At 41.4% G+C, this 144,179-nt stretch overlaps 4 protein-coding genes and 1 pseudogene across 6 annotated transcripts in view; 1 reads left to right on the top strand and 4 right to left on the bottom strand.

Moving 5' to 3' along the window:
- The window catches only part of IL4 (interleukin 4), a 7,987-nt gene extending 4,501 nt beyond the window's left edge, over positions 1 to 3,486 (bottom strand). Inside the window, exons 1-2 of the mRNA XM_027606287.1 lie at positions 3,286 to 3,486; positions 2,976 to 3,023 (exon numbers count right to left, since the gene is read on the bottom strand). Of these exons, the coding sequence (XP_027462088.1) occupies positions 2,976 to 3,023; positions 3,286 to 3,420 (183 nt within the window). The 5' untranslated portion in view covers positions 3,421 to 3,486. The remainder of the gene's footprint in view (positions 1 to 2,975; positions 3,024 to 3,285) is intronic.
- A 12,519-nt stretch (positions 3,487 to 16,005) lies between these two features.
- Positions 16,006 to 18,151, bottom strand: IL13 (interleukin 13). Its single transcript, XM_027604470.2, is given in 5 exon segments — positions 16,006 to 16,113; positions 16,459 to 16,563; positions 16,821 to 16,874; positions 17,862 to 18,095; positions 18,098 to 18,151. Coding segments are annotated over 5 exon segments (555 nt in total).
- A 31,792-nt stretch (positions 18,152 to 49,943) lies between these two features.
- Positions 49,944 to 141,734, bottom strand: RAD50 (RAD50 double strand break repair protein). 3 transcript variants are annotated; one of them, XM_027607196.2, is made up of 25 exons: positions 141,223 to 141,733; positions 139,349 to 139,432; positions 123,098 to 123,249; positions 119,902 to 120,087; positions 119,343 to 119,547; positions 104,615 to 104,743; positions 104,215 to 104,380; positions 102,331 to 102,524; positions 101,235 to 101,441; positions 99,486 to 99,668; positions 98,807 to 98,964; positions 95,737 to 95,912; positions 95,002 to 95,239; positions 89,821 to 90,010; positions 89,277 to 89,403; positions 88,675 to 88,868; positions 86,818 to 86,928; positions 85,859 to 85,951; positions 85,671 to 85,784; positions 79,453 to 79,580; positions 77,340 to 77,564; positions 54,982 to 55,067; positions 54,322 to 54,464; positions 51,651 to 51,784; positions 49,944 to 50,289 (listed from the first exon to the last, which is right to left on the bottom strand). In XM_027607196.2, the coding sequence occupies exons 1-25, from the start codon at positions 141,349 to 141,351 to the stop codon at positions 50,103 to 50,105; spliced, it is 3,939 nt and encodes a 1,312-aa protein (XP_027462997.1). In that variant the 5' UTR covers positions 141,352 to 141,733; the 3' UTR covers positions 49,944 to 50,102. The 3 variants fall into 3 exon arrangements, with proteins under 3 accessions (XP_027462997.1, XP_027462998.1, XP_027462999.1); XM_027607197.1 differs by lacking the exon at positions 139,349 to 139,432 and having other exon boundaries at positions 141,223 to 141,734; XM_027607198.2 differs by lacking the exons at positions 139,349 to 139,432; positions 141,223 to 141,733 and adding an exon at positions 123,975 to 124,088.
- LOC113929947 (copine-2-like) lies at positions 115,178 to 117,402 on the top strand. The gene is given in 2 exon segments (XM_035727444.1): positions 115,178 to 116,850; positions 116,852 to 117,402. Coding segments are annotated over 2 exon segments (1,656 nt in total). The 5' UTR covers positions 115,178 to 115,371; the 3' UTR covers positions 117,029 to 117,402.
- On the bottom strand, positions 136,677 to 136,823 carry LOC113930094 (annotated as a pseudogene).
- Positions 141,735 to 144,179: the final 2,445 nt, after the last annotated feature.

Here is a 144,179-nt window from a genome sequence, read left to right as displayed (position 1 = left end):
AAGAGAAGAGGCCCTTTGCTTATTTTTTTCATCAAAATCTCATGAGACTTTTCTAAAACTTTAGCTTAGAGCCTAGAAATTAAACTGCCTTAGTTTTGAGTATATGGCCTGTAATACAGGAAAACACCCTCTAGACAGATTCTTGAAAGGGTTTTCTAAAGGCAGTTAGGATAAAATAGGAATTGAAAAGAGTTTGAATGAAATGGAAAAACTTCAAAAGAACTAATTCTCAAGGCAGTTTTCGTGAAGACCTTAAAGTTTTAGTTCCATTGGAATTGCAGCTACAGGATCCTACCCCGTACCGATGGCTGGCGGCTGCTCGTCCAGGTTTTGCCACGTGAGGGTGTCGTGCGTAGCTCAGGGGGCACACTCCGACAGCCTAGTGGACCTTGCAGTTTAGGACTGCTCAGGAAAAGAGACTGAAAAGGGGAGCTTAGGCCTATGCTAGAAAGAAGCCCAGCACTCACGGGAGCATCAGCAAAGGGTGGAACACCATCTAGGGCTGCTTCTGTGGCAGAGACGCTGTTAGATTTCTAACATGGTTCTTGACTAGCTTCATATTGGGCCATAAACGTCCAGTCCTTGTGTTGTACTCATTATCCCCAACTCGGCCCGAATTTAGTGAGCCAGTGCCATACATGAGAAAGTCTTTTACTTCTACTTAAAAAAAAAAAAAGGATTTGAGAGTTGGTGTAGAACTCTGAGGAATCATGGACTTGATCTCTCTTTGGAAAGGAGGAAATACCTCCCACTAATGGTCTACCCAAGAAATCCGTCACAGACCAGCCAGCTTGCTTGTTTTCCACTTCACTCTTTCTCAGACCACCTTAGTTTCAGAGATACTGGGCCGGCATTGCCTGTGAAGTCCAGGACTCAGGTCTGCACTGTCTTTCCAGCAACCGCCAAGAACAGGATCCCACCCGACTTGGAGATAATAGAATTCTTGATTCCCCAAAGAAAGAAAATTGATATCCAAAATCTTGGATTTTGGAAAGGTGTCCTTCTTTGGGGACACAAAGAAGTAACTTTTCCTGCCACATGCCACCTTGGTGCGTTTTTTAAAATAACAGCCTTTCCTTATTCTGTAATATCTGTAATATCTTGGAGGAAAAGAAAAAATGGAAGAAGGAGATTGGTGTAATCCAGGAGGAATAGAAGCAGTTGGAGGAAGGCCTGAGGGAAGACGGTGAGGACTCGCTTCAGCAGACGTCTACCCAGGTGAGGGGCCGTGTGATACCTGATGAAGAGAATGGCCACGAACAGCAGAAAGGTGGTGCAGCCCGGCCTGCGCCTCAGTGAGGATGAGACTGGCCTGGTCATCTAGAGCTGGCCCAGACTGGAGTCACAGAGGGTTGGATCTTTTCCAGCTACCGGCCCCTCCTTCTTAGAATTACTGCTCCTCTGTAACCAGTTTTTGCCTTTAACCAAGAGTTATATCATTTTACAGTAACACTTTCCACTAAGTCAAGAATTGGATTCCAACCAACTTTCAAAATCACTTTCATATCTTCACATGTGGAAACCGAAGCACAAGGAGATACGGACACTGGCCAAAGGGCACATAGCTAGTTAATGGCAAAACCGTGGCTAACGCCACAGGCCGTGTCACTTCGAGATGCTCGGCACTTTGGGGCCCAGCCCTTGGCTTTGATGGAACCCTCTCGGCAGCGCGATGCCATCTGGGAACCCAGGAGACAGCCCAGTGGACTCCTGGCTGTTTCTTATGTATATAAAATGTTAATAGATTATATTTATATATTATATACTTCTATGTGTATATAAAATCTCCAAGTCCTTCCAGCCTCCTGATGGACAGAGTCTGAAATAGGATGAGATTCTAAAGGACAAAATTATGTAATATATAATATTAAAGAATAAGATACATTACGCATTAATATTACATCATATATATTGATTATATCACGGTATTACATAGTATTGTCTATCAGATTCCTGGACTAACGTTTAATGAGATGAAATGGTCCAGACAAAGCCCGAGGAGCAGTTTTCCTCACAAAGCAGGACGGGGGTGTTCTGTGGCCTGGCTGTTGGGGTGTGGCTGTGCTAACCTGCGCAGCTACCCTCCCGGCCACCCCGTCCCCTCTAGGCCGCGTGGAAAGCAGGCGGTTAGGAGACCACTGGCAAATTGAAGCTTTGGGTTTTTCATTCTCAGTCTTGTGTTTCCATGAAAACAGGAACTGATGTGCACAAACCTATTGACATGGCTGTAGTCATATGTTTGTCAGAGAAAATGCACTATCAGCTGTCAAATCTGTCTCCTCCCACTAAAGATAGAGGGGCGGGGGTGAGACGGTGCCGGAGGCGGAAAGGCGAGATGCCCAAGCAGCCAGGGCCAGGGATGTGTGGGACCCCCGTGTGGCAGGGCAGTTCTGGACTGGGCTGGAAGGGGCTTGGCAGGACATTGCAGCGGAAGGTCTCCGGAGAGCCGCCCCCGGAGCCAGTGGGCTGTTAGATGACCAGGCTGCAGAAAAGGAGGGGCTCTGGCGATACCTTCTCTGTTGCCATAGGAAGTCTCTTAGACAAAATGAAAGCTCCCTCGACCTGTAATCTCCCTATCTCTTTTTGTGACACTATTTGGTTTTTCAGAAATGTGCGGGCCAGAAAAACTCTCCTTCAACAAGCATTTATTGAGCGCCTCCTGTATTCCAGGTACTAGGCTGGGATAAAGGAGGAAACGAAGGAACTGTTCCTTGACCAGGATTTGGAATTAGGGTCACAAAAATCCAAGCTTTCCATTATACATCTTCTAAATCAAGTGAAACCAGAAACACTAAAACATGCTTGAGAGTAAAGATCAGAATTTTCATTCTTAAAAACATCTAACACCTTGTAGTTAATTTGGGTCTGTTCACTTTCTGTTAAAAAAAAAGTTTCTTGTTCAAACACCTGTGGATGGCTTTCCTCTCCCAAGTCACTCATGTGCCAAACAAAGCAGACCCTGGGACAGCTCTTACCTTTGGGGCAGCGAAGATGTCAGTGACGGTCAGCTCCATGCACAAGTCCTGGCCCGGAACGAGAGGGCAAGAGACAGAGTCACTTCCAACTGTACAGGGGGACCCTTGCCAGGCAGCTGTCACTCCCTCCAACCAAGCAAACTGCCCTCAGGACAAAAAAGCTCCTGCAGAGAAATCTCTGCTCTGCTCCCTGTCTGTCACCAACCACCAACCACCAACTTCTCTGGAAGCTGTGATGTTCTTCTCATAGTCTAAGTACCCACGGCATCTCCAGAACATCTGGAGAGATGGTGCCTGATAGCGTACTCACGTTTCTCGCTGTGAGGATGTTCAACGTTCTGATGATCTCTTTAATGGCAATACTGAAGTTATGTCCATGGACAAAGGTGCTGGTGAGTGCTAGTAAGCAGACCAGAGTCGGAATCAGTTGGGAGGTGAGACCCATTAATAGATCTCTGTTTTCAGTGACAATATGAGACAAATCAGTTTACTAGGAGAGGCTCACAATGCAATTCTGACAAAGATATCTCTATATATAGATTTTAAAATTGCTGAAACTGAGGGAAAATGAGGGAAATTGGAAATTTTCGTTACACCAGGTTGTCAGTCATTTGGGGCCAATCAGCACCTCTCTTCCAGGAGAAAAAATACCTCACAGAAACAGGTAAAATGTTCCTGTGAAATCATACCAATAGGAAAATGAAACCTTTTTTTAAAATTAACTACAAAGTATCAGCATAGGAAATTACACCATAATTTGCTCTTTAGATTAATCTTATCAGCTTGGGGTTGCTGCTGGCTTTTTGTTTGCACAGAAGGAAGAGGCCACAGGTGTCCGAATTTGTTTTAGTGCAGTCCTCCTGGGGAAAGATAGAGTAATAACAAGAAAGTTTGACTTGAATAGTGTTTCAGCCTGGCGTCTTCCAAGTATGGGTGGCATCTTGGAAACTCTCCTCTTGTGGAAAAGCTGATCTGGGGCTCTTTCTCTAGGTAGAAGGAAAGTAATGGGCACAGACTCTCTCCTGTCCCAGCACTCAGGCATGCCATTCCTTCAGGTTTAGGACTTGGGCAAAAGACTGGTGCCACCAGGTGGGGCTTAGTCTGGGTCACATCAGGTCCACAGGTCCTTAGCAATGCAGGGGCCCTCGTCAAACCCTGTCTATCTCGAGGTTTCAGGAATGACCACTTTGTAAATGGAACTTAAATACATCCTCAGCTAATGAAAAAGAACCATAATCTTCCTGGTTTACAAACCAGTTGTCTTTGTCAATGCCCCACAACCTGCCCTGCTGCCTTAGTCTAATTCCTGTGGCCCCGGTGTGGTCCTCACACCCCCACTGCTCACTCAGCTGGAGCGGGATTCCTGTGCCCTAGCACCGCTCGGCTTTTTCCTCCCGAGACTTGGCTTCTCTATTCCATCCCCTCCCTTTTCCTGCTCTCTGACCTTCCTCTCCCTACTGATTTTCTCAGGTCACGTAGGAAAGAGTACTGCTAAGTTGTTTCCGTGCCTTGGATCTTTTTACAGTGCCTTGTGCTCCGTGAAGGACAGGATCCAGATAAGTGTATGAGGAAGGCCCTGCGATCATATTTTGGATCCTTCTGCTGGACCGTAGCATGAGTTTGCCAAACTCAGAGCAATGACTTCCGACGCAGACTGTGTGGAGTTAACGCTGTACTACACCTCCCAGGTTAAGGGCATGGCCTCCACAAGACTGCCCTCGCTTCGGACACCGGCTGCAAATTTCGAGGGTCCCCAGTCCGCCCTCCCTTTTGACGAATTAGCTACAAATTCTAAAGTTCACACTACCTTCTCAGGTTCTGTAATTTGCCAGAGTGACCCACAGGTTATAACTGTGTTACAGGAAAAGGATACCAGCACCACCGAGCCAACAGAACAGACAGAGGGTGAGGGCTAGCAGGGTCCCAAACACGAAGCTTCCTCTGTTTTCTCCCCATCAAGTCAGAACGTGCTGCCTCCCCAGCACCTTGGTGTGTGAAAACGCGCAGGGGACTCCCAAGCGGGGCAGCTTACCTGAGCTTCGGTGTCCAGAGTTTCACTGGTGTGTTGTTCTGCAGGTGCAATTGATGGATCATTGGCCCTGCGCTTGATACCACTATGGGCTCCTGGTGATGCTGGTCCCCACCCTGAGTTACCTAATTAGCATAAACTCTCAGGGCCTGGACACTCTTATGACTTGGGAAGTCCCAAGGATTTTGGGCTCCTTCCCAGGAACTGGCAACAAAGGCCAACCAAATTCTTTATTCTAGGGTTTTAGAAGTTACCTCCCAAGAGCTGGGACAAAGGCCAGATCTCTCTGGGTAAGTTTTTTGTTTTGTTTTGTTTTATTAGAGCACGTGGTGGAAGGAGGGATAGAGACAGGGAGAAAGAGAATCTTAAGCAGGCTCCATACCCAGTGCAGCGCCCAACGTGGGGCTCGATCTCACGACCCTGAGATCAAGAGTCGGACACTTAACCAACTGAGCCACTCAGGTGCCCCTAAGATTTTTTTTTTTAAGATTTTTTTTTATTTATTCATTTGAGGCAGGGAGAGAGGGAGAGAGGGAGAACACGAGCAGGGGAGAGATGCAGAGGGAGAGGGAGAAGCAGACTCCTTGCCAAGCCCGGAGCCCGACGCAGGGCTCAATTCCAGGACCCTGGGATTATGACCTGAGCTGAAAGCAGACATTCAACCGACTGAGCCACCCAGGCGCCCCAGTGTTGTTGTTGTTTTTTTAAAAATTTGTGAATAGGTATTTCTTTTTTTTCTCAGTTTTATTGAGATATTATTGACAATAAGCACTGTATGGGTCTAAGGTATACAGCATAACAATTTAACTTACATATATCATGAAATGATTACCATAAGGTTAGTTAACATCCATCATCTCATTTATATACAACAAAAAAAGAAAAATGCTTTTCCCTTGTGATGAGAAGTCTTAAGATTTACTCTAACAATTTTCAAATATGCCATACAGCAGTGTTAATTACAGTCATCATGTTGTACATTACATCCCCTGCACTTATTCATCTTATAACTGGAAGTTTGTACCTTTTGACCACTGTCATCCAATTCCCCCTTCCTCTGCCCCCTATGGTGACCACAAATCTCATCTCTTTTTCTATGAGTTTGGTTTTGTGTGTGTGTGTGTGTGTGTGTGTGTGTGTTTTAGATTCCACATATAAGTGAGATCATACAGTATTGTCTTTCTCTAACATTTTACTTAGCATAATGCCTTCAAGACTTATTCATGTTGTCACACATGGCAAGATTTCCTTTTTATGGCCAAATAATATTCCTGTGTGTGTGTGCATGTGTGTGTGTGTGTACAAGTTGTCTATCCATTCATCCATCAGTGGACACTTGGCATGTTTCCATGTCTTGACCTATTGTAAATAAACCTGCTATGAACATAGGAGTTCATATATATCTTCGATGGAGTGTTTTCATATCCTTTGGATGTATTTCCAGAAGTAGAATTATTGGATCATGTGGCATTTGTATTTTTAATTTTTTGAGGATTTTTCATACTGTTTTCCACAGTGGCTGCACCAGTTTGCATTCCCACCAACAGTGCACGACGGTTCCTTTTTCTCCAGGTCTTCGTCAACACTTGTTGCTTCTTGCCTTTTTGATAATAATCATTCTAACAGGGGTGAAGGGGTATCTCATTGTGGTTTTGATTTGCATTTCCCTGACGATTAATGATGATGAGCATCTTTTCATGCGTCTATTGGCCGTTCACATATCTTCTTTGGAAAAATGGCCATTTAGGTCCTTTGCTCATTTTTTAATTGGGTTATTTGTTTCTTTGCTAGGGTAAGTGAGGTCTTCACTACAGAGATGGGGAGACAGAGTTCCTTCCAGAATAGGTGCAGACTTCGAATCCAGATTAACTATTGTTTGAAGTAAATGGTCCATACTCTGTTTCTGAGGGAAGGTCCAAGTTTTTGAGGAATTTAAAACCTTGAAGTGCAGACACCCCAGAGGGAAGTCCAGGGTGCAGAGCACATGTCTCAGAGCTTTGGGGTTGAGGGAGAGCTGGACAGGAGGGGAGGTCAGCAGGATTCAAAGCTGTCCATGTACTCAGCAGTTGTTTTTGTGAGTGCATGCCTTCGCTGAGGGCTACACCCCAGGTTTAAGGCTGTGGGGGCAGAAGAGGTATGTAATACAGGAGGCAGTAGCTCAGAAACAGAATAAAGCTTCTTTGTTTTGTTTTGTTTCAGTGGTTAGATAAGGCCAGGGAAAGAAGGGTAAACTTTCCAGAACATCAAAGGGTGACCAGAAGGCCCCCTTACGGGGTAGGAGAAAAGGACCCATCGTCCCTGCAATGTGGCCCATGGCAGCTGTGCCTGTGGCTGGCTGGACAGAGTCCTGGGAGATGGGGCCTGCTCATCCAGGAGGAGAACAGCCACCACCCGCCTCTCCCAGCCTTCAGGACTTGTGCGTAGTGATTACACAAGGCAGGCGGGCAGGCACCGGAGCCCAGGGGGAAGGTGACCGCTCTGCTGGGTTCTGGCTGTGTCAGTCATAGACCCCCTTCCCTTTGGCCTGCATGAGCGCTGAGAACCAGCCCTGGCTCCTGTGTGGCCTCAGAGCTTTCCCTTCAGACCCTAGAATATAACAGTTTTGAACACTGGGTTTTGGGGTCCAGCAAACAAACCACTTGTCAACTCTATGACCATGAAGAGCTCACTAACTCTCTCTGGGTCTCAGTCTCCTCAGCTGTGCCATGGGAATAATGTGGCTGCCCCTCCTAAGATTCCTGCGAGAAGTGCGTGAGAGGTTCTGTGCAGAGTGCTCGGCACCCATCACTCCCCAAGGTGTGGCTACTGCTGGAGGCTGCCTCAGCGCACGGCAGGCCGGGCCTCCCGACAGGGCTGGCTCCTTGCCTTTCTCAGCCTCCTCCGTAAAGTGGGGGCGATAGCGGCACCTGCTTCATGTGGTTGTTGTGAGGAACAAATAAGTTGGTGTTTCTAAGTTGTCAGAATAGTGCCTGGCATGTACTGAGTGCTCTGTCAGTGACAGCATTGTTGTTATTATTACTGTCATCGTTATTAATCATAACTTTGCTTGGTCACATGACTGTGGTACTTAATCTGTTAGGCCAAGCCGAGTCTGGGCAGGGCCAGTGGAGGTTTTGCCCCTGGGACACTATCCCACACATGTCCCTCCTGGATGTGTCTCCTTAGTCATTGAGGCCTTATCCTTGTTTGGAAGAGTCACCGTTGGTTGCTGCCCGGCGGCCCTCATACTTAGATCTCTGGAGTCACCGCAGGAAATAGATAGTCCTGGGCACCTTATGCAGAGAGCACTCCATGCAGAAAAGCAGGTGTTTATGAAAATGTTGAGAGGATGGAGGAGCAGGCTGGGCCCAGGACCCTAAAGAAAGAACCCACAGGAAGGGCCGCTGACCCTGGGGCCCCCACTGCTGGTCTGGAGTTCCAGAGCACACAGCTGAGGCTGCAGCCCAAGGGGTCTCAGAGCTCCTGCTTCAGCCGTGTCAAGACACCCCCAGCAGGGCTCCAGGAGGACACCCCAGCTCCCCTCCCAGCCCAAGGGCACAGGAAGGGGGCATCTGCCTCCTCCCACTGTCCATAGCTCCCTGGAGAAGAGGGACTGGTGGGGGTTGAGCAGAGCAGCCCGGGTTCCCGGCCCTTGCCGCACCAGCCATCCCCATGGCCCTGTCCTGCCCTGAGCCCTGCACCTGTTCTGTTCCCTCCTCTTCCATCAGCTGAGTGGGACAACACGCAGCTCCTCCCAGGCTTATTCGTGACAAAGTAAGGCTCCTCCGAAGGAGGGCTATTTCGTAGAGATTGGAATAAGTAGGCCTTAGCCGGGGGGCAGGGGGACAGTTCATGGAAGGCCAGAAGGGCTTCTCTGGGTCCTGGAGACACTGAGCAAGCCCCAGGCCTGGGAGGGGAAGCTTCTGGAGCACTGCAGTCACCATCAGAACGAGCTCGAGCTCGAGCTCGGAGCTGGGAGCTGGCAGGGATGGTGGGGCATGGACCACGGATCTCGGATTGCGTGGGGCACTGGGAGCCGTGGGTCTGAGAGTGACTCCCAGCAGTGCAGTGTCCCGGAAGGCCACGTGCCCTGCGGTCAGCGCGGCCTGCTACCTGTGAGTCCCAGCTCTGCCACTCGGTCTTGGGATGACTTTGGGGAAGTTTCCCTGCCCAGGCTTCTCTGTCAAACTGGGCTAATAATAGGGGTGTGGGAAGATTATATGAGGCAATAAATATGGTGTCTGTCTGGTGTGTTGCCTGGTGAATGCCAGCTATCGCCATCACCATCACCATCATCATCTCACTTGGGATGGGCTGAATATGGGGGTGAGGAAGAGCAAGCAGACCCAGAGGGCCCAGGTTTCTGGCTTGGGAGCTGCAGTTTCCGAGGGAAGGCAGAGGGACCACGAGCTGAGGGTTGTAGACACAGGCGGTGAGGAAGCCCAGGGGAAGGACGGTACCGGCCCAGGGGCTCTGGGAGAGAGGGGACAAGAAAGGACCACGGCACTCCCACGCTGCTGGGAGCGGGGAGGGAGGGAGAGGAGGCAGGCAGCTGGGGGCGCTGGGAGGGAGCCCAGGCATGAGAGAGTCTTGGAGGAGAAGCAAGTGGTCACTGGCGTCAGATGTTCTTCAGGGGCGGCCAAGATAGGGCGGAAGCGTTTCCACTGGGTTTAGTGACAGGAGATAATCAGCGACATCACTGAGACCACTTCCGGAGCGTGGTGGGGGCGGGCGCCCAATGGGATGGCAGGCTCCGCTGGGGTTTGTGCTGTGAGGGGATGGGGGGGGCCCGTGGGATCAGTAGTTTGTCAGCGGGGACACACTTGAGCCCAGGCTTCCCGGGCTCAGTAAATGGCAGCCCCGTCCTTCAGGGTGCTCACACCATGGCAAATGCCTCCCGGGCCCACATCTAGTCCAGCACCAAAGCCTCTGCCTTGGAACTGTATCCACACTGAAGGGGACGCTGGCTCGGACGTGTGGATGGGGGCAGGGGGCGGGGGCGACAGAGACAGAACTGGATTGGCCAGGAGCCGCTAACTTAGAGTTGGGCCGTGGATACCGGGGAGTTACTTTGTATGCATTTGAAATTTCCCCTGATAAAGGCGTTTTAAGACTTATATGGGTAGAAAAGTTCTATATTTAACATTTGTATACTACATACTCTACACCTATTCATGATCTCAGATGTCCTACGTGTTTATGTAAATGATGTGTAAGTGCATGTCATGTAGATACCGCATCTCCGGAACCTCATCACATCCGCTCTCCCCCTGCCCGGTGCCACCTGGGTTTGCACCAGAGTGTCCTCCCGGTCGTCCCGCTCCCGTCCTCGTCCTCACGTGCTGCTCGCACAGCGGCCCGGGTGCTTCTGTTAGATGGAAGCCAGATTGTGTCGCCCCATCCCGCCGGAGCACAGTCTCCCTGCCCTCAGAGCCCCGACCACCTGTCACCCTTGCCCTGCCCTTGGCCTCTGCTCTCCCCGCTCTGATGCTCGCTCCAGACCTCACTGCTAGCTGTCCCCTCTCCCTGGACGTCTTCCTCAGTTAAGGGCTTTCTCCCTCCCTCGCTCCATCCATATCTCTGTTCTGCCTGACCTCATCAGGGAGGACTTCTCTGCCCTCCCCTCACAGTACCCGGCCCCCTGACGCCACTGCCTCAGTGCCCTGCAAAGCCCTCACCACTGCCAGCACTGTCTGTGTTCCCTTGTTTGCGGAGTCTGTCCCCCCACCAGAAGTAACCTCAGTTTTGTTCATCATAGATCCTCAGTGCCTAGAACACCTGGTAAAGGCCCCCGTGGATACTTATTGAACGAACGAACGAATGAGTGAAGGCATGGAGCTCCGTTCCACAGAGAGGGCAGCCGAGACTTGGCCTAGCTTCCCTTCCATGAGGGAAGTTAGGGGCACAGCTGGGACTTGTTTGGATCCCCTGGCAAGGGCAGGGAGAACGGGATCCTGAGTGCAGATGCCAAGAGGACCCCTCAGAGGGAGCGAACAAGGCAGGGAGAAGGGGGCCAAGGCAGGTACAGCTGTAGACTCTGGCTTCTCTGAGTGGAGCTGAAGTCGCTCCTTAGGCTGCTGGCTTCTCTTTTCTTTGAGAAGCAGGTGGAAGGTCCTTCTCCTGAGAGAGGGAAGCTGTCTGAGGAGTGTGTAGGACCTCTCCATCCGTCCCTGGGGCATCGCTGTCACTGCAGCCTCAGAGCTGGACTGGCGGCCCACCCTTTCCCATCTTACCCCCTTCCCTCCAGGCTGGCAGACCGGGGCTGGGTGAGGACTCCGCAAGAACGGTGTGTCTTCCTCTATCTTTGGCAACACAGGACCTGCCTGGCCCTTGGGAGGAGTGGTGCTGGACCTCCTGCGGCACGGACCCCTGCCGGTGCCCAGCTCTGCCCCTGAGACCGCCAGCAACCAGAGGGCGCTTAGAACCGAGCTTGGGCTCCCGGCTAGCCTGTCCTGCGAGTGCTGCTGGCTCCTTCCGGGCGTTCACGGACCCGTCCCCAGTCTCATGTTGTTTCGTTTCCTTTCTTTCTTTCTTTCTTTCTTTTTCTTTCTTTCTTTCTCTTTCTTTCTTTCTTTCTTTCTTTCTTTCTTTCTTTCTTTCTTTCTTTCTTTCTTTCTTTCTTTCTTTCTTTCTTTCTTTCTTTCTTTCTTTCTTTCTTCCTTTCTTCCTTTCTTCCTTTCTTCCTTTCTTCCTTTCTTTCCTTTCTTTCCTTTCTTTCCTTCTTTTCTTTCTTTTCTTTCTTTTCTTTCTTTTTCTTTTTTTTTGCTTAAATTTGTCTTTGTCCCTCAGTGGGAAATGAATATATGCTCATTACAGAACATGTGGGAAAACAGAGATGAGCAGAAAGAGGAGACACTAAATGAGAAATTGCCTTTCTAATGCGGTGTCCCTGGGACTCCTTCTGGCCCAGGGCCCTGGGCTCAGCCGGGCGCATGGACCCTCTGGCCTGCAGGGGCCTCCGTGGCAGGCTGGCTTTCAGGAATTGCCCCCGCCACGGGCTTGCTAGCTTGTCGGAGTGATGCAGCAGGCGGAACTGACATGAGTTGCTATATTTAATGCCGGCCTTGCATCACCGGTGACCGCACAGCAACGTCGGCCCAGGAGCTGCCCTGGCTGGGGGCGGTTCTGAAGGCCGCCCTGAGAGAATCACTTTCCACAAGAGAAGGCACTGTGCAGGGGCAGGGAGAGAGCGCAACAGAAAGTTAGGTCGTAGGTAGAAAATCACTTCTGGGATTTCAAATGGCTTCGTCATGGGGCCCTCCCTCGCTGCCGAGAAATCAGTTGATCTGGGAAAGTTCGTTGCAAACCCTTTACTCTGCTGCTGTTGGGTGGAGCTGAGAAACGAATGAAGATAATGAGGCTTTAATGACTTTTATTTTTCAGTGTAGGACTTGGGCAGCGTGCGTGGAAGGGGTGACCGTGGCTACAGCCATCAGCTCTGACCCCAGCTTGGGCCTCTGGGGAGGCCCAGATGACTGGCCCGTGGGTCCAAGACTGGGCAGTCAGCCTGGAACACAGTCAGCTTGGGCTCGGCAGGGCCTGCTCAGAAGGGAGTCAGCTAAAGGGAGGAACGGTTTTTGGTTTTGCTCAAACTGACCAGCTGAATTAAGATACTAAACAGAAGGCACTTTCCTGTTGATAATAATGAAAAAGCCATGAGCCGATGGATTCGATAAACCCCAGCCTTCAAGCTACTGGGTCACAAGGAAGCAAGATGCAAGCCCTTGTCCTCCTGAGTCCTGAGCACTTCAGAGGGCCAAGCCTCGGAGAAACCCCAGCAGTGACTCGCAGTGTTTTCTGACACCTCATCTGAGCAGCAAACAGAGGTGTTTGGTGCCGAGTTCACCGGAAACTCAAGTGTGTCTCACTTCTCACTTGAGCCCTGGCCCCTCTTCCAGTGAAACCTCTGGGGCCTGGAGTTCCTGGGGTGCAGAGGGGCTCCCCGCCCTGGGCCCCATGACCAGCATCTCCCTCCCACTCAGCAAGCACCCTGTCTCTTCCCAACCGCCCTTCTGTCTGGGCCCTGCCCAGGGTTTGCCTCTCCGCATGGAAGAAGTGAGACCACATGGTTAGAGAAACTCCCAGCAAATACCCGCCGGGCTTCAGTCCCCAGGTAGTGATGCTCCCAGCCACAATAGCTGACACATACCCTTTTCTCCTGTTTCATCTGCCTCTTTCTCTCTCATTCCTGGCCAGGCCCGCCTCCCTTTGGCCACCCATACTGGCTTGGTTCTGTGGCTCCGTGAGGTCCACCATTCCTGGAATGGCCCGAGGCCCCACTGGCTGACTGCACACCCTGTGAACACAGGTTCCTTGTCTCGGGGATAGTCTCAGAGCGGCAGGCAGGGAGCTGTGGGGAGCTGAGGACGTGGCGCGCTGTGGACCCCTAGTGGTGGGGCCTCTGCAGCCCTGTTAGGGCCGTACACCCTCCAGACTACCACTGGAATACATCCTTAGGAAACCCTCATCGACCCTGCCCGCACCAGCCTCAGCTCTGGTCTTTGTTCTTGAGAGATTCACATGGAATTTCACCCAAAGACTTTGCATCCTCCTTCGGACAGACAGGCCAGTACTCTGGTTGGGCAGAGGATGTGGTGAAAGGTGATGTGGCCAGAGAATGGATGGCTAAGTTTTGTGTAAAAATGAAATTAGTCTTCCCTAAATATCCTCTGGCCTTAAAACCCTTGGAACTCTGAATGGAGAGTGGCTGCAGAGGATCCTCCATTGTTCAGACTTCTTTCTGGTGCTAACCCGTGAGTGCGTGTGGTGTCTTGGTCACGGTTAGCCCCAGGGCTGGACGAGTGCAGGCCGCCACAAATGGAGTGGGACCGAACGGGTTCTGAGACCTCCCGGGACCACAGAGACGGTCCACCGCCTGCCCCCGACAGCCTGTGGGACGCTCAGCTCCCATGCCCCCTCCCTAGGTCTTCCCTCGCTTCTGCCTGGGTGCAAGGGGTCCGCTGTCTCTGAGTGGCTCCTGGAGCTGCCCGCCATGGACCTCTGCCCCCAGATAGGTCCTGCCATGGCGTCTGTTGTGTGCATCACACACAGCATCACCTCTCGTGGCTCCTGGGGTGGCTACCTCCACTGGCTTCTGAGCATCGCTGTGGATGTTCCCACAGGGCTTGCGGCTTCCCAGGCAAGGTACCTGCCTGCCACTCAGTGTTTGAGACTGGTCTCTGATGACCCACCACCCAATGCAGAGGCATCGCATCCTTCTGGGCGCCTCTTAAGAGATTCCGTGTAAACTGCTCCTGACGGGCGTGAGCATTAGCTGTGGCTTGCTGAAGCCTGCTGCTTCTGGCATTCATGGTGCTGGCCTGGGCCCGGGGAGAAGCAAAAAGACCTGGTTGGGGGGGTGGTCTGACCAGGGCCCTGTGACCTTGGGTCTCCACTTGTCACTCCGTAGTGCAGGGGCCGTAAGTCAGTTGGTGCATCTTTGTTCACAGAGGTGGTAAGTGTGCACTAATGATGAGATATGTCCAGGGACTGACTGGCTGTCCGTAGAAAGGAAGTTGTGAGCTTCCTGTCAGGGGGAGGTGCCCAAACAGGTTGGTGCCAATGTTATAAAAGTCGTGGGGTGCCTGGGTGGCTCATTCGGTTAAACGTCCAACTCTTGATCTCAGCTCAGATCTTGATCTTAGGGTCATGAGTTCAAGCCCTGCCATCTGGGCTTGAACCTGCCATGACTTTAAAAAAAGTCATGCATTTAGGCCAGATGACATTTGGACAGAGGAAGGCAGAGTGGTTAAGTGTATGGGCTTTGGAGTTGGAGTGAGTTCTGGGTTCTAATCCCGGCTTTGCTCCTTACCAGGAGTATGACCTTGGGCACGTTGCCTCCTCTCCCCCGAGCTTCAGAGAGGCCGTGAGAGAGATGCCAGAGGGTGTGTGGGTGGTATCAGACACAGGCGGGCCACTCCTCTGATCATAAGATGACTTCTGAAGTCTCTGCCTGTTCCACATGTCCTCCTTGAACCCAGACGTCCTGGCCCGAGCTGCTCCTCCCTCCCTGTGGGTGGTAGGTGGGGGCACGTCTTTCAGGCCAGCCACCCCCCTGTGGGCTTGCTTCCTTTCAGCCCAGGTCCTCTCCCTCACTCCCCCTGCATTCCTTCTCAGGCCCCCTCCTCCACCTGCCCTGCCTCCCGAAGAGCTCCTCAGAGTCTTAGGAAGCTAGACCAGGGTCCTCACAGGACAAAGTAAAACACAGACATCATCTGGTCTCTTGTCACCGCCTTTATTTCTGCCTTCCAGTCTGACAAAGTCAGTGAAAGAACATACTCAGTGACACCCCCCCCCCCCAGGCCATACACACCAAATGCAGCCTTCTAGGCTGCGCTTCTATATATTAGTAACTCTTTGATAACATATTTTATTTCTTAATTTTAAATACAAAGAAAAACAATAAATTACTCTTTGGCTGAGGACCAGCTGCTGCCCGGCAGACAAGAGCAGCTTCTCTGGCCCTCTCCCCTGTCCCGTGTCGGCCCCAGGACCCCAGTGAGGTAGCAGAATTTTACACACAGTGCTGATTCCCAGGGACTCCTAACGCCCAAGTCGTTGGGCCCCTGGTTCCAGGTTCTGGAGGCAACAGTCCCTCCCTGTCCCCAGCACAGACGAACACACTTGTTTAAATAACACACAATAATAAATAAGGCTAAGAAGAAATGTGCCCGAGCTGCTGCTGTCTGCCTTAGCAGTGCCGGTGAACAGCAAGGCCCCCTCCCCGGCATGTCTGCCACGGCGGCCCCCACTGTAATGCTGCGGTTCGCTCTCAGGGGGGCGCAGTCGTGCAGGGCAGCGTTTGCCCTTGTGTTCTCGGAGCTCAGAGCTCGGGAGAGGAGGGCAGGCTGGGTTCGGCTGGGCAGAGGCAGGCGGCACAGGCTGAGGTCCAAGCTAAGGAAATAGTGTCTCCCTCCCTCCCTGCCCCCCCCCAAGAAATTTGTGACATCTGAAAGAAAAATGAATCTGTAACTTAAATGGTCAGGTCTGCCTCTGCAAATAAGGATGCTAGGTTTTCATGCTTCATGTTAACTTCCCGTGGCGATAAACTCCCCGGACATGGGTGAGCAGGTTTTTCATCAACTGGATCACTTCGATTTTTGTGTCTTGGCTGCGCTCACTGGAGATCTGCTGCAGGACAGAGAGACCGCTGTGTTAGTGGGACGCCAGAGCAAAGGTGACCAGCATCCGCCAGGGGCTTTCCAGGAACCAACTTATTTAATCCCCACAAAGTGTGTGTGGGGGGGGTACTGTTATTACCCACATTTCACTGATGTGGAAACTGAAGCTCAGGTAGGATTCAGGAGCCCACAAGCCCAGATCCTGGAAATGCCAAAGGCCGTGTTCCTGCTGCCACAGTGGACCGACCCCCAGAGTGGACACTTGCTTTCCAGACGCTCAGCCGGGTTCCCCTGGAGCTCCCAGGGCTGGCAGGAGTGGATGCAGGGTTGGGGGGTACAGGACAGAGGGCCTTACCCCGGCCAAGATGTTGTGAAGGCACAGTGCTTTCAGCATCCTCTGTGTCCTTTGGATGGCGCTGCAGTCGGAGACATTGACCAGAGATTCTAGAGCTGCACAGTACTGCAGGGAGAAGAACACAGGCGTGTCAGGCCCAGCTGGGTACCTCCAGCCCCCCACCGGCACCTTCACTGACTCTCCAGGAAGAGGGGGCGGAGAGCCCTGAGAGAGGTGGCTTCGGGTGGTGGGAGGACTCCAAATTGTGAGTAGCTCTTGAAGCTTGCTTGGAACCCCCGAGCCGTGTGAGGGAGGCTCAGAGAAGACGAGCACAAGACCTACAGCCTCAGCGACATCCCTCCCAGCGTCCAGGGGGTCCTTACCATGCTGCCGGTCCGCTTGATGCTCCACACCATGCTGCCATTGCAGAGGGATGCCTGAGGGATCAGAAAGACAGTAAGCCCAGGCCGTGTCTCCACAGGGATCCAGCCCCACGGGCATCCCTGCTGCAGCACAGAGCTAGGCCAGGGACCCCCAGTGTTCCTGAGCTTCACTTCCTGCTGTGCATAGTGGGGGAGACCCATTGTCCAGGGTCTTGGGGCTAAGAGAGAAAAATCTGAGCGACACAACCAGTAAGGGACAAGCCTTGTGTGAAGCCTAAACTCCTGATCAGTCAGTAGGACATCTCCAGGGAGGAGTCAGGTCAGCATTGGGCGAGGGAGGAGGGGGTGGTCAGGTCAGTCAGATGGGTGGCGGTGGGGGCTAGTCTATAAAACCCTGTCTTCTGAACTAGGGGACACTGCAGTTTGGAGCATGGATGCTGGGTGTCAGCCAGGCCTGGTTTGAATCTGGCTTTTGTCAAGCTTAATGAGGCTTAGTCAGTCAAATAGGGTCATCATACCTGCCTTTCGAGGTGGCTGGCAGTGATGGAATGAGATGAAAAGCACCCAGCACTAGGCTTGGCACACCTTGCCCAGAAAGTGTGGGCCATCACCACTGGGGACAGGAGCTGACTACCAATGAATCCTTCTATAAGAATGGGCTTAACCAAAATGCTGTGAATAATGGCCCCATGATTCCACTCAAACCAGATGGCAAAAGCTAAGGAGTCCTAGGAGAGTGCTGGCCCTCTGCTTTTCTCTTCTTGAATGGCTGAGTAGGAGCTGGCCCCTCCTCTGCTTCCATGGCAGGCAGGGCCAGGCCAGGGGAACAGGTGGTCCCTGGGGGCTCCACCAAACCCCTTTATGGGTCCATCCATACTGCTGCCCCTCAACCTGGCTCTTCTCCCTCCTGGCTGGGCCCGTCCTGGCCCATGGGGCTTCCTAGGATGGGGCCCAGCCTTCATAGCCTGAGCCATGTACCCTGTGTGAGAGTCCCCCACTCCAGCACCCTCAGACCTAGAACCCCGGCCAGAGGGTACTCACCTGATTCTGGGTGATGTTGACCAGTTCCTCAATGAGCTCCTTGAGGGCTGTGGAGTTAGGCCCAGGGACCGGGGAGGCAAGGCCGCCAAGGCAGGTGAGAGCAATGACCATAGTCAACCAGAGTGCCATGGAGCCTAGAGCCAACACAGGAGGAGCGAGGAGCAGACCCGTAGGCTGGCCTAAGCTGAGTGGCTTGTGGCCTTGGCCTCTTGCAGCAGCTTTTATAGGCCAAAGTGGTGACGCCTCCGACCCAGGTCTCCGCTTTGCCGAGTACTATCTAGAAACCACATCTTCACTCATCTTGATTTTACTTTGTGGAAAATCCAGCGTCGCATAAAGGAAAGAGTTTGATTTCTTGTGGACTTACCATTGAGAGGGGTCTGGAGCCCTTCCCAAGATGTGGATGTGCTCCCTTCAGGGGTAGGTGAGAGGGCCCTGAGGGCAGCCTGGTGTCGGCCTTGCAGGCTGGAACTGCAGCAGTTTTGCCCGGTAACCACCCTGAGTGTCTGCCCAGCTCCTGTCCTCAGACCCTTGTGGGTCACCAGAAGCGCTCGGCCGACAGGGCTATGACTACAGTCCACCAGATGTGTGAGTTTGGGGGTTTTGTTTTTTCAATGAACTGGTCTCTAATGCTTGATTCGGATACAAAACTCAAACAGGATAAAAAGAAAAGAGTGAAGTTCATTCTTTTTATTCCACCCGATTCCCTGTTGGCTCCACTGTGGGAAGGATTATAAAAAGTTCAGATTCCCAGGTCTCCACCGAAAGATCCAGTCAGATTCAGGGATCCTTCTGGGACCTGTTTTTTTTTTTTTTAAGATTTTGTTTAGTTCAAAGAGAGAGAGAGAGCACATGAGCCAGGGCAGAGGGAGAAGCAGGCTTCCCGCTGAGCAGAGAGCCCGACGTGGGGATCGATCCCAGGACCCCGGGATCATGACCTGAGCCCAGGGCAGACGCTTAACAGACTGAGCCACCCAAGGTGCCCCTGGGACCTTTTCTTTTTTTAAAGTTGCTTTGATGATAATTTTGAGCATGGGCAGCCTAAACACGGAGTGCCCAACTCAGGCCTTCAGCGTGGGCCCATCCTGGTGGGAAACCCTTAGCCGCCAGGCTAGCAGGAGGCACGACCTAGCCTTAGCCCAGGTCGGAAAGTGTAACTGTTCCCGGTGCCACTGAGACGTGGGGCAACCACTCTGCTCACCAGTATCTGTGGGACAAAGCCTTTCTCCCTGGGGGACCCAGGTTTGTGCAGACTGAAGGCTGTGGAGGGGAGCCTGCCCCCACTCCAGGGTCCCCCTGAACAGCCCACCTCTGCAGGGATACTGCATATAGCCATTTTCCTGCTTCTCCCTCCTCTCTCTAGAAGTCCTCCAGAAACCCCTGCAACAGAGACTGCATCATTTGCCTGTTGAGTACTGATGTCAAGCTGTCTCCCTCATCCACTTCCTCCCCTAAACCAGGGCCTCCCCCTCAAGGCCCCTTCTCTGCCCTCTCAGGCTCGCTTTGTCCTGCGGTGAGGCTCAACCTCCTCCCAAGGCTCTCCCAAGTGCTTCTGCCGCTCCTGGCCCGAAGCTCCTCTGCCTTGCCCACTCTTCCCTCCCACCCTCTCTGTCGGCCAAATCCCAAGCTTCCCAGCCCGCTTGTAGGCCCTACACCCAGAAGCCAGCCCTTGCCCCTCGCCGGCCGCCCAGTGCCTGGAGTGCTGTCAGTTGGCTGTATGACACCGCCGTGGGCTCCAGTTTCCTCATCTGTAGAATGGGGTCTCTGTGTTGAGGGAAGGAGCGGGGAACCGCCGTGGGATGCAGAAGTCCCAAAGCTCTGCGCCAAGATGAGTCAAGGCCCCTCACCCCCCAGGACCAGCCAAACCGATGCGGGGAGCGGTGGGCAGGCGCGCCCCCGCGCGTAGGAGAAGGCACGCTGGCCGCGCGGTCTCGGCGATGCCCCGCGGAGATAGGGGCCCGGCCTTATGTAATGGGAAATGGGGCTGATAAACGCGATCTGCCCCGCTCGGCCCTCCTCCGCGGCCTTGGGCGGTGGCGTTGCCCTGGGAGGGGTGAGAGCGTAGAGCCCACTCCACGGAGCTGCGAGGCGCCCGCCCCCGCCGCTGCTGCGGTCAGGTCCCAGGCCGGGCGAGGGAGCGGCCAGGGTGGGACTGCAGCGCCCCAAGCGCCGGCGCGCTCCGGCGAGGGGGGCGCGCGGCCAGCCCCGTGCACCTGGCGGGGGATCTGCTGGCGCTGAGGATGCGGCCCACACTTTCTCCCGACCTGCCACCAAAGGTATCGGGGCCGCGCCATCCGACCGGGGTCCTGGCCTTCAGCCCCGAGACGAGCCCCCACTGGCTGCGTACTCCGTCTCTGTTGGTATATCTTTGACTTTCAAGGGGGCTCCATTCACACCCTAGATAACTTGTGAGCAACACAAACTATGAACGAGCTGCTCCACGCCCTCGACACACATGGATGGCTTGCAACTGTCCTACAGCCCGAGGCGTGGGCGCCCGATCCCGGCCTCGCAGGTGCGGGATGCACGCTCGTGGCCACGGCGGAACCTGCCGGGGAGGCGCGGCCGGGACCAGGCGCGGCGGCCTCAGGGCCTTGCTCTCCGCCCGGGTCTGATCGCGGTGGTTGAGACCGCCCTGCCTCGGGAAGAGCCCGCTCTGCGCGAAGTTCCGCAAAACATCCTTTCCCAATTTTCGCCCACGTTGTTTCTCCTTTGGAAAGAAAAGATCCTCAGTCAGTGGCGAGTTGTTTCAATAATTTAAAATATCTAACTTAGTAGGTTTTTATTTTTATGAAGGTTATATGTGTGTGCAATTAAAAAAAAAATCATTCAGGGTGGTTGATTGTAAAAAAACAGCAGTTTTGAGTATGAGTTCCCCGTGGGTCTGTTGCATTTCTGTATGACTTGTGAGCGAGGCACTAAGTGCCCCTTTTCGTTCCTCAGTATCTTTTTAAGGATGTTTGTATAACAAACAGCCTTGGACACAGCAGCAGCATCTTCACCAACAAAAGGCAGGCCGACTTACTGTCCATTGTTAAAACTTCATTTTCCCTGAGCTCAGGCTTCTTTTCCTGCAGTGCAACCCACTGGGTGCCCAGGTGCTGGCTGGCTTCCTAGGTGCTGGCTGGTTTCCTTGGTACCACGCTGTGAGAACTGGGGTTCAGAGGACAAAGTAAAACAATAATACACTGTCGTTGTACATAATAACTTCTGTCTCTGTTCTCCAGGTGTTGTGTCTTCTGCCAGCATCCCTGAACTTGTTAATTTGTTACCATGCAAGTTAGATAAAATCTCAGAGCCTTCAGTTGTTGACAAGCAGCCCACCCCCCACCCTCCACCCTCCACCCCATTAGCTTCTCCAGAGAAACCATGATTTTAACTGTTTCTTTTGGTATTTACCTCCTCCCTGTTTTCTAAATTTCTTGATTTTCAGGCGTAGGCATTTTCTGTGACTTATGATGAATATTTAATTCTCTTTCCTCCTTGCTATCCTTCTTCCATTTGCATCCTTCCCTTTTTCTCATCCTCCTAGTACAGTAGATGAGAATTTGGGTCACTCAGAAGCCCTGTTCACCATTTGCATAATAATACCAATATATTCAAAGCCGGAACATGCAGTTAACTACCATTGCTTTTATTTCCCCTCAAAGCTTTTTTCCTCTGGAGTCAGTAATAGGTTTTTCCATTTGCTTCGTTTTTTTCTGTTTTTCTGTGATTTGACCCTAAATTCCTGGCCACTTTTATAAATCTCTTCTCAGCAGATTTGGGTAAATGAGTTATTCTCAGAATCTCACCTTCCCGGGGAAGTGTGCCCTGGAGCCTGCTGCTGACCTTCTCTGGCTGCCGTGGGCAGCGCCCTCTGACAGCCTGTGAAGGCTATAGTCCTGAGGTCTCCTGTTGCCCCTGCCCTGGGACTTCCTTTCCCCTCTCCCCTGTGCGACCCTCCTGATCCCAGGTCTTCCTTTTTCTTGGGGAAACACATCCTAACAAACACAGAATTTCAGGCAGGAAATAATTTTCTTTCAGAATTTTTAATGCCTTTGCTTTTGCATCCTGTCTCCCAATATTGCCGCTCAGAAGTCCAAAAGCATTTGAATCCAGATCTTTTCTAACTGTCTCTCTGGAAATTTTCTGGGCTCCCATGCTCCAACTCTTACAGTGATGCACCTCAGGGTAGTTTTGTTTTCATCTACGATACCAGATACACACTGGGCCCTTTTAAACTGAAGACATGTCATTAAGTTTTGGGCAATTTTCTTTCTTGTGAAAAAATTAAAACTTCTGTTATTTTATTTTATTTAAAAATGTTATGTAAAGTCATTGTTTAAAAAAAATTTTTTTAGAGCAGCTTTAGATTCACAGCAAAATTGAGCAGAAAGTCCAGAGTTACCATATACCCCTGGCTGCACACACAGACGGCCTCCCCAGTTACCCACATTCCCTGCCAAAGTGGTACATAAGTCTACGGTGACACATCATTATCACCCAGAATCCATAGTTTACTTCAGGGTTCACTCTTGGTGTACATTCTGCGTTGTAACAAATGTGTAATGGCACGTATCCACTGTTAAAATATCATACGGAATAGTTTCACTGCCTGCAAAATCCTCTGTGCTCCACCTGTTCCTCCTTCCTTCCCTCCTAACCCCTGGCACCACTGATCCTTTTACTGTCCCCATAGTCTTGCGTGTTCCAGAATGTAGAATGTCATATAGTTGGAATCATACAATGTTTAGCCTTTTCAGATTGGCTTCTTACATTTAGTAATATGTATTTAAGTTCCTTCATGTCTTCATGACTCGCTTTTTTTTAGTGCTGAATAATACTCTGTTATCTGGATGTACCAAGTTCATTGACGCATTCACCTACTGAAGGATATCCTTGTTGCTTCCAAGGTTTGGCAATTATGAATAAGGCTACTGTAAACATCATGTGCAGGTTTTTGTGTGGGCATAAGGTTTCAATTCATTTGCATAAATACCAAGGAATGTGATAACTAGACCATATGGTAAGAGTGTGTTTAGTTTTGTAACTGTCAAGTGTCTTCCAAAGTGGCTGTACCATTTTGCGTTCTCAGCAGCAACAAATGAGAGTTCCTGTCACTCGACGAGGGGCTTGATCTCACGACCTTGAGATCATGACCTGAGTCAAAATCAAGAGGCTTAAACCGACTGAGCCACCCAGGTGCCCCAGCTTGTCATTTCTTTCTTTTGTGGATTGTGCCCCTGGTGTTGCACATAGAAAGTCATCACCACCAAAACCGAAGTCATGTACATTTTCTCCTATATTATCTTCTAGAAGTTTGATAGTTTGTGTTTTATATTTAGGTCTGTGATCCATTTTGAGTTAATTTTTGTGAGAATGTGTAAGTTCTGTTTCTTTTTTTTTTTTTTTTTTTTTTTTGCATGTGATTTTCGGGTTCTAGTACCATTCATTGAAGATTATCTTTGCTTCAGTGAATTACCTCTGCTCCTTTGTCAAAGATCAGGGGACTCTATTTCTGGGGGTCTGTTTCTGGGCTCTTTATGCTGTTCCTTTGACCTATTTGTCTAGTCTTTTCCCAGTGCCACACTGTCCTGATTACCATAGCTTTATAGTAAGTTTTGACATTGGGTAGTATCAGTTCTCCAGCTTTGTTCTTCTCCTTCAATATTGTGTTGTCTATTCTAGGTCTTTTGCCTCTCCATCTAAACTGCAGAATCACTTTCTTGATATCTACAAAATAACTTGTTGGGATTTTGACTGGGATTGTATTGAATCTATGAACTAAGTTGGGAAGAACTGACACCCTGACAACATTGAGTTTTTCCTGTCCATAAATTTGGACTATCTTTCCGTTTATTTAGTTCTTTGATTTCTTTCATCAGGATTTTGTAGTTTTTGGGCGCCTCGGTGGCTCAGTGGATTAAGCAACTGCCTTTGGCCCAGGTCATGATCCCAGGGTCCTGGGATCAAGCCCTACATCAGGCTCCCTGCTCAGCGGGGCGCCTGCTTCTCCTTCTCCCTCTGCCTGCCGCTCTCCCTGCGTGTGCTCTATCTGTCAAGTAAATAAATAAAGTCTTTAAAAAAAGGATTTTGTACTTTTTCTTATATAGATTTTATACATACTTGTTAGTTTACATATATAAATATTTCATTTGGGGGTTGCTAATGTAAATAGTATTGTGCTTTTAATGTCATATTCCACTTGTTTATTGCTAGTACATAGGAAAGTGATCAGCTTTTGTGTATTAACCTTGTATTCTGCAACACCACTCTAGTTGCTTTTTAGTTCTAGGTTTTTAAAAGGGACTCTTTTGGATTTTGTACTTAGATAATCATGTCGTCTTTGAACAAAGACAATTTTACTTCTTCCTTCCTAATCTGTATACCTTTTATTTATTTATTTTTTGGTCTTGTTTCATTAGCTAAGAATTCCAGTACAGTGTTGAAAGCAGTGGTAAGAGGGGATATCCTTGCCTTGTTCCTGATCTTTGTGGAAAAGCTCTGAGTTTCTCGCCATGAAATATGACGCAAGCTGCAGGGTTTTGTAGCCTTTTTTTTTTTTTTAAATCAAGTTGAGGAAGCTCTCCTCTATTCTTAGTTTATTGAGGGTTTTTTTCTTGACTTGGTGATGGATTTTGTCAAATGCTTTTTCTGTGTCTATTAATATGATCATGTGGTTTTTCTCCTTTAGCCTGTTGTTGTGATAGATTATATTAATTTATTTTTGAATATTTAACCAGCCTTGCCTATCTGGGATAAATCCCACTTGGTTGTGGTGTACAATTCTTTTTATACATTCTTGGATTTAATTTACTAATATTTTGTTGAGGATTTTTACAAAGATCTTCATAAGAGATATTGGTGTATAGTTTTCTTGTAATGTTTTTGTCCATTTTGGTATTAGGTAATACTGGCTTTATAGAGTGAATTAGGAAGTATTCACTCTACTGCCATCTTCTGAAAGAGATGGTAGAGAATTGATATAAGTTTTCCTTAAATGTTGGGAGAATTTACCAATGAACCCGTCTGGGCCTGCTGCTTTCTGTTTGGGAAGGTTGTTAATTATTATTAAATTTCTTTAATAGATATAAGCCTATTCAGATTGCCTCTTTCTTCTTGTGTGAGTTTTGGCAGATTGTATCTTTGAAGGAATTAGTCTATTTCATCTAGGTTATTGAATTTGTGGGTAGAGAATTGTTCATTGTATTGCTTTATTATCCTTTTAATGTCCATGAGGTCTGTAGTGATATCCCTCTTTCACTTATTGGTAATTAATGTTCTCTCTTTTTTCTCTTAGCCTGGCTAGACAATTATTGACTTTATTGATCTTTTCAGAAAACCAGGCTTTGGTTTTAGTGATTTTCTCTATTGATTTTCCATCTTTAATTTCATTGATTTCCACTCTAATTCTCATTATTTTGTGATGCCTGGATGGCTCAGTCGGTTAGGCATCTGCCTTCAGCTTGGGTCATGATCCTGGGGTCCTGGGATCGAGTCCTGCATTGGGCTCCTTGCTCAGCAGGGAGCCTGCTTCTTCCTCTGCCTGCCATTCCCCCTGCTTGTGCTCTCTCTCTCTGAAAAATAAAATCTTTAATTCTCATTATTTCTTTTCTTCTGCTTACTCTGGATTTAATTTGCTCTTCTTTTTTTCTAGTTTCCTAAGGTAGAAGCTTGGATGTTTGATTTTTGTTTTAAAGATTTTATTTATTTATTTGTCAGAGAGAGAGAGTGAGAGAGCACAAGCAGGGGCAGCGGCAGGCAGAGGGAGAAGCAGGCTCCTCGCTGAGCAAGGAGCCCGATGCGGGACTTGATCCCAGACGCTTAACCGACTGAGCCACCCAGGCGTCCCTTGGATGTTTGGTTTTTTATTTCTCTTCTTTTCTGATACATGCTTTTAATGCTGTAAATTTCCCTCTGTGCACTACTTTCACCACATCCTACAAATTTTGCTAAGTTGCATTTTCATTTTCCTTTAGTTCCATTTAATTTCCCTTGAGGTTACTTTTTTAACCCATGTGTCATTTAGAAATGTTTTGTTTAATCTCCACATATCTTAGGATTTTTCAACTATCTTTCTGTTACTTTCTCATTTAACCCCATTAGGTAGGCATTGTATGATTTCTACAGATGGTGTCCAACTTACAGTGGTTTGACTTAGATTTTTTGACTTTATGATGGTGTGAAAATGATATACATTCAGTAGAAACCACACGTCAAATTTTCAATTTTGACCTTTTCCCAGCCTATCAATATGTGGTGTGATGCAGTCTTGTGATGCTGAGCAGTGACAGTTGTATCTCCCAGTCAACCACACAATCACAAGGGTAATCGACAGATACACTTCAAACCATTCTGCACTCATACGCCATACTGGTTTTTATTTTCAGGATAGTATGCAATAAATTACATGATATGTTTAACAGTTTATTATAAAATAGGCTTTGTGTTAGATGATTTTGCCCAAACATAGGCTAATGTGTTTTGAGCACATTTAAGGTAGGCGAGGCTAAGCTATGATGTTCAGTAAGTTAGGTGTATCAAATGCATTTTTGACTTACGATGTTTTCAACATACAATGGGTTTATCAGGACATAACCCCATTGTAAGCTGAGGAAGATCTTTAGTCTTGTAAATTTGTTAAGGTGTGTTTCATGGCTCAAAATGGTGCTCTATCTTAGTGAACTTTTTGTGTGAGCTTGAGAAGAATGTGTATCCTGTTGCTAGATGACATAGTCTATGGGTGTCCATTAGATGCAGTTGATTGATGGTGCTCTTGAATTCACTATAACCTTACTCATCTTCTGCTTGCTAGATTTATCCATTTCTGATAGGGAGGTGTTGAAGTTTTCAGCTATAATAGTGTATTCGTCTATTACTCTGTAGTTGTATTAGTTTTTGCCTCGTGCATTTTGAAACTCTGTTGTTTAGAGGCATACATATTAAGGATTGTTATAGATTCTTGGAGAATTGACTCCTTTATCATTATGTAATGCCCTTTTTTATCCCTGATAACTCTCCTTGGTCTGGAGTCTGCTTTGTGTGAAATTATTGTATTATTAGTATTAATACAGCTACTCTTGCTTTTTAAAATTAGTGTTATCATGGTATATCTTCCTCTTTCCATTAACTTTTATTCAAGATTTGTCTTTATATTTAAAATCGATTTATAATTGGGTTTGTTTCTTGACCCACTCTGACAGTCTATAAATAATTGGTACATTTAGGCCATTGGTGTTCAAAGTGATGATTGATGTAGTTGAATTCATATCTACCATAATTGTTATTGTTTTCTATTTGTTGCCCTTGTTCTTTGGGTTTTCTTAAAGATTTATTTATTTATTTTAGAGAGAAAGAGAGAAAGAGCATGAGTGGGGGGAGGGGCAGAAGGAGAGGGAGAGAATCTCTAGCAGACTCCCCGCTGAGTGCAGAGTGTGACTCAGGGCTCAATCCCACATGACCTGAGCTGAAGGCAGACGCTTAACCAACTGAGCCACCCAGGCAGCCCCCCAACTTTTTTATTTTTGTCCAGCACTCTTTTCCTGCCTTTTGTGGTTTTACCTGAGCACTTTATATTATTCATTTTTCTCTCCTTTATTAGTATATTAGTTATACTTTTTTACTTTTTTTAGTGATTGCTCTGTAGTTGGCAATATATGTTTACAACTAATCCAAGTACATTTTTAAATAACACGTATACTGCTTAAAAGGTAGTGTGAGTACCTCATAATAACAAAATAATTCTGATTTCCCCCTTCCATCCCTTGTCTCATTGTTGGCATTCATTTAATTTGTACATAAGTATGTATGCTTATGTATGAATATGTATGTTTATATATACTTACATATAAATATAAGTAATCAAATACATTTTTGCTGTTACTTCGAACAGATTGTTATGTTAGATTAAGAATAAGAAAAATAAATGTTTTTATCTGGCCTTTACTATTCCTTCTCCAGTGTTCTTCCTTTCTTTATATTGATTTGAATTTTGTCATTTTTCTTCTCTTTAAAGAATTTTTTTTTAAATTAACATTTCTTGCATGGCAGGTCTACGGGAAACAGAATGCCTCAAATTTTATCTGTTTGAAAAAGTGTTTATTTCTCCTTCCGTTTTGGAGGATAATTTTACAGGGTATAGAATTTTAGGTTCATAGGGGTTTTTTTCCTTTCAAAATTTAAAATATTTCACTTTGCTCTCTTCTTGCTTGCCTGGTTTTTAAAGAAAAGTAGGTATAATTCTTACCTTTGCTCTTCTACAGGTGAGGTTGTTTGTTTGTTTGTTTCTGGCTTCTGTTAGGATTTTTTCTTAATTTTTTATTTTCTGTAGTTTGAAAATGGTATGTCTAGGTGTATTGGGATGGGGGCATTTTTCATGCTTGGTGGTCTCTGAGCTTCCTGGATCTGTGGTTTGGGGTCTGACATTAATGTGGGGAATTTCTCAGTCATTATTGCTTCAAACATTTCTTTTCTTCCCCTCTTTCTCCTCCGTCTGGAATTTTGATTATGCTTATGTTACACCTTTGGCAGTTGTCCCACAGTTCTTGGATATTTTCCTTTTTTTTTTTTTCCCCAGTCTTTTATTCTTGTTGCTTTTCAGTTTTGGTGGTTTCTTTTGAGACATCCTCAAGCTCAGAGGTTCTTTGCTGTATGCAGTCTATCAGTAAGCTCATCAAAGTCAAAGACATTCTTCTTTTTTGTTACAGTGTTTTTCAGCTCTAGCATTTCTTTTATTGTGTGTTCTTAGAATCTCCATCTCTCTGCTTATGTTGCCTATCAGTTACTGCATGCTGTCCACTTTGTCTGTTAGAACCTTTAGCATTTTTTTCTCCCGATTTTATCTATTTATTTGACAGAGAGAGAGAGCACACAAGCAGGGGGAGCGGCAGGCGGAGGGAGAAGCAGGCTCCCTGCTCAGCAAGGAGCCTGGTGTGGGACTCAATCCCAGGACCCTGGGATCATGACCTGAGCCAAAGGCAGATACTTAACCAAATGAGCCAGCCAGGTGCCCCTAGGACCCTTAGCATCTTAATCGTAGTGGTTTTGAACTCCTAGTCTGATAATCTCAACGTCATGGCCATATCGGAGTCTGGTTTTCATGCTTGCTCTATCTCTTCTAGCTGTGTTTTAGGCTTTTTTAGGATGTCTTGTCATGTTTTTCTTGATAGCCAGACATATGTACTGGTAAAAAGAATTGCTGTAAATAGGCCTTTAGTAACGTGGCAGGAAGGTGTGGCAGGAGGGAAGTGTTCGATAGGCCTACGAGTAGCAGGATTTACTCATAGTGAACCTGTGAACTTCACTCCTGCTTCTCAGTCCCCTTGGGCCTTGCAGGGGACAGGATGGCTAGAGTGGGCTGGAATTGGGTTTTTCCCTTCCTCCATTTGGAAGGTTAGAGCCACCTGGAGCTGGTATTTCTCTTCTCCCAGGTCAGTTAGGCTCTGATAAAACTCCAGCAGGTTAGGCTTTGATTAAATAGTTTTTCCTGAGGGCAGACCTTGTTGAGAAGAAACAGAATGCTCTGGCATATTTCAAAATGTTTCATTTCCCTTCCCCCTGCTGGAAGAACAAGGGGATTATTTTCTCATATTCACTGAGAGAAAATGGTGAGCTCCTGGAGGCAAAACTCAGAAAAGTATGGAGGCCCCCTGATAACTGGGCCTCTTGGATTTTTTTTATCTCTCAGGCTTGTCTATGATGAGCCTCCGGCAATTCCTCAGTGAGAGTTCAAGTTTCCCTACCTCAGCACTGGTTCCTGCAGAGTAATTTTATATTTATTTCTAATTTTGAAGTTCCAATCACATGGCTCAAAGATCAAAACTGTATATATGAAAAAATTCAGCCTCAATCCTCCTCACAAATAATTACTTTTATTAGTTTTCTGGTGTATCCTTTCTGAGTTTATGTAAATATCGGAAATTATGAACATACGGTTTGATTTTGCTCTCCTTCCTGCATATGACGTAGTGTCCTCTACACCTTTTGCATCTTGCTTTTTCTCACATATCTTTATAAGAAGATCTTACTATATTCACACTTACAGATCTTGGAACATTTTTTTGAATTATTTTTATGACTTTTTTGTCTACATTCCTTCTCTCTTATTGGGACTACCATTTTTTTATTATATACCTCCTGGAGTTCTCCTATTGTATTTTTCCCCCTTAATTTTCCATCTAAAAATTTTCTCCTCTTTGGGATATTTCTATAAGATTATCTCCCATCCCAAAGGTATTATACTCTTCTCTGAATATGTCTGTGTGTCTAATAGCACCATATTCTTGTTTCACTGATGGGATGTCTTAGTAATCTGAAGATTTTACGGACAGTTGTTTTTTGTTTTTTCTTTTTAAGTGTGTCTCTTGCTAGGAAGTCTTTATTTCCTTCACATTTTTTCTTTTTAATTTAATTTGATCTTTTTCTTTCGTGTTACAGGTTTTCCCTGGATCAGGTGATCTCAGTGCTCATATTTAAGAGTGGGGGATTAATAGCAGATTGGAAGCTAGAGAGAGAGAGAGAATGTGTGTGTAGGGGTGGGGGAGTTCACTGTAGGGCCACTGGCTTGGGTTTCACTGGGGGACCTCCCAGGACAGATTCTTTGGGTCATTTTTTAGCAGGCTGGACAGATTCCTAGAGAAGAATCTCCCTGTCTCCAGCCTGGCTAACAGCATTTTGGCAGCCAGGGGCAGGTAGAAGGCTGGGCATGGGGGATCTCAGCATCTGTTAATTGTTCACTTAGTGCCCTGATTTCAGCATAAGTAGGCCACCTTCGACTGTGCCTAGTACTTCTTGCTCCAGATACCCTTTTCAGAGAAAAAATACTTCTGTCTTCTGTTGGAGTGGAGGCCTTCACCTTTGAGGAATGGAAATGGGGATCAAACTGCTTTTTAAACCATGTTTCAACCTATTTTCACGACTCCTCATCCAGAGGTGCTTGGTCTTTTGCCAGCTCCTGAGCATGAGGAGCTGGCATCTGTCTCCATCAGTGTAGGCCTCAGCTCTCCGCAGCTGCTTTATGAATCCCTTTTCTTAGTCTAGCCAGGTTGTCTGCCTCTGTCAGTCTGCTTTCCACCTTTCAAAATGCTGTTGCTCTTGCCTTTTTCTCCCATTTTTGTGGAGTTAAACCTTTTAAAAATTCGGTTGCTGTCATTTTACCAGATCATCAGGTGGGAAATTACATGTCCATTCACTGACTTGACTTAGAATATATGTTTTCAACGTGGAGAATTTGTTGAAGGGACAAGCACTGAGAGGCAAACACTAATCTTTGCACCCCTGGCACTGATGACCCCTTAGGATGTAGTCACAGTCCTTTTTTAATGCACATTCACATTTTGTGACAAACATGGGATAATACATTATATAACTTTCACCGTCTTTTTTCACTTAAAATACATGAAGAGCATTTTCCCATGTCAGTATTCTGCCCTTTAAAAAATTACACAAAAATGTTTTGTGTGAAGTGCAGGTATGCAAAGAAAGAAAAATACCCCATAATGTCAGCACCCAGAAGCAATCATCACTGTAATGATAAGTACTTTCTCCCTGAGCTTAAAGTGAAATCTTGGGGCACCTGAGTGGCTCAGCCCGTTAAGCATCTGCCTTCAGCTCAGGTCATGATCCCAGGGGCCTGGGATTTAGCACTGCATTGGGCTCTCTGCTCAGTGGGGAGTCTGTTTCTCCCTCTCCCTCTGGCCCTAAACCCCCCCCCCCCCCCCCCCCCCGCTTACGCTCTCTCTCGCTCACTGTCTCCCTCTCTCAAATAAATGAATAAATAAAATCTTAAAAAAAAAGGGATTTGCAAAATAAAAAGGCATAAAATATGACAACATATACATAAAACATGAAGGGGGAGTAAAAATGAAGTTCTTTTAGAATGTATTTGAAATTAAGTGACCCTCAACTTAAAATGGATGGCTATATACTTAGGATATTATATACGAACCTCATGATAACCACAACCAAACCTATAATAAATACACAAAAGATAGAGAGAAGGAAAACTAAGCCTAACACTAAAGAAATTCATCAATCACAACAGAAGAGAGCAAGAGAAGAAGAAAGGAAAAGAGAAGAACTTCAAAAAACAACCAGAACATAATTAACAAAATGACAGTAAGTACATACCTATTAACAATTACTTTAAATGTAAATGGTCTAAATGCTCCAATCAAAAGACAAAGGATGACAGAATGGATTGAAAAAAAAAGATGCCTCTACATACTGCCTACAAGAGAGTCACTTCAGACCTAAAGACACATACAGACTGAAAGTGAAGGGATGGAAAAAAATATTCCATGCAAATGGAAGAAAGAAAAAAAAAAGCTAAGGTATCAAGACTTATATTAGACAAAATAGACTTTAAAATGAAGCCTGGGGGCACCTGGATGGTCATTGTTTAAGAAGAGTCTGCCTTTGGCTTAGGTCATGATCTCAGGGTCCCAGGATCGAGCCCCATGTCAGGCTCCCTGCTCAGCAGAGAGTCTGCTTCTCCCTCTCTCTCTGCCCCTCCCCACCCTGCTTGTGTGCTCTCTCTCTCTCTCTCTCAAACAAATGAATAAATTCCTTTAAAAATAAATAAAACAAAGACTGTAACAAGAGATAAGAAGGGATGATAAAGGGATCAATCCAACAAAAGGATATAACTAGTGTAAATATCTTTGTCTTCAACACTGAAGCACCTAATACATAAACCAAATATTAGCAGATGTAGAGAAATGAGGGCACCTGGGTGGCTCAGTCATTTAAGTGTCTGACTCTTGATTTCAGCTCAGGTCATGATCTCAGGGTTGTGAGATCGAGCCCCACCCTGGGCTCTGTGCTGGGTGCTTAAGATTCCCTCCCCTCCCTCTGCTCCTCAATAAAAGGGAGAGAGAGAGAGAGAGAGAGAGATTTCAGAAGACTGAAATCATATCATGTATCTTTTCCAACCATAACAGTATAAAACTAGAAATCAATTATAAGAAAAAAAAACTGGAAAAGACACAAACATGTGGAGGCTAAATAATATGCTACTAAACAACCAATGAGTCAGTGAAGAAATCAAAGAGGAAATAAATACCTGGAGACAAATGTGAATGAAAACACAATGGTCCAGATTTTTGGAACAAAGTAAAAGCAACTGTAAAAGGGAAATTTATAGTGACTCAGGCCTACCTCAAAAACAAGAAAAATCTCAAGTCAACGATCTAACCTTACACATCAAGGAACTAGAAAAAGAAGATCAAACAAAGCCCAAAGTTAGTAGAAGGAAGGAAATAATCTAGATCAGAGCAAAAATTAAGGACATAGAGATTATACATAAATAGCTAGATGGTAGATAGATAGATGATAGATAGATAGATAGATAGATCGATAGACAGGCAAATGTAAAAGATCAATGAAACCAAGAACTGTTTCTTTGAAAAAATAAGAAAAGTTGATAAATCTTTACCCAGACTTATCAAGAAAAAAAGGGATAGGAACCAAATAAATAAAATAAAAACCAAATTAGTCCAGGAAAGTCACTAAGCAAACAGCAGCAAAATCAAACATTAGCAATTACAAACGCTCTTATTTTCAGACTTGATAGATTATATTATTTAAAATGTCCAATTTCCAGGGCACCTGGATGCCTCAGTTGGTTCAACATCTGACTCCTGATTTTGGATGAGGTCATGATCTCAGGATCATGAGATCAAGCCCCAGGTCAGGTTCTATGCCAGGCATGGAGCCTGCTTAGGATTCTCTTTCTCCCTCTCACTCTACCCCCACTCTTTCCCTCTGAAACAAACAAACAAATAAATAAATAATCCAGTTTCCAACAAAGGATTATACAAAGAAACAGGAATATAGGGCCTGTGCATAGCAGAGGGAAGAGAAGCAATCAATAAAAACTGTTCCTGAAGAATCCCAGGTAAAGACTTCAAATCAGCTATTATAAATTATGTTCAAGAAACTAAAGGAAACCATGTCTAAAGAACTAAAGAATGAGAATGATGTCTCACCCAATAACGGATACCATTATGAAGAGAGAAATTATTTTTAAGAACTCCAAATAGAAATTATGGAGTTCAAAAAATAAATAACTGAAATAAAAATACCCTAGAAGAGCTCCACAGCAGATCTGAAATAAGAAACAATCAGTGAACTTGAAAACAGCTCAATTGAGAATACATCTCAACTGAGAAACAGAAAAAAAGAATGAAGAAAAATGAACAGAGACTCAGACCTGTGACACACTGTCAAGTATACCAACATACCCAGTTTACTGAGCATAATGGGAATCCCAGAAGGAGCAAGGAGAAAGGAACAGAAAGAACATGAAGAAGTATGGCCAAAAACCTCCCAAATTTTATTAAAAACATTAATCTTCCTATTCAGGAAACGGAACAAATTTCAAGTAGAATAAACTCAAGACCCATAACTTACATCATACTCAACAGTGAAAAGTTGAAAGTCTTTCCCCTAAAATCAGGAACAAGACAAGGATGCTCATTCTTGCCACTTCTTTCCACACAGTATTGGAAGTCCTAGCCAGAGAAATTAGACAAGAAAAAGAACTAAAGGGACCCCAAATCAGATGGTAAGAAATGAAACTGTTGCTATTTGCAGATGATGTGATATCATATATAGAACACCCTGAAGACTCCACCAATAACTACTGGAACTAATAAACAAATTCAGTAAAGTTGCAGGGTAAAAAATCAACATACACAAATCTATTGCATTTGTATGCACTAATAACAAACTCTAAGAATGTGAAATTAAGAAAACAATCCCATGTACAATTGCACCAAAAAGAAGAAAATACCTAGAAATAAATGTAGCCAAGACCGAGGTGAAAGACCTATACACTGAAAACTCTAATACACTAATGCAAGAAAATCAAAGAGGACATTAAATCGAAAGTTATTCTTTGCTCATGGACTGGAACAATTAATACTGTTAAAATGTCCCTATTATCCAAAGTAATCTACACATTCAATGCAATCTCTAACAAAATTGCAATGTCATTTTTCACAGAAATAAAACAAACAATCCTAAAATTTGTAGGGAACCACAAAAGACCCTGAATACCCAAAGTAATCTTGAGAAAGACTAAAGGTGAAGGCATCACACACCTTGATCCCAAAAGATAGTACAAATCTATAGTATTCAAAACAGTGTGGTGTTGGCATAGAAACAGACACACAGATCAAGGGAACAGAATAGAGAAGCCAGAAATAAACCCACGCATCTATGTCAATTAACATATGACAAGGGAGCCAAGAATATACAACGAGGAAAGGACAGTCTCTTAAATAAATGATACTGGGAAAACTGGACAACCACATGCAAAAGAATGAAACTGGACCACTATCTCACATCACACACAAAAATTAACTCAAAATGGATTGAAGAGTTGAATGTAACACCTGAAACCTAAAACTCCTAGAGGAAAACATAGGCAGTAAGCTCCTTCACATCAGTTGTGGCGATGATTTTTTTGGATTTGACACTAGGAGCAAAAATAAACAAGCCGGGCTGCCTCATACTAAAAAAACTTACGTATGGCAAAGGAAACCATAAACACTATGAAAAAGCAACCTACCAAATGGGAGAAAATACTTGCAAATCCGTTATCTGATAAAGGGTTATTATCCAAAATGTATAAAGAACACATACAACTCAGTAGCAAAAATACCCATTAAAAAATGGACAGTAGATCAGACTGGACAGTTTTCCAAAGACATACAGATGGCTAACAGGTACATGAAAGGGCATCAACATCGCTAATCATCAGGGAAATGGAAATCAAAGCTCCAGTGAGGTATCACCTCATACCTGTTAGAATGACTATTATCAAAAGATATGAAATAACAAGTGTTGTCAAGAATGTGGAGAAAAGGAAACCCTTGTACACTCTTGGTGGTCATGTAAATTGGTGCAGCCACTATGTAAACAGTATGGAGGTTCCTTAAAGAATTAAAAACGGAACTACCATATGATCCAACAATTCCACTTCAGGGCATTTATGTGAAGAAAATTAAAATACTAACTCAAAAAGATATATGTACCCAGTGTTCACTGCAGCATTATTAACAATAGCAAAACATGGAAGCAACCTAAACATCCATTGATAGATGAAATTTTAAAAAAGATTTTGTTTATTTATTTGTGAGAGAGACAGAGAGAGCACAAGCAGGGTGAGCGGGCGTCAGGGAGCCTGATGAGGGACCTGATCCCAGGATCCTGGGAATCATGACCGGAGCCAAAGGCAGAAGCCCAACCAACTGAGCCACCCAGGGGTCCTGATAGATGAATTTTTAAAAACATATCACACAGGCACGTGCACACCCACACACACATGATGGAATATCATAATATTATTCAGCCATAAATAAGTAGGAAATCTTGCCAATTGAGACAACATGAATAGACTAAGGCCATTAAACTAAGTGAAATAAGTCAGAGAATGACAAATATTGTATGATCTCACTTATATGTGGAATCTAAAAAATAAAAACAACCAAAACTGGGCTCAGGTTGGTGGTTTCCAGAGGTGGGGGTTGGGGGAGTGGTAAAATGGGTGAAGGTGACCAAGATCTTTAAAAGTGAAATCTTTGCTTTTAAGTATTCAGCCTCCTATGGGAGACATATTTTAAACAAATAATTACAAATACTTCACACAACAATTATAAGTTCATACATTCATTAAGTAAATGTTTATTGTATGCTTACTATATACATGCCAGGCACTAAACAAAACACAGTCCTCACCTTAGAGATACATTCTAGTAGGTGGAGACAGATACATAGATAGATACTATGTCATGCAGTGACAAGTGCAATGGAAATGAAAAAAGGCAGGGGACAGGCAGAATGGATATTTTATGCTACTCTATATGGGATGGTGAGGTAAATTCCCCCTGAGGTGTTATTGGAGCAGAGAACAAAAGGAAGTAAGGGAGTGACCATGCAGATAACTGGGGGAAGAGTTTTTCACACTAAGGAAAAGCAAGTGCAAAGTCCCTGCCACAGGAGATGCCCACTTGTTGAGGATTAGCAGGGAAGCCTGCGGAGCTGGAAGGAGTTAGGGGGAGCGTGGTAAGAGATTGTCAGAGAGGTCGGTAGGACCAGAACATATGGAGCCTCGTGAGCCATTATGAGGACAGGGGCTTTCAGTTGGGTAAACTAGAGGGCCAGTGGAGGTTTTGAGCAGAGGAGTTACATGACTTGATTTGCACTTTTTTCTTTTTCAGAAGAACTTTTTATTTTGACCTAGTTTTAGATGTATAGAAAAGTTGCAAAAATAGTACAGAGAATGTCCTTATTCCTCCATAGAAAGCCTCCTCTAATGGTAAGATCTTACCTACACATAAAGCAGTTACCAAAGACAGAAAAATTGACATTGGCTTATTATTATTTTAAAGATTTTATTTATTTATTTGAGAGAGAGAGCGTGCACACAAGCGGGGGAGGGGGCCCGAAGGAGGGGGAGAAGCAGACTCCCCGCTGAGCAGGGAGCCCGATGTGGGGCTTGATCCCAGGACCTGGAGATCATGACCTGAGCCGAAGGCAGATGCCTAACCGACTGAGCCACCCAGGCGTCCCTGGCTTATTGTTATTAAGTAAACTGCAGATCTAATTCTGATTTCCACAGTGTTTCCACTAATGTCCTTTTCCTGTTCCAGGATCTAACTGAGGACCCCTCATTGCATTTGGTCATTAGTTTGTTTTGGTCTCTAGCAGTTCCTTGGCCTTGCGTTTCATCACCTGACCCTTGTCCAGAGTAGTGACTCTAAGTCACAGTTTCCTGAGTTGTGACCTTCTTCAGTTTTCTCATAGCCGGAGTGAAGGTACACATTTTTGGCAAAAATCTCACGGGAATGACATTGCATCCTTTTCTCAGTGCATGTCATGGGGTTCATGATACTAGGGTGATGTCGACTTTGACCACTTGGTTCCATTGGTTTCTACCAGTTTTCAACCCTGTAAAGTTAGTGTCTTCCCCTTTTTATTTCATAGATATGCTGAGGAGGCAGCTTGAGAATATATAATTTCTGTCTCTCCTCAAATGTGTACCCCCTCCTATTCACACCCGTCAGTGGGTCTTGCCTGGTGTAGTTTTTACTGTGGTGTTTGCCTAATGGTATGACTTTTCGATTTCCTTCTTTTCTTTCACATCCATAATTTGTAATTCTACTATAGACAAAAGTTGCCTTTGTCCCTCTTTATCTACTTAAGTACTTGTTCATATCAGTATGACCTCGTGACCCTAGTACTTTCGGATCTAGACGTTGAAGTGGAATTGTCAGATCTTGTGGTGATTTCCCTTTTGTATTCCTTGAGGAATTGCCACAGCGGCTCAATCGTCTTATGTTCCTGCTAACAGGGCACAAGGGTTTTGGTTTCTCCACATCTTTGTCAACATATTTTCTGGGGTTTTTTTTGGCAAGCCATCGAACAGATGTGAGGTGGTATCTCATTGTGGTTTTTCTTTGTGTTTTCCTAAAGATTACTGCTGTTGAACATCTTTTCATATGCTTTTTGGCCATTAGTGTATTGTATGGGTTTTTATGGCAGCACCTTCTCTCAATACCACTTTCTGTCTTAGTTGGTTTGGACTACTGTTAAAAGAGACTGGTATTTTTAATATCAGCAAGTGGCTTAAACAACAATTTGTTTCTGGAGGGAGGGAGATCCATGATTAAGGCACTGACAGATGTGGTGTGTGGTGAGGGCTGGTTTCCTGGTTCCTAGATGACCGTCTTATTGCTGTGTCCTTACATGATGGAAGGAGAAACAGAAGCACTCTGGGATCTCATTTATAAGGGCACTAACCCCATTCAGGAGGGTTCCATCCTCATGACCTAATTACCTCCCAGAGGCCCCATGTCAAAATACCATCCAATTGATGTTTAGATTTCAACACATGAACTTTGGGGGACACATTCAGTCTGTAGTAGGAAGGTTAGGTTATTGATTTGAGATACTGTTTTCTTTTTTCTTTTTAAATGTAGGCTTTTATAGCTATGCATTTTCCTCTAAGCGTTGCTTCCACTGCATTCTGTAAGTTTTGGGTGTTGTATTTTCATTTTCATTCATCCCAAAATCTCTTATTTCCACTGTAATTTCTTTTTTGACCCACTACTTACTCAGAAGTCTGTTGTTGTTTTTTTTTAATTTCCACATATATATGACTTTCCCAAATGTCTGTCTGTTGTTGATTTCTAATATCACTCCATTGTTGGAGAACATACTTTTTATGATTTCAATTTTTTAAAAATTTATTGAGGCTTGTCTTATGGCATAACAGGTGGTCTATGTTGGGTAATGTTCCATGTCCACTTGAGAAGAATGTGGAATGTTCTAGAAGTGTCTGTTAGGCCTAGTTGGTTTACAGTGTTCAAGTCTTTTATTTCCTTGTTGGAATTCTTTTTTATCCATTATGAAAAGTGGGGTATTGAAGTCTCTATTACCGTCAAAATGGTCCATTTTTCCTTTTCATTCTGTCAGTTTTTGCTTCATATAATTTGCATTCATATATCTTGCATTCATATATCTGTTGTTAGCTGCATGCATGTTTATAATTGTTATGTCTTCCTGATGGATTGACCTTCTCATCATTATAGAATGCCATTCTCTATCTTTGATAACAATTTTTATCTTAATATCTATTTTGTCTGATATAGTACAACCATTCCAGAAATTTTGGGTACTATTTGCAAAGTATTTATTTTTCCATTATTTTATTTTCAACCTGTTTGTGTCTTTGAATCTAAAGTGTGTCTGATGACTCACTGACCTCTACCTCTGAAACCAGTAATACACTATATGTTAATTAATTGAATTTAAATTAAAAAAATAAAGTGTGTCTCTTGTAGACTATATATAGTTGGGTCATGTCTTTTTTTTTTTTTAATCCATTCTTCTAACCTGTTTTCTGTTAGTGTTTAGTCCATTTACATTTAGTGCAATTACAGATAATATAGTATATATGTCTGCCATTTTTGTATTTGTTTTCTGTCTCATGCATTTCTGTTTTCCTTAGTACTCCATTACCCCTTTCTTTCATATTAGGTATTGTGTTAGCTATTTTCTAGTACATCATTTTAATTACTTTGTTTCTTTTGCTACACATTTTTTTGGGGGGTTATTTTCATATTGGTTCCCCTGGGGATTATATATTACCATCTTAACTTAGATGAATATCAACCTGATTTGTATTTCAAAAGCTCCTATATAGCTCTGTCCTTTCCTCTTTATATTATTATTTTTTAAAGATTTTATTTACTTATTTGACAGAGAGAGACACAGCGAGAGAGGGAACACAAGCAGGGGGAGTGGGAGAGGGAGAAGCAGGCTCTCCGCTGAGCAGGGAGCCTGATGCGGGGCTCGATCCCAGGACCCTGAGATCATGACCTGAGCCGAAGGCAGACACGTAACAACTGAGCCACCCAGATGCCCCTCCTCTTTATATTATTATTATCACATAAATTACATCTTAAATTATAAGCCCATCAATACAGTGTTTAAATTATTTTGTAATGCAATTATCTTTTTTTTTTTAAAGATTTTTTTTTTATTGGATAGAGAGAGACATAGCGAGAGAGGGAACACAAGCAGGGAGAGTGGGAGAGGGAGAAGCAGCCTTCCCGCGGATCAGGGAGCCCAATGTGGGGCTCGATCCCAGGACCCTGGGATCATGACCTGAGCTGAAGGCAGACGCTTAACGACTGAGCCACCCAGGCACCCCTAATGCAATTATCTTTCAAATCAGATAGGAAAACAGACCAAAATATAGTTATACTTTTATGTTACCTATATTTACACTTACTGGAGATATTTATTTCTTCATGGGGATTTAAGTTTAAAAGGATTCTTTTAGTATTATAGGGCATGTCTACTTGATACAAATTATCCCAGTTTTGTTGATCTGGGAATGTCTTAGTTTCTCTTGTTTTTGAAGAATAGTTTTATTGGATATTGAATTCTTGATTGCAATCTTTTCAGCAGTTTTAGTTTGTTTTCCCACTGCCTTTGACCTCCACTGTTCCTAAGGAGAAATCAGCTATTAATTTTATTGAGGCTATTTTGCTGCTTTCTCTTGCCACTTCCAAGATTTTCTGTCTTTGATTTTTGACACTTTGACTGTGATGCATCTAAGTGCAAATCTCTTAGAGTCTTCTTCTTTTATTCTCTCTTTTTTTTTAGAGAGGGATGGAGGGATGGAGAAAGAGGGAGAGAGATAGTTTCAAGCAGGCTCCATGCCCAGTTTGGAGCCTGACACGGGGCTCAATCTTACAACCCCGAGATTACGACCTGACCCAAAATCAAGAGTCAGACATTTAACTGACTGAGCCACCCAGGTGCCCCCCTTTGAGTTTTTTAAAAATTGAGATATATAATTGACATATAACATGTATTTAGTTTCAGGTGTATGGCATAATCATTCACATTTGTATATATTGTGAATGATCACCACAATTAGTCTAGTTAACATCAATCACTATACATAGTTAAAATTTTTTTTCCTGTGATGAGAAATTTTAAGTTCTACTCTCTTAGCATCTTTCAAATATGTAACATAGTATTATTAACTACAGTTACCGTACTGTACCTTACATCCCCATGACTTATTTATTTTACAACTAGAGGTTTCCACCTTTTTTTAAAAAAAATTTATTGTACTTTATTATTTTTTAAATTTAATTTGTTTTTAAAGTAGACTCCATGCCCAGTGTGGAGCCCACCACAGGGCTTGAACTCACAATCCTGAGATCAGGACCTGAGCTGAGATCAAGAGTCAGACATTTGGGGTGTCTGGGTGGCTCAGTCAGACTCCTGATTTCAGTTGGCATCTTGAGTTCAAGATCCCAGGACCCCAGGATCACGACTGAGGCAGACGCTTAGCCGACTGAGCCTGCCAGGCACCCCTCTGTGAATCCCTTTAAATACTTTTTTAGATATAATTGATTTTGCTCCTTTTGCCTTTTAACCTTCATACTAGCCTTTATAAGGGATTGTTTTAAGGGGTGCCTGGCTGGTTCAGTCAGTGGAGCGTATGACTCTTGAACTCAGGGTTGTGAGTTCAGGCCCCATGTTGGGCATGGAGCCTACTTAAAGAATAAAATAAAATGCTGCTTATAAGTGATTGTTGTACTACCTTTACTGTATGTTTGTTTTTACTCATGAAATATTTCCTTTCAGAGTTTTCTTCTAATTATGGCTTTTTTCTTTTCCACTTAAGCCTCTTTAACATTTCTTGTAAGGCCACTTTAGTGGTAATAAATTCCCTTAACTTTTATTTGTCTGGGAAACTCTTTCTCTCTCCTTCAATTCCAAATGATAACATTGTAAGGTACAGTATTCTTAATTTTGGGGTTTTTTTTCCCCCCAGCACCTTGAATATATCATGCCATTCCTTCTAGCCTACAAAGTTTCTGCTGAAAAATCAGCTGATAGCCTTGTGGGGTTTTCCTTGTATATTACTAGTCTCTTCTCTCTTGCTGCTTTTAAAGTTCTCTCTTTATTACCTTTGACATTTTCATTATCATATGTCATGATGTGGACCTCTGTGGGTTCATTTTGTTTGGAAGTCTGTGTACTTCCTGAACCCAGATGTCTGTTTCCTTCCCCAGGTTAGGGAAGTTTTCAGATGTTTTTTCTTCAAATAAGATTTCTGCCCCTTCCTCTCTTCTCCTTCTGGAACCCCTCTAATGCCAATTTTTGTTCACTTGATGTTATCCAAGAGATCCTTTAACCTATCCTCATTTAAAAACTTTTTTTCTTTTTTTGGCTGTTCACCTTGACTACTTTCCATTACCCTGTCTTCCAGATTGCTGATTCATTCTTCTGCATCCTCTAATATACTGTTGATTCTCTCTAGTGTAATTTTCATTTTGGTTATTGTATTCTTCAACTCTGATTTTTTTTTTCCTATCTCTTCGTTGAAGTTCTCACTAAGTTCATTTACTCCTCACCCCAGTCTGGTGAGCATCTTTAATGACCATTACTTTGAACTCTTTATCAGGTAGATTGGTTATTTCCATTTCATTTAGTTCTTTTTCTGAGATATTGTCTTTTTCTTTCATTTGGAGCATGTTTCTCTGTCTTCTGATTTGCTTGACTTTTGTGTTTGTTTCTGTCAGTCATGTGGAACGGCTACTTCTCCTATTACTTGAAGGGATGGTCTTATGTATGGTCATCCCCTGTATAGACTGTGTAAGCCTGGTAATTTTGGCTGGCTGGCTGGAGCTGTGGCGGGCATGGGCTGGGGTTCCCAGGGCACTTCATGGTCCTGAGGATCTCCACATAGAGGGTACCCTGACAGACAGCTGAAGCTGAGGTGAGTTTAAGCTGGGGATTTCCCTGGGCTCTCCATTCAGAGGGTTTCTTGACAGCTGAAGCTGATGTGAGTGCAAGCCAGGGTGTCCTGGCTGGGTGGCTGGAGCCAAGGTGGGTGTAGGGTGGTGGTCGTCCACCCAGGGGGTGCCATAGGAAGTCATCTGTAGCAAAAGCAGTGTGGACTTGGAGTGTTCCTGGGTGCCCTGCTGCTGTGTCACCTTGGCATGATGGCTGGAACTGTAGTGAGTACTCACCAGGGGTGTCCTGGTGTGTGCCACACTGGGGTCTCCTTGATAGGATAGTTTGGGCCAGTGTGGGATAAAGGCCCAGGGCTCACTGAGGAAGTAGACTGGGAATGGTGCCCAGAACCTGCTCCCATCCACCTTATCAAGGTGGAAGGGAGACATAAACCTTGGTGCTCGCCAGGCCCTCTGAGCCAGAGAGAGTTCCAGCAGCTCCCCTACCCTTTGGCAGAGTTCTGGGGCTTGATTTTTTATATTCTAGTTGTTCATTTAAGCCAAGGTTTTTGTTTTTTGTTTTCTTGTACCCCAGGGCAGCTGAATCTACTCCTGGTCTCTCAGTGCTGTCCCTGCCCCTGCCGCTCACAGGGTCAGGGGTGAGTTTCGTTTCAGTACTGTGTATACATCTGTCTTGTCAGTGTCTACGTGGTTTCTCTTTTTTTGTGCAGAAGCTGTTCATTCAGCCCTCAGTTCTTCAGGAGGACTTGTTCTATAAGTAGGTGTGAATTTGGAGTGTCCGTGGAGGAGGTGAGTTCAGGGTCTTCCTACATCATCATCATCTTGGACCTGAAGCCTCCTTTCCTGGACTAATTTTGCAAAGCTATATTCTTTATGTGTGGTCACTGAATTATCAGCTTAGTGATGTAAATGATTGGACGGAGATTTCATTTAATGTCCTGAACTAAGTTTCCAAGCCTTTGTTGAAGGGCTGTGTCTGGGTACGTGTCTGTGTGATGGAGAGAATTTGTTCTGTCAATGTCCTCAGTGCTTCGGCAGGCAATCGACAGCCATGCCTTCACCTTTACTGATTGCATGAGGATTTTCAAGGTCAGAGCTTACGGTCTTCGCAGGGCCTTCCTGAGTATGCACAAAAATGTGACACACATATGAACTTCTAGATTCCCAGAAATATGGGGTAGCTTGTCAAAGCCACCAGACATCTCCTTCTCTAGTTTTTTCTTCCAGGTTTTTTTGGTTACCTTGTTGTTGGCTCCAATTAGTAATGCTGCCTGAGGCAGCTGCAGTTTTAGCTGAGGACCAATGATTGCCTACAGCAGTTAGGGCTGTTTGCAGAGTGAGCTTGAGTCAGGTCAAATAAAGACCAGCCCTGAGGATGGAGATTTTCAGTGCTGCTGCCAGACAGGTCAAATGGAGGTGGTTCTCTGCCGCTGAAGATCTTGGGGAGCTCCAATCCATTCTGGTCCTTCCAGTCACTGCTGTTTTTCACAGGTACTGTAGTTATGGGGCTTCTGGTTTTCAAAGCTACCACAGAGACAGGGAGTGGGGCAAAGCCACTGGCTTTTCTGAGATTGTTTTCCTGGAATAAACACTGCTTGGCTTATTGCAAGCCTTTAGTTAATTTTCAAAGATCTGAAAAAGTTTACCAGCTTTTGCCATTGTTCTCACTGCCTTTATGGAGGACCTGATTTTTGTCAGTCTTGACTATTCCCTACCTACTCCCCCACCCCTTATTCCCTTCTTTTACTTCCCTAAAGGAAATAGAAATTCTTTACATACTAAAGCTGTAAATTTACACTGGCACTTTGGATTCAACCCAATACTTCAGGGTTCTTTGTATAGCCTTTCCTCTTTCCTGATAGACAAGATTCTCTAACAATGAGAAACTTGGTCCTCCTTATTATCTACAGTATATGTGTGTGTTTGATTTTTGTGTATAAAGTGGTTTCAGAATTGCTAACCCACACCCCTGAGAGAAACACATTGAGTTGGTTTACTCTTACAAAGATGTCCGACAGCTGTGTTGAGAACAAAGGGCCAGGGGCAGGACCAGCCAGTTAGAATAGTTAGGTAGCTCCTCAGATTATTCAGGTTAGAGATGATGGTGACTTGGGCCAGAACAGTGGCTGTTTAGAAGGTAAGACATGGTCAGATTCTGGATGCATTTTGAAAGTTGAACCCATAGCATTAAACTGATGGGTTGGATGTGGGACATGAGATAAACAAAATATGAAGGATGATGGCAAGTTTTTGCCTGAGCAACTGAAAGAATGGAGTTGGCATTAACTGAAAGCCTATGGGAGGTGCAGGTTCTGGGGGAAGAGATTGATTATGGTCATTTGAAGTTTCAGATGTCTGTTAGATATTCAAGTGCAACTAGATGTCCAGTAGGCAGCTGATTCTGAGTCAGGAGTTTAGACAAGATCTGGACTGGAGACACATCTGAGTAGTCAGCATCTAGGGGATTGGGGAAAGCACTGTCAGTGCCCTGCCTCTATCACAAGAACTTCTGGTGTGCTTTTGTCTGCCGCTGTTAACTGTATCTTTGTCAAAAGGCTTTTCTTTCTTTGTGTTTTTATTTTCTAACTGGAGGGTGCACATGGCATGTCAGTAGCTGACCTGCCCTGGGATGGCCCTTAGTGACTCTAGGAGGCGGTGCGAAAATAGCACAGCCCTCTTGCCCCTCGCGTGGGATAGCTCTGAGGCAAGTGTTTTGCCACATTTCCCAGAGTGTTCCTGTGGGATTAAACTACAGTTGCCAACTGTGGTAACTGGCTTAAGAACACACTCTTCATTGGCTGATTTCTCTTAATAAAATTCCCCTAGTCTCCTGTTTCCGTTCCCTGGAATCATTTCAGGTTCTACTGTGGGGAGAACTCTAAGATAATTTCAAAGCTGTGAGAGTAGATGAAGTCTCCAAACAAGTGAGTGCCGAGAAGCCAAGAGGAGCAGACTCAGACCGAGCACCAGAGGGCTGCCCCACCAGGAGGTCAGGGAAACTACATGTGCAGGGAGAAGCGGGTGCGCTTTCAGCAGCGTGGGGGGTTGGCAGAACGTGGGCAAGGCAGTCAAGCGTCCGTGCAAGACAGTGACAGGATGGTGGGCTGTGGAATCCAAGCTGTAAAAGGAGAGAGAAAGGTGTGAGGGAAGTGAGGACCTGAAATCTTGATGGACTCAAAGAATTGCTAGGGTTGGAGTCCCCAAGAGTGAATTGTGAACATACCAGGGGGTTTTTTGGAGAGCGAGGTGCTTAAGAGTGCGGTTATGGAGAGTTGCAAGTTTTGTTACTGGAAGAACTGGACTCTGGAGTAAGACTACAGGGTGTCTTTTTCAGTGCAGGAAAGGACAGGAGCTGAGAGGCCAGGGGTTATGTTATGTCACCATTTGAATGCTGAAATCACTGTGATTATGAAATCAGTCTTGGGGAACGACCACACACTGGGAGCTAAACTTGTCAATGAATAAGGGGGAGTGAACAGGCTGGGGGCTAAAGAGAACAGAAACAGGGAAGAGTAAACTAAAGATAGGTTTTTCTTGAACCGACCTGGAAGTTACTTATGTGCCAGGCAGTTCTAAGCAGTTTACAGTCATTTAATCCTCATTAACAACCCCCCAGTATAGGAGCTGTTTTACCTATGGTAAAGATATGGAAACGGAAGTAAAAACGAATAAATGACTTGCCCAGGGTCCCAGAGCCAGTGAGTGGTGGTGCCCGGATTTAGCTTGTGACTTTGCCTCCTGTTCTTCAATTTCACACTGTGATGCCTATTTATCCCATGTGTTGAATGAAGAGTGATCGAGAAGCAGCAATGAAAAGAAGGGCACCTACCCCACTTCCATGGCACAGATACAAGGGGAATGGAAGCTGAAATGGGAAACCTGTTTTAATTGTAAATAACTGTTTCATTGCCTGTATTTATTTGGTATTTATTTGGTGCCCTTACCGTCATTCCAGGTTGTAATGACTAGAGCTTTCAGAAACATGTTGATAGAAGATACCATGTTTTTTATTTAATGGGAAATGCTTCCTCTTTTGCTATTAAGATGACTTTGATTTGATGACAAATGACGTTAAGAAAATATTTTGGGGGTGCCTGGGTGGCTCAGTCAGTTAAACCTCAGACTCTTGATTTCTGCTCAGGTTATGGTCTCAGGGTTGTGAGATTAAGCCCCACATCACTCTCTGTGCTCAGTGGGGAGTCTGCTTGAGATTCTCTCTCTCTCTCTCTCTCTCTCTCCCCCCCCTCCCCCCCTCCCTCCTTCTCCCTCTGCCCCTCCCCCCACTTGCACACTCTCTCTAAAGAAAATCTTAAAAAATTCTTCACAAAAGTTTTAGTTTTGCTAAAGCTAGGAGATACTGAATTTTATCAAAAAATGGTGTTTGTGGTGTCTATCAATCAGAACTTTTTCCTCTTTGGCTTTATTATGGTGATGACTTATGAACAGATTTATCACCTTTTGAAATATTCTTGCATTCTTGAGCTACTAGTTATTGTGTATGTTTACTGTATGGCTGGAATTGAAGGGCTTCTAGTTAATTTACAAAGTTCTGGATCTTTGCTCTGAGACTGGTGTTTTCTCTCATGGTACCTTTATGGAGATCATGCTAGTTTGGTAAATAGGGTAATTTTAGTTTTTCAAAGCAAATTAGGATGGCTGAACCTTGTCAGTCTGTGGACAGGAAGCAGATGGCTGGAGTGGTGACTATGCTGCTTGGTTCTTTGATCCAAGGATTGGGTGAGGGTCTGGACCAGGCTTTCTCAAACAAGGTTCTTCCTGTGAATAATAGAACACAGAAAATGATTCAAGTAACCTTTTTAAGTTCTCCCACAGATAGTATGTAACTACAGTTGCCCTTGAACAATGAACCCTGGGAGCTAGGGGCACCGATCCCTTCAGCGCAAAAACCCGTGTATAACTTTTGACTGCCCCAAAACTTTACTAATATCGTACTGCTAACTGGAAGCCTAACTGATGATATCAGCAGTTGATAAAACACATATTCTCTATATGTATTATATACTGTATTCTTAGCATGAAATAAGCTAGAGAAAAGAAAATACTAAGAAAATCTTAAGGAAAAGGAAATACAGGACTGTACTTCATCGGGGGAAAAAAACCCCATGTACATGTGGACCTTTGCAGTTCAAACCCACGTTGTTCAAGGATCAATGGAGAGATCACTTTAGATGCACAGAAACCGATTACAATGGGTACGGTAGGAGGTTCCTACTGCCGCTATAGTAAATTAGCCCACAAACAAAACAACACAAACGGATTCTCTTACACCATTCGGGAGGTCAGAACCCCAAAATCAGGGCTCTTAAGTCAGTGTCGGCTGGTTCCTTTTGGAGGCTCTGAGGGTAGAGCGTTCCTCTGTTTTCAGCCTCTGCTGGTTGCCTGGGGTGCGTGGCTTGCAGCCCTCCCTCCTCCTCCCAAGCATCGCACTGCAGGCTCGGCCTCAGTCACACGCTGTTTGAATTTGGCTTTCCATGATTACACTTAGGGCCCACCAGGAAGATCCCGTCTCAAGTGCCTTACCTTTAATCACCTCTGCCAAGTCCTCTTCGTCACATGAGGGAACATTCATAAGACTCCAGGGATTGGGACTTTGCAATCTTCGGAGGGCGTTCTCCAGCCTATCACAGATACCCGAGGGCCTCAGGGCTTCTTTGCACACCCCGGCTGAGGAGGACTGCCTGCACCGTAGACTCAGTAGAGTCACAGATGGTACAAAACTGCTTGTGCCACGTGACTCAGATCCAGAAAGCTAAAACTCCATGGTCCAATTCAAAAGCGTGAGACTTGGTAGCATTGTGTGTGTAGTGCTTGGGAAAAGCTTCCTGGTGTCAGCTGGCAATCCCAGGATAAAAGTGTGACTGGACTTTTGTTAGAAACGACTCTGGAATGAGAATGAGTCCTACTCTTCCAGGTCTGGTCGGACCTCACCGGGAGGAGGCCGGGGCTTGGTGAGTCTTGCTTGCCTTCCACACCGGAATGCACACCGGATGAACAATCAGGATTGAAGGTGAAGCAGAGACGGTACATAGGACAGATGTAGAGACGGACAGACTTCATGAGGGCAGATCATGCCCCCAAGCCAAGGGTGGCCTGCTCCTGATCAGAGCTGGATGTGCACAGTGGAGAACGTCTGTCTAGAGAGAGCCCCAAGTTTGGATGGCTCCCTGGCAAGGGCGTGTGGGGAGGGAAGATGGTAGGTACCGAATGACATGATTACTTAAGGTTCCTTCAAACCCTGGTGCCCCATGTGACTACTTTGAATTTTACTTGGGGAAACTGAGTCCCAGTGAGGGTGGTCACTTCCTGGATTTATAAAGTTCAGAGCAGAGTGAAATATTAAAACCTCTTCATTTCTGGTCTTTAGATACGAATGCTTGCTAATAACTCAAATTATCAAGACAGTGAGAACCTACTTCTCAAAAGTCCATTGAAAAGTGGAAGTTGAGTGAAGTAACCTCAGGTACGAGGAAGCATTCATTTATGCTGGGAAGGGAAGCAGGGGAGTGGAGTCCAACTGTGTTGCTATTGAGCCCCCCAGGCCCATCAGAGGCTGCCTGTAGGGGGTTGACGTTCAGGAAATCAGTCCAAATTTCATGTGAAACTTTTTTTTTAAGATTTATTTATTTGACAGAGACACAGCGGGAGAGGGAACACAAGCAGGGGGAGTGGGAGAGGGAGAAGCAGACTCCCCGCCGAGCAGGGAGCCCGATGCGGGGCTCCATCCTGGGACCCTGGGATCATGACCTGAGCCGAAGGCAGACGCTTAACGACTGAGCCACCCGGGTGCCCCCATGTGAAACAATTTTAATGATGGCAGAACCTCTCAGACATTCAAAATCCTAGACGCAAAGCTCCTCTGAGAGGACAGATTTTCCTACTGACTCATTTGATACCAGAAATAAGCACTTGCCTGAGGACTTGTGTTTCCAAGGCAAAATCTTGACTATTTTTAATGAACATAAGAACCCAGGGAGCTAACACTACATTTCACAATCTCTGAGCACTGATCGATGTTCTTCTTAATCCTGTAGAATTTCTCCACATATTCAGAACGGCCTAAGAGCTCCACAAAATCTTCATCATGAGTGATGACCAGAAGCTGGAAGTTACGCTGCTGTGAGCGACTCTTGATTATCCTGAAACAGTACATTTAGAATGTTTTATTACTGGAGAGCACAAATAATCCTTTCCTTTATATAGAAAGTCACTGAGAACCTTGTTGGACACCTGACACAATGTGCCAGCCCTGTAGGAAACTGGAAAGGGGTGGGGTGGACCAAGGCCTTCACACCCGCCGGCTATGAGTCCCGTCTCTCCACCCACCACCCCCCCCCCCCCCCCCGACCCCGTGACAGTGCCGGTGCCTGAAGTGAGTCTTCGCCTAGGTCTGACACAGGCACTGGGAAGAATACTCGATGTAGTTTCTTCCAGAACACAAATTTCTTCTTACTAAAGCAGGTAGAAATGTTTTACGTAATTTTCCTTAATATCTGTTCAACTTTAGGAGGAGTCTGACGTATTTGTCTGGGGTTTTTGTGACCTGTCACTAATTCTCTCTGAGAGACAAAAAAAAAAAAAAAAGACTGACTACAGGCAAGGGAAATTACATTTGCAAGCCCCTCTGCCTTCTCAGGAGCTGGGTCTACTTAGAATTCTGCCACCACCAGTCACTAGATGCATCATTAGTATGACACAAAGGAGGCCTGAGTGGGTGTACTGGGAACATTTTTGCTCATTATCTATATGCTGAGGTAACTAGGTATGAGACTGAAATCAGGCTTTTTCTTTTAACTAATTTATTTATCCCTTGCCTGCAGCTGGATGCACTTAGCTTTCAAAAGTAGTAGCCCTTACGCACTGGCCACACAAGACTACGGAGACATGGCTGAGAAAGGGGTCCCTGATATCCTCTCTGCCAGAAAGAAGGTATCTGGAGCCAGAGTACCCAAAACAGCTGCTCTAGCTTAGAAAAAGGGCCTTTCCTCTGTCAGCACAGTCTTTCAGCAATGGGTGCCTATCCCTGGCGCCTGTACCACGGGCATGTGAATGTGGCAAAGGTATGTGCAATTCTACTTTCTAGAGTCTACTTAACCACTATTACACTTTTTGAGTAAGAGCTGTCATTCCTCATAGGGCTGGGGAGATGGGCCCAAATCCCCTGTTACCACCTACAAATGTTTTAGCAGGGCATGCTAAGTCCTCTACATGACACGTGGGCTCCGCTAGCGGGGGGGTTTACAGAAAAACCAAACCAAGCCAGGAAACCCTTCAGTTTCCCTATGAACACACTCGGGGAGATGCAGGATGTGTCTGGGACTGCTGTTCACTACCTAGTTCTTTTTTAAGCATCTGAAGAATTACTATCAAAGGTAAAGCCTAAGGTCTGCCACCAACCAGCTTCTCCAAGGAAGACACATCTAGAGAGGATTTTCACCATAGCTTTTAAGGTAAGATAAAGAGTTCTATCATAACCTGCCCCCAAACTGGAGATACTTACTCAACAAGAGCAAGTGCAAGAGATTCAATGTTTTCTCGGTCAAGATTTGTTGTTGGCTCATCCAAGGCAAGGATGCCACAGTTCAAGCAGAACGTTTCAGCCAAGGCCAGGCGAATGATGAGTGAGGCTAATACCTGGAATGAAGCACCAGAGCTGAGCTGTACCGCACAGACCTTTTCCTCATTCACTTTTAGGAAAGCAGGCAGACCCGGCCTACTGTCTTTGTCAGGGAAAGGGAGCAACGTCATGGGCTCACTGACCTCAGGTAAATCACTGCTCCTTTATCTGGGACAGCCTGGCACTGTGACCAGACTCTTAAACCCTTCCAGAAGGTGAGCCATCTGTCATTGGCAGTGAAATAAAACGCTAAAAGCAATGGTGATCTCACTATCCCCAAATACACACAAATCTTGTCAGCTATAATGAAACTTGGAAGGCACAGGTTTGAATCTGAAATGCATTACTGTTTATCTGTAACTAGTAATTTGAGTAATAGTATAAGATTAACAACATTAAAAATTCAAGGCCCGGATCTTTTATTTTCCTGATAATGACATTAGTTAGAAAACGTGGACACATGACAACTTCCAGAGTCCCACACACACTTTTTCTGAGTGATCTTGCAATCTCTCTGTTCCGTGGTGCAAAAGGGACACTGTGATTTTACCTACACTTAAATGTCTACGTGTATAATTTTGAGCAAGCCGGGACAGAAAGAATATTCCTGGGTCAATGTTATCGGGAGTACATAAGTATGGTTTTATTTAAGCTTACCTATAGGAAATCCAAGGAACTGACACTTGGAGGCACTTTCTTGGTTAATAGAAACCCAACACTAATACCCTCAGATGCAGCTGAAGCCATCTGAGGGCATAAGGGACTCAGAATTAAGAGTGACAGAGTAGTCTAGGAAGTATAAACTACTTTTGTGTGAGGTGTCAATACCCTGTCCCCCGAACCTGCAAACAAAGGAGCATCCGTGAGTGACAGAGCAGTTTACAGCCTCTGACGCCCAGGGCAGGCTGGCAGACAGAAGTCAGGATCATAGCTGGGCCCTTTGGGGAAGACACTTCCTTCCCGTATTTGAACCCTGCTGTGGCTGCCACCTCTACCACCATGTACTCAGAGTAGAGTTTAAATGAAGTTCCTGGCCCACGTCTACGAAATTATTAGTCTTCTTCCTCAATTACTGCTCATTTTTATAATTTAGAGTATCTTTAGGAAATCTACTTTGTTCAGAAAATAATTTTCAAAGTATTCTTAATCCAAAGGGACAGGTTTCAAACTCTATTTTCTCATTCACAATTACCACTGAAAATCACCAAAGCCAAGTAGGAATACTGATTATAGATCACAAATTTCTCATTTTTGCAAACTATGATTAAGATAATAATCTGCATGTGCCTTAAATTGGTACCTGCCGTCTGGGCTGACAACAAAATACATACACACAGGATTGTTTTAAAGCAAAAACTGAAAACTATGACATACCTCAGATAATGTGAGCAGCCATTTCGAGAACTGTTAAGATTTTGTTTAGAAAATTGGGGGTCTAGAAGTGTTATCAGATATAATCTGCTTCTAATCTGAAAGGAGGAAGCTCAAGAATCCAGAATCCAGACCATCTTGTTACAAACCTGCACACAAAGGACCCAGCCTCGTTCTCCCAAGGATGCAGGTCCAATTTTCCTGACTCATTAGAGCTTTATTCCTCTTTCTGATTTGCTCTGTGCTCCCTATCCAACATAGCCTATTCTGCCAGAGCCTCAGGTGGAGCTAAGTGGCCTGGTCCAGGAGCTGGGGTGGTAGGGATGGGGTGGGGGTGGGGGTGGGGGTGGGGGTGGGGGTGGGGGTGGTGGTGGTGGTGTGTGTGTGTGTGTGTGTGTGTGTGTGTGTGTGTGTGTGTGTGTGTGTGTGTGTAGAGGGGAGAGGAAACTGTGGGTGTTATGGCTTCTGGTCTAGCAGACCCTTCTTTTAACATTTTTAAGCAATCTCTACAGCCAACATGGGGCTCAAACTCACAACCCCAAGATCAAAGGTGTATGGTCTACCAACTGAGCCAGCCAGATGCCCCTAGCACACCTTTCTTTTAGAGGATCTACAGGCCCAAAGGCTGGGCTGAAGGGGGAGAGGGGCAGGGACTCAGTCCTGTGATGGGGATGCTTTCTCAATGAGAGTTTTATATTTTAATGCCTCATCTGGCTCAACCTAGGATCTGGTTTGGTAATACTGCCTATCATTGTTTCTAACATCCCTCCCCCACCTTTGACTGCTCTGAAATCAGGATGCACTCTTACAATTACAGCTGCAATTTTTTTCTTTCTTGGTGGCACATAAAAGTGTCTTATAAGTGATGACACAGGAACTTTATTCCCACAAGGCATGTTATGAAACAATGGTTGTTAGCTGCTTGTTCTGCGTAAGGCCTATCATGTGAGAATGTTTCAGACCCCTTCTCCGAAAGGACCACCTAATGGTGCAGGAAATGCTGGTGAGGACTGGAAGAGTGGAACGGGATAGCGGAGTCTGATCAACTTTATGTGGCAACAAACAGTGCTCCGAGGAGCTTCTCACCATTCCCGGGCAGCCCCGGGTGCTTTCATGGCACCAAGGGTAGTTTCTCCCTGTCATTTCTCTGTGCACAGGTGGCTCCCGAGGCTGAGGTACCTGCCTTTTGTCCAGCACTGCATCGTCCTCGCATATCCAAGGCTGTGTCTCCCTTGAGCATCACCACGCGGTAGTTATAATTCCGCCTTTTATCAGAGGCTGATACATTTTCATCGGCATCGGACCGAATTTCTATGTATTCAATATCTGACACACAAAGAAGATTATTTCAGAGGAGCCTACACTCTGTAGCCTTTTGTCACTCGCAGGTATTAAGTAAGGCTTCTATGAAGCAATGTGTGAAGCTGACATTACCAAACTGGCTGAAAGGGTTCAGGAGGCAAAAGCAACCCAGATGCCCCAACCCTCAGTCTCAGCTCTGCCTTTCTTAGTTCCCCTATTAAGAGTTTCCTCCTGCTGGTTTTCTTCTTATCGCCTTTCAGCTTATCCCTATCTACACTTCAACAGAATCTATTAGGTCATCAGTTAAATATAATATGTACACAGCCAAATATGTAAGTCCTGTCAGGCTCTGGAATAAAAAACCTTGCATTTTTTTTCTCTGCTACAAGATGTTGTCAAGATAAGAATTCTTAGAAAATCTCAAAGAGATGTTCAAAAAGGGGTCCAGGCGATAATGCTGGCATGATGAGAGATCCTATGCGGCAAGAGCTAGGGATGGGGCTTTGGAAAAAAAGCATTCACGACAAACCATGTCAATTACCTTGTCCACGATAGGTACTTCGCCAAAGGTCACGAATAATTTTGTTGATTTCTTCCATTTTCATACTGTGAAATTTCATGATTGCTCTGGAAAAAGAAGACATTAGTACTTAAAAGGAAAAATAATGAGATGATAATTATATGTAATAGTGTATTTTAAAAATATGAAATATATAGTGTGTATCATAATAAAAGTAACATCTTAACAATCTCATGAAATTACGGGTATTTCCAATGATAAAAGCAGAATACAGGAAGAGCTGGAAACAATAACCGGAACATTGCTGCATGGCTACTAATGAATGCAGCCTGGCGTGCCCCCAGGGCCTGAGTCCTGACCCTGCTCCATTGTCACTCCGTGACAGGACAAATACCCCCTCAAAGAAGTATTTAAATCCTGTAAAAATCTCAGAAAATTTGGACAACTTTTCTTAGGCTTACTGGAAGGACTGTAGCCACTGAGGCCTACCAGGTACAGGAGGACCTACCTGCGGAGTAAAGGGATGGCAACGAGTTAAAGACGGGAGGGGAGGTGTACAGGGTCCCCTAGTCTATGGGGACACACGCACAACTCTGAAATGTGGCCTTTTCATTTCTGTTACTAGTATAAGGTTCACCGAAAGTCAACCTAGCCTCTTCAGGTGCTTTAATTCCTCAGATGTGTGAGCTTTTCACCAACCAGAGGGATGGTTGAGAGAGCAATTTAGAGACTTAAGCCGAGATGAAACCCAAAACTTCTATTTTTCCTTCCTAGTTGAAGACTTAAGAAATCCCAACTCCAAATATATGCATTAATTTCCATTTGTCCTGTCAGCCTCCCCACCCCGACTCCACAACATACTTAAAACACTAGTACTTTCTAAATACTAGGAAGAAGGAAAGAAACGTTTGTAAAAACAAAAGTAGCCTGTTAAAAACTAACTTCATTCTTACTATAGTTACCTTTCATCAAAAAGCCCTTAGGTTCTTTGGAAATGGGTTTATGAACTAACAAATGTTGCATCAGTGACAAAAAGGCAAGCATCACTGCCATGACCATACAGAGGATGTGAGGCGGCCCTACTTCCATTTGCAAACCTCTTATCTGATATATACAAAAAAAGAAACTGAACGTAATGCTACTGGCTCTGCAGAATCATTTCATGATCTTTTGGTTCACCAGCAAGCAAGAAAGAAATGACTCAACATAAATACACTTCAAATATCAGATGAAGGATTTTGAAGTAATAAGACTGGAAAAAACCATATTGTGCTTGCTGGTGAGAATGCTGCAAGCCTCCATTTTCTAATTCATATGTCTATCCCAGCCTGACATTTTACACTCCTGTCAAAAGGACTGAGACCAAACTCCTAAGTATTTGCCAAATAAGCAACAAAACCCCTTGAGAATGTTCTTAGGACCAATCATGTAATCCACAGCTCTTCACACATTACAATCCTGATTTTTTTTTTTAAGATTTTATTTATTTATTTGACAGAGAGAGAGACAGCGAGAGAGGGAACACAAGCAGGGGGAGTGGGAGAGGGAGAAGCAGGCTCCCTGCTGAGCAGGAAGCCCAATGTGGGGCTTAATGTGGGGCTTGATCCCAGGACCCTGGGACCATGACCCGAGCCAAAGGCAGACACTTAATGACTGAGCCACCCAGGCCCCCTACAATTCTGATTTTTCAAATAATTTTAGAAACAGGTTATCTTTGGGGCACCTGGGTGGCTCAGTCATTAAGCGTCTGCCTTCAGCTCGGGTCATGGTCCCAGGGTCCTGGGATCGAGCCCCGCATCAGGCTTCCTGCTCCGCGAGAAGCCTGCTTCTCCCTCTCCCCCTCCCCCTGCTTGTGTTCCCTCTCTCGTTGTGTCTGTCAAATAAATAAAATGTTAAAAAAAAAAAAAGTCATCTTTCCATTCAACTTAAAGATCTTTCATAACTAACCTAAGTAATCATACCCAAGGTGGAGAACAAACTCCACGTGTCCAAGATGCACACACACAGCCCCTGCCATGGGTTCCTTGTACAACAGAGGTGGTACATCCTTATCTGTGAGAGAGAGAGCACTGCAAGTAGCAGCTCTAGTCCTGAGGGAGATCTGGACTCCCAAAGGGGTGTGTCACGCTGAGCTGATGCCTAGTGCTGTTGGCCAGACCATAAACTAATCTTTGTATCCTCTCTCTTCAGTATGGAGTTTACCAGCCCACTTGCAACAGCAGGGGATGATTAAGATAACCACATTACATCCACTTGAGGGATAATAGTGACATTAGTTGTTACCACTAATGACCATTTAAATCTGTGAAGCATAATTATGGTAAGCAATTATGTCATTTAATCCTTACAACAATACTGGGAGCTGGCTTTAGTTATCCCCGTTTTACCATTAAGAAAACTGATACTTTAACAATGAATTTTCTGAAAAAGAAACTGATCCCACTTTATAATAGCATCAAAACCAATAAAATACTTAGGTACAAATCTAACCAAGGAGGTCAAAGATCTTTATTCTGAAAACTAAGACACTGATGAAAGAAACCAAAGACACATATAAATGAAAAAGTAGCCCATGTTCATCGATTGGAAGAATTAATATTGTTAAAATATCAAAAGCCATCTATAGATTCAGTGCAATCCCTGTTAAGATCCTACTGGCATTTTTTACAGAAATAGAGGAAACACTCCTAAAATTTATATGGAACCACAAAATATCCCAAATAGCCAAAGAAATCCTGAGAAAGAATAACAAAAAGCAGGAGGCATCACACTTTGATTTCAAGCTATAGTCTTGAAAACATTATAACACTGGCATAAAAATAGACAAATGGATCAGGAGAACAGAATCTAGAGCCCAGAAACAAACCCAAATATAAACAGTCCAACTAAAATGTGCCAAGGGAGCCAATACTCAATGGAGAAAAGGTCATCACTTCCAATAAATGATGCTGGGATAAATGGATATTCTCATGTAGAAGAATGAAATTGGACCCCTATGTTACAACACTCACAAAAATTAACTCGAAATGGATTAAGAGCTTAAATTTAAATCTAAGACCTAAAACCATGAAACTCCTAGAAGAAAACATGGGAAATAAGTTCTTTGACATGATTTTTTGGAAATCATACCTGAAGCAAAAGTAACAAACAAAAAATAGGGGCGCCTGGGGGGCTCAGTCAGTTGAGTGTCTGACTCTTGATTTTGGCTCAGATCATGATCTCAGGGTCATAGGATCGAGCCTCACATTGGGCACTCACCAGGGAGTCTGCTTATTATTCTCTCTCTTGCTCTCCCTCTGCCCCTCTCCCTGCTCTTTTCTTTCTCTCTCAAAAAAATAATCTTTATTAAAAAAAAAAAATTAAGTGGGACTACATCAAACTGTACCTCAAAAGAAATCATAAATAAAATGAAAAGACAAACTACAGAATGGGCAAAAATATTTGCAAACCATGTATCTGATAGAGGGGGTTAAGATCTAAAATATACAAAGAACTTAGGGGTGCCTAGGTGGCTCAGTCAGTTAAGTGTCTGCCTTCAGGTCAGATCATGATCCCAGGCTCCTGGGATGGAGCCCCAAGTCAGGCTCCCTTTTCAGGAGGTAGTCTACTTTTCCCTCTGTCCCCCTGCTCGTGTTTGCTTGCTCTCGCTCTCAAATAAATAAAATCTTATATATTTTATATATAACACACACACACACACAACTCCTATAATTCAATAGCAAAAAGAAGTTGACTCTTGAACAACACAGAAATTAGGGGTGCCAAGTCGTCACACAGTTAAAATTCATGTGTAACTTTGCCCTAAAACCTAACTAATAGCCTACTGTTGACTGGAAGAAGCCTTACCCATAACATAAACAGTCGATTAACACATATATGTTATATGTATTACATACTAGAGTCTTACAATAAAGTAAGCTAGAAGAAAGAGAATGTTAAGAAAATTACAAGAGAAAATACATTTATGGAACGGTACCTTATTTACTGAAAAAGATACACATTTAAGTGAATCCACACAGTCCAAACCCATATTATTCAAGGGTCACCTGTAACCCAATTAAAAAAAATGGGCATAGGACCTGAACTGACATTTTTCCAAAGAAGATACATAGATGGCCAATAAAGTACAAAAAAGTACTTTTTCTGATTTTACATAAAAAGATGTGTCGCTAGTCATTAGGGAAACACATATTAAAACCACAATGAGATAACACTTCATACCTGTTAGAATAGCCATCATCGAAAAGACAAGAGATAATAAAAGCTGGCAGGGATGTGGAGAAAAGGGAACCCTTGCGTACTGCTGGTGGGACTGTAAACCAGTGCAGCCATTATGGAAAGCATTATGAAGGTTCCTAAAAAAAATTAAAAATAGAACTACCATATGATCTAGCAATTTCCACTTCTAGGGATATATTCAAAGGAGATGAAAACAATATGTCAAAGGGGTATCTGCTCCCCCATGTTCACAGCAGCATTATTTACAATAGCCATGACATGGAAACAACCTAAGTGTCCATGGGTGGATAAAGATGTGTATGTATTTAATGGATTATTATTTAGCCATTAAAAAAATGAGGAAATTCTATTTGGGACAATATGGAAGGACTTGAAGGCATTATGCCAAGTGAAGTAAGTTAGAGAAAGACAACATTGTATGATCTCACTTATATGTGGAATCTAAACAAAACAAAAACACCAAACTCACAGAAAAAAGGGATCAGATTTGTGGTCACCAGAGGTGGAGGATGGGAGGAGGGAGAATTGGAGGAAGGTGGTCAAAAGGTACAAATTTCCAGTTATAAGTAAGTACTAGGGATGTAACGTACACCATGATGACTGTGGCTAACACTGCCATATGATATACAGGAAAGTTAAGGGAATACATCCTTATAGTTGTCATCACAAGGAGAAATTTTTTTTCTTTTTATTATATCTGTATGAGAAAATGGATGTTAGCTGAATCCACTGTGCTAACTAATCATTTTGCAGTACATGTAAACCAAACCATCACGTTGTACATCTTAATACAGTTATGTATGTCAATTATTTCTCAATAACAGTGAAAAAAACCTGATGTCTCATGACATTAGCAACTCGGTCACAATTAGAGAAAAGTGGTTAGGATGTTAACAATTTTTATTATGAATATCATAATTAAAATTAAAAAGGCAGCCAAAATGCCATCTTGAAAGACACCAGGCTCAGATAGTTTTATGAATAAGTGTCAGCTCAAAAGTATATAAAGTATTACACAGCAAGGAGAGATATAAGAAAAAAAGGGAAAAAAGTACAGGTCTAATTATTTTGCTTATGAATACAGATACAAATATTCTAAACAAAATCAAATTTAGTGGCAAGGCATTAAAAAGACCAAGTAATATCATGGTATCAGTGGTATCATATTCAAGTAGCATTTATCCCAAGGAAGCAAGACTAGTACAACAGGAAAAATAATTTAAGATAACTGCATTAACAGATTAAAGAAAAAAATGATCTCAGTAATTGTCAAAGTATTTGATATAAACACCGAGTTTTGATAAAATATTCAGAAAGTGAAAAACAGAAGAAATTCTTTCAACTTGACAAAATGACTATCAGATATCCACAGCAAGCATCAAATTTAATGTTAAAATAGAAAGGAGGACTTCTAAAGAACAAGAGAAAGATGCCTCTTCTTATGGCTAATGTCCTAGAAATCCCTAAAAATTCAGTAAGACAAGAAAAATGAAGAATAAATGAGAGGAAAACAACTTATTGTTTCTGCAGATGATGTAACTGTGCACTTAGAAAATCTAAGGAATCAACTGAAAAACTATTAAGACTAATAAGGTGGTCAGATATAAACATAAAAAAATATTAGTATTATATAGTAAACAAAATCCAATAGGAAACCTAATAGAAAAGAGGATCCTATTCACAGTGGTAATAAAAATTATGAAATACCTAGGAAGAAATCTAACAAAATGGTACAGGATCTAGAGGGAAAAGCTATAAAAGCTATAAAACCTTACAAAAGAACAACCCTTACCACAGAACAAAAAGAATTGATTAAGTAGGAGAAACTTACTATTGAGTGCAAAATGGGAGATTTAATATTGCAAAGAGGTCCATTCTCCTCAAGTAATCCATTAAGTTAAATGCAATCCAAACAGAACTTCCAATAAGATTAAAAATTAATGACATCCACAAGGTGACCCTAAAGTTAGTATCAGGTAAAAGAATAAATCAAAGTACTGGGACAGGAATCAAATGAAATAAACACCCCCCCCCCCAAAATAGAGAACTTTTAGTCTCCAACCGGTATTTCCCATCAGTGGGAAAAGTTTCAATAGTGTTGGAAAGAGGAAGGATTACATCTCTATCTTTATTCTTATTTCTTTTACTTTTTATTTTTTAAAGACTCAGAGAGAGCAAGCGGAAGAGTGAACACGTGTGTGTACGTATGTACACACACACACACACCCAGTAGGGGGAGGGGCAGAGGGAGAGAAACTTGAGCAGACTCCAGGCTGAGCATGGAGCCCAACATGGGGCTTGATCTCATGACCCTGACATTATGACCTGAGCTGAAATCAAGAGTCGGACACTCAACCAACTGAGCCACCCAGGTGCCCCATACATCACCATCTTTATTAAACCTCAAAATTCAAATGAATTAAAGGATTAAAAGTTAAATAAAACTATCAGAATAAATTATTAATAGTTATAAATAAATAAAACTATCAGTTTTATAATCTTAGGACTGGAAAGCCTTTCTAAGGAAGAAGCCATAAAGAAGGCGGCTTAACGATTTGCCTACCTAAAAATTAAGTCACTAAAAGTACCATAAAGTTAAAGGTCAAATGACAAACTGGGAATAACTACTTGCAATGTATGAGAAAAGGATTACCGTCGAAAATCTATTAAAAAAAAAAAGTGGTACAACTCACTAAGAAAAAGATAACCTAACAGAAAAGCTGGTAAAGAGATATGAACAACAGTTCTCAGAGAAGAAATACAAATAGCCAACATATGAAACGACATTTAACCTCACTAGTAAACAAGGAAATGTAAATTCAAGTGAGAACATTTTTTGTGCAACAGACTGGCAAAAATTAAAAAGGTTGATAATATGAAATGCAGTCATGTTGAAATGGGTACTTTCACACCCTACTGGTGGAAACACAAATTTTGTGTTTTGGGAAGGCATTTTGGCACTAACAAGTTAAAGATGTACATACCCTCTGTCCCAGTAACTGTTTCTAAGAAGCTATCTTTCTGGTCTATCTGCCCACGTGTGCAAAGACTTATGTTGTAGCATTATCTATAGTATCAAACATTTAAAAACTTCCTAAAATGTCCACTGGTGGTTAAATCAAGCAGGTAACATCCATTTTGTAGAGTATTATGTAGCCATTAAAAATAATGACATACTTACATATATATAAAAGATTTTCATCACATGTTCAGGGACAAAACAGAAAAATACCTATAGGGTGATACTATTCACATAAAACAAAGACCTATTTGTGTGTACATAACATGCAAAAAGCACTGTTAGGGAAATGACAATGTCATCACTATAATAATATTTAAGTGCTCAATAAATTCTAGTCATTGTCATGGAAATGAACTTAAGTCTAATATGAACCGTGTTGGGTAGTGTACATAGTAATGGACAACAGGGAAGCATAAATATCTGAAATACAAGGCTAAGTGGTACAAGTGGTACAAATACCATGGAGTATAAAGGAAGGAAAAATCACATCATTTGGGAAGGGCTTCAACAAGGTAACATTCCACAGAGGAGAAGGATCACAGGAAAATGTGAGGCATCTTAAGGGGACAAAATGGTTCAGTTTGGGTAGAACACACTGAATAGTGAGAGACAAAATGGGAAAGACCAGATGTGGAGAGTATTTCTTCATATTAGAAGTGAATAGGGACCACCGCCTTTAGGAAAATAAACCTGTGCAGAACGCTGTGGGAGCTGACTAACACAGGCCCAAGGATTAACTTCACAACACACCTTGTAGCCCCTGGACTTTACAGGTAATGAATATTTAAGAATGACCTTGAAAATCCTTGACCTGTAGTAAACTATCATTCCGCTCAAAGATATGTATTTCACTCACTGGAAACTGTTGCGGGTAAGTGGTCATCTGAGTAGTTGCATCAGCCCCACCATGTGCCTGGAATGTGTATGTCACTCAGTTACGTCTATCCTCACTCCTGTGAAGTAGTATGTTTTGTGAAAAGTGACTCCCAGAAGAAAGTGAAAAGGTCCAATATCGAAGACAGCAGTGGTTTATAAGTTGTTCAGTCTTATTATTTAAATACTCTTTTGAATGTGGGAAGACTAACTTAAAAATTTCAGTAATAATCAGTTGCATTTTAAGAGGATGAAGGATGGCTTTAGTGGTATTTATATTTTGATGCTCTATCAAAGTCTTAAAATGTGATCCTCACACATGACAAGGGCTTAACACATTATCCAAACCCAGAGAATGTACAACACCAAGAGTGAACCAAATGTAAACTACAGATTTGGGGTGATCTGCTGAGGGATGGTGAGTGACGGGGGGCTGGGGGGAGGCTATAGTTACGGCACAAGGGATTGGTGGGGGCGAGGGGATATGGCAAATCTCTGTACTTTCTGCTCAGTTTTGCTACAGACCTAAAACTGCTCTAAAATAGTGTATTTTAAAAAGAGAGAGAAAGAGAGAGATCTGTGCCAGCAGAGCACATGGGCTGTTTCCATCCATGTCCCTCATCCTTTACATGCCAGGCTGACTGGACTGTCCTTCAGCACCTCTTTGCACCATGGCTTCTGCCCAAGCAATGAGATAACTTTTTATTTTGTTCTAAGTTGTCCAACTGCCTCCTACACTTGCCCCCCACTCTTGCACCTGAGTTCCTGTCTTCCTAAGTATACATGGGTTCCAACCTGATGTCACAAATGTAGTTTATTAGGCCTCCCCGGGACAGTAGTTCAGGGTTTTTGCTGCTTCTCTGAGTCTATTTTTTAAATAATTTTGGGACCCAGCCATTAGCAGAGAACTGAACCCCTGAAAAGGAGTCATTCCAGAGAGCAGGTATCTTAGGGGTTGGAAAAATATCACCTGAATAGACCAAAACCTCACCAGTCAGGAAAAGACCTTTCCAGTTCTTACCTCCTTCATTATTTAAACCATAACCATGGCTCAAGATACTGAGACAGAAAACTACCATTCTGCAAAACTTGAAGTGATACTCAAAATCCGAGGAGCACATAAAATAGCAAGTGGAAGTGGATGTCCCCCCTGGTCTCAGCTAGCTCACTGAATAATAAAACACTAAGTAAAAGGGCCAAATACATGAGTCTTATTAATAAAAAAATTAGTTCAGAATTACGATAAAAACTACTAACTTAGTGAAAATTTGCCACGTTGGAAAAAAGCAGCAAGAAAGATTATACCTGCAAAAGACATTTTCCAACATTATCCTCCTCCTTGTATTTAAAACTGTACCAAATTTTGAGATATATAAATTTCTAAAAAAAACTGGCTATGACCACTGCTATCCGTGACCACACCGGATACTCTTCCCTACTGCTCTAGTACTCACCACAGTTGACCACTTCCTGTCTCCCTGTATTTAGGTCAGCGGAAGCACTCTTCTGTAAGGGAATGATGAGTGTCATGTTCTACTGAGTATCATGTCCCAAACTAACAGGGACTTTCACTACTTAGCAAAACTCAAAATCTGTTATTTGCCAAACTGAAGTTGTACATTTAAAAGAAAAAATGACCTCTTTTTCTAGATGAAACTCTTAAAGACTATTAAACTCAAAACTACTGAACTAATTCCCTTTAGCCACACTCCCAAATATCAGCTTTTTAAAATTTAGGCAGTGGTTCAACTACTGTTGAAAGATAAACATTTGGTTAAAGAAATCTGCAGTGAGTGAGAAATGAGAAACCAGCTATCTTTTGGTTTTGCTTGATGCTAGTGAGGTTGCTGGTGTGGAACTGTACTGCATTCGTGGTGAGGGCAAGAGTGGTGGCTATGAGGTGAGCCCTGCATCAAAGCCCTCATCCTTAAGCTCTCCTCCCATACAAGGAGCCAGGCTCTGAACAGACTTCACAGAGTTGGCTGCCTTGGCCGTAAAACAATGAAAGTTACGTGTTTTCACTGAGTTTCAGAAGAAGTGTGACTTAACATGCAACATTCTGTATTTGGGGGAAAATGACAGTGGAAAACTTGGGGCACAGGATAGAACACTGTACTCTGAATGATATATTCCAAAAATCATGGGGCACCTGGGTGGCTGGCTCAGTCGGTTAGTCTGCCTTCAGCTCAGGTCATCATGATCCTGGGGTTGAGCCCCACATCGGGCTCCCTGCTCAGGGGGGAGTCTGCTTCTCCCTCTACCCTTCCCCCTGCTCCTTCTCTCAAATAAATAAAATCTTAAAAAAAATCATTTAATTAATGCCTTCTTTTTAAAGGGGTAAGGGGCAATATATTCTAAAGGGTATAGTTTTCTTCCCTTCTCATCTAGTATGAGTGTCTCTGACCACTGGCAAGCTTATAATCAGTGATGTTTTTAGATGATTACTAATAACAGATGGTAATCGGCTTTTCTTGAAAATGCACTGCTAATTTCCTGTGTTACCCTAAATAGACAGCTGAATGCAACAATTACACTGATTGCATGCTTCATTCTAAGAGGTGAAACAATGAGGGAAATTTTGGACCTTTCTTCTAGGTGAGAAGGCAAATTTAAGGCTCACAGTATGAACCTTAATAAGGCCACCATTTGCTAGCACAAGCCCACAAAGACTCAATTTTGGGGAAATCTGTACCACTTCTTTTTGTCTCATTTAGAAGAATCCATCTGATTACCAGATAACAGAACTCGGTAAACAGCCTGGCTTTGTTCCTTAAGGCAAGCCTAAATTGCTGGAAAGCACCTCTGCACCTCCCCGCCCCCACAAACTCCTCCTGACTGGCCCCATCAAGCCCCCTCACACACCCTCACACTGCTCAGTGTGATGGCTCTGGCACTGAGGTACTTTTCTCTACTGAAGTGCCCTCTGTTCATTATCTAAGGCCAAGGTCAAATACATCAAACACAGACTGTGGAGTACCTACCATGGGCACCCCTATTGGACCGTTAGCAGTTTGCAGAAGACAGGTATGATATTCCTGTTTTCCCATAGCCCGACAAGAAAACACTAACAGGGATTTCTGAATGCACATGTGCCTGATAGAGGGAATCCCTTTCCTTCCTGCTGTCAAGGCGTCTTGGGGTATGCAGGGATAGCTGGCAGGCTCCTAGGTATAGTTTCCTATTCAGTTAACACATATGAAACCGCAAGTCTGCAGGCCAATGTACTCCGAGGAGAAGTTACCTTGTAGCAGGATACATACAAGTAAAATTTAGAAGAAGCATCAAGCAAAACCTACCTTGGGCCCCACAGTCCCTCTGCCTATCATCCCACTTTTCAGCTCCCCTTCATAGAACTTCTTGTTAAGAATTCTCTCTACTCACTGTCTCCACTTCTTACCCCATTCTCTCCTCATCCAACTCCAAAGCTTCAGTTCAAGCCACTGAGACTGCTCCTCAAAATCATTAACACCTCCATCTGTCAAATTCAAGGGTCACTTCTGAGTCCTCGTCTCACCTGACCTCTCAATAACATGAGATTCTTGAAATAACTTTCTTCACTCAGTTTTCAAGATACTGTACCTTTTACATGTTTCTCCTACTTCATCAGCTACTTCATTAGATTTGTAAATATCTTGAGTCTTGGGACCCTTCCCTTCTCTATCTACAGTTGTGTCATGTAATCTCACTCTGTGGCTTTAAATACTACATATATGCTGGTGATTCCCAAATTATACCTTCCTCCTTAATTCTAGATTACACATCCAACTGCTTGAAGTGCCTACAGGTACCTTACACTTAAACTGTCTAAAACAAAACTCTAGATTTTCCCCTCCCCAATCCTGCCATTTCAGGGAATGGCAATTTGCTCCCCCAACATCCTCTTGCTCAAGTCAAAATATGCAGGAGCAATCTCTGATTCTGTTCTCCCCGTTTCCTCCCCTCCACCCAACTCGGAAGCAAGGCCAGTCAACTCCATATCCAAACCGAATCTTGAGTCCATCCTCTTCTCTTCATTTCCACTGCTACCTCTCTGGTCCAGCCCACCACCACTTCTTGGATTATGACAACAGTCTCCTCACTGGTCTCCTTGTTTCTATTCTTGCCCCTCTACGATCCATTCTCCAAACAGGAACCAGTGCAGTTTCTTCAAACTATGAATCAGATTATATTACTTTCCTGCTTCAAATCCTCCAGGGACTTCCTATCATACAGAGAATAAGTATCGAACTATTTACCAAGGCTACAAGGGCACCACATACTCTGGAACCATCTATCTCTGACGTCATTGCCCTGCTTACTATATTCTAGCCATGCTTCCTTTCTTAATCCTTCAATACCTCCTGTTCGAACTGGTCTTGGGGCCTATGCATCGGCTGGTCTCTCCACCTGGAAGGCTTGCATCTCTGCTTTGTGTGTGTATGGTGCTCCCTCTCGTCAATCAGGTCCCAGCTTAAATGCCACATTCTCAGAGAAGATCCTGCCTTCGAAAAGGCTTAAAGTGGCCCCTCAATTACCCCATCACCAAAGTTAATATTCACTGGGTAATCCTGGGCAGTCTTCTTAATCTTTCTGATAAATACTTGGCCTTTACAGGGTAGATGCAACAATTCAATTAGATTATAGCTAACAAACAGTAAGTATTCAATCAGTATTAACGTCCCCTCTGTACAGCTCTCACCCTTGAAAAATTTAGTCTCAAAGAATTTTTGGATTTTTAAAAAATTGGTAAACACGAGGGTTTATCCAAATAAGCACTGAGGATGAAACCACTGTAGTAATTAATTATTACTAATTTGGGATGATAAAAAAACACTGCAAAACTAAAATACCAGACAATAGAAACACAGCAGACAAGATCAGTTGTATTCAGGAAGAAGATCAAACAATTCACAGTAGAGCCATGGTTTTAAAACTTTGATGTACACTGGAATGACCAAGAAGTTTTGTTAAAACACTGCCTGTTGGGCCTTGTCTCCCCACATTATCTGATCCAACAGTCTGGAGTGGAGGCTGAGAATTTGCATTTCTAACAAGTTACAAGGTGGTGCTGATAATGCTGCTCCAGGACCTCTTTGAGAATCCAGACATTTGATTTTAAGTCAAACAATCAAATACACATATTAAAAATTTAAAGCGGGGCGGGGGGGTGGATGGTGGTGTCGGCAGGGGGCACCTGAGTGGCTCAGCTGGTTAAGTGGCCAACTCTTGATTTCAGCTCAGGTCATGGCTCAGGGTTGTGATATTAAGCCCCATGTCTGGCTCTGTGCCTGGCATGGAGCCTGCTTGAGATTCTCTCTCTCTTCCTCTTCCCACCCCTCCCTTCCACTCTCTCTTAACAACAAAAAAGGTAAATACCCAAATAACTAAAGGAGACTGTATCATTTCTAACCCAAAGAAGGGGAAAAGGAGGAATAAACAACAATAAATCAATTCCAAAGAAGGTGTTAAGTTGAAAAAAAAGGGGACAGAACTAAATACAACTATATTAAGTCATCACTTAAAATGAATTAAAAGGAGGCGGAGCAAGATGGCAGAGTAGGAGACCTGGATTTCCTCCGGTCTCAGGAATTCAGCTGAATAGGGATCAAACCATTCTGAACACCTATGAACTCAACAGGAGATCGAAGAGAAGAATAGCAACAACTCTCTGAACAGAGAAGCGACCACTTTCTGGAAGGTAGGACATGCGGAGAAGTGAATCCGAGGCGATATTCGGGAGGATAGACGGCGGGGGAGGGGCCTCTGTCGGCCACTTCTGGCAAGTGCTAGAGCCGCGGAGCACAAAATCGGAATTTTTAGAAGTCGGCTCCACTGAGGGACATCGCTCCAGTGGCTAAGCGGGGGGTGGAACCCTCACGGGACAGTGTGGTCTCAGGACCCTCAGGGCCACAGAAAGACCGGGGGTGCCTGAGTGTGGCAGAGCTCCCAGGTATCGGAGCGGGGAAGCCGGCTGCAGATACGGAGCCGAGGCGCGGGCTCTCAGCTCGGGGTTGCCATAAACTGTGATCCGCGGCCCAGTCGGGCCACTGCTCCTCCAGCAGGGACCCAACAAGCGGCAGAGCCGGGGAGACTCCCCTTCCTCCCCCGGGGGGAGCGGCGCGGGAGTGCGCTGCAGGGATCTGCTGGGTCTGGAGACTCCACACGGGGTCGGGTGCCAGAGACAGAAACGCTCGATCACAGGCCAGGTGAGCACGGAGTGTGGCTGGAGACCCGGGAGATGGGAGTGACTGCTTTTCTCTGGGGGTGCACTGAGGAGCGGGGCCCCAAGTTCTTGGCTCCTCCGGGCGGAGACTGGGAGGCCACCATTTTCACCCTGGTCCTCCAAAGCTGTACCGAGAGCTTGCAGGGAACAAAAGCTGCCGAGAGCAAACCCGAGCAGCTTGCTTAGCCTGGATGGGCAAGGGCGGGGCAATTCCACCTCCGGCAAAGACATTTGGGAACCACGGCAACAGGCCCTTCCCCCAGAAGATCAGCACGAACAGCCAGCCAAGACCAAGTTTACCGATCAAGGAGAACGGGAGAACTCCAGCGCTAGGGGAATAGTGCACATAGAATTCATGGCTTTTTTTACCATGATTCATTAGTTTTTCAAAGTTAATTTTTTTAACTTTTTTTTTTGAATTTTTCTTTTTCCCCTTTTCAACCAACATCTTATCAATCCCTTTTTTAAAAAAAACATTTTTTATTTTTCATTTTTAGAGTCGTATTTTATCCTTTCATAGTAGTTACCCTTATTTTTGGCATATATATATATATATAAGTTGTTCTCTCTTTAAAATTTTAAGATACAGTTTCTTCTAACAGATCAAAATATACCCTAAATCACTAGTGTATGGCTTTGTTCTAGTCTCCTACCTGATCACATTCTCTCTTTTTTTTTTTAAATCTTCTTTCTTTTTTCAAACAACTTATCAATTCCTTTTATAAAATCTTTTATAATTTTCATCTTTACAGTCATCTTCCATCCCTTCATTGTATCAACCCTCATTCTGTACATATATAAGTCTTTCTTCCTTTAAAATTTTGGGAGGCACTTTCTTCTAACAGACCAAAATACGCCCAAAATCTAGTGTGTGGCACTGATCTATGCACTAGCCTGATCATATTTGATCATATTCTGTTTTTGTTTGTTTTTATCTTTTTCTTTTTTTTTCTCTCTTTCTTTCCCTTTCTTTTCCCCTGGTTTCAGGTCTTTTCTGATTTGTATAGAGTATATTTGCTGGGGACGTTGTTAACCTGTTAGCATTTTGTTCTCTCATTCATCTATTCTCCTCTGGACAAAATGACAAGACGAAAAAAATCACCTCAGCAAAAAGAACAAGAGGTAGTACCGTCTGCCAGGGACCTACTCAATACAGACATTAGTATGATGTCAAACCTAGAGTTCAGAATCATGACTTTAAAGATACTAGCTGGGCTTGAAAAAAGCGTGGAAGTTATTAGAGAAACCCTTTCTGGAGAAATAAAAGAGCTAAAATCTAACCAAGTCGAAATCAAAAAGGCTTTTAATGAGGTGCAATAAAAAATGGGGGCACTAACTGCTAGGATAAATGAGGCAGAAGAGAGAATCAGCGATATAGAAGACCAAATGATGGAAAATAAAGAGGCTGAGAAAAAGAGATAGAAACAACTACTGAATCACGAGGGCAGAATTCGAGAGATAAGCGATACGATAAGATGAAACAACATTAGAATAATTGGGATCCCAGAAGAAGAAGAAAGAGAGAGGGGGCAGAAGGTATACTGGAGCAAATTATAGCAGAGAACGTCCCTAACGTGGGGAGGGAAACATGCATCAAAATCCAGGAGGCACAGAGAACCCCTCTCAAAATCAATAAAAATAGGTCAACACCCCGACATCTAATAGTAAAACTTATGAGTCTCAGAGACAAAGAGAAAATCCTGAAAGCAGCTCAGGAGAAGAGATATGTAACCTACAATGGTAGAAACATTAGATTGGCAACAGACCTATCCACAGAGACCTGGCAGGCCAGAAAGGACTGGCATGATATCTTCAGAGCACTAAACGAGAAAAATATGCAGCCAAGAATACTATATCCAGCTAGGCTGTCATTGAAAATAGGAGAGATAAAAAGCTTCCAGGACAAACAAAAACTAAAGGAATTTGCAAACACGAAACCAGCCCTCCAAGAAATATTGAAAGGGGTCCTCTAAGCAAAGAGAGAGCCTAAAAGCAGCATAGATCAGAAAGGAACAGAGACAATATACAGTAATAGTCACCTTACAGGCAATGCAATGGCACTAAATTCATACCTTTCAATAGTTACCCTGAACGTAAATGGGCTCAATGCCCCAATCAAAAGACACAGGCTATCAGATTGGATTGAAAAACAAGACCCATCGATATACCATCTGCAAGAGACTCATTTAGACCCAAAGACACCCCCAGATTGAAAGTGAGGGGGTGGAAAACCATTTACCATGCTAATGGACACCAAAAGAAAGCTGGGGTGGCAATCCTTTTATCAAACAAATTAGATTTTAAAACAAAGACTGTAATAAGAGATGAAGAAGGACACTATATCCTACTTAAAGGGTCTATCCAACAAGAAGATCTAACAATTGTAAATATCTATGCCCCGAACATGGGAGCAGCCAATTATATAAGGCGATTAATAACAAAAGAGAAGAAACACATTGACAACAATACAATAATAGTGGGGGACTTTAACACCCCCCTGACTGAAATGGACAGATCATCTAAGCAAAAGATCAACAAGGAAATAAAGATTTTAAATGAAACACTGGACCAAATGAACTTCACAGACATATTCAGAACATTCCATCCCAAAGCAATGGAATACACATTCTTCTCTAGTGCCCATGGAACATCCTCCAGAATTGATCACATCCTAGGTCACAAATCAGGTCTCAACCGGTACCAAAAGATCGGGATTATTCCCTGCATATTTTCAGACCACAATGCTTTGAAACTAGAACTCAATCACAAGAGGAAAGTTGGAAAGAACTCAAATACATGGAGGCTGAAGAGCATCCTACTAAAGAATGAATGGGTCAACCAGGAAATTAAAGAAGAATTAAAAAAATTCATGGAAACCAATGAAAATGAAAACCCAACTGTTCAAAATCTTTGGGATGCAGCAAAGGCAGTCCTGAGAGGAAAGTATATAGCAATACAAGCCTTTCTCAAGAAACAAGAAAGGTCTCAAATATACAACCTAACCCTACACCTAAAGAAGCTAGAGAAAAAAACAGCAAATAAAGCCTAAACCCAGCAGGAGAAGAGAAAAATCATAAAGATCAGAGCAGAAATCAATGAAATAGAAACCAAAAGAACAGTAGAACAGATCAACGAAACTAGGAGCTGGTTCTTTGAAAGAATTAACAAGATTGATAAACCCCTGGCCAGACTTATCAAAAAGAAGAGAAATGACCCAAATCAACAAAATCATGAATGAAAGAGGAGAGATCACAACCAACACCAAAGAAATACAAACAATTATAAGAACATATTATGAGCAACTCTATGCCAGCAAATTAGATAACCTGGAAGAAATGGGTGCATTCCTAGAGATGTATCAACTATCAAAACTGAACCAGGAAGAAACAGAAAACCTGAACAGACCTATAACCACTAAGGAAATTGAAGCAGTCATCCAAAATCTCCCAACAAACAAAAGCCCAGGGCCAGATGGCTTCCCAGGGGAATTCTATCAGACATTTAAAGAAGAATTAATACCTATTCTCCTGAAACTGTTCCAAAAAGTAGAAATGGAAGGAAAACTTCCAAACTCATTTTATGAGGCCACCATTACCTTGATCCCAAAACCAGACAAAGACCCCATCAAAAAGGAGAATTACAGACCAATATCCGTGATGAACATGGATGCAAAAATTCTCACCAAAATACTAGCCAATAGGATCCAACAGTACATTAAAAGGAGTATTCACCACGACCAAGTGGGATTTATCCCTGGGCTGCAAGGCTGGTTCAACATCCGCAAATCAATCAACGTGATACAATACATTAACAAAAGAAAGAACAAGAATCATATGATCCTCTCAACAGATGCAGAAAAAGCATTTGACAAAGTACAGCATGCTTTCTTGATCAAAACTCTTCAGAGTATAGGGATAAGAGGGTACATACCTCAATATCATAAAAGCCATCTATGAAAAACCTACAGCGAATATCATTCTCAATGGGGAAAAGCTGAGAGCTTTTCCCCTAAGGTCAGGAACAGGGCAGGGATGTCCACTATCACCACTGCTATTCAACATAGTAGTAGAAGTCCTAGCCACAGCAATGAGACAACAAAAAGAAATCAAAGTCATCCAAATCGGCAAAGAGGAAGTCAAACTCTCACTCTTTGCAGATGATACGATACTGTATGTGGAAAACCCAAAAGACTCCACCCCAAAACTGCTAGAACTCATACAGGATATAAAATCAATGCACAGAAATCAGTGGCATTCCTATACACCAACAACAAGACTGAAGAGACAAATCAAGGAGTCGATCCCATTTACAATTGCACCCAAAACCGTAAGATACCTAGGAATAAATTTAACCAAAGAGGCAAAGGATCTGTACTCAGAAAACTATAAAATACTCATGAAAGAAATTGAGGAAGACACAAAGAAATGGAAAAATGTTCCATGCTCATGGATTGGAAGAACAAACATTGTGAGGATGTCAATGCTACCTACAGCAATCTACACATTCAATGCAATCCCCATCAAAATACCATCCACTTTTTTCAAAAAAATGGAACAAATAATCCTAAAATTTGTATGGAACCAGAAGAGACCCCGAATAGCCAGAGGAATATTGAAAAAGAAAAGCAAAGCTGGCGGCATCACAATTCCAGACTTCCAGCTCTATTACAAAGCTGTCATCATCAAGACACTATGGTAATGGCACAAAAACAGACACATAGATCAATGGAACAGAATAGAGAGCCCAGAAATGGACCCTCAACTCTATGGTCAACTAATCTTTGACAAAGCAGGAAAGAATGTCCAATGGAAAAAAGACAGTCTCTTCAACAAATGGTGTTGGGAAAATTGGACAGCCACATGCAGAAGAATGAAACTGGACCATTTCCTTACACCACACACAAAAATAGACTCCAAATGGTTGAAAGACCTAAACGTGAGACAGGAGTCCATCAAAATCCTAAAGGAGAACACAGGCAGCAACCTCTTCGACCTCAGCCCCAGCAACTTCTTCCTAGGAACATCGCCAAAGGCAAGGGAAACAAGGGCAAAAATGAACTATTGGGATTTCATCAAGATAAAAAGCTTTTGCACAGCAAAAGAAACAGTCCACAAAACCAAAAGACAACCGACAGAATGGGAGAAAATATTTGCAAATGACGTATCAGATAAAGGGCTAGTATCCAAAATCTATAAAGAACTTCTCAAACTCAACACCCAAATAACAAATAATCCAATCAAGAAATTGGCACAAGACATGAACAGACATTTTTCCAAAGAAGACATCCAAATGGCCAACAGACATATGAAAAAGTGCTCCACATCGCTCAGCATCAGGGAAATCCAAATCAAAACCTCAATGAGATACCACCTCACACCAGTCAGAATGGCTAAAATTAACAAGTCAGGAAACGACAGATGTTGGCGGGGATGTGGAGAAAGGGGAACCCTCCTACACTGTTGGTGGGAATGCAAGCTGGTGCAACCCCTCTGGAAAACAGTATGGAGGTTCCTCAAACAGTTGAAAATAGAGCTACCATACGATCCAGCAATTGCACTACTGGGTATTTAGCACAAAGATACAAATGTAGGGATCCGAAGGGGTACATGCACTTCGATGTTTATAGCAGCAATGCCCACAATAGCCAAACTGTGGAAAGAGCCAAGATGTCCATCGACAGATGAATGGATAAAGAAGATGTGGTATATATACACAATGGAATATTATGCAGCCATCAAAAGGAATGAGATCTTGCCATTTGCAACGACGTGGATGGAACTGGAGGGTGTTATGCTGAGTGAAATAAGTCAATCAGAGAAAGACATGTATCATATGACCTCACTGATGTGAGGAATTTTTTTTTTAATTTTTCTGAAGATTTTCTTTATTTGACAGAGAGAGACACAGTGAGAGAAGGAACACAAGCAGGGGGAGCGGGAAAGGGAGAAGCAGGCTTCCTGCAGAGCAGGGAACCCGATGTGGGGCTCAATCCCAGAACCCTGGGATCACGACCTGAGCCAAAGGCAGACGCTTAATGACTGAGCCACCCAGGTGCCCCTGATATGAGGAATTCTTAATCTCAGGAAACAACCTGAGGGTTGCTGGAGTGGTGGGGGGGTGGGAGGGATGGGGTGGCTGGGTGATAGACATTGGGGAGGGTATGTGCTGTGGTGAGCGCTGTGAATTGTGCAAGACTGTTGAATCACAGATCTGTACTTCTGAAACAAATAATGCAATATATGTTAAGGAAAAAAAAAGAAGAAGAAGATAGCAGGAGGGGAAAAATGAAGGGGAGTAAGTCGGAGGGGGAGATGAACCATAAGAGACGATGGACTCTGAAAAACAAACGGAGGGTTCTAGAGGGGAGGGGGGTGGAGGGATGGGTTAGCCTGGTGATGGGTATTAAAGAGGGCACATTCTGCGTGGAGCACTGGGTGTTATGCACAAACAATGAATCATGGAGCACTACATCGAAAACTAATGATGTAATGTATGGTGATTAACATAACAATAAAAAAAGAAAAAGAAAAAATGAATTAAAAGGACAATTTTAAAAAACAAAGGTGATCAGACTAAATAAAAAATATTCTGCTATTTGTTGAATATATAAGGTTGTAGTAATTAAGACAGTCTCGGTAATGGCAAAGAGTTAGACAAAGTGACTAGTGACACAGAACAGAAAACCCAGAACCAACCTGCACACATAGGGAATTCTGATATATAACAGAAATGACACTGCAGATCGTTACAATAATTAGAGCCAGGATGGCTGGTTATCAAGGGAAAAATGAAACTGGATTCCCACCTCACAATGTATAGAAAATTCAATTTAGAATTAAATACTTAAATGTACTTAAATGTAAAAAGCAAAACTAAAACTTTCAGAAGAAAAAACAGCAGTAGCACAGGACTTCTTAAGACACAAAAAGAGCTAATTAGACAAGATTTGTAAATTCAACTACCTTAAAATCAAATCTGTTCATTAAAAGACACTGTTAAGACAGTGGAAAGCTAAACATAAAATACTTAAGATATTTATAATACATGTAACTAAAAAAGAATTAAGATGCAGAAGAGATAAAGAACAGAGGCAGATCAGTACCACCACCAATAAGACATTAAAAATGGGTGAAAGACACAAATGCTTCAAAGAGGAAAAACAAAATTAAACACGAAAAGATGTTTAGCATCATTAGAAATCAGGGGATCGCCGATGAAGACCACAATGGTTTACCACTGTACACCCACCAGATTCACAAAATTAGGAAACTGACAAAATCGGTGTCAGAGGATGCATCAGAGAAAACCCTTATATTTTGCTAGCAGTGCAGATTAGTAAAACTATCTTGGAAGACAATTTGACATTATCTTGTAAAATTGAGTGCAAAAGGTTTTACGTGTACATACACCCTAGAGAATCTCTTACACACCTTTGCTCCAGAAGACCTCAGCAGAATGTTCCTAGCAGCAAACGTTGTATTAGTAGACCATATGCCGTACAGTATGGTATACTCCCACGACAGAATTCTGTACATCAGTGAAAATGAATGAACTATAGCTCTAAGCAACATGAGTATATAAAAACAAAACAAAAAAGGGAATTCCTAGAAAAGTACACAGAATACTGTTTTTAAAAGCTCAAAAAATAAAACAAAACCCTACATATTATTTTTTTTTCCCCCCAAAGCACAGAAAGCAAAAGTCTGTGTCAGTGGTTATAGGGAGGAGGGGATGGCAGAAGGCAGAAATGAGGAGCAGCAGCATCTAAGTGGATCCCCGTTAGTGACAATGGAAGAGTTCTTGGAATGGGAATGGCTCTGCAGGGTGGTATCAAGAGTACGCCTTAAGATTAACATGCTGTGAAGCTTAACTTCATAACTTAAGTAAGCACGCATGTGTGTATATACACACCACATATTTTCCCATTCTTTGATATATATTAACTATATTTAAAAAGTAAAAAAAAAAAAGAGGAAAATATGACTAAAATATGCTAGCTGATACTGACTTCAGTGGGAACCAAATCCCCGGTCCAATACTTACTGATCAAGGGTCTTATAATAAATGTCCAGATCCTTGTTCACAAGCTCTGTTGTTCTCATAACAATCATCATTTCCCTGTACTTTTCCTCCGCATCCCGAAACTGAGGTTCTCGAAGTTCTCTCTTAAAATGAATAATTTCTTCCTCATAACCTTTCTGTCGCCCTATTGCCAAACTGTGATTTCTTTTTATATTGTCTATTTTTTCTTCCAACTTCTGATGTTCACTATAAAAGGTAAACATGACAATTAAGGACCATTTTTAGCTTTTAGCAGCCTGAAGTGGAAAAGCCCAGATCTCTCTAGACATACAGTAAGTCTCTCCTTGCTTTTTATTTAAGGCTTTAGTACTAAAGAAAAATTTCTTGCTTCCCAAATCTCTGAAGCATCCAGATTTGTGAACAGCTGATTTCTGTGTGCTGAACAAGGAACTCTCATGACACATGAACACTGAGCAACGTCCTCACTTTTAGACAAACCTAAAAAAAGTACTCTTGGTGATTAAATTATAAATTCACAAATTTCTGATTGTGAACTGAGAGTGCACAATTACCAATGCTGAGAAGTTACTGAGTGATAGGTGTCATCATTCTGTTCACAATACATCAAAGACAAAATACAATTTCATCTCCAACTATTAGTTTCTGTGGTAATACTTAGTAAAGGTTTGTACTCTATGAAAACAAAATTTCACCTGCACAAGTATAAGCATAATAATGACCAAAAAAAGTAAAATACACAAACATTTCTGGTAACTAGGGAGATAATACAGATTTGTGTGCTTTAAAAATCTTATTCATTTAACAATTACTTATTAAGCACCCTCTTATTAAGCAACACTCCACAGTTTATGGACATCCATACAGAACGGGCCTTATTATCTGTTTTGTTGACATTTCTGTTGCATTCTAGTTGAGGACAGATTTGAAAAAGAGGAGTTGTACTTAGTAGTCTGAATGAATATAAAAAATCATCGCTATGTACCAAACATAGAAGAAATTTAAAAATATCTGGTTTTGGTCTTCAGTAGCAAAGAATAAGTTGTTTCAATTGTATCTTCTAAAAGCTTCACTCTTTCAAGTTCCCACTGAGAGCACTAACATTACAATGTTAAAGAGCTCAGGCTTGGGAGCGAGGATATCTAGGTCACATTCCAGGCTTTCGTCATAATTTCTTGTGGATTTTTTTCTGGATCTCAATGTCCTAATGCTTTAGAAATGAGACTGAAGATGAAGAGCTCTTTCAGTTATAAAGTCTGATTTCTTCAATATATGAAAGAGATTTTTAAACAGCTAAACCAAGAGTACTTACAATAACATAAGAGTAAACCATTTGTTAGGTCTTATAAAGTAGATTAAAATTTCATTACAACATCCTTTAAAAAAACTTAAGCATTCTTTGACTCAGGTTTAAAGTCAAGTCAAGAAAACAAATGAAAAATCTGTAAGAAGTGGCTGAACAAATGGCCTATTTTAGCTAAGGTGGTTCAAAAATCTATTTGGCTGGTACAGCCTTTTATACCAGTCTAGTGCCTTAGCATCAACCAGTTCCTTAGAGAATTCCTAAGGCAACTCTAAGGCACACAAGGCAAGAACAAAATCATTTCTGCTGTAGCAGAAAGGTGGCAACTAAAGTAAGTATCAATAAAACTAGATGGAAGAAGCAACAGACTAATACACACAAAAAAAGCGGCTCTGGTTGGCCTGCGATTACAACTGGGACCATCCACAATGGGTCCCCAGTGATAGATCACTCTGGCAGTAAGTCCACCGGCAGTATTAGAGACTGTACAAGCTGGGACCCAGGCACGGTCCACAGGCCGTATGTGCTCTTTACGCTTGATACCATTATCTTGTGAAGCAGGCTAGCAGAAATCTGGGACTTTGCGTATTTAATCCTGCCCATCAGTGCAGTAGGACTACAAATTCTATACCACTTCTTCAGTAATTCAATTCGTAAAGCATGACATATGGTTGTATAAAAACTCTGTCCACCTTCCTGTAAGTCTCAAGGGACATTTACGCTAAAATTCTTTTTTAAAAATACGTATTGAATATTCTTCACAATTCAATAAAAACACTTTATTTAAACTAAAGACTCCTTTAAAAAACATACTTCTTCATTTGTAAAACCTGCATTTGACCCATTTCCTTCAAATGCTGTTTTCTTTCTTCTTCAACTTCTTTTAGTTCCTCATTTCTTTTTCTTAAAGTAAGGTTATCCTGTAGCCATCTCTCTTGTATCTAAATAATATTAAATTGGTTAACAAAAATAATCAAGTTACCAACATGTGATTCATAATACACAATTGCTGAAAGGTAGTACTAATTCTGCCTTCACTTAGAATCAGGTTAAACTCAAAAGAGGGAGAAGCCAGGGTGAGGCTTGGAATAATCTGGACAGCCCATAAATACACAAAACAGATATTTAAATGATGAAATAAAAGAATATAACTAAAGGCTATGCCCCATTGGGATCATCTTGCATAGGAACCCCACAATAAAGCTTACTGATGTAAAAGGTCACAAGAGAGCAAGAGACTATCAGTCTCAACTCATTTTTTTCCCCCTAGTTGTATTTATCTTTTAACATGTGCCAAGGCTAAGATACTGTTAGGTATGTCAGATAAGATCTCTACCTTCAAGTTGACAGATGATAGTCACAAGGCAGAAGTTTCACAAAGATAGTACATATCTACATACCTGATGACACTTTCCCTGGGCACTGAACTGAATTGAAAATATAAGAAGTTGACTGGTTCTGAGTAGTTCTGTCCTTAAAAAGAGACCCAATCATGCAGCAGCAGCAACACCAACAGAATTATTGCAGTAACCTTCCTGGTGATTATGAACTATGTTGTCAAGAGCCAAATAGGAAACAGTTTATAAGTTGACTCTTTGGAATGTAGAAAAAAAATTGCCTGCAGAAATAGATTTGGCTCATAAAAGTCCGAATATAGAAAACTCATCCCAAGTTCAGAGTCCAGACTTCTCAAAGAGGAGGCCAGGACCCTCCTGTAATAACCCTTCCAACTGAAATAAACCCAGTGTTATGGGAAGTGGGAGGGAGGGGAAGATCTTTGGCAGAATCTTGCTGCCAACAGTAATGGAACAGGAATTACTAAGGAATAAGGATTTGGGAGGTGGGTCAGAAGAAGGGAAGCCAAGCACTTCTGTCACATGCTTAACCTTGCCCATCTATGCATCACTATTTTGAGGTTTTGTTTTGTTTTTTTTAAACTGTCATTAAGGTCACTTTCAGTTTTCCTGCAAACAGTAATACAAATACATACAACACATCTATTAAAGGGCATTATTACAAGCGGTTAAAAGTAACTGAAATGATATGGTTATAAATGTCCTTTTGTTGCCAGGCAACCTAATGTACCACTGCAGCTGCTGTCACTCTCAGAAAGTCTTCCCTAGGAGACTACACTTGGACTTCTTCCTTATTAGGAACAGAACCTACGCATTTCTTTCTTTCTTTCTTTTTTTTTGGTCAGCTTCTAGTTGCTCTTAACGATAATTTTGAAAGACAGTATACAGCACAGTAGTTAAACAGCACAGGTTTTTAAGTTAGGTACACTTAGGCTTAAATCTCAGCATTACAACTTTCGAATTTGATGACTTTGGGCAAATTAGCTTAAATTCTGAGCCTGTTTACTTGTATAAATGGTGACTATAATACCACCTGTGATATAATGCTGATGTGAAGATTAAATGAGTGAACCTGTATGTAAAGTAATCAATACAGTGCCTAGCTCAGTAATTGATAGTGAAATGCTTTTTTGGATCAAATCTGTCCTTGTACTTTAAGCAGTGAGAATTCCAATTATAGTCTACAAAATACAAAGCATCAGAGAAAGAAGAAAGCCAGAGATAGTTAAAATACAACAGAATTGTTTTTCTGTACGTAATACTAGCAATCTGGCAATGTTAGGTCTACTTCTGTTACTCACTACTTTTGTGACCTCAGGCAAGGCAGGTCACCTCCAGTTCCTTTTATCTAAAAAATGAAGGAGATTATTCAACTTCTAAATTTCTTATTCTGTGGACTAAATTTAGTAGAGTCAAGCATGTAAAGAAGGTACTGTTAGGCTCAAAATATTTAGCTCAGATGACAGCTAACGTATGCAGTGGGGTACCTAAAGCAAACCTAAAAATTAGCTGCATTCTAGGTGACTGTGATGGAGTAGCACACTGAATTGACTGCAGTTCAAGATCTACCAGGTCCAGCTGGGAAAAAAGCCCTATTAATTACAGAGGATGGCCTGAAAGTTCTGCAATGCTCTGGCTCAGTGATGTTACATCAGAACCCCTGGGGAACTTTAACAAGGCATAGTTGCTTCTGCCCTTGCCCCAGAGATTCTGACTTATTGGCCTGTAATGGAGACATAAACATGTATATTTTTAATAGCCCAGGTGATTTTTTTTAAATTGAGATATAATTCATATACCATAAAGTTCACCATTTTAAAGTGTGTAATTCAGAGGTTAGTATATTCACAGGTTGTGCAACCATCACCACTGATCCCAGAACATTTAACACCCCCAAAAGAAACCAAGTACACATTAGCAATCTATTCCCTTTCTCTCTCCTTCCCTTAACCCCTAGCAACACTAATTTGCTTTTTGTCCCTTTGGATACTCACATTTCATATAAATCGAATCATACAGTATGTGGTCATTTGTGATTAGATTCTTTCATCACGTAGCATGTTTTCAAGGTTTAGCCATGTTGTAGCATGTATCACTATTTCATTCCTTTTCATGGCTGTATAATATTCCCTTTTACGATGTGATGGTTAATGTTACACGTCAACTCGGATGGGCCACAGTGTGCCCAGACATTTGGTTGAACATTATTCTGAGTGTGTCCTGGAGGGTATTTCTGAATAAAATTAACATCTGATTTGGGAGAACGACTAAAACAGGCTGCCCTCCCTAATGTGGGTGAGCCTCATATCAACTGATAACAACATGAAGAGAACAAAAACACCGAGTAAGAGGTAACTGCTCCTGCCTGAATGTATGAGCTGGAACAGTGGTCTTTTCCTGCCTTTGGCCTTGAACCGAAACCTCGGTCTCCTAGTTCTCAGACCTTGAAACTCAGACTAGAACTATACCATCAGCTCCCCTGAGTCTCCATCTTGCCAACTACAGATCTTGGGAGTGCTTAGCCTCCATAATCATGTGAGCCAATTCCTTATAATAAACTTCTTTATATAAATTTGTGTATATGTATATATCCTGTTGGGTTCTGTTGCTCTGGAGAACCTAATACATAATGGATATACCACACTGATCCATTCATCAGTTGATAACCATATGGGCTGTTTCCATATTTTAACTAATGTGAATAATGCTGCTATGAATACTCTTGCACAAGTTTTTATGTGAACACGTTTAAAATTTTCTTGGTTGTATACCTAGGAGTGATAAACCCAGGTGATTCTGATGCGTGCCTCTAGCTAACCTCTGCTCCCTAAAACACTCCAACATTTATTTTAGGCTTCAATCACACGACCTGCTGAAGAACCTCATTAAGGGAAGATAAAAAAAAGATGCTGCAACACACTGTGGGGGGCGGGGGGAAGAAAAGAAAAGAAAAAGCCCTATGAGGTTTGTTAAAGACATAGTGTTATTAATCTACACAGTGTACTCCTTTCCATGAATGTCTACAGGAAACATTTTTCTCTGGTCTTTAATATGGGTAACTGGTTTCCTTTCAGCTCTGAACAATGTAAATCTTAACTAATTGTGACTTCCTATCTTCATGTGACTACTAGAATCTTTAGCAAGCGTATCACATTTCATGGGCTACATTTTATATACTTACTACTCTCCTGGTTTTACCTTTTTTTTTTTTTAAAGATTTTATTTATTTGACAGAGAGAAACACAGAGAGAGAGGGAACACAAGCAGGGGGAGTGGGAGAGGGAAAAGCAGGCTTCCCGTGGAGCAGGGAGCCCGATGCGGGGCTCGATCCCAGGACCCTGGGATCCTGACCTGAGCCGAAGGCAGACGCTTAACGACTGAGCCACTCAGGCACCCCCTGGTTTTACCTTCTTATCCTTATTTTCGTATTGTCTCATTTTCCCACTAAATTAAAATGTTATTTGGCATTGCTCTATGTATGTAACTTATTAAATAATTTCTAGAACAAGGCAGATTACAAAAGTGAACTAATATATTCAGATCCACGAAGTTTAGACCATCAACTTGTAAAGGGTCACAGATGGATAAATCTTAATGATCTCTGTGTATGTTTATATACATGGAGAGACATTAATGATTTACAGACTGTGATTTTAAATAGGCAACCCACATATAAGTGAGGAATAACTATCTCGTTATACATGCCATCATAAATTTACAGTCACTCAGCATTTATTAGATGGCAGAGATTTTTTTCTTTTTTTTAAGATTTTATTTTTGGGGGGCACCTGGCTGGCTAAGTCAGTGGAGCAGGTGACTCTTGATCTCGGGATTATGAATTCGAGCCCCATGCTGGGTGTAGAGATAACTTAAAAAAAAAAAAAAAGAACTTGGGGTGCCTGGGTGGCACAGTTGGTTAAATGTCTGACTCATGATTTCAGCTCAGGTCAAGCGTGACGACCTCAGGGACGTGAGATTGTGCCCTGCAGTGGGCTCCGCGCTCATTGTGGGAGTCTGCTTGAGATCTTCTCTCCCTCTGCCCCTCCCACTCATGTGCGCGCTCTCTCTCAAATAAATGCTAAAAAAAAATAAAAAATAAAAATCTTACAAAAAAAAGATTTTTTATTTGTAAGTAATCTCTACACCCATCATGGGGCTTGAACTCACAACCCCGAGCTCAAGACCCGCATGCTCCACCAACTGAGCCAGCCAGGCACCCCTGGATGGCAGAAATTTACTTCTAATATTCATATATTTGAAATACCTGGCACTATGGCCAGGGCCCTGCAGACAGCTGATATGGCTAATCTTCAAACAGATTTTAAACCAGCATTTATAACTAAATGATTAAAGTGTTCATATAGCAAATTTTGTTAATAACAGCAGGAATAGAGAAATGGTGTAAAGGAATGATGAAGATAATTTCTCAATATGATTCTAATTATACTAGTAGAAATTAATTTCCTTAATAGGGAAAATGATATAGGAATCAACTGAAAAATGACTGGAAATATACAGATATTTTACTTACAACTTTTAGGATTATTATACCTCCATCCTTGTTTTGTGTGAATTTATCTTACATTAAGAAAGAAAAGAAAGTGAGAAAAAAATAGAGATATATGTAGGATATTCATTGCCACCATCTGCAGTAAGAAAAAAGTGATCAACTTGTGGCACACCCACAAAACGGAGTATTTCATGATCATTAAAAAGAACGTGGTGGGGGCGCCTGGGTGGCTCAGTTAAGCGTCTGCCTTCAGCTCAGGTCATGATCCCAGGGTCCTGGGACTGAGCCCTGCATCGGGCTCCCTGCTCAGCGGAGAGCCTTCTTCTCCCTCTCCCACTACTACTCACCCTGCCTGTGCTCTGTCAAATAAATAAATAAAATCTTAAAAAAAAAAAGTCATGAACTCTTAATATAAGTATACAAAATTATTTAAAAAAAAAAAGAACGTGGTGGATCTGTGAGTTGACTTGATATATAAGATCAAATTGCATTAAGTGAAAAAAGCAAGGTGCAGAATATGAATGGTATATCTCATGCATAAAAGTAAATATACACATATACACAGATATATTATTGATCTATCTACCTGCTGATATGAGTAAGAAACTTCTTTAAGAACAAACAAAAAACCGTTAACAGTAATGACATCTAGGAGTGAGCTGAGAATAGGCAGAAGGGGAGGGAGAATTTTAATTTAAACTCTCTTTGTTTAAATATTTATATTTAAAATTAGCTTTGCGGTGCCTGGGTGGCTCAGTCAGTTAAGTACCTGACTCTTGGTTTTGGCTCAGGTCATGATCTCAGGCACATGAGCTCAAGCCCGGCACTGGGCTCCATGCTGGACATGGAGCCTGCTTAAGATTCTCTCTCCCCTCTCTCTCTGTTCCTCCTCTACCCTGCTCACGCTCTCTCTAAACTAAAGAAATAAAACCTTTTATGTTTACACTTTTACCAAATGGGTCTTTTATTAAAAATAAAATTGGAAAAAAGGAAGAAAAGTATAAAACATAAAAGTATAAAAACATACTGGTATTAGAATTGCTTTTCTCTACTGTGTGCATTTCTACTCAATGGATCTATTGAAAACAAAAGTAGAAATTAAAACATAAACAGAAGAATGTTACTGGTATAAGTGATATCATAAGCCACTAGCAAAAAAGACCCACCTTCTGTGTATCAATATCTTGTCTCATGATTCCCATTTCTTTATTTATATCTTCTTTGTGTCTCTCGCATTCACTTAGTTGAGCTATTACTTTATTAAGTTCGTTTTCTTTTTGCTACAAAAAAGAATATTCTTTAAGCACAAAAAAGAAAAGTATGAACAAATAAATAATTTTAAATTTTAAATTACCTTCTTATAGTCATCCTTCCCATCTTGAATATAATTCTCAATGTCTTTCATATAAGCATGAATAGTTTTAACCTTTTCTTTGGTATCATTCATCTGTGGAAAAATATTTATTTTAATATTTAATTCTAATGTTTATACACTGGTTGGGACCAGGGCATTTGAGAAGATTTATTGCCAAGGAAATACATATTAAGGTAACAAAAACTTAATAGGCAAAAAACCCACAAAAACTTAATAGGCAAGCACAGTGGAACAGTGGCTTGGAAGTTGGAGTCTTGGGTTCCACTTTCCAACATCACCAAATTTTATAATCTGAGACAATTCCCTTTATCATCTATGGGACCGGATTAAATAGTCTCTCTTCTCAACTTCTTTTTTGGATAAGAAGCAAAATAATTTTAATCTTTATTCTTTTTTTAAAAAAATAATTGTTTAACATGTAATGTATTATTTGTTTCAGGGGTACAGGTCTGTGACTCATCAGTCTTACACAGTTCACAGCGCTCACCATAGCACATACCCTCCCCAGTGTCCATCACCCAGCCACCCCACCCCATCCCTCCCACCCTCCACTCCAGCAACCCTCAGTTTGTTTCCTGAGATTAAGAGTCTCTTAATGGTTTGTCTCCCTCTCTGGTTTCATCTTGTTTCATTTTTTCCTCATTTCCCCTATGATCCTCTGCCTTGTTTCTTAAATTCCACTATCAGTGAGATCATATGATAATTCTTTCTGTGACTGACTTATTTCGCTTAGCATAATACCCTCTAGTTCCATCATGTCGTTGCAATTAATCTTTATTCTAACAAGAATTTTTAATGTCTAATATGTCACAAATCTGAAAATGCTATTTACCTTACCATGTTTTTAATTTCATATGAAATACTAGTGTCCAACATGGTTCTCTGAACATTAAGTTTAATATATGTATTTGATAATAAAAATATAAATGAAATCTTACTTTATCCTGGGCTATTTTGTTGCTTTTATTTTTTTTGTTGATTAATTCTTCTTTTTCCTGCTGCAACTTCTCCAATGTTGTTTCTAAAGGGCTTAACTGCTCTTTAGCATCCTAAAAATACAAAACGTAGCGCCTTATATTCCATTATCTTATTTCAGATGTCAGACTTTATAGTCATAATAAAAGCACTTTCTATGTGTCAGGCTTTAAAAATTAACTCATCTGCTTTTTCCAAGAACCCTATGAGGAGCCCTACCATCATTTTCATCCCTCTTTCAGATCCGTTTATTTGGGATCACGACAGCCAGTCAATGAAGGACCCGGCGCCCGAGCCCCATCCACCTCCAGACTCTTTCTCTAACCTCCATGCTGTGCTGCATCCCCACTAACTTGGTTCCTGACCCAGGCCACGTGCCCCTAATTATATGAGCATGTGGCTTCAGGTGTAAGTGTTTACGAGTTTGTAGGGGCACATGTCAGCTCTGTGTGACCGAAGAAAAGGTTCAGTTCAGGCCTCTCTTTTACAGACGGGAATATGATGATACAGGACACTTTGTCCTTCAGCTGAGTTTGCTAAGGGCTAAGTACAGATTTCATGGTATAAAAACGTACTGGTACGTTGATGTTGGTGTGCCCACACCTATTTTGGAAGGAAAGGGGCTCTGAACTGACAAACTATTTTACTAATCAGGAGTCTACACTGTTCAGGCTTATAACATCTCTAGAGCATAATTACCCGATTACCACTATAGAGAACAATGATACTCGAGCTAAGATAATGACTATTTGACGAACCCATAAAAGGAGAAACAATTCCTTAGCATTATTTCAGGGTAGGTGTATTTTTGTATTCATACTGAAGAAGAGGTATGGTGTGGTATGAAGTCAAATGTGATAGACATTTAAGAGCTACTTGCAAATAAACCCTGCTCCTACTAGCTGCATGCCCTTGGCTAAGACATGAAGCATTTGTCTCAATGTCTTTTTTATAAAAAGGGGACTAAATCACATACCTCAACAGGGTTACTGAGACACTGAACTGTTAATGTCAAAGGGCTTTATAAAGAGTAAAAAAATTATACAAGTGTAAGATATTACTATTTCATATCATACTCTAACTACTTCTGTAACATTTACAGTAATTAATGACAGATTCAGTAATATACTTAGTGCTCACTGAATGTTTATAATTATGAAAAGCTAGATAAGATTGTTATTTCTAAAACTGTTCAAAAATTTGATTTGGTCTTAGATGTGATTAATCTAGATGAGGGATGCCAAATGGTTTCCATTCCATGTAGTAACTCAAAGCCTGCTTACTACAGTGGGAAGGATTCTGAGACTACACCTGGAATCAAACAGAAAAAGTGCTAAGACTGAGAGGCAGTATCTGCCACGGATACAGTATCTGCAGGTAAGACAAATATCCCATACAAACAGGACTCCTTATAAGTAGTCAACCAGTCACCTGACCACCCCCAGTAACGGAAGTTCACTAATTAACCAGGCAGCCAATTCTTCCTTATTACAGCCAAAATCTTCTCAGACTCTTTACCTGTTAGTACGTTTTGTCAAAACGTACTAACAGGTAAAGGAACCACACACAAAAAAAATTATACTATTTTTTATTTAATCCTCACAATAACCACAGTTTTAGTCACTACACCAATAAGGAGCATTTCACATATCTGAACTAATTTAAAAAACAGGTATGTGGGGCTCCTGGCTGACACAGTCAGTAGAGCATGAGACACGTGATCTCAGGGTTGTGAGTTTAAGCCCACGTTGAGCACGGAGCCCATTTACTTAAAAAAAAAAAAAGATTAAAAAAAAACAGTTTTGTATGAATGTTCTTACCTTTATCTCTCTGAATAAGGACTGAACTTCAGTGGATAATTCCACAGTCTGCTCCTCTAGCTGCTGACGACGTTGTAAATTAGTAGATATCTGAAGTTTCTCTGATTTAAGTTCATTTGTTGTACTTTTTAGGTGTTGAATCTGTTCCTGCTGGTCCTGTATAAGCTTACGATTCAATTCCATCTTACTGGAAACTACACAAAAACATTCACAGTGACTAAAGGATACAGAAAATACTACGGACAGCTAGCTTCCATTTTTATAGCTCTATGGAATTCACAAAGGCTCAGCTTCCATGGGTCCCACCCACTGCAAGAAAAGTGCTACAGAACCCCTCCTGGCCACCCATGGGACCACAGGGTAGGTATGACTAAGAAAGAGTAGAGCTCATCAGATATCCATCATTCAAAATCTCCCATCATTCCAAATCTTTTGTGCAAAGCAAGGAAATAAATGAGGCTTTGAGAAAAGAGGGTGAATATACTATGAACTGGAAGAAAGACAGTTCCTTGTCCACATAACAGATATAAAATTTATGATTAAAAAGCATATGCTGGGATGTTGAAGTCTTTATGGTTACATGAAGAAACAGACTATATTACCTGTATCTAATTTGTGTTGCTTTTCTTGTTTTTCCTGGTTTACTTGTTGAACAGTTCTATCCAAATCTAGTCCTTGCAGCTTAGCTGCTTGTTGTGCAATTTTTCTTTCAACATCTTTAAGTTCCATCTTAAGAATAAAACAAAGTTATTTCCTTTAACAAACTTACATTATCATTATTCAGTATCTTTAAAAACTGCTATTATTTTAAAATCTGAATTTGTAGTTACAAATTTCAGATTTAATTTTAACAAAGTTTAAAAGAATAAAATGAATTTTAATAATTTAAATATATAAACAAAAGGAAACCAACTAAAAATGAAAACAAACAGGACATTTCTTAATTCTCGTATTTATGAATAAACAATCCAAACCCAGAAACATAAACTAAGCAGTACTCCCCTCAGACTATCTGCAATTCAGGACAGGGAACTCTAAACTCAACCTATACCTATATACTATCTGTTTGTTTTTACCACTCTCACATTTCACATTCAAACCACCATGAAACAAGTTTTATTTGGCCTTCAACTACAATAAACTTACCTGGAACCTCTCCATAATTGTAACATCTGTCAGGCAGACTTTAGCACTTTCTTCTTCAGGCATTATTGTGCCCAAGAGTGTTTCCTGTTCCTCTATGTCATTCTTTAAGTGCTGTATGTCTCTATTGACATTCTGCAGTTTGTTTCTTAATTCTGGTATGTCCTTCTCCTTCAAATCAATTATACTTTGCCTAAACAGAGAACACACAATTAAAAATAAGCTCTCTAATGTTTTCTTATCATGAAACGGAGGTTATACATTTTTGGCAAGAGTATCATAAGTGATTGTATCCTTCTCAGGCATCATATAAGTGGACACATGATGTCATTATATTTTAATACTGGAGATGTTAATCTTACTCACTTGGCTAACATGGTGTCAGCAGCTTTATCCACTATAAGGTTACTATTTTTGTCTTTGTAATTAATAATGATCTTAGGAGAAATATACTGGGACTATGTCAATATCTTGCTTCTCCTCAAACTTTTGCCCACTGATTTTTCAGTATCCAATGGTAGATCCTGCTTACAATAATTACAATAGTCTCCCCGCCGCCACGCCGATCCCCAGGGGATATATTCCAAGACACCCAGTGGATGCCTGAAATCATGGATAGTACCAAACCTTATATATGCCGTTTTTTCCTATAGGCATATCTGCGATAGAGTTTATAAATTAGGCACAGAGATTAACAATACTAATAATTAAACAATGACAATATACTGTAATACAAGTTACGTGATTATGGTCTCTCTCAAAACATCTTATTGTACAGGGGCACCTGAGTGGCTTAGTTGGTGCATTGTATGACTGGTGATTTCAGTTCAGGTCATGATCTCATGGGTCGTGGGATCGAACCCCGAGTCAGGGTCTGCGCCAGTGGGGAGTCTGCTTGAGATTCTCTCCCCCTGCCCCTCCCCCCACTCAAGTGTGCACGTGTGCTCTCTCTCTCTCAAATAAATAAAATTTTAAAAAATATCTCATTGTACTGTACCCTCCCTCCCTCCTAAGGTGATGTTATATTATAAAACGCCTATATGATGACAAGAAGTGAGGAGAATGATGTAGGCCTTGTGACTTCAAGTTGGGCTACTGTTAACATAATGACAGGTCAGGAGGATCATCTGCTTCTGGACCACAGTTGACCTCAGGTAACAGAAACAGTAGAGAGGGAAAGCACAGATAAGAGGGACTGCTGTATTACTGTGATGTTTGCCAAACTGAGAGATTTTCTATATATTAACTGACTATACTGACCAAAGTGTCAAGATCATGAAAGACAAAGACTCTGAAGAGCTGAAGACTGCAGGAACCTAAGGAGAAATAACTAGATGCCATGTGGGATCCTGGGTTGGGTCCTGAAACAGAAAAACATTAATGGAAAGACTGCTGAAATTCTAATATGCTTTGTGGTTAACAGTGACACACAAATGTTTATTTCTTGATTTTGATAACTTATTTATGGTTATATAAATTCTGAACATCAAGAAAAGCAGGGTGAAGGGTATAGGTGAATTCTCTGTATTATTTTTGTAATTTTTCTGTAAGCCTAAAATTATTTCAAAATAAAAAGTTAAATGATGGAAAGGAAGGAAGGAGACCACTCAGCCAAATACTACATGGGTTTATAGTAAAAAAGCTGCTAACCAGTTTATTGCTGCTACTATTACGAATGGATTACAACTCCTGTGGCAGGTACTGGCTCCCTACCTATTTTTGTTGACACCTCTGAAACAATAAAACTTGTATTTAATCTTAAAAAAAAAAAAGCTATCAACCTGATTTCTGAAAAATTCTAAATTCTTAATTATAAATTAGTACAATAAATTAATTTCTAATGGAGTCAAAGGAAAAACCAGAAACTCAAGAGTTTAGCTCTTGCATACTGCTACTACTCAGTGATTTTTAAAAAAGTCCACATGATGACCAAGAACTGCCAACCTGAACTGATCTGGGGCGACAGAAGACCTAGTTTGTTATGCCACTGAGATGAAAAAATTTCCTGAGTAAATATGAAGGTGTACAGATTGTGAATGGTTCCATACCCACATTACTTCCTGAACCTTGTGGTCATAGCCCAGTTGGTCTTAAAGTACGTTCCCAGTGCCTAAAGAGTGACATAGCTAGGACAGCCCAAAGACGGTCAAGCATGCACTTGAACGGGGACATCTTTGTGAAGAATTATAAGTATCCATTCAATTTTAACCCTATTTTTACATTTTCACATATACACTTTTAAATAACCTCGTATCATTGTGGTCCAGGGTTTTGGTGCCTTCTTTTCTGATGATTACCTAAGATGTTAAATGCTAAAATAAGTATAAGAAAGAGTAAAGATGTTTCCCAAAAGAATGGGTTATTGAGATCTATTAGGATTCTATTTTGTTTTGTAAAATTTTCACAAACTCAGTTCATCTATTTTTGTGACAGCATTCCTTTTCCAAGGGGATTTTATGTAAAAGAAACCAACAAAGATATGGTTGGTTGAAAAAATCTTTCAAAGAAATGGAGAAAAATACCGAGTTTTTATTTAATTGAAATGTTATAATAAACCTGACTCAGTACTAAGCAAAATGATAAACAGGTATATTTTAATCTGAAATTTCATTCACAATGGTGGTCTTATATTAAGTGTTGATGAACTTTAGCCTTTAAATGAAAATATTCTCAGGCCCCTGGGTGGCTCAGTCGTTAAGCATCTGCCTTTGGCTCAGGTCGTGATCCCAGGGTCCTGGGTTTGAGCCCAGCATCAGGCTCCCTGCTCCGCGGGAAGCCTGCTTCTCCCTCTCCCATTCCTCCTGCTTGTGTTCCCTCTCTCGCTGTCTCTCTGTCAAATAAATAAATAAAATCTTAAAAATAAATAAATGAAAATATTTTCCTCAGAGAGGATAAGCCAGATGTGGCTCCTCACTAGCTCTTTGAGCTCACCTTCAACCACTTTTCCCTTTGGCCTCAGGGATTTTGTACTGCCTGAAACACTCTTCTCCTGGACAAATGCATGGCTAGCTCCCTTACTTGGGGCCTATACTCAAATGCCACCTTCATAGCAATTCCCCTCTCACCAACCCTCAGTTAATTCTCTACTTCCTTATCCTGCTGTATTTTTTTCCAACGCACCGATTTACCTGTCTGACTACACACTTATTTTTCTAGCTTCAGGTTACCTTACTTTGTGTGTGGTGACCAGAATGGCATATAGGTGCCACTCCAGATCCCAGGGTACTATATGGACTAAAGTTAGCCACAATTACTTTGACACTCCTCCCAATGAGAGGTGGAGTCTGTGTCCTCTCATTGAATCTCAGCAAGCTCTATGACTCCTCTGACCAACAGACAACAGCAGAAGTAACAATGCCAGTTTCTGGGCCTATGCCTTCGGATACTAGCAGCTTCTGTTGCCTGTCTTTTGGACTTCTTGCTCTTAGGATCCTTCATTTGGAAATCCAACCACTATGCTATCAAAATTCCAAGACACACATGCAGGCCATGCTAAGTCACTGTGTTTGACAGCCCCAAGTGAGCTCCCAGCCAACAGTGTCACCGCAAATCGTGTCAGTGAGCCACCTTGAACACTGAACCTAGTAGAGACTAGAGATGACTGCAGCAAACGTCTGACTGCAACTGCATTATCAGTTTCCAAATGGTACTCACTCATGTGGTTGAATTCCTTGTCAAGTGGGGCCCTTCACAGGGTGGCTCACGTGGCAGCTGGCTTCACCCATATCCAAAAGAAAAGGAGAGCAGGCAGCCGTAGTGCCTTACATAACCTAATCTTGCTATCACTTCTGTCCTAACTTACCGGTTTCATAGACCAATCTTGGCACAAGGGAGAAGACTATACAGGAGCATGAGTACCAGGAGGCAGGGATCACTGGGGATCATCTTGGAGGCTGGCTATCACAAAGCAATCTTTGTAGACTTTTCCTGAAATTCCTCTTCAGTTTTCTGCTTTTCTGCTTCCAGAGTTGTCTCAGTCTTATCCATTCAATATATTAACATAAGATTAATTTCTTAAAACACGTTTTCCATTAAATCCCCTATCAGTGAGAGTTATAACTAGGCCTGAACATAACACAGCCCTATCTTCTCAACTTACGGGAATCAATCTCCCTAAATGGTTCCTCCGACTTTAGATCACCTTTCTATAGCAGCACAGCTCAGACTCCCCTTCCCTTACACAGAGTGCTCTCATTTCTCTCTATATTGTTAACAATGCTTCACATTTCCCTCCTATTATGTTCTCAAAATCTTACTCTCATTCCGTAGTCCACTGGCTTCTCTCCTCTTAACTAATGTATTTGTCTGAGCCAAGTAAGAACTTTATTAAGCCCAGCTTTCTAAATATTCAATTCTGAGAGCTTGTCTCCTTACTCAGACCATCAGCTCCTTGAAGATTATGTCATACTGGTCTCTGCGACCAGCTTTATGATCTATGTTGTGGAAGACCCCGAGGCATCATCCCATACTTTCTGATGATTTTATTTATAAACAGACCATCATTTGAATTTCTTGAATAAGTGAGAGAAAAATAACAGAAATCATGATGATTCATTCTTTTTGAAGCAGAAAAGACATAAAAATAGAGTTTAAAATTTTCCTGTTGGGGGAGGTTTTTAGTACTTTTAATTCTTTTGAATTTAGAAAGTGACAGAACAGCAAACAGTTCTCAATCTGTCAAAATTTCTGCCCTCAAGCCGTCTCAGGAATTATATTAACACACACGCGTGCACACACACACACACATGCACACAAAGAAAATAGTAAAGATAACTACCCTGTGACTAGTTTAAGAAGTTTGTTTATTTTTAAATAATTTTTTTTAAAGATTTTTATTTACTTGAGAGAGAGAGAGCAAACACAAGCAGGGGAAAGGGGCAGAAGGAGAGGGAGAAGCAGACTCCCCGCTGAGCAGGGAGCCCGATGTGGGGCTCAATCCCAAGACCCTGGGACCACGACCTGAGCTGAAGGCAGACACCTAACTGACTGAGCCACCCAGGGACCCCAATAATTGCTTTGTCTTATAAAGAACACGAGATGGGGCACACTGGCTCAGAATCTTGACTTGAACTTTTATTCATTCAACCCATTACTGAACATCTACTACATGCCAGGGACTGGAGGGGCACCTTTTACAGTGCCGCTGTTCATGTACAGTACCAGTAAATAAATCCCTACTCTCACCTCACGGGGACAAGTCCCAGCATTTCATCACGCCGCTTTTCTTTTTTCTTTAGTTCAGATTCTGTTGACTTCAGTTTATCTGGAGCAAGCCGCAGCTTAGACTGCAAATCACTGATGACTTCCTGTAATTCAGCTTCTGTCTGAAAAACCCTCTGACAGACAGGGCAACATGACTGGTTTTCATCTGTTAGCTGAGTAATGAATTGGGAGTAAACTGCTGTGGCTCCAGCCAGCATGGCTATTTTAAGAAAATAAATGTATTACCAGTGAGAAAAATATAAAATAGTTTTGTCATTATGGTTCTATCATTTTCCATATATATAGGATCATTCTTCATTTATAAACATATTATGAAAGAAATAAAAATCCTCTCATATTTACATATTCTTTGAAAGGGCACAATACATTCACATTTGTATAAATTACTTTCTGGTAACACACAAAAAGTGTAACAAAATTTTGGGAGCATATTGTGTACCAGAAATTGTTCTAAGAGCTTTATACCTATAATCTCATTTACTCTTAACACCCTAAGTGGTAGGTAATTATGTCCTGAGATGAATCTGAAGTAAAGGAATGATTTGATAATTTGCCCAGTCACAAAATCATTAAGCTGTAAAACCGGGATTGAAACTTAAGCCCTTTGGCTCCAGAACCAAATTTTTAAATCTCCCATCCTTAATAGCTACTGATGAGTGAAAATTCAAGTGTCAAAGCACCTAGAAGGTAACTTACCTCGCTGTTTTGAGGATTTTTCAATTTCTTCTTTAAGCCTGTCTAAATCACTTTCAAAATCCTGGCTACCACAAACATCAAACAGCTTGTCTTCATAAGTGGACAACTGCTCTTCTTTCCTTTTTAGTTCATTATTTATATGATTTTTATTTTGCTCAGCTGAAGCTAGTTCTTTGCTAAAATAAGAACAAGGATTACAATTTTACCACATGAACAGATGAGTTTGAAAAGTTTGAGTAGGTAGATACAAAACAAATTCTGCCAATAAATATTACAAAGGTTTGCTGTGACTAAGTACTTTTTTTAGAAGTCAAGGTAACAGTCCACTTCTGCTTGAACCCCATCCTGGACACTGATCACTTTCTAAACCTGGTCATGGGCCTGTGTGATTCCTGGGGGTTCATGGTCTTAGATCGTAGGTTAGGAACCTCAGCGGAAATATGCTTGTGGGACATACTGGAGAGAGAGAGAAGAGAAAAGGAGAACAGTCACCTGATTCCCTTGGGACCCTGTCACAGTATCACTTCCCTCCACTCCTGTAAGAACTTCTCCTTTATCCCTTCCTTGTTGCTGTCATCTGCTTACGTCATCATCCATTCCCTCTCATTCATCAAGGACTTTGCTCACTAATGCAATTCATCTCCACTCCAACTCTTAAATATCATCCTAGCCAACCTTCACACCAACAGAGATCAGGGTTTGCAGGTTATGATGCACTGGGCGAGTCATGTAATCAATATAATAGATCGTATTCGTAATCTTAAAAAAATTAAAAAGAATAAAATACACTGGAGCAGACTGAGCATAATCAGGACACATGCTATTTTGAGAAACCTGTTTCAGACGAATGTGTATGAGTGCATGTGTGCTGCATCTTGATACTTCCCATTTTGAGTCACAGTAAAAGTAAGGCAAAAAGAAAGAATACAGATGATGCGTTGACCATCGTCGCCACTGAGCCATGCGCATCCACATCACTGTCTTAGCACCTAACACTGCTGACCCCCTCCCTGAAGGTCTCCTTGCTCAAGGTTTCAAGAACTACTCCGGTCTGGCTCTCACCCTAGCTCCCTCAATTCTAGTTTCCCTCACTTGCTCCTCTTGCGTCGCTTACCAACAGGCGACGCTGCTGTTTCCCAAGCATCTGACTATAACCGTTCCTCTTCTCTTCACATAACCCCTTTAAGGTGATACGGCCTATACGAATGACTCTAATTATTACTTACAAAGCAACAATTTCCAATCTCTTGAACTTCAAACTCCAATAACCTATTCCCTAAGACACATTTCCCTAAGAAACAAATTAAACATGGCCAAAGCCAGATCCACTACCTTCCTCAAATATCTGTACAGAATTTTTGACTCTTATCTAACCACCACTCAAAGTGACATTAAAAAAAGTGACCACGTCTTTATTGTGGCAAAAAACAAACATTATATAAAATTTACCGTCTTAACCATTTTTTTAAGTGTATAGTGCAGTAGTGTTAACTATATACATACACATGGCTGTGCTACATATCTCTAAAGCTTTTACATCTTGTAAAACTGAAACTCTGTAACCATTGAATAATCATTCCCCTCCCCCCCCCCGCCCCCCACTTCCTGGCAACCATCTTTCTACTTTCTGTTTTCAAGAGTTTGACTACTTTGGATACCTCATATAAGTGGAATCACACAGTATTTGTCCTTTTGTAACAAGCTTATTTTACTTAGCAGTAATATCCTCAAGGTTCATCCAAGTTGTAGCAGGACAGGATTTCCTCCCCACCCCGACCCTTGGGTGAGCTTTACACTCAACATGGGGCTTGAACTCACAACCTGGAGAGCAAGTCACATGCTCGACTGAGCGAGCCAGACGCCCCGAGGATTTCCTTCTTTTTTAAAGCTGAGTAATATCATCATACACAAACACACACTGAATCTTTATCCATTCATCTGGCTACTAAGAATAATGCTATAATGAACATGGATTTGCAAAAATCTCTTAAAGATGTTTTCAATGCTTTTGAATATATACTCAGAAATGGAACTGCTGGATCATCTGGTAATTCTATTTTTAATTTTTTTGAAGATCCTCTATTTTCTCTATCAGCTGTACCATTTCATATTCCTACTAACAATGTACAAAGGTTCCAATTTCTCAACACCCTCACCAATATTTGTTATTTTTTGTTTGTTTGTTTTTGGTAGTAGCCATCCTAAACTGGTGCGAAGTGATGTATCACTGTGGTTTTCATCTGCATTTCCCTGATGAATTAGGCACTTTTTCATTTGCTCACTGGCCATTTGTATACGGTCTCTGGAGAAATGTCTATTCAAGTTCTTTGCCCATTTTTAAATCCAATTATTTTTGTGTTAATTTTAGGAGTTGTTTACGTATTCTAGATAATAATCACTTATTAGATAAGTGGTTTGAATATTTTCTCCCATTCATTCCATCAGCTGCCTTTTCCTGGTTAATTGTTTCCTTGCTTTGTAGAAGTTCTTAAGTTTGATGTAGTCCCATTTATCTATTTTTTGCTTTTTGCTTTTGCTGCCTGTGCTTTTAGTGTCAGGTCCAAGAAAATATTTATCAATTTCAATATAATGAAGCCTTCCCCCTAAATTTTCTTCTATGAGTTTTATAGTGTCAGGCCTCAATTTTTATAAAGGAAAATTTTAATCCTCTAAGTTCTGCAAACTTTCAAGGAACAAAAGGCCCAAATTAATGTCATCATTTTTTTTTAAAAGATTTTATTTATTCATGACAGACAGAGAGAGAGAGAGAGAGAGAGAGAGAAGCAGAGGGAGAAGCAGGCTCCCAAGGAGCAGGGAGCCCGATGCGGGACTCGATCTCAGGACCCTAGGATCATGACCTGAGCCGAAGGCAGACGCTTAACCATCTGAGCCACCCAAGCGCCCTTAATGTCATCATTTTACTTGACTGATAAAATACAGCAGAACCAAAGTCAATTAACATAAGACATACGACTTTATAACAAAAAATAATAAAATAATTCAAGCAATGAAAAATAAAAGCATGAAATAAGAGATCTGTATTACATCTCCGAATGTTACAACTACTTACTTCAATTTGGCAAGTCTGTCCCTGGTCTGATTAATTTCTTTTGATTTACTATGAAGCCAGTCTTCAAGCTGTTTTTTGTTGGGAAAATATCCTAACAATGAAGTTAATTCATCACTGTGTCGAGATTTTATTTTTCTGATTTGTTCATCTTTGTCAGCCTATAGAGAAAAAAAATTTTTTTAAATAAAGTCCAAGATCTCCATATTGTATCAAGAACAAAAATAAATTTGAATTCACAACTCTGAGATCAAGAATTACATGCTCTACCGACTAAGCCAGCTATTAACAAAAATAAATTCTAGACTAAAATTCTAGGCTTAAAAAAAATAAAACAATGAAAATGAATGAAGGAAATGCAAAATTTCAAAAGTCTCACAGTGGGAATTGCTTTTCTGTGCCATAAGGGAAAAAAGTAACAAGTCCGACAATAATAAAAATTAAAACTTCTGTATGATATACGATAAATATTAATAGTAATGGGCATGTGTATATATACTTCTGTATTATTTTTTGTAATTAGAAAACAGTTTTTAAGCTCCAAAGTCTATAGAGTATTAAGCTCACTTAACTCCTAAAACATAATGCCAACACCACCTAAATATTTTGTAGTGCATCTATTACAAATGTAAATTATTTTAAATACCAGAAAGTATAATTAAAACAAAAAGTAAGGTCATACTTTGTCTTTGGTCAGCATTTCCATCTGGGTGCGTGTTGTTGTATGATGGTTTAACTGCTCCATTTCCTGGTCCAACTTACGCAGGGTCCTGTCTAGGTCTGCTTTCTCATTTTGAAGACTTATTACTTCTGTTTTTAGAGCTTCTACATTGCTGTTTTTCTCAGCTTTGCTTAGCTCACGTTCCTTATTAATAATTCAAACATACAAGTTTATATATTTTGTGTTAAAATAATGACAAAACGTATTAGAAATCAACTATTTCTCAGAAGAATCAAGATATTACTGTTTGCTTTTATCCAAGAAGAGAAAAAGCATTTAAGAAATAAGATTTTTAAGGAAAATCTTATATAGTTATCTTACTAGGTTATAATGGTAGAGAATTAGTAAACAAATCTGGGAAGGTGAAACAGGAGGAAAAACTGAGAATGTAGTGTAAAACTGAGAAAAATACATCTAAGTATACAGTTTAGTAACTCTTTAGTTGGTATTTAAGTATTTATCAAGTACCCATGGAAATTCACTACATTGCCTGGCATGTAGAACCCATAAAATAGTGCGATGTGGTCTCTGACCAGTGCCTTCCCATCACAAGGCAAAATTGTGACAAACTATTAAACTAACAAAAATGTATGCTAGATGCTGAGTTACAGAGCAAAGAGAAATGTTTACTTAAATTATCAAGATGGGTTCTGAGAGGGAGATCTGCCAAACTTTAGGATGCTTACTTGGTGGCAGAGATGTGAAGGAAGGGGACAGATTAGAAACGAGGAAGAGAATTTGGAAATTCATGAAAACAGATGGTCTAAGAAAATTTCTACCAAACAAAGTGGTAACATGGCAAGAATCATATAAAATCTACAATGTGTGGAACCTAGAGTGAAAATACTTGTTTTTTTTAAGTTAGGTAAGTGGTTCTTAACCAAGCTACTCATAACAATCACCTGGTTTTGTCTGGAACACACATTTCTATTCCCCACTGAGGGCAGAGGGAGAGGCAGACTCCCCACTGAGCAGGGAGCCCGATGCAGGGCTCGATCCCAGGACTCCGGGAACATGACCTGAGCTGAAGGCAGACGCTTAACCAACTGAGCCACCCAAGTGCCCCACGTCTAAGTCTTTTTTTTTTTTTTTTAAAGATTTTATTTATTTATTCATGAGAGAAAGAGAGAGAGAGAGAGGGGCAGGGGGAGAAGCAGGCTCTCAAGGAGCAGGGAGCCCAATGCGGGTCTCGATCCCAGGCCCCCGGGATCATGACCTGAGCCAAAGCCAGATGTTTAACCATCTGAGCCACCCAGGCGTCCAAGTCTAAGTCTTTTTTAATTTTTTTTTTTAAGATTTTATTTATTTGACAGAGAGAGACACAGCGAGAGAGGGAACACAAGCAGGGAGAGTGGGAGAGGGAGAAGCAGGCTTCCCGCGCCTGATGCAGGGCTCGATCCCAGCACCCTGGGATCATGACCTGGGCCGAAGGCAGACGCTTAACCATCTGAGCCACCCAGGCACCCAAGTCTAAGTCTTTTTTAAAAGTTTCCTACATGATTCTAATTTTCAATCCACCAGTTCCAGAATCAAAGAGTTGGTATGATTATAAAATTCACGTTTTCATTTTATATGAGATTCATAGACAAGGTTGATGTTTTTATTGAAATGCCATAATCTTAAGATTAGCAACCGATAATATACTTCAGAATATAAGATTCTAAACGTCTTACACCTTAAAATTATTAGATTACTCAAATAATATCTTACAGCTTTTGAGAGCTCCTGGTCCAGTTCAAGAATCCTGTCCGAAGATCCTTCCAACTGCTGTAATTCATACTTCACATTTCTCAGCTCATTCTGCTTCTTAGTTAGGATTTCTGATTTTAGCTCAATTATTCTTCCCAGTCCAGTTTTCTTATCCCTTATCTCATCTATCTGTTTTTGTTTCAGAGTCTCTTTTTCTGTAAAGTCATTCTACATGAGAAGAATGAGCATTAACAATTTTTTTCACCAAACAATTTACTAATAGTTTCCTGAATGCAAAATTAACACACGCACACTAAGGAAAATATAGGAAAGTGCAAAAAAATGCAATGACCATCACCCAGAGATAATCGTTATTAACTATAAGCAAACTTTTTATGATTACCTTTAAAAAGAAATTTTGGAAGACAAATACTGTATGATCTCACTTATATGTGGAATCTGAAAACAAAACAAACCCAAAGAACAAACAAACTCAAAGAAAAAGAGATCAGACTTGTGGTCACCAGAGGCAGAAGGTGGGAGGAAGGAGAATTGAAGGAAGGTGGTCAAAAGGTTCAGATTTCCAGTTCTAAGTACTGCAGATATAATGTGCACTATGATGACTACCGCTAACACGGCCATATGACATAGCAAAGTTGTTAAGGAAGTACATCCTAAGAGTTCTCATCACAAGGTAAATATATTTTCTTTTAGTGTGTGTGTGTGTGTGTGTGTGTGTGTGTGTGTGTGTGTGTGTGTGTGTGTGTGTATGAGGAAATGGGTATTAGCTGAACCTATTGTGGTAATCATTTCACAATACTTGTACCATATGCCTTAAACATAGAGTGGTACCTGTTAAATTATTTCTCAGTAAAACTGGGAAAAAAGAAAAAAGAAATGTAACTTAAAATCAAATTTAAAATGTAGCCTGTATTTTCTTCGTATTTTTATCCTTAAGAACTTCAGAAAAATTGCTTCCATGAGGTTTTTTTTTTCTATCTCATAAAGATTCTATCCTAACACTAACCCAAAATTTTGACAATATGAGGTCCACCCCACAATTAAAACAATATAACCAGAGAATCTGATACAAACAAAAGAATATAGCAATACTTACCATCAGTTGGCTGGCAATTTCTGCTTCCCTGTCTTGCCTCTCTCTCACAAGTTTGTGAAAATTTTTAATATGTCTTTCATTGAATGGTCCACGCTCAAAGCCATCCAATTCTAGCTGTGTTGCCAAAGACTGAATTAATGAATCTCTAGCTCGGATATGTTCTTGATGGCGATCCGCTTGTAGCTGCAGACGACCTTTAAAAAACACACCATAATAATTCAATTTTCAAGTGATTTTTTTAAAATTAAAAAAACTGTACATTCATAAGCAGCTATTAAAAAAAACACCTATAGCAGAATCTTTTTTTTTAAAGATTTTATTTATTTATTTATTTATTTATTTGAGAGAGAGAGAGAGAGAGAGAGAGAGAGAGAGAGAGAGAAACAGCATGAGAGGGGAAAGGGTCAGAGGGAGAAGCAGGCTCCCCGCTGAGCCGGGAGCCTGATGTGGGACTTGATCCCAGGACTCCAGGATCATGACCTGAGCCGAAGGCAGTCGCTTAACCAACTGAGCCACCCAGGCGCCCTACAGCAGAATCTCTTATAACCTTTGCCAGTTTCCCCCATTGGTTAACTGTGATTTTGTGACATAATAAGAAATATGTATTTGGTCTTTGTCCTTGGTTCCTGGCACAAAGCACCCAAAACTCTCAGAATTTCTGAGTGATGTAGGTGAAAAGAGCACCTTGCTTACTCATTCTAAGTCCTTTTCAGCCATACTTGAGTTTATTCTAATGAGGTGACTCTTAAGAGGATGGGAGCTGGTAGTCAAAGGAACAAACTATGTGATTAGAGAGTAGGAACTTTCAGTACCCACCTCCTCAACTCTACAGAGCAGCTGAAGATTGGGTTCAATCACCAATGGCTAATGATTTATTCAACCATGCCTATATAATGGAACTTCCATAAGAATGAAGAACAACAGCATTCAGAGAGCTTTCAGGTTGGTGAACACATCAAGGTGCTGGTTCATGTGTGAGTGATGTAGATGGAAGGCTTGGAAGCTGAAGACCCCTTCCCCATACCTTGCACTACGCATCTCTTCCATTTGACTGTTCCTGAGTGGTATCCTTTATAACAAACTGGTAAAAAGGTTCCCTAAGTTCTATGAATCATTATAGCAAATTATTGAACCTCAGAAAGGGTTTGTGGGGACTCCTGATTTAGAGCCCATTGATCAGAGATCAGAAGTGTGACAGACAACTTAGGACTTGCAACTGGAATCCGAACTGGATAGGCAGTCTTCTGGGACTCCACAGGGAAAGCACTGACCCCAGACAATTAGTGTCAGAACTGAATTCTCTCTTCCAAGCACTGGAGAATTGCTTGGTGTGGAAAAACGCACACATCTGGTGTCAGAATTGTTGTGAGTAAAAAAACAGTGCTTCCTTTAGCAATATTTTGCAATACTACAGTATAATTTCAGTCAGGACACTGACACTGATACAATCCATCAGTTTTATTCAGAGCTCCCCAGTGTTACTTTTATCTATTTGTGCATATTGAGTTCTATATAATATAATCAACTGTGTTAGTTCATACCTCCACCATGAGAGTGAACATAATGAACAGTTCAAATACCACAATAAGCTTTTATAACCATAACCATATTTAAGTTTTTTTTTGCTCTTGTTGCTTTTACAACCATAACCATACTAACCTTCCTCCTGTTCCTCCTCCTACTCAGTAACCCTGGCAACCACTAATCTGTCCTCTGCTTCTAAAATTTTGACATTTCAGAGATATTATATAAATGGAAGCACACTGTATATTATCTTTTCAGATTGGTTTTTCACTTTGCATAATTTCCTGGAGATTCATCATTCATGCAGAAAATGCATAATATTACAATAGGAAAAAAGACCAAGTTAACATTTTGTCCTACCCTGCTCAACAAGCAATTCTGATTTTTCCTGATTGAGAAGCCTTGATTCTTTATTTGACTTTTCCAGTTCACGCTGACAGTCTACCAGTCTCCTTTCTTTCTCTCTTACTGTTCTCTGGTGATTGTGATATAAATCATTTAGTTGCTCATCAGTCCCTTGAAAAACCTGTGCAGAGAACCAAAATAAAGAGCTTTAATGAATAAATACAAGAAGTCATCACTCTGAAGTACAAAATATGAACCAAAGCTTATTCAATATCCTTCCTTTTAACATATACATGGAAATAACACAAACATCAAGATTTGTATTTTTTTCTGAAATGAGTGGCAAAATGGATTCAAATGAGGTTCATTATAATAATCTCAAAATTTTGAAGAACAAAATTCTACCACCACAGACCTTCTCCATTTTCTGTTCCAGTTCACTATTATCTTTCTCCATTTGCTTCTTCCGGCTATCCAAGGCTTTAATTTCATTGTCAAGTCTCGTTATTTTAAGGAGATTTTGTTCAATTTCTTTTAGACGATTCTGAAAATAAATGAATACTGTACATAAATTTCACTACAGTTTATACTGCAAATGAAGGAAAAGGAGTAAGATGTCCTGGGCTAGGTACTTAGTAAAAGTGATCTCTCATTTAGTGCTAACAATGCTAAAAATTATAAGAAGCACAGAGAAACCAAGGATCAGAGACATTAAATAATTTGCACAACTCCTAACAGCTACTAAGAAAAAAAAAAGCAATAATTAAAGTCCACTTTTAGTATTTTATTTATTTATTTATTTTTAAATCAGAGAGAGAGACAGTGAGCACAAGCAGGGGAAGTGGCAGGCAGAGGGAGAAGCAGGCAGCAGGCAGAAGGAGAAGCAGGCTCTCCGCTGAGCAAGGAGTCCAATGTGGGACTTGATCCCAGAACCCTAGGATCATAACCTGAGCCAAAGGCAGCCACTTAACCAGCTGAGCCACCCAGGCGTCCCTAAACTCCACTTCTAACTTCAAAGCCCACATCTTGCCCTCAGCAGCTCCCACAATTCATTCATTCACTGGGTAGAGTCACATTATGTAAAGTACCACATTATAAAAACTTAAATCTTTAATAGGCTGTTTTTAAAAAACAGATCTACTGTGTGGGCTAGAAACTCATCTTATGAGTCACAAGTGCATTCTGAGGCTGAAGGCAAAATTTACACGGAAAACTATATTTTGACTCAAAGTCTGCTCAAGCACACAGAACTCTTGAACAAGTGAAGTGTGACAAGTGATTTCACTGGCGGGCTTCTAGGGACAGCTGGTTGCCTAATCTCCAAGGAATATGTGCAACTAGACTCAGTGTTCTCTTCCTGGAGTGACGCTGAGGATACTCTTCTAATGTTTGCCTCTATAATTCCAAGGCTGACCAATTTCTCTTCTGAGATATTTTTAGAAACTAATTTATTAAACTACCACACTATTAGAGTACTTAGATATCAACTGTAAGCTTTTCACTTTCATTTCACCGAAATGCACCCTTAATGTCATTTAATGAAATTATAGTAATACCATACCTTGTGATTTGTATATTAACAAGTAGCATGTAATCACCATAAAAACAGGAACTTTGTTCACTAATGTATCCCCAAACACAAGAAACTGGTGTTCACTATGTTAGGTAAATGGAAAAATGAGTAATTTCACCAATAATAATTTGTAACTATCATTGATTGAATGCCTACTATATTGAAGACATTGTGCAAAATGCTGCTATACATTCACTCTAACCCTTATGAGACTACTTGCTAAGCAGGTGACTTGGAAGAATCAATGTGCATAAAGTCACATTCTTAATGATGAGAGAGGTTAAGATTGGAGACAGGGTGGTATAATGGTTAACACTGAAGGCTATGGGGACTGGAACAAGGTAAACCTCAACTTTACCTTGCACCATATAACCTGAAATGAAGCATAGAGTTAAATGTAAGAACGCAAATTATAAAACTTCTAGAAGAAAACACAGAAGAAAATCTGTGTGATTTTGGGTCAGGCAAAGATTTCCTAATTAGGAAACCAAACAAACTGTACAAGAAAAAAAACGATAAATTAGATTTCATCAAAATTAAAAACTGCTACTCTTCGAAGAGCAGTTAATAAAATACAGTATTTGCAAAATGGTTATATAAGGGCTTGCATCCACAATAAAAAGAAATCTCACAGCCACAAAAGACAAAAATCCCATTCAAAATAAGCAAATATCTGAATAGAAACTTAGCCAAAGAAGATACATAAAAAGACACTTAACATCCATAAGCATTAGAAAAGTGAAAATTAAAACTACAATGAAAAAAAAAAAACAACTCAGAGATACTACCATGCATCTACTACAATGGCTAAAATAAAAAAGACTGACAATACTAAGTAGTGACAGGATGTAGAGCAACTGCATTCTTTGATGTTGGCAGGACTACAAAATGGTACAGTCACTTTCAAAAGTAGTTTGGCAGCTCATAAGGTTAAATATACACTTCCATATAACCTAGCAACCCACCACTAGGAAGTTACCCAAGAGATTTGAAAAGATATCTCGAAAAGCCTGTATACCAAAGTTTATAGCAGTTTTATTCCTAATAGCTAGAAGCTGGAAAGAGCCTAATATCCATCAACTAGGGAATGGATGAACAAATTGTAATATATCCACACAATTTGCCCTGGATATTAACACCTCACAGCTGCGGTACTACACTCAGAAACTTCTCAGCTTCTATCTTCTCAGCTTCTATCACTGCCTCTTGCTGGCATTATCTGGGCTGGATCTATCGTGACACCTCTAGTGGCTTCATTCTTTAAATCCAGCCAGTCCAGTAAGTCCGGAGTATTCCTTCTTCTTCTATTTTTTTTTTAAGATTTTATTTATTTATTTGACACAGAGAGAGACAGAGAGCAAGCACAAGCAGGGGGAACAGCAGGCAGGGGAGAAGCAGGCTTCCCGCTGAGCAAGGAGCCCGATGCGGGACTCAGTCCCAGGACCCTGGGGTCATGACCTGAGCCGAAGGCAGACGCTTAACCGACTGAGCTACCCAGGGGCCCCCGGAATATTCCTTCTTTGAAATCTGCTTTCTTTAAAATTTATTTTAATTCCAGTGTAGTTCACATATAGTGTTATGACATGTTTAGTCCCTGCAGCACAAAACCCAGGTGCTATTCCCAGAGCACACCACCTAGTAAAAGAAGCCAGGACAAACAGAAAGAACAAAAAATATAGCAGAGTATTTAAAGCTGAGGTGTTAGTGTGAAATGAGACAATGAAGAAGTTGGGTTATCAGGTATACAAGAACCATGAACTTCCATATGGAAGAAATAAGTATGCCAGGTGTTTTCTGAATTCAAAAACAAGTTTCTCAAGCAATTTCCACCCGAAGGCAAAACAGGGCCAGGGTCAGGATAGAATGTGGTGGGACGAGAATGAAGTAGTTTATGACAGAATTCCTAAAGACAGAGGGAATCTATAAAAATGAGAAAGCATGAATGCAGTATTTGAAATGAAGCGGTCTTCTAGATGGCTCCTGGGAAGGTGATCTGACTCAAACCTTATGTTTAGTTCCATGAAGGGGATAAACCTAACCCTGTATGTCAGAGCTAAAACAAAACCAAACCAAACCTTTGAAATCAACCACTTAATCAATATTTACTGAACCACCTGCTATGTGCCAGGCACTGAGCTACGCTATAAGGACACAGAGAATAAAATTAAACCCATGGAGAACTAGTCAAAACTAAACACAAATAAAGAAACAATATATATATGTGTGATGAATCACTAAATTCTACTCCTGAAACCAGTATTACACTACATGTTAATTAACTAGAATCTGAATAAAAATTTGAAAAAAAAAAAACAAAAAACAAACCCAAAAAACAATACCTCACTAATTGCTACAGCCTTAGAATCCTGGCATTGCTCAATAAATACCAGTTGTTATCTCTTTGCCATACCTTCACATTCTTCCCTTTACAATAAATTTTCCATTTCAACTATATGGATTTCCTTGATACTGTTCAAGAACAGCTTGCTTTTCACTGTCCCTACATCTCTAATTACCTACCCATTTATGATCAACAAAATCGTATCCCCAATTCATTCCAGTGTAACCCCCTCTGGCCATCTCAGACAAAATTCTCTTTCTTGTTCCTCAGAGCCCTTACGCCTCTTGTCTTTTCTACCTTATGTGTTCCTGTCATCTTTCTAACCAGGCTGCTCCGAAAGAAGATAAAATGTGTTCCAGGGTCTTGGGTATTACCACACAACATCCATACACAGTAATCACAATAACTCGTCCTAACATTTATCATAATTCATCATTCTTTTGTCTATTAAACTAAATTCTAAGCCCACTGGTTCTCCATAATCTGAATGCAATTCTCTCATTTTATCCTGGTTTACTTAACCTAGGCTCTTCCTCACATGATTCTGTTTTGATAAGTTGCATGTGTGAAAATATATAAAAATGTGGATGTAAATACATTTATAATGTATTCATACAAAAAAAGAAAAACTGCTAATAGGCTATATTTGGAAGGTCAGAAATGAGTTGGAAGAGCACCTCTTACTTTCAACTCATATTTTTCTATAATTTTTTTTCACTGTGAGCACGTATTACTTTTAAAAGAAAAAGTAAAAATACAAACATATATAAAACACCTTCTACTCTGTCAGTTTGATTTTTCCCCATCCTTTAAGGTCAAATGTGGGGCTTGATCACAGGACCTGGGGATCATGACCTGAGCCGAAGGCAGACACTTAACAGACTGAGCCACCCAGGCGCCCATAATCCACCTGTTTAAAGTGTACAATTTAACACTATTTAGTATATTCATAGAGTCACGCAACCATTACCACAATCTAATCTTAGGGTAGTTCAACTTCCAAAAGGGGAACTATGCCAATTAGCAGTCACTGTTCATTCCTCTCTACCACCTACCCTACACAATCAATTTTCTGTCTCTATAGATTTGCCTATTTTGGACATTTCAAATAAATGGAATCCTACAATATGTGGTCTTTTGTAATTGGCTCCTTTCACTTAATGTGTTTTCGAGGTTCTTGCCTGTTGTAGCATGTATCAGAACTTCATTCCTTTTTATGGCTGAATCATATTCCAATGTAAGGGTATGCCACATTTTATTCAGCAGTTAATGGACAACTGAGTTGTTTCCATTTTTTGGCTATTATGAATAATGCTGCTATGAACGTCCCTATACAAGTTTTTGTGTAGATGAATTTTTTTTAATTTCTCTTGGGTATAAGATACTTTTTTTTTTTAAGATTTTATTTATTTGACAGAGACAGCAAGAGAGGGAACACAAGCAGGGGGAGTGGGAGATGGAGAAGCAGTCTTCCTGCTGAGTGGGGAAGCCTGATGTGGGGCTCAATCCCAGGACTCTGGGATCATGACCTGAGCGAAAGGCAGATGCTTAATGACTGAGCCACCCAGGCGCCCCTGGGAGTAAGATACTAAAGGAGTAAAATTGCTGGATCATATGTTAACTCTATGTTTTAACATTTCAAGGAATTGCTGAACTGTTTTCCAATGTCGGATATACCATTTTACATTGCCACCAGCATATATGAGGGTTCCAATTTCTCCCTATCCTTATTAACACTAATTATACATCTTTTTGATTTACAGCCACTCTGTGATTTTGATTTGTATGTTCCTGAAGAATAATGATGTCAAACATCTTTTCATGTGTTTTCGGACACATAGATACCTTCTTTAGAGAAATATCTAGTTAGATCCTTTGCACATTTTCAATTTGTTATTTTTTTAATTATTGAGTTATAAGAGTTCGTTATATATTCCAGAAAAAGGTCCCTTTTTAGATATATAACTGGCAATTATTTTCTCCCTTTTTGTGGGTTGTCGTTTTGCTTCTCGATGATGTAGTCTGCAAAACAAGTTTTTTATTTCGAGGAAGTCCAATTTATCTCTTTTTTCTTTCCTCACTTGTGCTACAGCCACCACCTTTTAGCTGCTAAAGAACGTATGCTTTAAACAGTATTATTTGCATAGCTCTTCAAATTACTCCTTTGTGATCCTATCTTCTTAAAAAGTTTCCTTGTTTCTCCTAATATATTTTAAGTTCTTTTAAGGGAAGGTCCAAGTTTTTGGCCTCATCATCCCCAAGAGCACCTGGTACAGTGCTACGCAAAAAACAATATTCGCTAAATAATGCAATAATGTCAATGGGTACTAGAACAGAAATAAAACCAAAGCTTTTCTAGTTTACAATTCAAAAATCTATACCAGGAGGTTGGAAAATGGCAATGGAGTAGGAGGACCCTAGGCTCACCTCACCCCACAAATACAAGTAGGTAACTATCAAATCATCCTCAATACCCCAGAAATCTATCTGAAGTCTGGCAGAACAAACTCCACAACTAAAGGTAGAGAAGAAGTCACAGTGAAGAAGACAGGAAGTGTAGAGATGTGGTTTATGGCCCCTGGGGTAGGGAAGGAGCAGCAGTCACTGAGAAGGGTGAGAAGACAGACTAACATGCAGGGAAGCACACAAGGAAAAACAAATCCCCATAGCAATTCACCTGGAAAGCGAGTGAGCCTGAATTTTTTGAGTTCTTGCAACTAGTGGAGCCTGGAGATTTAAAAGTCAACGTGTTTGGCTCTGGGAAAGCTCAAAGGGCATTGGGGCTGCTCTTGGAGAAAATGTAGGGCAAACAGCCACGGAAACAGCAATTTGAAGAGTGCCTGGGGCACACAGTGGGGAGGTTAGTTGCTCCTCTCAGAGCATGTCCTTGAGAGGTGATGTTCATTCAGAGACCGCTCCTGGAACAAAAGAACTGGCAGGCACCATTTCCCTCCCCATCCCTAAGCATAAGCAGTAGGGCCATCTGCAGGAAGCAGCCCGGCCCTGGACTTGGTATAACCTAACTTACACCAAACCATGCCCCCCACCACCCCAGTGGAACCTCTGCTCCCAGTCACCCTCACCTTAGTCCCAGTGCAGCAGGGCCCCTCCCCCTGAAGACTGGCCCAAACCCCTGCCAACATCGCATCTCCCGACCCAGGAATTTTGCGGAGCCTCGGTTCCAGTGGCAGTGGTGACAGATCTCATTTCACAAGCAGAACAGAGTACACCTAGTTAAAACGTGCCACCATCAGGCCAGGGACCCAACAACGCCCACAACAGCTAGAGACAGCCTCTGCAAATGACTGGCTGGAAGGATAAAGGAGCTAGGACACAAAAGCGGCGCGCACGGAGCACACACAGGACATGCTCCCAGAAGCACCAGGCCCCAGAGAACAGGGGACGCTACACTGCAGGGCACTGTAGGACCTCTTCTTCATAAAAGCCTTTCCCCTCAAAAATAGGAAGCATAGCTGACTTTCCTGACACACACTAACAGGCACAGAGACTTAGACAAAATGAGAAGACAGAAGTATTTGTCCCAAATCTAAGAAAAGGACAAGGCCACAGCCAGAGATCTAAGTGAAACAGAAATAAGTAACATGCCTGTTGGAGAACTTAAAGCAATGATGATAAGGATACTCACTGGACTTGGGAAAAGAGGGGAAGACATCACTGAGACCATTAACACAGAGATAATGACATAGCAGAGATAAAGGGCTCAGTAAATGAAATGAGAAACACACTTGATGGAATGAACAGCATGCTGGAAGAAGCAGAAGAAAGATACAGTGACCCACAAGAGAGACTAATGGAAAGTCATCAAACTGAATAAAAGGGACAAAAAAATTACGCAAAATGAGAACAGACAGGGACGCCTGGGTGGCTCAGTCGGTTGTGCATTTGCCTTCGGCTCAGGTCATGATTCTAGGGTCCTGGGATCAAGTACCGCATTGGGCTCCTCGCTCAGCGGGGAGCCTACTTCTCCCTCTGCTTGACGCTCCCCCTGCTTGTGCTCTCTCCCTGACAAATACATAAATAAAATCTTAAAAAAAAAAAAAAAAAAAGAGAACAGACTTTGGGAACTCAGTGACTCCACCAAACATAACATTTGTATTATAGGAGTCCCAGAAGAAGAGGAGGAAGAGAGAGAAAATGGGGCAGAGAATTTATCTGAAGAAATAATAGCTGAAAACTTCCTTAATCTGGAAGAGATTAAGGAGATACCAGATTCAGGAGGCACATCTTTTCTGACCCCAAAGCTGTGAAACTAGACATCAGTCACAAGAAAAAATGTGACACTAAATACATAGAGGTTAAATAACATGCTACTAACAATGAACGTGTCAACCAGAAAATAAAAGAAGAAACAAAAAAGTACATGGAGGGGTACATGGTAGGCTCGGTTGGAGGAGCGTGCGACTCCTGATCTCAGGGTTGTAAATTCAAGCCCCATGCTGGGTGAAGAGATTACTAAAAAAATAAATAGAACTTTAAAAAAAAGTACATGGAAACAAATGAAAATGAAACACAACAGTTCAAAATTGTTGGGACATAGCAGTTGTTGTTCTGAGAGAGAAATTTATAGCAATAGAGACCTACCTAAAGAAGAAATATCTCAAATAAACAACCTAACCTTACACCTAAAGGTGCTAGAGAAAGAGCAAACAAAACCCAAACAAACCTCTTCTCCCCTCCCCCACCGGCTCGGGATTTCTCTCTCTCTCACAAATAAATAAAACCTTAAAAAACAAAACAAAAAAAACTCCCAACAAACAAAACTTCAGGACCACATGGCTTCACAAGTAAGTTCTACCAAACATTTAAGGAAGCATTAATACCCATCCTTCTCAAACTATTCCAAAAAAATTGAAAGGAAGGAAAACTCCCAAATTCATTCTATGAGGCCAGCACTACTCTGATACAAAAACCAGATAAAGACACCATAAAAAAAAAAAGAGAACTACAGGCCAGCATCTCTGATGAACAGAGATGTAAAAATCCTCAACAAAATACTAGCAAACCAAATCCAACAATAAATAATCAGGGCACCTGCGTGGCTCAGTCAGTTAAGTATCTGCCTTTGGTCTCCCTCTGCCTCCTCCCCACTGCTCATGCTTTGTCTTTCCCTGTCTCTCAATAAATAAAATCTTAAAAAAAAATAATTCACCATGACCAAGTAGTATTTATTTCTGGGTTACAAAGTTGGTTCAATATTTGCAAATCAATCAGTATGATGCATCACATCAATAAGATAAAGGTTAAGAAACTTAGGATCATTTCAATAGACGCAGAAAAAGCATTTGACAAATACAACATCCATTCATGACAAAAACTCTCAACAAAGTAGGTTTAGAGGGGACACACCTCAACATAATAAAGCCCATCTATGAAAAACACACAGCTAAAACCACCCTCAACAGGGAAAGACTGAGAACCATTCCCCAAGGTCAGGAACAAAACTTTTATTCAATATAGTAATACAAGTCTTAGCCACAGCAATCAGACAACTAAAAAACAAAAGGCCTCCAAACTGGTAAGGAAGAAGTAAAATTTTGATTATTTGCAGATGACATGATACTATATATTGGAAATACACAGTATACCATATACATACTATCGTAAACATACTAAACAATACAGTGTACATACTATACATATATGCGTATACTACATGTATATTATACATGTTATACATACTACATATATGTATATATTACATATATATGTATATTACCAGAAAAACCACCAAAAAACTATTAGAACTGATAAACAAATTCAGTAAAATCAAAGGAGACAAAACCAATTGTATTTCTTTTTTTTATTTTTATTTTTTTAAAGATTTTATTTATTTATTTGAGAGAGAGAGAATGAGAGATAGAGAGCACAAGGGGGAAGAGGGTCAGAGGGAGAAGCAGACTCGCCGCTGAGCAGGGAGCCCGATGTGGGACTCGATCCCGGGACTCCAGGATCATGACCTGAGCCGAAGGCAGTCGCTTAACCAACTGAGCCACCCAGGCGCCCCACCAATTGTATTTCTATACACCAATAATGAAGCAGCAGAAAAAGAAATTAAGAAAACAATCCCATTTACAATTGCACCAAAAATAATAAGACACCTAGGAGTAAACCTAACCAAAGAGGCCAAAGACCTGTACTCTGAAAACTATAGAATACTGATGAAAGAAAATGAAAATGACACAAAGAAGTGGGAAGACATTCCATGCCCATAGGCTGGAAGAACAAATACTGTTGAAATGTCTATACCACCCAAAGCAATCTACAGATTTAATGCAATCCCTATCAAAATACCAACAGTATTCTTCACAGAACTAGAATAAACAATCCAAAAATCTGTACGGAACCACAAAAGACCCCAAAGAGCCACAGCAATCTTGAAAAAGAAAGGCAAAACTGGAGATGTCACAATTCCAGAATTCAAGTTATATTACAAAGCTGTAGTGATCACAATAATATAGTACTGGCACAAAAACAGACACACAGATCAATAGAACAGAAAATCCAGAAATTAACCCACAATAATATGGTCAATTAATCTTCGACAAAGCAGGAAAGAATATCCAAGAACAAATGGTATTGGGAAAACTGGTCAGCTACATGTGAAAGAATTAAACTGGATCACTTTCTTATACCATACACAAAAATAAAATGGATTAAAGACCTAAATGCGAGACTTTAAACTATAAAAGTCCTAGAAGAGAGCACAGGCAGTAATTTCTCCAACACAAGCCATAGCAACTTTTTTCTATACAGGTCCCTTCAGGGAAGGGAAATAAAAGCAAAAAAAACCTACTGGGATTACACTGAAATAAAAAGCTTTTGCACAGTGAAAGAAGCCATCAAAACTAAAAAGTAACTTACGGAATGGGAGAAGATATTTACAAATGACATATCCAATAAAGGGCTAGTATTCGGAACATATAAAGAACTGATACAACTCAACACCCGAAAAACAAATAATCCAATTAAAAAATGGGCATAAGACATGAACAGACATTTCTCTAAAGAAGACATCAAGATAGCCCGAGCGGCTGCGAGCGCACGCGAGCTGGCCAGGGCCGCGCGGACAGCGCCGTGAGTCTGTCCCGCGCCTGCGGGCCCCGCCGAGCAGGGGAGCGCCCCGGGATGCCCCGGCGGCCCGGAGTGCGGGCAGCGGCAGCGGCGGCCGCGCCGTGAGAGCGGCGGCGCCCGCGGGACCCGCGACCGCCAGGAACTGCTGCCACCACCACCAACCCCCATGGCCTACATCCCTAGTGGGGGCGCCCCGGCCACGGGGGTAGCACCCGTGGGCTCTCAGTATTGCGTGTGCAAGGTGGAGCTGTCAGTGAGTGGCCAGAACCTGCTGGACCGGGATGTGACCTCCAAGTCTGACCCCTTCTGTGTCCTCTTTACAGAGAGCGACGGCAGGTGGATTGAGTATGACAGGACGGAAACCGCGGTCAACAACCTCAACCCCGCGTTCTCCAAGAAGTTCGTCCTTGACTACCACTTCGAGGAAGTGCAGAAGCTCAAGTGCGCCCTGTTCGACCAGGACAAGTCCAGCACACAGCTGGAAGAGCATGATTTCCTGGGCCAGTTCTCCTGCAGCCTGGGCACGATCGTCTCCAGCAAGATCACTCGGCCTCTGATGCTGATGAATGACAAGCCTGCAGGGAAGGGCTTGATTACGGTCGCCGCCCAGGAGCTGTCGGACAACCAGGTCATCACACTGAGTCTGGCGGGCAGGAAGCTGGACAAGAAGGACCTCTTCGGAAAGTCAGACCCATTTCTTGAGTTTTATAAACCAGGAGATGATGGCAAGTGGATGCTGGTTCACAGGACTGAGGTGATCAAGTACACGCTGGACCCTGTGTGGAAACCATTCACTGTCCCATTGGTATCCCTGTGTGATGGGGACGTGGAGAAGCCCATCCAGGTCATGTGCTACGACTATGACAATGACGGGGGCCATGACTTCATCGGCGAGTTCCAGACGTCGGTGTCGCAGATGTGTGAGGCTCGTGATGGCGTCCCGCTGGAGTTTGAGTACATCAACCCCAAGAAGCAAAGGAAGAAGAAGAACTATAAAAACTCAGGCATCATTATCCTGCGTTCCTGCGAGATAAACCGGGACTACTCCTTCCTGGACTACATCCTGGGAGGCTGCCAGCTCATGTTCACTGTTGGGATAGACTTCACAGCCTCCAACGGGAATCCCCTTGACCCTTCCTCTTTGCACTGTATCAACCCCATGGGCACCAACGAGTATCTGTCGGCCATCTGGGCTGTTGGGCAGATCATTCAGGACTACGACAGTGATAAGATGTTTCCGGCTCTGGGCTTTGGGGCCCAGTTACCCCCAGACTGGAAGGTCTCCCATGAGTTTGCCATCAACTTCAACCCCACCAACCCCTTCTGCTCAGGTGTGGATGGCATCGCCCAGGCATACGCGGCTTGCCTGCCCCATATCCGTTTCTATGGTCCCACCAACTTCTCTCCCATCGTCAACCACGTGGCGCAGTTTGCGGCCCAGGCCACACAGCAGCAGACGGCCACGCAATACTTCATCCTCCTCATCATCACGGATGGCGTCATCAGTGACATGGAGGAGACGCGCCACACCGTGGTGCAGGCTTCCAAGCTGCCCATGTCCATCATCATCGTGGGCGTGGGCAACGCCGACTTCGCCGCCATGGAGTTCCTGGACGGGGACAGCCGCACACTGCGCTCGCACACCGCGCTCGCACACCGGGGAGGAGGCAGCCCGTGATATCGTGCAGTTCGTGACCTTCCGAGAGTTCCGCAATGCAGCGAGAGAGACCTTGGCCAAAGCTGTGCTGGCGGAACTGCCCCAACAAGTCGTGCAGTATTTCAAGCATAAAAACCTGCCCCCCACCCACTTGGAGCCCGCCTGAGCACCAGCCCAGGCCCAGCAGCAGCATGCCGGCTGGGCCTCCCGCCCTCCCAGGAACGTGCACGCTCACCCTGCTTCCTGGTGGGGGGGGCCTTGTTTTTAACCCATCCACGTTTTTATTTTTTACAACCAGACCTCCACCCTCCCAGCCCAGCTGGGCTTCCTTTGTTGGAGTCAACAGATGATGCTTCCAGGCCAAACTGGCTTCCTCCCTCCCCTTAAGTACTGAATGTACTTTGTATAATTTTAGTGAAATTATTGTTATTAAAGAGAAAATTTTTACAATCCTAACTGGCTTTTTCCAAGTAACTAGCTGCAGACCCTGAAAGGAGCGTGTCCCCAGTGCATACTTTGTGTCATTGCCTGCACCTACTTCCTGCTGTTTTTTTATACTGTGACTGTGTTCTATTTGTTATACTCAGGGTAATAAAGCAGTTTCCAATGGAAAAAAAAAAAAAAAGAAGACATCAAGATAGCAAACAGACACATGAAAAGATGCTCAACGTTACTGATCATCAGGGAAATGCAAATCAAAACTACAATGAGATACCATCTCACACCTGTGAGAATAGGTAAAATTACAAGATGCTATTGAGGATATGGAGAAAAAGGAGTGCTTGTTCCCTATTGGTGGGAATGCTCTGGAAAAGAGTGAAAAGTTAAAAATAGAACTACCTTATGATCTAGCAATTGCACTACTGGGTATTACCCAGAGTATACAAGAACACTCATTCGGAGGGATACATGCACCCCTATGTTTATAGCAGCATGATTTACAATGCTGAGATATGGAAGCAGCCCAAGTGCCATCGACTGGAGAATGGATAAAGATGTGCTTTATAGAGACAATGGACTATTACTCAGCCATAAAAAAAAGAATGAAATCTTGCCATTTGCAACAACATGGATGGAACTAGAAAATAGAATGCTAAGTGAAATGAGTCAGAGAAAGACTAATTTATTTCACTCATACGTGGAATTAAGAAACAAAACGAACAAAGGCAAAATAAAAAAGGAGACAAAATAAGACTTTTTTTTAACGATTTTATTTATTTATTTGACAGAGAAAGAGAGAGAAAGAGCAAACACAAGCAGGGGGGAGCGGCAGGGGGAGCGGCAGAGGGAGAGGGAGAAGCAGGCTCCCCACTGAGAAGGGAGCCCCACGTGGGGCTTGATCCCAGCACTCTGGGATCGTGACCTGAGCAAAAGTCAGAGGCTTAACCGACTGAGCCACCCAGGTGCTCCAAGAAACAGACTTTTAACTATGGAGAACAAACTGATGATTATCAGAGGGGAAGTGGGCAGGAGGATAGGTTAAATAAATGATGGGGATTAAGGAATACCTTTGTCATGATGACCATCAGATGATTAAAATAAAAACTTTTTAAATAAATGAATAAATAAATAAAAATTAAAAAATAATCTATACCAGTATTTAGAGATGAATTTAAGAGCCAAATCAGTTAACTTTTAAATAATTTTTAAAAAAATTCTTCTACTATTTGAAACCTAGAAAATAGCCATTTTCAAGGATGCTCTTACTTATTTAAGCTAGGAACACTTTAAGAGCAAGGACATCACTATAGTTCTCCTTGTACCTGTAACCCCAAGCATAGTATACCTTGTATACCCCTTGCACACAGGAAATACTCAATAAATGTTTAGGAAGCACACATTTTTACTTGCGGTCTTTATGGCCTTTCTTATAAATCACAAGAGTTTAGAAAACTGTCAAATATATCAACATGTTATGCATCAATTCCAAATTTTATGCAATGTCAAGAACATCCTGAAAATTATAAAAATTCCCTGGAAAGATGTGTCAATTAAAAAATAAAAATCTCGGGGCAACTGGGTGGCTCAGTCCTTAAGTGTCTGCCTTCAGCTTGAGTCATGATCCCAGGGTCCTGAGATAAAGCCCCGCATCAGGCTCCCTGCTCAGCGGGAGGCCGGCTTCTCCCTCACCCACTCCCCCTGCTTGTGTTCCCTCTCTGGCTGTCTCTCTGTCAAATAAGCAAAATCTTAAAAAAAAAAAAAAAAAAGGTCTCCTTAAGAATACAGTAATGTATAAGGTTGGGTCATTATTCAACAACTAAAGATATACCTCAGTAACTTAGTATGATGGTACGAATTTGTTTACTCTCAAATTCAAGCTCTTTGGGCAATTCTAAGACTAACCACCCAATAAAGAACTAAGATATTAACCATGACATTATAGAGTGATATTTTTTTCAAGAAATATATACAACATTCAAATTTATATAAAAATAAAGTGCTTTCAGGGATGCTACCATGATAAAATGTGACCTTCTTACCTTCAATGGATCAAGTTCGTTCTCATAGGATTTGACAATTTCCTTTGAGGATGTTAACTGGGCTTCCTTACTAGTAATCTGGTCACGTATCTCACAAGCTTTTTCCTTATTTTGCTTCAAATATTTTAGTTCCGTTTGACATTCTTTTACTTTCTGACCTTGTGTCTGTCGTACCTGCCGAAGTGTTTCCAAGGCTTTTATGTACCTTTGGAGATATTAAATAAAAATCAAACTTCTGTCCAAGGGAATTACAGTAGATTTAAACAATGGAGTATTACATAGTTGTTAAGATGACATTTACAGAGTTATTAATAACTTAGAAAATGCTTATGATATAATGGTAAATGAAAAAGTGACATATAAATTATCAACCAGGCCAATAAAGATGTACAGAATGAAAACAGAAAGGAAATATGCCCAGTGGTTGTTACTGGATGACAGGTAATAACTGATAACTTTTTTACTTTTAGAAGATTTTCTTTTAAAAAAGAAGCATCCAAATTGCAACCATGGCTCAATAACTTAATGGGTTTTTATAGTCTCGCTAAAGGTTACAAACCTTGTTGCTGAAAAAATCTCATCAAATTTTTGCTTCAGAGCCTTTCCTTCACTTAAAGGCCAATTAGAGTCTTCTTGGTGACAAAAAATGACATTATTTAGCACAGACCTGGAAACCCCAAGAGAACTTATCATCTCTCGGTCAATTTCTGCACACTTAGAGCTGAGACTGACCTTCTCACCATGCCTACAGAAAACAAAAATCAAGAATTTTGTTAAAAAAAAAACAACCAAAACCCCTCCATTTGTACCTGTTTAATCATTCCTTTACACTGTACTTGTCAAAAAAAAAAGGAAAAAAAAAAAGTCCTCTCATCCATCCCATTACAGTAGGTTCCTCATGGTAAAAAGTTTAAATGATTCAGCAGTTCAATGATGAAAAAGTATGTAAAACAGGGCAGGATAGGAAATGATGCCAGAATTAATTTTTTTTTACATGTTTGGAATTCGAAATATAGTAACTTAAAATATTTATAGACAATAAACAGAGGAAACTATCTTCCATCCCCAGAATTTAAAAATAAGAAAAGTAAGAGACTTAAAAGAATAAAACAGGATGATCCACAGCAGACAGGCAACAGTGCCTTAAACAAAGACATCTAAAGACTGTATTGTTTAGATAGGGATTGTTCAGTAACAGACACACTGTAAACAGAGAACAAAGGCAAACTTTAGTGATGCTTACCTAAGCAAATCCAAGCAAATCTTAATCAGTAGACCTCAACTTCTAAGGTCACACTGACAAAGCAATCCAAAAGACAGAAGTGCCTTAGGGTCTTTTAAAAGGTAAGTTCCCCTCAAAAAATAAAAATAAAAAATAAATAAAAGATAAGTTCCCTACATCATTATAACTAGGGCCAGGAGCATCCCTGCCCTTGGATTCCAAGAGATCTCTCAGTATCTTTCATAAGAAGGACATATTCAACATTTTCTTTTCCTATCTTCTGTGCAGTATCTGTTAATAACTAGATTAGGTGGGCAGAAGTAGTGTCTGTATTTACTATCATTTATATATTCCAATATGTGTTTTGAAAATACTACACCGAATACACTGAGAATGTTTTGTAGGGGTATAGAATGGACACAGAATAGGAGGTTATCCCATTAGACCAGGGAAAGATGATGGTAGCTTGAACTAGAATGGTCATTGCACAGATGGAAAGAAAGACTCAACAGACATCTAGGTTAAATCCATAGGACCTGGTAATGAGGTGTCAAGAGAGACAGGTTATTGGTTTGTGTCAGTGGATTGATGGGAGTGCCATTCACTGCAATGAGGAGCACTGCAAGAGTATCAGGTTGTGGGAGGTTTTTTAGGTGTCAAGGGGAAGGACTCATGAGCTTGGTTTTGAACTTTTTGAATCTGAGGTGTCTTTGAAAGAGCTGGTAGAACACGAGAAAGGCAGCTGCGTACATGGGTCTAGAAATAAAGGTCTGGAGACCTAAATCTCTGAGTCACCTATGAATATACAGTAATCTGAGCAACGGATATGAATGAGATTCACTAGGAAGAGAATATAGAGCAGAAATAGGAGAGGATCTAGGAGCCTGTCGAACTCCTACCTTTACTGGCTGGGGAGGATGTGGCCGTGAAGAAGAGAACAGTGTCGTGTCATGGAAGACTATTAAAGATTTTCAAGAAGTTATTAACAGCTGCCATTTACTGAATTACAGTGCACAGAACAATGGCGCTTCAAAGATACTTACATCCTAATCCCTGGAATTTGTGAATCTGTTGGGTTACATAGCAGAATAACGATGATAGATGGAGTTAAGGTTGCTTATCACCTGGACCCTAAATAGAGGAATTACCCTGGATTATTATGGTGGGTCGACACAATCACAAGGTCCTTAATTGGGAGAGGGAGGCCGAAGAGAAGGTCAGAGTGATGTACTGTGAGAACTCTGCCCACTATTGCTGGCTTTGAAGATGAAGGAGGGCCATGAGCCAAGGCATGTGGGTGGACTGTAAAAGGGCCCGGAAATAGATCTTCCCTGGAGCCTCCAGAAAGAAACACCCCCCTGCCACCATCTTGATTTTAAGCCAGTGAGACCCACAACTCAGACTTATAAATTACAGAACTATAAGATAATAAATGTGTATTGTTTTAAACCACTAAGTCTGTGGTTTGTTTTGCAGTCATGGAAAACTAATACATGAGCTCTTACTACCTGTTAAGTGTTTTATATGCATTAGCTCAATCCTTAAAACATCTAAGATATATGTAGTAATAATGAATCCCTATTTTACAAATAAAAAAACACAGGCTTGCTACGAGATCTATTTTGTAAAGCAGTAGCATTATCCTAATTAATGTAGTGACCTTAGTTAGAACTGTTTCAGTAGAGGAATAAAATAGGGCTGGAGGAGGAGTGAGGAGGAGGAACAGCAATGGAGATAGTGTCAACAACTCTTCTTGAGAAGACCGGCTGGAAAGGGCAAGATGGAGACAGACAGTAATTGGCATGGAATGAAATTCAAGGGGTGTGGGAGAGACCTGAGTGTGTTTAAATGCCAAGGAAACAAACCTGCTTAAGGAGCTAGTAGCCAAAATACTGCCTCTAGCAAATAATGGGTTGTAAATGTTATTAATTAAAGGAATTACTTCATTAGTTGAACAAATAAATGAACAAGTAAAAGGGAGGGGCAAGGGGACAATTAAGTAATGTGCTCAACAAGGATAAAGCTTTGAAGCCAGGGCAGCCTAATTCCAAAATCCATACCCATTACAAAATACCTCCCTCCAACAAAGGTAACAGTCGAAAGGGACGAATTATCTCTTTCCTATTGGTATGCTTCTTATCTCACCCACTCCTACACATGATACTAGCATTTTCCATTCATTCAATCTATATTTGAGTGATTGTGCACCTTCAACTGAGCAACTGTTCATAAATTACTCAAAGGAATGTAGCATTATCACTAAATCTTTAATGGGATCATTCTATTTAACTGATAAACAGATCAAACAACAAATGTTCATAGAGGATGAAGCCATACATGTGAAGGGGCAGGGAGCACACAGGAACTCTACTTTCTGCTCAGTTTTGCTGAGAACCTAAAACTGCTCTAAAAAATAAAGTCTGTTTAAAAAAATTAACATGCTCCCCTAAAATAATGGGAAAAAACCCATTAGGTTCTTATGAACCTAAAAGACTGAAAATGAACAGATATTCAAATATAAATAAACACCTACTTTGTTCTAGTAATGACTCCTTCCAGGGTTTTAAATTCTGTCTTTTTGCTTTTCTGAGTACACACCATAGACCTCTGTACAGCTATAAGTTCTCCATTGACATCACGAAACTGCAGACGAATCTGGGCTCTAACATCTGTTTCTTGAGCAACCTTTGAAGATAAACGGAGAAAAATTATGCTACCTTAGTAAGTATCAGGACATTCGTTCTAAAAGAAAAGACACAAGAAATCTTACCAAAAATTAGAAAAAAAAGAAAAACTTAAACATCCAAAATGAGGGACACTTTTACATGCTACTCAATATATAGGAGGAAAAGAATACTCTCTAATTGATCTACTAAAATTGTTTATTTTCTGTTATTCAGTAACATTAGATCAGGTATGTAGATTTTTCAAATAAATAAATTTTACCTTCTTATCAAGTGTTTTCCAACAGATTTTTAAAAACATACACAAGCTTGCAGAAAAGTAAAAATACAATATATAGAACTTTTCTCCCCTGAACCAACTGAGATTAAGTTGATTTGATGTCCTACAAAATAGGGACATTGTCAAACATAAAAATCAGGACATTTAGAGTGATGTATTACTACCATATGGTCCCCAGATTCCGTTCAAGTTTTGCCGATTGTTCCAATATGCCCTTTACAACAAAAGGATTATGTAGTGTATGACAGGTCAGAATTATATATTGTATTACACACTGTTCAGAATTACATATTGTTGTCATGCCTCTAGTTTCTTTCAGTCTGGGACAGTTCCTCAGATTTTCCCTTTCATGACTGATAACTTTGAAAACTATATTATTTCACAGACTATATCCCCAAATTTGGGTTTGTCTAATATTTCCTCATGACTAGAATCAGATTATGTACCTTTGGCAGGAATACTACAGAAGTGACGTGTGTTCCTTTCATTGCATCTTGTCGAATGGGACACAATTTCAATTTATCCCACTACTGGGATAATGGTGGTATCTGTCACACTTCTCTACCATCCAGTTATTTCTTATACTTCGCTGTTAATAAATATTTGGGAGATACATTGAGACCATGTTAATATCTCATACCTCATCAAACTTTCTTCCACTAGTTTTAGCATCTATTAATGTTTCTTACCTGAATGAACTATTTCTATGATAGCTATCAAATAGTAATTTTCTAGTTCCATTATTTCTCCTACATTTGTTTGTTAAGATTCTACTATAAGGAAGGGTTTTGTCTTTTCCTCATTATTTATTTTCATTTAAAAAATATTACTATATAGACTCCTACATTCCTCACTTGGACTCCAATTCCCAACAAGGATGCCACAGTTAGCTTCTGTGGATGGCTTCCTCCCTCAGCTTCACCAACTGGCTTATGTACTGAATTAATTAGGGATGAAGGAAGGTGCTGAGTTTTTACCATGAATACTGAATTTTTTATTTTGTTTTTAAAGACTTATTTATTTCAGAGAGAGCATGAGCTCAAGCACAAGTGGGTGGAGAAGAGGAAGAGAATCTTCAAGCAGACTCCCCACTGAGCAGGGAGCCCACCATAGGGTTAGATCTCATGACTCATGAGATCGTGACCTGAGCAGAAACCAAGAGTCAGATGCTCAGCAGACTTAGCCACCCAGACACTTCATGAATTTAAATGTCTTTGTACTTATTGATGCTCATATGATTTTTCTCCTTTATTCTGTTAATCAGTGGCAAACTACACTGATCGGTTTTCAAATGTTAAACAAACTTGCATTCCCGAGATAAACCCAACTTATTCATGGTATATTATTTCTATCTGCATATTAATGAATTTGGTTTGTTACCATTTTCCTATGGATTTTTGCATTTTTGTTCATCAGGGGTATCCGTAGTTCTCCTGTAATGTCTTTGGTTTTGGTATCAGGGTAATGTTAGCCTCATAAAATGAGTTGGGATGTATTTCCTCCGCCTCTCTTTTCAGAGTTTGTGTAGAATTCACATTATTTCTTCCTAAAATGTTTGGTAGAATTCAGGGAAATCATCAGGTCCTGAAGTTCTCATCATGAGGTTTTTAACTGTTAATTTCTTCAGTAGGGATATTTTTTTGGGGGGTGACCTTTAGTAGTTGGTGTCCTTAATAGAATTTGTCCATTTCATCTAAGTTGAATGTATTGGCATAGTTGCTAACAATATTGTCTTATTACCTATATAATGCCTGTAGGATCTGTAGTTATGTTGCCTCATTTACTCTGAATATTGATAATTTCTGTCTTCTTTTTCATGATCATGCTGCTTAGAGGTTTATTAATTTCACGGACTTTTTTTTTTAGGATTTTTGTTGTTTAATTTTGAAAAAAATCTCAAACTTACAGAAGTGTTTCACGTATAGTACAAAAACTCCCCCTTTGAACTATTTGAGGATACCTTTTAACCTTCAAATGCTTTAACATGTCATATTTCCAAGAAAAAAAAGAAAAATTTCCCCCACGATCACAGCACCGATCTTAAAATCGGGAGATTTACATCAATACAGGGTTTCTATTTCATCCTCCAGCTCCATTCAGATTTCATCAATTGTCACAATAATGTCCTTTATAGCAAAAAGATACAGTTTAGAATCACACAGGGCTTGTGTCCTTAATTATATCCATTTGGAATGCTACCATGGTCACTTTTTTTTTTAAGAAAAAAACAGAAGGTTTCACTGTTTTTCTCTGTTGTCTTTGTATTCTATTTCACTTATTTTTGCTCTTATCTTTATTTAATTTCTCCCCTTTGCCTATTTTGAGTTTAATTAGCTTGTCTTTTTCAAGCTTCTTAAGATGCAAGCTCTCAGGTCATTAATTTCAGATATTTTTTCTTCTCTAACACTTGATTCTATAAATTTTTTTTTTATGTCACCATACAGTACATCATTAGTTTTTGATGTAGTGCTCCATGATTGTTTGCATATAACATGGTACTCCATGCAATACGTGCCCGCCTTTATACCGATCACCGGGCTAACCCATCCCCCACCCTCCTCCCCTCTAGAACCCTCAGTTTGTTTCCTTCTCATGGTTCATCTCTCCCCCCTTCATTTTTCCCTTGCTTCTCCTAATGTCCTCCATGCTGTTCCTTATGTTCCACAATAAGTGAAACCATATAATTGATTTTCTCTTCTTGACTTATTTCACTTAGCATAATCCCCTCCAGTCCCATCCATGTTGATGCAAAAGTTGGGTATTCATCCTTTCTGATGGCTGAGTCATATTCCACTGTATATATGGACCACATCTTCTTTATCCATTTGTCTGTTGAAAGGCATCTCGGCTCCTGCCACAGGTGGGCTATTCTGGACATTGCTGCTGTGGACATTGGGGTGCATATGGCCCTTCTTTTCACTATACCTGTGTTTCTGGGGTAAATACCCAGTAGCGCAATTGCTAGGTCAAAGGGTAGCTCTATTTTTAATTTTTTGAGGAACCTCCACATTGTTTTCCAAAGTGGCTGTACCAACTTGCATTCCCACGAACAGTGTAAGAGGGTTCGCCTTTCTCCACAACCTCTCCGACATTTGTTCTTTCTTGCCTTGTCAACTTTTGCCATTCTAACTGGTGTAAGGTGGTATCTCAATGTGGTTTTGAAGTGAATTTCCCTGATGGCTAATGATGATGAACATTTTTTCATGCGTCTGTTAGCCATCTGTATGTCTTCTTTGGAGAAGTGTCTGTTCATGTCTTCTGCCCATTTTTTTTATTATGTTAATCACCATACATCATTAGTTTTTGATGTAGTGTTCCATGACTCATTGTTTGCGTGTAACACCCAGTGCTCCATGCAGTACGTGTCCTCTTTAACCCATCCCCCCACCCCTCTCCCCTCTAGAACCCTCAGTTTGTTTCTCAGAGTCCATAGTCTCTCATGGTTCGTCTCCCCTCCGATTCCCTCCCCTTCATTTTTCCCTTCCTGCTTTTTTTTTTTTTTAACATATAATGTATTATTTGTTTCAGAGGTACAGGTCTGTGATTCAACAGTCTTACACGATTCACAGTGCTCACCATAGCACATACCCTCCCCAATGTCTATTTTTGACTTACTTGTTTTTGGGGTGTTGAGTTTATGAGAAGTTTTTTATAGATCTTGGATATCTGCCCTTTGTCTGTAGTGTCATTTGCCATTATCTTCTCTCATTCTGTGGGTTGCCTCTTTGCTGTGCAGAAGCTTTTTATCTTGATAAAGTCCCGAAAGTTCATTTTCGCTTTTGTTTTCTTTGCCTTTGGAGCCATGTCTTGAAAGAAGTTGCTGTGGCCAATGTCGAAGAGGTTACTGCCTATGTTCTCCTCTAGGACTCTATAAATTTCTAAGCATTATTTAGCTACATCCCATAAATTCTTCTAAGTTATGCTTTTATTTGAAGTATTTTCTAATTTCCCTTGTGCTCTTTTAAATCCATGGGTTATTTAGAAGTGTGCTACTTGAGATTTTCTAGTTAGTTTTGTTACTGATTTCTAGTTTAATTCTGGTGTAGCCAGAGAACACACTCTGTATGACTTCAATCCTTATAACTTTTTTACACTTGTTTATGGTCCAGAATATTTGTGAATGTTCTATGTGTGCTTGAAAATAATGTATGTTCTGCTGTTCACTGGTGGAATGTCCTATAAATGTCAATTAGGTTAATTAATTTGGTTAATAGTGCTAAAATTTTCCATATCCTTACTGATATTTTGCCTCCTTTTCCTGTTTTTCTACTGGGAAGGGTGCTGAGATCCACAACTACAGTCGTACAGTTGTTTATTTCTCCTTTCGGTTCCATAGATTTTTGTTATCTTCTATATTGAAGCTTTACATTTAGAATTGCTCTATCTTCTTGGTGAACTGACCCCTTTATGATCATAAAATGTCTTTTTATCCCACTAATATTACTGGTTCTGAAATATACTGTCTGATATTAATAGAGCCACTTCAGTTTTCTTATTAGTTGGCATATTTTAGTATTTTTTCCCCATCTGTTTACTTTTAACCTATCTGCACTGTATTTAAAAACACTGTTACTCCTTTTGCTTTATTTGGGTCTTTTATCTTGCATTTTTCTCAGTATGCTTATGTTTTCCTTTACAACTTTATACACATTTATAAGATTTGTACTAACGTTTTAAGGCTGTCTGATAATTCTATCATCTCTTTCATTTTGGATCTGATTCTATGACTTAATTTTCTCCCGTTTATGGGTTCCCTGTTTCTTTGCATGGCTGCTAATTTTCTACCGTGCATTTTATATTGTTGAATAAAGAATTTTGTTTTACTCCTTTAATGAGTATTGAACTTTGTGCAGGCATGCAGTTGAGTTTCTTAAGGTTTGATCCTTATGAGCCTTTGTTTTTAAAGATTGTAAAGGGGATCTAGAGCAACCTTTACTCTGAGACTAATTTAGTATCATTTTCCCTTAACCTTAAGAAACTCCTTTAACATTTCTTGTGGCACAAGGGTGCTGAAGAACAAGTAACTGTCATTTCTAAAAAAAAATCTGAAAATGTACTCCATTTCATCTTTATTTTTTGAAGGATATTTCTGCTAGATATAGAATTTTAAGCTGAATTTTATACTCCAGCACTTTGAAGCTATCACCTCATTACCTCCTGGCTTGGACGGTTTTTGATGACAAGTGGAGTTGTCATTATTTTTCTCTTCTGCATAATGTTTTACTTTTCCCTCAGTCTGCTAAAATCTTCTTTTTATCTTTGGTTTTCAGTAGTTTGAATATAATACACAACATAAATGTGTTTACACTATTTGTGATGTGTTGAGATTCTTGGGTCTTTTTTCATTTTCTCTGTTGGGATTGTTCTCTACACATATGGCCACGTTTTCCTTTAAATTGTTGAACTTATGTATCCTTGTCTGCTAATTTCAAAATCTGTTACCTCTAGATCTGTTTCTACACATTTTTTTCCTCCCAGTTATGGATCACATTTGCTTCTTCACATATCCACTAATTTTTTTTTATTACATCTTAGACTCTCAGACACTGTAGATGCTACACTGAGAGTTTGGACTGTGTCAACTTCCTTTAAAAAGTGCTGAAGTTTGTTTTAGCAAGCAGTTAATTTATTGGAAACACACCTTGATTCTGTCAAAGCTTATTTTAGATTTGTTAGGATGGCCTTTCTGAGGTCTCAAAAGAACACTAGGGTTCCAGAAGGCCTCCCTACTACTCTGGCATATCAAAACTCAAATGTCACCCAGCAGTGTGTAATCTCTAGAATATCCATTCAGCTCATAGTCTCACTCCTCTACCCCAGTAGTTGTTCTCTGCTAGCCCTCACTGAATCCTGTCCTGGACACATGTAGCTTAGTATCTAGCCAAAGATTCAACAGCCCCTTACACTGATTTCTGGTGCCCATCTCTGCAAAGCAATCCCACTCCTGTATCTTTCCTATAATCTTCAGCCACCTCAGTAAACCCACACTTCTACCTTTGTTTCATCTACCTAGCAATATCACTATTCTCTGTTGGGTTCTAATTCCATGTGTAGAAAGCTAGAATGAATGCATAGTCACATCACATATTTCTCTATTCTCAAGATCACAGCCCTGCAGCATCTGTTGTCCAATACCTAAAAACAGTTGCTTCAATTATTTGTTCCAGTTTTATAGTTGTTTATCTTGGAAACAAAAGTATAATACTTATTACTCTACTGTAACCAAAACACAAGTCCTGAAGCCTGCCTTTTTTTTTTTTTTTTGAATCACAGACTATCTTTTCTTGGCCTTTTAATAACTTTTTGTCATAAACCTAACTTTGATATTAATTCATCAAATCATTCAAAAATGGTTAAGCACAAATTTATTAAGCACTTATAACTTCCATGTGTTGTTTTGGTTTGAAAACGAAGGACATTTTTTCCTGTGAAGTATGGAAGACAGGTTAAATAGAAGAGTAGAAGATGTGTTAAACATCACCTTAAGAGATGTACAGGATGCTTTGGGAACACAAAGCAGGCGCATCTAATCTACCTAGGGGCGTTCTGGGAAGGTTTCCTAAAGGAAGTGAATGTTTAAACTGAGAACTGCCAGATGGGCAGGAGTTAGGCAGATGAAAAGATCTGAGTCACTGAACAGTTAATTTCAGAAAGTATGGTGCAGAAAGTAGGGGAAAGGGGAGGAAAGACAGGAAACGGCTCCAGTAATTAAGAGCCTTCTGAAACATGTTAAGGGCTTTGGACGTAAGGCAATGGAAAGTCACTGAGGGGTTTAATCCAGGAGAAATGCATGTAGTAGATACGCATTTTAGACGAATCATTTAGCCTTCAGGATAAACAAACTGCCCCAAGGCAAGACAGGAGGTAGGGAGTAATCCAGGAGAAACGGGAAGACAGCCTCCATAAGAGCTTCAGCACTGAGGTTGGAGTTGAGGGAGAAGTCGCTGGACTGGCTGCTCAGAAGGTGCAGGACTCAAAATTAATATATAGAAATCCACTGCATTTCTATACATTAATAACAAAGTAGCAGAAAGAAAAATTAAGAAAACAATCCCATTTACAGTTGCACCAAAGAGAATAAAATGCCCAGGAATAAAGTTAACCAAGGAGGAGAAAGACCTATACTCTAAAAACTGTAACACAATGATCAAAGAAACCGAAGATGACACAAATAAATGGAAAGATATGCCATGCTCATGGATTGGAAAAATACTGTTAAAATGTCCATACTACCCAAAGCAATCTAAAGATTCAATGCAATCCCTATCAAAATACCAACAGCATTTTTCACAGAACTAGAACAAGTAGCCCTAAAATTTGTATGGAATCACACACAGAAGACCCTGAAAAGCCAAAGCAATCTTGGAAAGAACAAAGCTGAAGGTATCACAACCCCAAATTTCAAGAAATACTACAAAGCTGTAGTAATCAAACAGGATGATACTGCACAAAAACAGACACACAAATCAAGAGAACAGAATAGAAAGCCCAGAAATAAACCCATGCTTATATGGTCAATTAATCTACAACAGAGGAGACAGGAATATACAATAGGGAAAAAACAGTTTCATCCATAAATGGTGATAGGAAAACTGGACAGTTACATGTGAAGCAATGAAACTGGACCACTTACTTTAACCATACACAAAAATAAACTCAAAATGGATTAAAGACCTAAATGTGAGACGTGAAAGCATAAAACCCCTAAAAGAAAACATGGTAATCTTGAGGACATCAGCCCTAGCAACATATTTATGAATATGTCTCTCCTCAGGTAACGGAAAGAAAAGCAAAAAATAAACTAATGGGATTATATCGAAATAAAAAGCTTTTGTACAGCCAAGTAAACCATCAAAAGAACAAAAAGGCAACCTAGTGAATGGGAGACAATATTTCCAAATGGTATATCTGGTAAGAGGTTAGTATCCAAAATATATCCAAAAAACTCATACAACACCAAAACCCCCAAATAATCGGATTAAAAAGAGGCGGAGCACCCGAATAGACAGATATTTTCCCAAAGACATACAGATGGCCAAAAGACACATGAAAAAATGCTCGACATTACTCATCATCAGGGAAATGCAAATCAAAACCACAAAGGGACACCACTTCACTCCACTCCAAATGGTTAGTATCAAAAAGGCAAGAAATAATAAGTGTGGGCGAGGATGTGGAGAAAAGAGAACCCTCGTGCACTGTTTGGTAGAAATGTAAATTGGTGCAACCGTTGTGGAAAAAAGTATGGAGGTTCCTTAAATACTAAAAACAGAAATATTATATGATGTAGTAATTCCACTAGCGGGTATTTACCCCCCAAAAAATGAGAACATAATTTGAAAAGATAATAATGCACAGCTATGTTTATTGCAGCATTATTTACAAAAGCCAAGATATGAAAGCAATCAAAGCGAGCATCTATAGATGAACAGATAAAGATGGGGTATATACATATGATGGAATATTACTCTGCCATAAAAAAGTGACATCTTGCCATCTGCGGCGACATGAATAGATCTAGAGAGTATTACGTGAAAGTCAGAAAAAAAACAAATACTGTATGATTTCACTTATATGTGAAATCTAAAAAACAAGACAAATAATAAAAAAACCAGAAGCAGACTCATATATATGGAGAACTGATGGTGGCCAGAGGGTAGGGAGGTAGGGGAATGGGTGAAAAAGATGAAGAGGATTAAGAGGTACAAACTTCCAGAATAAGTAAGTCAGAGATGAAAAGCACAGCATAGAGAGTGAGGTCAATAATACTGCAATAACATTTTAGGGTGATGACAGATGTTAACGACAGTTATAGTGCTGAGCATTGCACAACTTACAGAACTACTGAATGACTACATTGTGCACCTGAAACTAATATAACACTGTAACAACTAAAACTGTAGAACTTAAAAAAAACAACATACAACTTAAACGGAAAAAAGGAGCTGCCTCTTGGGAGAGAGATGTGTCAGTGAGGAATTGACAAGACGTTGATACTCAGCTTTGAAAGCCCAGGGACTTGATGCTATCATTTCAACTCAAGGAAAGTAGTTGCTGAGGTCTTAATCCACAGCAGTTAAAGGAATTATGCATCTATGTACTAGAAAATGAGTTAAGTTTTTTAAACATGCCCTACCAGCAGGTCAAATAAACATTCATTCTTCTTGGCATCTACTTTTCTAGGACTTAGCTACCAGTCAAGTATTAAATTAGTAAGGAGAATTTAAGCAAAGGGTATCTTGTAGCGTTTCACGATATTGTTGGCGAGCATACTGAGGAAGAGTTTCTTCAAAAGGAGTAATTCAGAGGATACTGGGTGGCTCAGTCGGTTACAGCGTCTGTCTTCGGCTCAGGTCATGATCCCAGAGTCCTGGGATCCAGTCCCACATCGGGGTCCCTGCTCAGTGGGGAGCCTGCTTCTCCCTCTGCCTGCCGCTCCCCCTGCTTGTGCTTGCGCGCACTCTCTCCCCACCCCGTCTCTGACAAATAAATAAAATCTTTAAAAAAAAAAAAGGAGTAATTTAGATTTTTTAAGGCAAATAAATACTACACTTTAGAACAATTTCTATCCAAAAGAATAAAATAAAACAATTTAGCCCTTCCCTTTCCAAACAATCTAGTTGGAAAACCGTAAGATAGGGTAGAAGAAGGTATGTATTCATGCTGGCTGAAGGTTGGGGGACATGGCAACTCAGCCTAGAGCAAGATGACTGCATAGGCTGAGAAGGGTGTCCCCATGGGCAGACAGCTTGCCACAGGGTTTCAATAGTCCAAGGATGTCAGAGTTCAAACAGGACAAAAAGGGCATCCATGAGTAGGGATAAGCCAGCTCAAGGGGAAGGTGTCCACACTGGGGGAAAACAATGTGGGAATTCAGAGCCTGACAATGTTAAGGAGGGAATCCACAAGAAGGCAAGTGTGCTGGGATAATTCAGATTCCAGATGAGAGAGGACAGCCCTATAAGAGTCCACCTAAAGATTATCAGAGATTGAGAAGGGTAAGATATCCATCGGGAGGAACGGGGAAGTTGTCTAGCATGGGAAGTCAAAGCAGGATGGGAAACCATCCATGTGTGGGGGCCGGCCTGAGGAGTTAGAGCCCAAGCCAGGTGAGGAGGGCTTTTACATGGGGTAGCATCAGTCCAGCATGGGGTGTTGGGAGCTCTACTACAGTGATGGGAGGTTCATTACAAACATGGGGATTGATCAAATAAGTAAATATATTAAGAATATAGTCAATTCCTTGCTTCTCACTGTCTTCACTCTATTTACCAGGCAATGCGTTAAATGCTACTTTCCAATTTACTCATCCCTTGGTGAAATCCAATTTTCCAACTTGCTCTGTGCTTACCATTGAGCCGCTGAACTAGACAGAAGAAACACAACCATGATCACTGGTCTTACAAACTTTCACCCACAAACCTCAAGTGACCCAATGACACCATCATGTAACCCTATAATACTTCCCTAAATCAACTTACCTCTGAGCTAAAAACTATCTTACACTTTTTCAAGCCTCTATAAACCCCTTCTCCCACACTCAGCCAACAATTTCACTTCTTTTTTCCACTGAGAATATAGAAACAATCCAAAGACAACGGATTTATTCTCTCACCTCTAAGTTTAACAATTATATACTGTGCCTGCCATCCTCTTACAATAGATAAACAGCTTGTACTTCTATTAACTCCTTCAGTCAAGCAATGGATCCTATCTCTTCTTGCCTACTCCAGGATTTAACTCTACAATTATCCCTTCTCCTGCATCCATTTTCTCCCTCTGTCCAGGGTCATTTCTGTCAGTCTAGAAATGCTCTAGCCCATATGTTTGCTTTATCCCATATTTATCCCACATGAGTTAAATCCTATAGTGCTTAAAAACACATATATGGGAGCGATATGTGACAAAGAAACAGCTGTAGAAATAAGCATCTGGTTAATTTTAATACAATATCAACCAGAAGCGAAACAAAGCCGATGAGATGCAGACAACAGAGTTGAGCTTCTGAGGGTTCAGGTCAACTGAGGAGATGTGAATGAGGTCAGAGAATGAATGGGAAGGACTGAGGTAGTCACAAGTTTGAAACAAGTAGAGAGAAAGGGGGCAGGTAGGCAAATGGGGCAATATGGAAGTCAAAGTTCCTAAGAAGAGAGAAACAACTGAAGACAGGTAAGAAAGACTGGTGAGGAGCAGCCCAAAAACTCCGGTGTTTAAGACAAGGTAACAGTATTAGGTGCAGGGACAAGTTAAAGCAAGGAAAAGAAAAGACAAAAGAAGCTAAATATATAAGAGGAACTGAAATAATGAGAAGAACATTAGATGGGAAAATTGAGGGGACGTGGGCAATTCAGGTGAGGGGAATGATTCCCTCCGTAACAGCAGGTATGAATGACTCCAGAGAGAAGAGCTGATGAACAAAACAGTATGGGTGGGAGCTCAGAACTGGGAAATGGGAGCAGCTGAAAAGCGGGTAGTGAGGAAAACGAAACGACCAAGGCCAGAAGAATCAGAGGGAGCACATGAGCAGACAGCTGAGAAAAATAGCTCTAGAAAGACAAAAGCATTTGGAAGGGGAATGGGTGACTGATAGACTGAGATTGTCAGAGATGCTAGATCATCAATCAACACAGAAACATCCAGAAGAACAACAAAAATATGTAAGACACAACAAAACAAGAATAGTCAACAAAACTCTCCTTGATCCTGCCAACATTTTCAGCTACTTCCTTCTTTCCACTCAAAGCAAAATCATAAAACAATTGTTTCACTTTATCTCCTGTTTTTCCACATTACTGAAACTGTTTTTTGTCAAGATGACCAATGGCCTCCACGTAGCCCAACCTTCCTGACTTGAGCTAACATATTTGACACAGCTGACGTCTCGTAACTTCTTGTTAACACTTCATCCTCTTGTCTTCCAAGACCTACCACTCTCCCAGTTTTCCCTACTTTACCACTTAATTCTTTTAGCATCTTTTGCAGGTGCCTCCTCCTTGTCCCTATTTCTACATGTTAATGTGCTCTAGGTTAAGATTTTCCATCTCGGACACCTGGGTGGCTCAGTTGGTTAAACGTCTGCCTTCGGCTCAGGTCATGATCCCAGGGTCCTGGCATGGAGTCCTGCATCGGGCTCCCTGCTCCGTGGGGAGCCTGCTTCTCCCTCTGCCTGCCGCTCCCCTGCTTGTGCTCTCTCGCTGTCTCTCCAATAAATAACATCTTAAAAAAAAAAATCTCCCATCTCTTCTCTATATGCACTCCTTATGTGAGCCCATCTGGCTTTAAAATTACAGATAACTAACTGTATACATCAATGATGCCTAATTTTCTTTCTCTAGCTCGAAACTCTCCCCTGGACATACTTCTATTTGCCTACTGGACATTTTGGATATCTAACACACACCCCAGATTCACACGTTTAAACCAGAGCCACCCAAATTTCCTTTTCCAGTTTCCTCATTGTGATAAACAGCGACACTACTTGATTTGATTTTTCAAGTCAAAAAACTTGAAGTTATGTTTGATGCTTCTACTTCTCTTATACACCATTACTCAAATCATCAACTCATGTGTTGGTACTACCTTTAAAATGCATCCCAAATCCAAGCATTTCTCAGCATTTCTACCATTACCACCTTATTCAAAACACCAATATATCTCACCTGGATTATCACAAAATCTCCTTTATTAGTCTCTACCCTTACCACCTACAAATAGTCTTCTCTCAGCTGCCAGACTGATTGCTTTAAAATACACCCCATGTGCTTCTCCTACATTATTTCTTCCAAAAGATTCCTGTTTAAATGAGAACAGAACCCAAAGGCTTGCAGAACGTAGTCCTAGCTCTCCGATTTAATTTTCTACGAGTCATCTCCTCACCATTTTGCTCCTCCTTGTGATTCCTTGAACACATCAAGCATGCACCTACTTAAGGGACTTTGCACTTAGTATTAACACTAACTGGAATGTTAGTCCCAGACTGTGAACAACTCATTCCCTCTAGAATGAATGAATTTAAAAGGTGACTCCGATTGCTGTGTGGAAAAGAGAACTTCGAGAGTGAGGGCAGGAAAACCAGTTTGGAGACTATCAGAATGACTCAAAGGGAACAGGAAGGTGGCTTAGACAGGGAAAGGATCAGTGAAGATGGAATAAAGGGACAAGTGCTCGCTTCGGCAGCACATATACTAAAACTGGAATAAAGGGACAAATTCTAGACATATTTTAGTGCAATGGCTGAGCCTTACCCTGGAAGAACCACCTTCACGATCATGGTATCTCCCTTGCCAGGTAAGTATCCATGGACATACTTGAAAAGACTAACTACCAACTGCTTATCAACTGGCAACAGGGGGAGATAAAGCAATCAATCAAAGGATAACACACAAGTTTTGGCAGGTTACTGGTGTAACCCTCCCTTCCCCCTCTCACCTCAGATGCTCTGAGTCCTCAGCAGGAGGGGCTGCTGAGGAGCCTCCACACACTTGTCCCCATCTTGTGTTTTCACACTGGAATCCTGGGTCTGAAGGGAGGTGGGGGGGAACCCACTGGCTTTTTTTTTTAATAATTTTTTTTTATTAGCAGCTCCATTTCCAGAACATGATGGCTGTTACCCAAAGAAAATAAAATGTGTGGATGGTGATACCATTTATTAAACCGGAGAGTGTGGAGGTAGTACCAGACTTGAGGCCGTGAGAGGAATAGGGGGAACAGGGAACCATGAGTTCTGTTTTGAACATGTTAAAGAGATGCCCATTAAATATCCAAACAAACAGCTGGACATATATACCTAGAGTTTAGGAAAGAAGTTCGGGCTAAATATATAAATCAAGAATAATATGCACATAACCACTACTTAAAGCCGTAAGAATGAATGAGATCACCCAAGAAGAGTAAGGCAAAAATAGACTCAGTAAAGGAGACTAAAATCTGAGGCCTGAGATAATGGTGCTATGGAAGCCAAGAGCAATGTTTTTTAAAAACGGAATAAGAAGCTGTATCAAATCTTCTGAGAAGTTACTGAGAATTACAAAATGACCACTTTATCTGGCAACATGAAGATTACTGGCAGCCTTATAACAGGAACTTTGGTTAGGGGGAAAAAAGAAAATCTGAACACAGCAGGCTGGGGACAAATGGGAAGCAATAAAACGAAGACGATGAGTACATACAACTCTTGTGAACTGAGCTATAAGCCTGAACGGAGGTAGTAGCCAGAGGGTGATCTGGAGTAAAGGGAGAGTTTTTTTTGTTTGTAGACTAGAGCTACCAAAGCATGCTGATATAAATGATCCTATAAAGAGGGAGAAACGGCTAATACAGAAGAAGGTAACTGAAAAGCAAAACACTTGCATTGACAAAAGGGACTGATTGGTTCTAGCCTCCAACAACAGCTGGTTGCCTTTGGATAAAAGAGAAAACAATTTACCCTTAATACAAAAGAAAAAAACAGTATCGGTACAAATGAAGAGTAGTTTGGAAGATTTGAAGATTGGAAAATGAGGTACTTTTTATCCGATTCCTAATTTTTCAATAAATTACAAGGCAAGATCATCAACTGAACAGAGCAGATTGTAGGCTTAAGGAAACAAGGCATGAAATAGTCATTGCACAGAGGGCTCAATGTACTAAATGATTTTACTATCTCTAAAAGAAAAGTTTGTAAATATTTTCACAATTACAGTTACCTTTAGTCATATAAAAGTGGGAACACCTTAAATGACCACCAATAGGGGGTCAACTGAATAAACTATAGAATATAAACTCAGTGGATTAGTTATTTTAGTAATTAAAACCAGTGAAATAAAAGTGTGCGTATATATTAACATATGTGTAGTATGCCACTAAAAATCTGATTCACACAATACTATAAAATGCTCCCGGTGTTTTGAAATATTTACATTTGAATGTATTTATATCCACACAGAAGTATGTTTTTATAAACACAGAAAAAAGCCTGAGAAATATACAACAAACTATTAAGGAGGACTGGTGGGTAACTGAGAGAAGCACATGAAACCTATATATATATATATATATATATAAAAAAAACAAGAAAAAACTGTAAGCTGAAATACGTAGTATAGAAAATCTATGTCCTTTACACTCAGTAATGGTATAAACACTGTAATTCCAAGATTTGTACACAAAGACTTAAATTATGGCACATTTTAACAAAAAACTAAAAGCAATCTAAATGTAAGAAAATTATGCAACTATTAGAAACGTTCATAATAGGTTACACGTTTTAAGTAGGAAATATTTCAGACATACAAAAAGTATAAAGAATAAAAGCAGCACCCATATGCCAAAAACCTAGATTAAGAATTTAATTTATTCTGTAACGACAGGGTACCTTATGATAATGTTAAGTGGGGAAAAAAAAAACATGAGAATGCAAAACTAGGGTATGACTTTAGCTACGTAAAACTATATGTACAGGAGAATAAAATACATGAAAATGTCAACAGTGGTTGTCACTGGGTGCTAAGACTGTGTGGACTTTCCTATCTCTTTATACTTTTCCACTGCCAGGTTTTCTACAATAAGCCTAATCACTTTTATAATTATAAAAATTTTATTTTGAAAATACTTAAGTTCAGGGCACCTGGGTGGCTCAGTTGGTTAAGCATCTGCCTTTGACTCACGTCATGATCTCCAGGCCCTGGGATTGAGCCCCACATTGGAATTCCTGCTTGGCAGGGAGTCAGCTTCTCTCTCTCCCTCCACCCTTCCCCACTGCTCATTCTCTCTCCCTCAAATAAATAAATAAAATCTTTAAAAAAAAAAAAAAAAACCAACTTAAGTTCACTAGCACCATTACCTTGGGATCATGAACAAATGTATTTCCTTTGGTTCCAGGAGGAAAATCACCAGTACAAATATATTTTAGACATTCAATGATGGTCTAAAAAAAATTGAAAATTGTATTATTTAGTAATAAGAGAATCAGAGAAGTTTATCATAAAATGTTAACTTGTTATAAAAATATTATTTACAACAGAAACTAGAAAAGATATAAGATAAAATCTGATATTCTAAAACCTGTAATATAGATATGATTAGGTGTTAAAGGATAACTGCATGGAAAAACTACTAATTAAGAAGGTATACTAATATAAAAAATTATTTTAAAAAAGTCCTCTATTTCCAATTAAAACCTTTCAAACTAATTTAATAATAACAATGGCTAATGTAAAATACAGTTACCATAGTTGATAACACCGTTTTTGTATAAAATGAAATTTGCTGAGGGTAAAACTAAAAATATTCTTACAAAAAAAAAGGTGATAGATGTGTTAATTAACTAGATAGGAGGGATCCTTTCACAATGTACAGTACATTAAATTACCCCGATATAGGGGCGCCTGGGTGGCTCAAATGGTTAAGCATCTGCCTTCAGCTCAGGTCATGATCCCAGAGTACTGGGATGGAGCCCCACATCCGGCTCCCTGCTCCACGGCAAGCCTGATTCTCCCTCTCCCACTCCCCCTGCTTGTGTTCCCTCTCTCGCTGTGTCCTCTGTCAAATAAATAAAATATAAAAAAAAATAAAAATAAATTACCCTGATATATTCTTTAAATAGCCTACAACTTTATATATGAAATCGCACCCCAATAAAACCAAAACTTTTTAAAGTTAAATTTAAAAAAATGGCTAATAGTTACACAGGACTTACTATGTGCCAGTATTACTAACCACCCACCTTTACATACATTAACCACTTAATTTTCACATTAATCTTAGGTTGTAGAAAACTTTTTATCTCCATTTTATGAGAAAACTAAAGCACAATGCATTTGGCTCACTCTTGCCCAGTCACACAGCTAATAAAAGGTGAAGCAAATTATATGTATTTGTACAGCTAATGTTCATAAACACTATGCCAGTCTCCCTTCCAGTAGAGCACTTAATACAATGCTAGGTACACAACAGGCATTCAATAAATAACTTTTTCACACAAGCACAGGTAGACAAGAGTGTGGCATTCAATGCTCAACTCGAAATCTCTTTCTGTATCCTTTTTGCTTCGTCTAGTCTTGTTACACAGACAACGCCCTGCTTTTTCTTAAGCCACCCTCAAAGAGTAGACAGTCTCTTGGCTATCCTCTTCTCATAACTGCATGCCACTCCAGGGTCCAACTCAAATTTCTAAACATTCCCTGGGCCTTAAAAAGTCAAAGTAAATAAGCTGTGCTCCAATTTTCTATTATGACTAGGTAAGAGTCCTACTAAACTCTTCTCAGAAGGTCCTATGTTTATCATATTTTAGAACTTTTTAAGTAATTCCTATAATGGGACAACTGCCAAGGAGTGAATGCTGTTTTGGGAGCAAGGAGAGTGTTTATAAAAAAACAACCGTGCAGACTAAAAGGCTTCGTACAAGAATGTAAACTCGCTTAGGGAGCGCGCGGGATTCTCAAGTAAACCTTGACCACCCAACAAGCCTGGATACCCTGACGAGGCTGTGGGACTGGTCGCCTCCTAAGGTCGCTGGGGCCTGCAGGCGACACCGGGCCACGCCCAGGGGCCGGGGCCCCACCCGGAGGCCCACGCACTTCCTGGGGCCCCAAAAGCTGAGCCACAGGAACGCCTCCCCTCTCGTCCTTATCATTATTCTGCACTCCCCGGATATTTCATTCTCCAGTTCCCAACATGCGGCGGCCCGTAAACTGAAAGGGGCTACTGAGGACTTACCGTCTTCCCTGCCCCATTGGGTCCAACCAAAATTGTGAGGGGGCTGAAAAAAGTGATAATTTGCTTATCTTTGTCCTCTATTCCAAAACTCCGCACGCCCAGAATGCTCATCTTTTCGATCCGGGACATGCCTGCAAATGTTTCTTTTCTCAACACCTGGAGCCTGGAGCCCCGGCCCACCAAGACTTAGCTGTGATGCCGGAGCAGGGCGAGCACCGGCCGTGAGTCTCCGAATTGGAAGGCTCCAGGGAGGAGCGAAGGCTCTGGCTGGAACTCTTCCTCCCACACCGGCTTCCTTCCCGCTTGACGAGCGAAAGCGGGGGTGGGGGCCGGGCCGGGGCCGCCCGCGGTAGACACGAAACGCAGACCCAAGGACCCCGCAACAGGATGCACTCACAGATTCCCGCCGCGGCCTCCCCGCGGGTCACGTGGATCGCTAGGACCAGCGTGCATTTACGCCGCAGGCCAGGGGCACGCCGGGAACTCGGAGGCTCGCGGTGCGCGCGCAGCTCTGGCTTCCGGGAGCCTGTCGGCCCCGGCGGGTCTTCTGCTGGAGCTCCTGCAATCCGCTTCCTTGCTGGGTGCGGGGCAGCATTAAGCCCTAACTCTGACAACTGCTAACACTTGTGACAAACAGTGGTTATCAAAGTGTGATCCTGGGGTGGAAGGGAGTGTGATGTCGACTAATGTCAAAACTATTTTCTAACAATATAAAGACGTCCCTCCGTTTTTCATTCTCTTTCGCTCTGTAATGTACGCACATGACGTATGGTGACGCTACCGCAATGATGGGTAATAGAATGTGTGCTTGTATATTTCTTGTGCTAAAAAATTAAAATCTCAATTTTAATTTCCCAATTGAGTAAATATTGATAGTTATAACTCACATCAAAGCTCTTTGGGGTTCGCAGTAATTTTTAAGAGTGTAGGTATCTAAGATCAAAAGTTGGGGAACTGCTGTAGACCAAAACCCAAATGCTGTTACAAAACTACAAAATGTTACACAAATATGATGTGAAAGAAATCCATTCCTCTGAGTACCACCACAAGAATAGACGCCTTTATTTTTTTTCAAAGATTTTATTTATTTATTTGAGAGACAGAATGAGAGATAGAGAGCATGAAAGGGAAGAGGGTCAGAGGGAGAAGCAGACTCCCTGCTGAGCAGGGAGCCCGATATGGGACTCGATCCCAGGACCGTGGGATCATGACCTGAGCCGAAGGCAGTCGCTTAACCAACTGAGCCACCCAGGCGCCCAAGAATAGACACCTTTAAAATAAGAGATTCGGTTATGCAAGATGAATAATGAGAGACGTGCTGTACCATAATGCCTATAGTTAACAATACTATATTGTGTAACAATACTATATTGTGTACTTAAAAATTTGCTGAGAGGGTAGATCTTGTGATAAGTGTTCTTATCACATAAACAAAAATAAGTTAAAAAGAAGGAGGGTGGGAGCAAACTTCTGGAAGTAATGGATAGACCAATGGCACTGACTATAGTGATGGTGACAATGGTGGTGTATACTTACCTCTGAAGCCATCAAGTTGTATATATTATGTACCGCTTTTTGTATGTTTAAAAAAATTTAATGTTTGTATGATAAAAAATGTTAAGTAAAATAAGAGAAACAATGACTGAATATTGTTTTTTGGAACCCAACTTATGGAGGGCTATCACATGCAAGACCTCTAGGAAAAATGACAGAAATTACAAAACAATAGTGGAAGACATTAAAATCAAAGCAAAAACTTTGGATTATTGATCCAGAAAAATGTAGGAAATGGCCTCCAATCACATAATCCCCAATCATTTACAGAACTTAATACATAAACTAAAATATTCATGTCAAAGGATGGAAGTGGGGAAAGCCAGTGAGTACTCTCTTGCTGTACCAAGGAAGAAACATGAAAGCATCAGTTATCATAATACATATTTTAAGTTACTAATGGAACACAACAGATTGAAATTATACAGTAATGCTTTATGTAACAAACTAAATGTAATCTTAAAAATGAGAAAAGATTAGAACCCATTTTTAAAATTTTTTAAAGATTTCATTAATTTATTTGAGAGAGAGAGAGCATGAGCAGGGGGAGGGGCAGAGGAAGAGGGAGAAGCAGATTCCCCACTGAGCGGGGAGCACAATGAGGGACTCTATCCCAGGACCCTGGGATCATGACCTGAGCCAAACGCAGATGCTTAACCCACTGAGCCACCCAGGCGCCCCTAGAGCCCATTTTTAAAGTCAGTTTATTTAAGCATTATTTCCATACAGTAATAGTCTCCCTTTTCCAGGGTACAGTTTCATGACTTTTGACAAATGTAAACAGTTGTGTAACCACCAAGGCCATTTTTTTTTTCTACCACCATACATTTGCATTGCTTGGATACTTGGATATCAATAGGAAGAAAAAAGCAAATCTGTATCTTATTTAACTTACCACTGGATAAGTTTCAGGTGGATGAAGATCTATATCTTTCTGGCAGCAATAAAAGTAGAGCCCAAAAATGTAATTACCCCCACTTTTAAAGGAGAATTTTATGACCCAAAGTAACATAAGAAATTAACTATGATTGAGACAACCAGACTTTATATGTCTCCTGCTGTGATTTTTTTTCAAGTATAGCTGACACACAATGTTACATTAGTTTCAGGCGTATAACATAGTGATTCAACAAATTTATACTATATGCTATGCTTACCGCAAGTGTACCCACCATCTGTCACCATACAACTTATTACAATACCATTGACTATATTCTTCCACTGTGACCTTCCCCCGAAGTACCCAACATTATTTCCTATGTGTTTGGTTTTTTTAAATTAACCTGAATCTAATCACACTTTTACACTTAGCCTCCAGTTCACAGGAATTAGGATTAGGTTAATAACACCCAAGAGGGGCGCCTGGGTGGCTCAGTCGTTAAGTGTCTGCCTTCGGCTCAGGT

This window comes from Zalophus californianus, chromosome 5, assembly GCF_009762305.2.
Source record: "Zalophus californianus isolate mZalCal1 chromosome 5, mZalCal1.pri.v2, whole genome shotgun sequence".
NCBI lineage: Eukaryota > Metazoa > Chordata > Mammalia > Carnivora > Otariidae > Zalophus > Zalophus californianus.
The sequence above is the reverse complement of the archived record's forward strand: the minus strand, read 5'-3'. Positions and strand labels throughout refer to the sequence as shown.

Excerpts from the sequence above, each read along its gene's own strand:
- RAD50 (XM_027607196.2), bottom strand. The coding sequence starts at position 141,351 with ATGTCCCGGATCGAAAAGATGAGCATTCTGGGCGTGCGGAGTTTTGGA. Across the intron at positions 123,250-139,348 it reads CATTTGTTCATGATCCCAAG|GTTGCTCAAGAAACAGATGT; the intron begins GTAATGGTGCTA and ends TTATCTTCAAAG. Across the intron at positions 55,068-77,339 it reads TATTATAAGACCCTTGATCA|AGCAATCATGAAATTTCACA; the intron begins GTAAGTATTGGA and ends TTCTTTTTCCAG.